Raw genomic sequence first — 103,848 nt, forward strand, 5'->3', positions numbered from 1 at the left:
CAGTGTGTCACATTTTGTACTAAGTTTTATTTAATAAACGACAAAGCTTTCAAAAAGTACATATTTTATACGGTTATATCAGGCACAGATTGAGGGCATTTTTTTGTTTAAATGTTATTATGTATCTTGCATGTGTGCCTAATGCAAAGAAATTCGTAGCACCCACACAAAACATGTACTATGTATAAATAGGCCGCATAACACAAATTCATTGCTATACACCACAAATTACGAGCCGGCCAGAACAAGTATTTACAGTATGCTACTAAAACTTACGTTACCAATTAGCATGTCTCGCAATTCAATGCATGTCATCAATGTCATAATCTACCTACTCGTACAGTCGCCATTAGATATATCGGAGCGGCCAAGGTGCTCACAAATATCTGAACACGTCTCTATTGTCAAGGCGTTAAGTGCGTGTTCAGATATTTTTGAGCACCTCGGCCGCTCCGATATATCTGATGGCGACTGTACTACGCGACCTTTTTCGCAACTCATACCTACCACATATCACATATTGCACCAAAAACAAAACTCAAAACAAAATGTAATCTCTGGCCGGCATTTATCTGCAACTATACATATAATGCATAATATTGGTCACTTTTAAGCTCACTGCAGCCATTATGGCAGAATAAATTATTTTTTCTGCATTTCATGCAGTTAATTGTATGTAGGTATACGTATTTAGTATATCAAGTAAAATTCCTATGTGATAATAAAATATATTAAATCTTTGTGCTAACTTACAATAAATTCATTTTTTATAAACTATATACTATTCTTAGTATCAATAAACCAATTGGTTGTAATTTCCTAAGCGCGCTCAGCACGCATTGGTCTGTGTAGATACTTGCTAGTTAAACAAACGAAGGACAGCAAACGTGAATTCGGTCGTCGAATGCGTTTTGTTACTCTACAACACCGTTCGTGTATATAATATAATACATATTTCGTTGTTTCTATTACTAAAAATCGAGCATTTGTGATGACGTGAAAGTGTGGAAGGTAGGAAACTGTACGTATGACAGTAAAGTAACCGTTTTTTTTTTAAATCTTCAGGTCACTTATGAGAGGCCACTGTCGAACCTAAACAACTGTGTTTCTTATTTAACGGAAGAGAGCTATTTTATTTCTAAGTGCAGGTACCGGTACACATTCATATATTGTGACACCCGCGGGGCACTAACACTTAAACTGTTTTTGTTAGCACTATTTTATTATTATGTAATAATAAACTAGTGCCTCTATAAAAGAATTATTTAATTATATGTTTAAGTAGCAGCTAGTACTACTGTAAGTAGTAGCTGTACTGTACAGTAGGTATTTTGATATAATACAAGCGGTATAATGGGGATTGACTTATCTACTTGGTTTATAAAATCGACTACCACGAGTGTGAAATGTTATAAAATATTTTCACGCAATCAAAGGTGGTTATCAATTAGATTAGCGTCAACACCGATAGCTCGGTTAACAACTAATGCTCGTTTATCACAATCTCACTGTAAATTTATTGACTCAACGTTTTGGGAGCGTACCGTGCGATCCATCGATAAGAAAACTTATTAGCAGTTAACCTTCACTGAAGGCATACGAGGTCATTGTACACAGTAGAGATACACAACTCTTCAACATCTGTACAAATATAAAGCGGGCCTAGATTTATATAGGTACATTCTGCGCGGCGGTGAAGGGTGACTAGAGGTCGACGTAGGGCGGGCCGTCGATCTTGTCGAGGTCGGCCAGCAGCTCAGCGGCGGGCGTGAGCGGCTCCAGCATGTCCATCTCGTGCAGCGGCGAGCCCAGCGCCTCGCCTTCCAGCGCGCCGCCGGCCGCGCTCGCGCCGCCCAGAGCGCCGCACACCTCCACCGAGTTGCCGTTGATGAGGAAGTCGCGGTTGCTGTAGCTGAACACGCTGCGCTCCTCTGCCAGCTGCGGCGTCGACGGCACAGACTTGGACGAAATTCCGTTCGACGCGGTGGAGTACTCTCTCGGCCCGAACAATTCGCGAGGGCGACGTGAATCTATTTGCGAATTTGGCGCCGCTCGTTTGAAAGGTAACGGAGTACTTGGAACTGAACGTGATGTATAGTATTTATTTTTATCCGTTACCAACTCTGACAGATCGAATTCGATGCTGTGCGCGCGTTTCAAAAAATCCTCGACGTTGTCAGGTGCAGCCGAGGTATCTTCTGGGTAAGAATGGTTAAAATGGTTAGCTAAATGGCCGGGAGACTGGTCGAGTAGTTCTTCGTCGCCGGGGATGAGTGAGTTCAACTGCTCGTCTGACAGAATCTGCTGCTCCGGCAAAGGATCGCAACGGTTGCTCAAAGGATTGCCAGAGCTTAGAAGGTTTTGAGCGGCTGTCGAATTAAGTACATTGTTACTACTGTCTATGGCGTCATAAATTTTATCCAACGTCTCCGGGTTGAGACCTGCTTTAGATATGTCACAAGTATCGGCTAGAGAGCCAAAGTCGCAGAACTCGTTGGGCACGGGAGTGGGCGGCACGGAGCCGACGGGCGTGTGCATATAGGACGCAAGCGGCCCGCCCACGCCCGGCTTCAACGGCACCGACTGCGAGCGGAAGCAAGCCTCGTGGTGCGCTCGGTAGCTCCCCAGGGACTCCTGGAAGAACTGACTCACCTCACTCGACAGAGGATCCGCCGACAGCGGCTGAGCCATGTCTCCGTTTATACCGTCTCGAAACTGTACATTCGGAAGAAAATTTAAATGAAGATTGCTGGAGCCATTCGACACGCCCGCGTTACACTGGAACATATGGCTCTTATATTGTGATGTCAATATGTTGGGCGAAGGAGGCGCCGACATGGGTTGGCAATATTTGACGTTGGACCCGCATAAAGATGTTTTAGGAAAAAACTTTTGATCGTTCGGTATAGCAAACGGCTTTGAGTTGGGTTCTCCGACGCCCAACGACAACGGGTTTCTTTTCTTCCTCCCGTTGAGCTTGGGTATGGGTCGGGGACAGAGTCGCGAGCGCGGCACCGGCGTGTTACGCGGGCTTACGAAGGGGCTGGCGGCCGTGCTGTGCGAGATGGGCGATGTCTGCAGCGATCCGCCCATCATCGCTGGCTTGCTCATCTTTGACGGGCTGTGACCTCTTTGGACGAACCCGACCGGAGATTTAGTATGAAAATTTCCGGGAGAGTGGCAGCCGTCCGAGATAGGAACGAAGTCATACTGCTGCGTTCTTGTGGTTGGACTTTGAGGTACATTATGACTGTTTCCGTTGTAGAGATGAGTTCCCGCCGCCGTCGATACCTGACCTGGACCGCACGGATTTGTATAGGGCATAGCGCTTCCGTTACCGTTAGTCATCGTCGCACGATATTTGTGACTGTTCGATTCGGCTTGGCCGGTCGAAGTCGATCCGTTCATGGTCACAATACCGGTATTTATGACTGGTTTGAAAGCCCCTTCCGTGACCACGGACTTGGCAATGTTAACGACAGGATCGCGTACGTTTTCTCGAGGCAGCTGAATTTCCTTATTCAATGGAAGGCTCTGAGAACTGGACCCGCTTTGATTCTTTAGATTTTTCGCAAGTAACTCCCGCAGCTGAGATATTTTTTCATTTTTACCTTGACTATGATCGTCTTGCGGGTCCAGGCCTGTGTCTAAAAAAGCAGCAGCGTCACCACAAGCGGGCGCGGGCGGAGGCGGCGGGGGCGGGGGCGGGTTGCCGTCGCGCTGGTGGAAGTACTGCAGCAGCTCCTCCTCGTGCTCCTGGCTGTTGCCTTCGTTGAGGTAGTCGTCGAGCGCGTGCTTGTCGATGTTGCAAATGCTGATCACGCGTTCTCTGTTCAGTATTTCAGAGTGTTTCTCTTCGCATATCATGCCCGTCTTGATGTTGATCCCGTCCAAGCCGCAGCACGAGTCGGGAGTAGCCGACCGCTCCGGCGAATCGGTCCCGTCCGTAGAGGTCCTTTTCGTTCTAGTGAACCGTTCCAGTGCAGGTTTCCGTATTTTGCTGCGCTCACACTTAGGCGTCGGAGCCTTCACCGACCGTGTCGGACTCGCCGCCTCCTGTTGCTCCCGGGCCAGCGCCGCGGCGGTGCTTTTGGACCGGTTCGATACGTTTTTTGGATCCTCTAAAAAAGCAACCTCTGAACGACTTAACGATTCCGCTCCGGTCCCGGAAGCGGAGGTGGAGGCGGCTAGCGCATGCCGTGCGGCACTTAGCTTGCCGCCCAGAATCTCAGCGGCTCGCATTTTTTTCGGCAGGTATTCGGTCCTGGGAAAATCCTCCGGAGCGTGAGCGGGGGACCCTGCGGGCGGCGCTCGGCTGTCGGCCGGTAAAGGCCGAGGCGAACCCGCCCGCGTCTCACTCTGGTACGTCTCCAGTATCAGCTTTTTGCCCGGCAGGTGAAGGCGCACGGGCGCCGGCGGCGGCTCGGGCGGCCGTCGGCGCTGCCACTCCGTGCGCTCGGTGGACAAGTCGAGAGAAGCGTCGCTGCTGAGGTTGATCGGGAGGTTGTGAGTCGCGTCCGCCGGTAGAGTGAGGTCGCGCGGGGCGTAGGGAGGCTCGAAGACGTAGGCGTCGGGGCGGTAGTCGTGGCCGGGGATGGCGGGGTGCGGCGCGGGCGGCGGGTGCGCCCGCGGTGGGGCGGCGTACGGCGGGAAGGATGGGGGGCGCGCCTCGTACACGTAGGCGGGCTGGTAGTGGTAGGGGGGCTCAGCGGCGGGCTCGCTCTCGTGCTTGACGGGCGCGTGCGCGGCGTGCCCGGGCGGCGCGTGCCCGCCGCGCGCGCCGTGCGCCGTGTATGATGTGGACGGTGGCGACTCGCTCGATATTTCCACGCCTTTGTTCTTCTTCGGTCGACCTGGTGTACCTTGCGTCTATAAATGAAAATGCAACCGTTTACGTACCAAACTAATCGGTTAGTTAATTTTCACCTCAGCAGCTCGAACAAGCCTACTTTCTTCACTCCCTGGAGTGAGGAAAGTGCGACTTTCTTCACTCCAGGGAGTGACGAAAGTGCGACTTTCCTCACTCCAGGGAGTGAAACAAAGTAGCTTTTTAATTTAGTGAAGGCCATGAACTGCCACTTCATACTTCTATTACATTTTTTTTTGTTTTTCTGCATTGTTTTATGTAATTCGAAATACATTTTAACCTTTACTATGTTCTCACTACTGAGGTGAAAAATTATATGTGCAACACAAGAGCAAAGTTGTTTTACATCTCGTGTTTTTTGAGTCCCTCGCTACGCTCAAGATTCTAACTTAGAATCTTTCGCTTTCTCGGGACTCAAAATAAACACTCGCAAGAAAAACCAACTTTCCTCTCTTGTTGCACAAATAACTATTCTTTAATTATGTCTCATGAATTATTTTCGGACAGATGCTGCATAAACGCATACAAGTTTCAAGGAGCAAGTTAATTTCTCTTGGGCGATAACTCGTGAATTGATAGGTATGAATATTTGTTCCAGAACTGAAAATGCGAGATGTACAAACTTGATATTGAATCATAATTATATTAGTTCGCTTTATCATTTATGCATTACGCACTCAGTTGTATAGTAATTTATAGTAGTTTATGCAACTGATACATAATGAAATGTGAGGCCTTAAAACACAAGTGTGGTTTTATGAAACGAGCGTCAGCGAGTTTCCTAATAGAATCACACGAGTGTTTTAAGGCCTAATTATGTACAGTTGCATACACTACTTTATCTACACACAAGTACTGCCTATCATAAGTAATGACCTGCATTGCTACTAGTATTACCTGTAAAATATATATAGACTATAGATATTAAAATAAAGCAATAAAAAATGAATTTGAAACAAACTACTCATATTTTCAACTAAAATGTAAATTACAAACATTTTTTCACAATTCTACTTTCGTAACAGCAAAAAATCAATAAACAAGTGACAACAGTAATGGCGGCAATTCTATCCTCCGTTAAGTTTTTTTTAGACTTCCGGTTCGAGCGCCATCTTGATAGTTAGCATCGTGATTAATTACTTTGTTTTTTGCTTATTAATATTGTTTAAAGTGTAATATCGATAGCTTATTATACAGTAAACTAATGTGGTAGTGTGCAGTGAATGGAGAATTAATTTTGAAGCGCGTTTAACCACCATCTTGGAGTCAACGGCCGGTAGTCCACGTGCTTCTTGTAAAGTCTAGCTATCGATTTACAAGAGCTAACAAATCACCGTACACTGTCTTGTACAACCGTACAATTTTTGTCGTTTGTAAACCTCTCAATACCTTGATACTGGCGAAATAGTCCCACTGGGCTGAAGCCATAATTTTAAAAGAAGAAGAAGAAGTTTTTTTTAATTATAGACACACGGATGAAGTCTCTATTCTCATGTCACTCGAGATCAAATGTCGTGCGGTTTATATTAAAAAAAACATACTGAATTGACGTTTCGTATCGATAACTGTTTTAATATCTATGGATACTAGAATAGAGACCCACTTGAGTTCCGACAGCTGTTCCAAATTTAAACTCATAACCTTACAAAAATCTGTAATGTAATAACTATGTAATAACATTAAAGTACAGATTTTACCTACTACCACAGATAAGAAATTTCTCATAGTAAAATTGGTTGTAATAATGCTATTCATTTCCTACGGTTTCTGAACACATTTTAGAGCACTAACGACATGTGCGTAGATAAAAATAATTACTAAATTAAAACATAAATTTCCACTTCCACAAATCTTACTTAAACCTTATTTATTCCAGGTGTCGCTAATACCTACACCTAGGATTCCGTCATCTGTCATTTACTTGTATTTACGCGCGATTATTTATTTATTTATTTTCATCAGTTTTCTCTATGCCCTCTTATGCCAATCTGCCATCAATCGGATTGAGTCGTCAGAGCAGTGAAATTGTAATTGTCATGTCAATTTTTAATAAATACTTAATACTCGCATCGCCGGCAGTTGTTAAATGCTGTAAAAATGAAACACGGATGGAACAACTTTTGATTTGTATGTTAATAAATAACCACGTTATTGTATGTAAAATCAGTATAATTATAAATATTGTTTATAAATTATCAAAAAGCGAAATAGAAGTGTGACCAGTAAGTTGAATAACTCTATTCAACTTACTACCACTTATGGAATTATGGATACTCAAACTCTAGCAAATAATGTAAAAAAGGCACCATTACGTTTCTCTTTCAGCTATTGGTCGAGAGTTAGATCTGTAAGGTCGAAATAAGGATCTGAGCACGTTCTCTCAACGCTATTTGGGTCCACTTCTTTCAGCTTTTTAGTCGAAAGAATATCGAGTAATCGCAACTCGAATGCTACATAGTTCTATGTTAGTCATCAGAATCTCTTTCATTCGACTTATTTATCGTAAGATATCAGCGCGGTTGCAATCACTCGACTCTTTGGTCGTTTGAAGACCGTGACGGTTGTATATTTGGAGTGACAGAAAATAAAAGCAAAGGGTATTAAAGTATTTGCTCATAATGTTGAATTTTACGCCAGCCATAATTATATTAGGTAACTCTTGACACTAGGTCGTACTCGTAGGCCTTACTTTCATGTGCGGAATTAAATTTTTCGTCTACATTTCTAAAATGTTATTTAAAATGTTCATGGGCCGCAAGATTTTTCAGTAGGAAATTAGTCAGAAATAATATTAATTTAAAAGATAAAATGAATTCGCCATTTTGTCATCTCACTGGGCATCCTAACAGACTTCACTCAGCTTTTAGGCGAAAGATGATTACGACTTAAGGAGCGACATTTTGTATTAGTTTAGGGGTCTTTAGTGGTGAATGTTTAACCATTATCATTTTAACTTTTATAGGTTTTATAGGTGATAGTTTTGATTTACGACAATAACGACTTATGATTTTCATTTTCGTTTACTCCTTTTCATTTTTGTTTTCGTTTAGACTGATTTAGATTTTCATTTTAATTTATATCTCCATTTTTATTATCTAACTACGCTTATCAAAATACAAATTCATCCGACCATTTAAATAAGAGGTGTGAAAATTTACTTACAAAATTTATTTAGCCTTACTTGGTTGTTCCGCAATATTAACTTCATTCAGAATAACATTTTAATTTAATAAACGAATTTTAATCGTTTCACGTAAAAAAAAACATTGTTAAAATTTCTGTGATGTACGGAACCCTTGGAACGCGCGTCCGACTCGCACTTGGCCGGTTTTTATTGTTAGGGTTCCGTAGCCAAATGGCAAAAAACGGAACCCTTATAGATTCGTCATGTCTGTCTGTCTGTCTGTCCGTCCGTCCGTATGTCACAGCCACTTTTTTCCGAAACTATAAGAACTATACTGTTGAAACTTGGTAAGTAGATGCATTCTGTGAACCGCATTAAGATTTTCACACAAAAAAAAACAATAAATTTTGGGGTTCCCCATACATAGAACTGAAACTCAATTTCTTTTTTCATTAAACCCATACGTGTGGGGTATCTATGCATAGGTATTCAAAAATGGTATTGAGGTTTCTAATATCATTTTTTTCTAAACTGAATAGTTTGCGCGAGAGACACTTCCAAAGTGGTAAAATGTGTGTACCCCCCGTAACTTCTAAAATAAGAGAATGATAAAACTAAAAAAAAATATATGATGTACATTACCATGCAAACTTCCACCGAAAATTGGTTTGAACGAGATCTAGTAAGTAGTTTTTTTAATACGTCATAAATCGTAAACCGCAATTTACCTTTCACTCACGTTTCACATAAAAAATACATTGTTTAAATTGTGTAATGTACGGAACACTCGGTGCGCGAATCCGACTCGCACTTGGCCGGTTTTTTTACGTGATTAACAAAATGGCGATCAAGTGCTTTAAAAGATTTCAAAGAGCATTCATTCGACTATTAAGCTGTATGATAGCCGTCAAACAGCGTATTTTAAACTTCAATATTCGTCAAAAAAAAACTTGCAATCGGCCATTATATGACTATTTTGTTGAATAGACCGCGCTTTTGTACAACCTTCATACGACATACGGTCGTAAAAAGGCGATCGAGAGATACCTTTATACAATTTTCGAGTAAAAGCGATATAAGTTGGTTCAGAGTACGTTTACTCGACAAGTTTATGCGGCAAAAAAGCATTCAATGCTAAACAGTCGAGAGAGGTGCTTTTATACGGCTTTTTGATAACGATAGATCTTTCACACTACTGTTTTTCGACTTACAGTCGTAAGAGTAAAGCTTATACGACTTAGTTTGCTGGTTAGGTAATTTCTCGAAAGTAGGGTAATTGATGCCCTTCTTATTAATCATTATGAGATCACTTCGGTAAATTGCTAAATTATTGATTCTGTAAGTATATAACTATTTCAATTTTTTTATGACTTGCAGCTTGGGTAGGGTAATTTTCCGAGAATTAGGAGACAGAAGACGCTTTTTATGACTAATTTTTGATAGTTATTGTTTTGCTAATGACACCATCGATAAGAGCTAAAAGAGACTATTTTTAACTAATATCGAATGGACAAGAAAGTTGTATATGGGGATGTATGTTCCTATGTATAACGATAATAGGGTATTTGGCAACATTAAAAATATATAACGAATTGCTGTCATCCTGAAAGATAATAAACTAATAAAGTATATTTCACTATATTTGAATGTAAATTATGTTTATTTTTTGGAAAATAAACGAAAGAAAATTTAATATTTTTTGAAATTTCATCAGGGACGTGAACGCTCTGTGATTGGTCAACGCTCGGATGACGTCACACGCGGGTAAATTCTTGATTGTTTTGAGTGTTTTAGCAGTTTTATTTGTATTTAGTTAATTTTATTTATTGTTCCACAGTTTTCTGATATATTCCGATTTATCCGTTTGTCGGTTTATTCGTATATTTATCGTGTAGTGGCACAATATTCATAAGAATCTCAAAATGGAGCCGAAATATGTGAAAGCTGATAGCGGCAACCTACCAGACATAGACGCATCAATGGTTGCACTTTTCTTTACAGATAATCCGGATTACTATGCTGCGGAACTTAGAAATGTAAAAACAGCTGTACAAGATATCGAAAAACTTGACTGAATAAAACTTGTAACAAATTAAATCTCTTTTCATTTTGTATAAGTGGCCAAGTCGCTCAGACGCATAGTTTCGAGATATAATCGAAAAACCGAAAAATGGAACCTTTTAACCCCCCTCTCTCCCCAGCACCAGGGTTATGGCCGGGGACTTTTGATATGTTCATCTCCTAACTAGTCCAAATAAAGCTACGAAATTAAAAATTGTGTTCCTTGCATTTCCCTCTATACCCTTTTTTGGGCATTTATTTCCTGGCCTATTAGTTATATCTGACAGTGACTTAAAATCGCAGGTGTCTTATAAGGTGAACGATAATATGTTATTAATAATAATATGTATTAATTAGTCGGAGGCTTATTTGCCTTTAAATACGTGCGTACGTATTTATCCCATTATACACGTTGCAATAAAATAATACATTATCGCTCTCGCGCATAACGCTCTGTCAATCTTATAACTCTGATGACTTACATAAAACATATTAAATACCTTAAAATCAAATGATATTGAGAACCTTTTTTTGAAGGAGCCGTTTTGGTGTAAAATATTTGTGTACATATTATACAATCAAAACGCACAACAGTGCTCGGCTAAAATATTGCGATAATTAGTTAGCTTAAACTGTTTTTTAAAATTTCTGTTTTTTTACCACTTTGGGTAGCTACCATTCTCCATTCGACCAATGGAGAGCAGCTGGCATTACGAGGTTTCATGTATTTTATTAGCTATCGCCTTATAGAGAAGAGTCATAAAAATTTGTCACTAACATTTGCATCAATATTATATGCTTGTGCTGTGCTGTGCTACTTACATTCTATCTCGTAATGTAGATAATAGTATAAATAATGCTAACCTGCAGTTTCCGTTTTAGCTGTTTCATCAATTGTCTGTTTGTTGGATCCTCCGAAGATCCTGGCACTGAAAAAATTTAAATATATTTTTATTCGGAATAATTATAGTTAAATTTCATAAGTAGTTAAACTCAAAACATTTATTTTGGATACAAACTTCTTTCACCGACTGTACTTATCTTCTGACGGATGCCTGTCTAGAGTCTGTGCAGAAAGAGAAGAGTTGTATGTATGGGGCCCCATACATTCCACAACTCTTCCCTTTCCGCACAGACTCTATCATACCGTATATTTAACCTCTAGCGGCCCACCATACAACACAAATTGGCAGTCAATTTTGAATCAATTGTATTAGAAAATAGAATGGAATGTTTTAAATCGAATGAAATAAAACAAAAGCAACTCTGTTCCATTTAGTTATGATTTAAATTTTATTGTGGGTTATAAGTACTAGTACATATTAGGAAAGTGGGACGCTAGAGTATATCTACTACCACATAACAGTTTTATCAAGATTATTATCCTCCATACGTGCCATGACAGAGCTCCAACATGCTGGACAACTTTAGTATCCGAGCAACAAACGAGTACACCGCATACACGCCTACACGGTGCTGTCGGTGCTATATTAGGGTTGTTGTGCTGACGTACCGTGCGACGGGGCGAGGGGCGGCGGGGTGTGGCTGGGCGGCGCTGGCGCACGCGACGCTCCCGCTGACGCCACATGCCGAGACAGCTCCAACATGCTCGACAACTTTATGCCTGTTCGCACAACATACACAGCGTTATAAATAAATAATAATAATAAATATTATAGGACATTCTTACACAGATTGACTAAGTCCCACGGTAAGCCCAAGGAGGCTTGTGTTATGGGTAGTCAGCCAACACACAATTTATATATATATAAATTCTTAAGGTGGTTCGACTAGGTTACCCAAAGCTTAAACCCCGCTAGATGGCGTCACTTTCGCAAATTTTCAGGTTTTATTTTTTTGTGGAATAGTGTTGGTATCTATATACTTAAAACTATGTTTAGCGCACTCTTTACATAAATATTGAACTATTATAATAAACATTGAATACTTCATTAGTGCAAAAAACACTTTTAAAGTCGACAGTGTTTCTGTCATGCTATTTCCTACTATTACTCACACATGCAAACAGTGTTTCCGCGATGCTTGTAGTAGACAATTTCATGCAGTGTAAGTATGCTGCAATGGCGTTGCGGTATGTTCGTGGAAATACGTGCAAGAGGATTCGGGTTCGAGACTGGTGGGGTGGACTGGCTGGTTATTCAGGGGTACTTTTTTTGTCCTTTTTGTGTTATCTTATGTTTCTTATACCTTTTATTCTTCGAATTCTTGTCCGATTCCGATATAACCGAAATATATTTCAGTGATATCGGAAACGGCTCTAACGATTTCGATGAAATTTGCTGTAAGGGGTTCGATCTAGCTAGGTCTTATTTCTGGGAAAACGAGCATTTTTGAGTTTTTACTTATGTTTTCTTTTTCTCCCAGATATTCAGTATTATTAATAAATTAGTTTATAACGTTTTATAAAAATATGTGACGTTTTGAACTAAAAGGTACCACATTGTCGGTTGTCGATTAGGTTGATTTCATTTTGAAGCTTTATGGAAATATGACAACAATAAGTAGGTACCCGTTTGGTTGAAAACGCCACATATATTGAAAACCTGACTTTCACAAATCTCACCTTTTTGGGTTCTTCCAACTCAGAAAGGATGGAGAATACTGACGATTCTTAGTAGCACTAGCCCAAGGAAGTCCAGGTTTGTAAGTGTCAGGTATCAGTTTTTTTTTAAAGCGCTAAATATAGTTCTACAAGTAAAGCAATCCCTTACTGCCCAGCCTCTATAGTATTTTTCAAACTGGAAGGGTACGATGATAGATTTCATCTCCATACAATTTATAACCTAATAATGCCAAATGTTGCAAAATTATATTGAATTGAGATCTATCATCGTACCCTTGAGTTGTGTTTTTCATTCATAGACAAAATTCCATAATTTTCATCCCCAGGAAATGTTTTATTTTACTTTATTGCAGTGAGGATGTCCTGATTTTTTCTGGCTAATGAAGGAAAACATTTTATTTCCAAGAATGCCCCTTCATTTTGCACAATACCTAAAAAAACCTAGAGTTAGTGACACATTGACTATTCGGCAACCAAAACAGTAATAATTACATTATATAGGTATTGTTCACTGCTTATTATCCTACCATTACGGAAGAAGTGAGAATTATTTTCTAAAAAGATCGGCACGAGAAAATTACAATGTACAATGAAGGAGTGAAACTGTACCTTACGAAACTTCACCATCATGAATTCCGCTTCAATTGAGTCTGAATTTTCCTGGATTTTCGCGGACCAGAACACCGATGATTTTTGTAACTTGATTTAGACGTTGCTATCATTTTCAATTTATACAAACATAAGTCACAATAAACATGACCCTATGTGTCAGTGTCAACACTGTCAACAAAAAATGCACTAAACATGACGGCACTGCAAATCCTGCCAGGTCGGCCAGGCAACGTCGCCAACGTCATAGAGTGGCAACGCCGCACGCAACGTATTTGTACACGACATTTGTGACACACACATACGTAAAATTGATGAAAAAATTACGTTGATTTATGTATGATTTCTGTATGAAACAAAGTTTTTCTATTAATTTAGCGCAAACGAATATTCGAAAGTAGATAAATGAGCAAATATTTGTGTAGTAATAGTGTGTAGTGCCTTAATTAAAGCAGATTGAATTTTGTATGAAAATCGAACCACCTTAAACACATAAAAAACACCCATGACTTAGGAACAAATATCTGTTCTCCTCACACAAATAAATGCCCTTACCAGGATTTGAACCCAGAACCATTGGCTTCGCAGGCAGGGTCACTACCCAAGTATCGTCAATGTTGGTGTTTTTTTTTAATACTACGTCGGTGGCAAACAAGCATACGGCCCGCCTGATGTTAAGCAGCCTCCGTAGCCTATGTACGCCTGCAACTCCAGAGGACACCGAGGACCTAACACTCCGCACCGCACCCTCGTTCAGCTCTGGCAACCTACTCACCGGCAGGAACACAACACTATGAGTAGGGTCTAGTGATATTTGGCTGCAGTTTTCTGTAAGGTGGAGGTACTTCCCCAGTTGGGCTGTGCTCTAGGTCTGGAATGACATCCGCTGTCCTGTGCCCTACCACACAAAGCGAGATGTCATTCGCAGTGCCCATACCTCTCCTTGGACGTAGTTTAAGGACATACCCGGGTCCATGTTATGTTACGCCTCTATTGTCAAGGCGTTAGAGTGCGTGTTCAGATATTTTTGAGCACCTCGGCCGCTCCCATATATCTGATGGCGACTGTACAGTCAGCAGCAGAAGTTGCTAAGCGGGCAAAGTGTTCAAAATTAACTTAACACATCTCTATAGTAAAGCCTGATCAGGAATACATATATGATCACGCGCCATGTCGCGGAATTTCACTAGAACTATTTTTTTCATACTATACTGAACTAGATGTCACCCTATACATGCACAACAACAGCGCCCTCTTGACAATGATCATATATTACTGGTCAGGCTTTAGATAGAATAAGAGCGCGTGAAGGTAATTTTGAAAACATCACCCGCTTAGCTAAGTATTTCTGCTTTATTTAATGATTTATCGAAAGTGCTACTATTAGCAGCTGATTTGATTGATTAGCAAAAAATCTTATCAATGGATGATCCGTGAATTAGTGAATAATACTTAGGTTGAGCATTACTAGATTTACTAGAGATCAACGACTTGTACAATCCCCTTGTACGTGGTCGCTAGCAAAGCTTCCGACCTTGCTGGTTTCCAACGGTGAAAACGGTGGTTTGCCACCAATTATCATTGCGTCGCTAGTCGCTACAAACTATCAACGCCTCAACAGCATATTTGTGCAATAAGGCGTCTAGTATAGACGCTTATATACTTACAATAAGAGGGCAAACTTACATTCATTACAGGAAATATACGTATAACTGTTACCTAATTTACTTTCCGCCCAGTCAAGCACAGTCCGTTCAGTGTCCCTCGATGTATCACGCAACCCCTGGAACAGATTATTTATTTATTTAGAACATAATGTACAAACTCAAAGAGAAGATACAAATAGACACGGAGGTTCATTATTAGGTACAGTCAACTGTAAAAATATGGGTGCACTCATCATACTCAAAAATATGTCCCATAGCACTTATGTCAGCGAATTAAGAACTATGGGACATATTTTTGAGTAAGTTTTTTGTACCCATATTTTACACTTGACTGTACACTACCGCTCAAAAGTATTTAGGCACCCGCAATTTTCACCATACAATTGTATACAAAAATTATTTTTTAATCATACTGTTTGATCGCAGGCAACTGGCAAATGACTCTCTTACATGTTGGATTGGATTTTTATTTAGGTAAATGTATTGAGCCTCAAATTGTTGCCAAAGACATCCTTCAAAATTTCGAACGAATAACGATTTATGGATTTTTTTATGCTTGCCATTTGGTAAATAGGCAATGTACAATATTCTGCACATCATTTTGAAGCTCGTTATGTCAGTTAAATTAAAAAAGTAAACTGCACAAAAAAACTGTTACCCGACTGCGACTTAGCGGTATAATTCTGAAAGTCGATTTTGTATACAATTGTATGGAAAAAATTACGAGTGGCTAAATAGTTATGAGCGGTAGTGTATACACAATGTTAAAATAAAGTAAGAAGAAATAAACAACGTAGGTACAGTAGCAGAAAATAATCTATCATATTTTTTTCAGATACATTTGCATTTTTTTGGTAAATTTCTCAATAATGGCTCTAGCGATTTCGATGAAAGTTACAATATAGGGACGTATGAAAAGGACAATTCGATCAAACTAGGGTACATTTTTAAAATAATTAGTCAGCCCGAGTTTACGCGGTAGCCCGGTGGTGGGTAGTAAACTGTAAACTAATGACTCGATTTAATTTTCAAACCAGAGGCTAACGAGGGTGAAAAATCGATCCATCTAGGTTTTATTGTTGGTAAGATTCGCTTTTGAGTGTTTCCAAATAAGCAATTCAATATTTATAACATACATTAATTGGTGTGTGTGAAGTCCCCAATCCGTATTGTGCTAACGTGGCTGCCTGTTGCCACGTGCAGTGGGACGTAAGTATGTATAATATGATCGTGATGAAGATACAATCATTGTTTACATGATATAAAGTCTAATTTCACGAATTTTCGAATGAATGCCTGCAAGAAAATAGGAATATGATAGATTTTTTGCCGCTACCGTAGTTCAAGAATAATAACGTATAATCACGGGCAATGAAAACAGGCCACCTTGTATAGAAATGGCCACACAAAGAGTACTTAAGACCAGTGCACTTCGTCCGAAAAAGGTATGCCTAAAATAATTCTTGCGAGAAAAGCTCATATGGAATAAAGATTCCATATCAGATTTTTAAATTATAATTCCACTCCAAAATATAGTTTTCATGTGTTTTATGTAATGTTCTTTCATTTAATACCCGATAATTAGGACTATTCTTTGCATAATATGAGCGCATTAAGGTAGAATTGTTGGCACGCTTTAGTTTTTTTGGTACACCTTCCACAGTTTTTATCGGAAATTAAAAATTTAAGCTGTGACGTATAGTTGAATAACTGGTTTCTTTTATATTAGACGCAAGATTGTTATAACGTTTTTAGTCGAGCTATAAAATATATATACACGAACTTTTCTCAAAGAAAGTGGTTTTTCTTTGTTTGTAGCTCCTAAAATATACATTGTTTTTATAAATAATGTATTAACGAATCATATTTAATAACCTTTCGTTTAATATAGCACACGTGTAAGTATGACTCATGGTATAGTTATAATTTAGATTTTGCAAATTTCGGCAGCGGTCAGATGTATGACGCCATTATTTGTTACTCAGGCACTATAGAGATTGTCTCCCAGCAGTTTTATGATCCTTTTTATATTGCTAATAACATACTTGAAGCTTATGCGGATTATCCTGAAAATGACCAATTTCGAATTTTTAACTTTAATGCATTTGTTCTAGCAAATGCCTACATTTTGATGCATGATTTTCACATTTTTTGTCTGATTTTGATTATTTTGATATCAGTGTATGGCTTGAGACATCAGCTTTAATTTTGTAGTACATTGCTTTAACGTCCGACTTTTGGTTTGGTTAAAAAACCCAAATAATCCTTTTTTTTACGTTTTTATTTATTTTTAAATTTCTCTTAAACTATTGTATATTTTGGTACATAGTGTATTAGTGAAATATAGAATATTTTATTGGCTTTGCAAAATGCAATATTCGCAACGAGGCGGGAGTCATTTTGATGACGTCATTCTGCTGAAGTAGATGGCCGGCGCCGCTGTCTCCCGGCAGTTTTGGAGACCCAGTACCATGCCCAACAACATACTAAAATTTGGTAGCGGTTTCCGGATCTGAACTATATTCCCATAAGGCAGTGCACTACATAAACAACCATAGTATGAATTTTCTCAAATAATTTTCACGCCTAAGACCCTAATCTACAATACAAAATCCATTGTTTATTTTGTGCCTGAGCACTGTGTCTGTTTAAATAGCGGCTGTATCGTGGTGGTTTTAAGGTTCAAATCAATGTAATAGTATGAGCGCTCGCCTACATTGAGGTGGCCGATGGTCCTACATTACCAAAACATGTTTTAAGTACATAGATTTGATTTGGGGGCATGACGGAGTACTATAGGTAGGGGCAAGACGGGGTAGGTACCCGCTGAGAATACTGTTTTAAAATAACTCATATCAGACGAGTAAAAATGCTTTATCTTGTTCTAGCATGGTGAGAAAACATTTAAAAAAAAAACTAGTAGAGGTGATTGGTCCGATGAGAGTATGAAAACTGCGGTGAGAGCTGTGGTGGAAGGAAAAATGGGCTATATGTTAGCAGCCAAAACATTTCAGTCCCACATACAACGTTGAAACGAAAAGTGAAGGTAGTTCATGAAAGTTCAGATAAAAATCAATCGATAGATAAACTAAAATAAAATCAAGCAATAAGTCGTTTCGCTGTAACCCGTCTTGCCCCCAAAGTGGTACCCCATCTTCCCATCCCATATAGACCGCGAGCCACGAACAGATTTCAATGACTAATAACCTCCCGGGCGTAAACTCGTGAAATGGTTAGGGCGATGCGTAATGAATTCTAGTGGACGTCAGCTGCCACTCCGTTAGTGGGTTGAGAAATGGCAGACACCGAAACAAGTAAAATAAAAAAATAGTTTTAGTCATCGCCTCACGTTTAATACTTTGTCAGATGATAGTTTAGATGCTATTATGATTTAATAAAATCGTCAGCTGGTTACGAACATGTAAAAAATAAGCGCTATACCTTTTTATGATAGTGATATCAAAATCATGCCACTTTGTATGTAGCATTCCATCAGGCGTTGCAAAAAACGTTCAATAAACGCCTGTCATTGTAGGAGAGGTGAGACAACTTAACGTTTCATGGGGTTGGTATTTAAATAAGGGTATAACAGTTTAGAAATTCCATACCTTTGACGATTCACCCAAATCTGGTAACTGTGGAACTTCCAATTTAATCTTTTTTCGAAGGCCAGCATAGCAATACCTGCAATTCATGTTAAACATCAGTGTTGAGCACAATAAATTACTTGTGTAATTTAATTACTAATTGAATTGCATGTAATTAAATTTAATAAGATGAAAATTTAATTACATGCAATTCAATTTGCTATGTAATTTGTAATTGCGATTACACCAATTGGCAATTAAATTACTCAATTAATGAATATAAACTATTTTTCATTTACAAAGATGAACAAATGTATTACATTCACTCTTACTGTATTTTTTTTTACATTTACTTAAGCCCGATAGTATAAAAATCTAACATTTTAATCCTTGGATTTCCCATACACAACTTGTACAAAATCTGCAAAAATACTCCGTTAAGTTTTATTTTTAAATACAAAAAGTCGAACATTGTAAGGTTAGTATTTGAAGCTCATCCATAATTTTAATATGATTATGGAAATAAAGTTGATCGAAAGGAACTTGTATTCAACTAACGTAATTTGTAATTGAGTAAAGTAATTAATTTCAAGTTTCAATTTCAAAATGTAATTAACAGGCACATTTTGCAATTGCAATTTTATTGTAAATTAAAGGAGCAATTACTTTTACATGTAATTAAAATTATTATATGTAATTAAAATTATTAATTTCAATTACTAATTGTAATTGCAATTTTTAATTAGAAATTCAATTACTTTTTGCCCAACACTGTTCAACATCAGTCAAACTAATAACTTTTATTAACATAATATGGTCTACCGTACACCGACTTAAACAAGCATTAGAAGTATTTCAAGCATAACAACGCTCTTTACATTAAATGTTAATTTTTTAATAGTACTGTATTATTTATTCTCGTCAAAATAATAAAACAAGCCGACTTAATCATAAGATGTATGACTTATAAAATAAATAACAAAAAATAATAATAACAAGGCAGCGAACAGCATACCTAACACTTTTAAAACTTTCTGCGTGCATGCATTTAAAATTTCGCTTTTGGGTAAAGTACGTATTTTTACTTTGCCATGGTGATGAGCGCATATATTCGCATAGCGTCTTTGTTTGTATTGAACATATGCATATTATAGCATAACATGCCTATGATGAAGATGATAAAATATTGCTTTAATTATATGTACTACCAACCTATCAATACAGTGCAGCCAGTCTCATTTATGCATTTCTGCACAGAATGCATAATGTTATTCAACTGAATGAACGGGATTAAACACTGCAGTTATTTACTTTCTAGCAAACTTTCTAGTGACCATTCATAAACCTCTTTTAGTTAAAATAAACCTTGTTTCTATCTAACAAATATTACTTTGAATGTGACAGATAAGGATAAGGACCTAAGAAAAAAAACCGGCCAAGTGCGAGTCGGACTCGCGCACCGAGGGTTCCGTGCATTACACAATTTAAACAATGTATTTTTTATGTGAAACGTGAGTGAAAGGTAAATTGCGGGTTACGATTTATGACGTATTAAAAAAAAACTACTTACTAGATCTCGTTCAAACCAATTTTCGGTGGAAGTTTGCATGGTAATGTACATCATATCATATGTGATCAGGACCACCGCGGGAGTAACCAGCTCAATACCAGTCACCGAAGGGTCGGCGTTAAGCCCGTACCTGTTTAGTTGGTACTAGATACTCTCACGGAGGGTGGTCAGAACGCAGCACGGGTCCACGGGTCAGGTATATATGCGGATGACGTGACAGTATGTACCAAGAGCCGAGAAGAAGAAGACCTACAAAGTTTATTACTCTCGTGGAAGCATCAGCTGCAGAGGGGCGGTCTTGTGTTGAATGTTCAAAAAACGCAGTTCATGGAGTGCAATGTCCAGCACAGGATTGCGGCCGCTTGGTTAAAGTGGAGAGGTAACTGGTGTGACCTGCGACAGTAAAATGCCGATAAAAATGAAAGGCCTCGTGTACAAGACCATCATACGGTCGGTCCTCACTTATGGCAGCGAAATATGGCCAGTGACCTGGCGACATGTCCAAGCCATCCATGTGGCAGAAATGAAGATGCTGAGGTGGATGTCAGGCGTCTCCAGGATTGATAGGGTTCGAAACGAACACATCCGTGGTAGCCTCGGAGTGAGAAACGTCGCCGATAAGCTCCAAGAAAGTCGGCTGAGGTGGTTTGGGCATGTCAAAAGAAGGCCGCCTGAATACGTAGACAACAGAGCCCTTAGCTTTGCCTTACCAGGCCCAAACAGGAGGGGCAAACCAAGGCAGCGGTGGCGTAATGTCATCGCCAAAGATTTAAACGCCTGTGGGTTAGCGGTTAGCGGAAACCGATGTCCAGGATAGAGCGAAGTGGAAGGATAAAAGTAGAAAAGCGGACCCCGTCACAGTACGGGACAAACGCTCCTCCTATGATGATGATGTATTAAACGTCAATTGTACCTGCTTTTTGTTTGTGTTTCATGGTAAACTTTTAATAAGGTTACTTTTTCTCGCAGTGATAATGATTTTCTTTTAATTTTTGACATCACTGAACTAACGCTAATACGAATGAAGATAAAAATTTTATAACACAGCAAATGAAACTTAAAACAAATCAAAACACTGCAGCGGTGATAATAAGCGAATGATATCTAAGTGTAGGTAGATGGGCGATTTCTAAAATAAATATTGAAAACCTGATTATTTTGTCAGAATCGACAGCATTTGTCGCGGAGATCGCGAAGTCTGTTATTGTGGTATGTATCCTATCTGTCACTCTTAGCGTACTTTTCACTGGTAACACTGGCGATCGAGGTCGGCCAGTGTTATAGGTGACGGTGGGAGCAAGATGGCGGGAACGAGTGGAGACAAGTTGAGAAAGGTCGTCTGAATGCTGGTACGTAACACGTGGTGTCGTCATGTCGTGAGTGCATTCAGGTACAGGAGACTCTTGGTAAGCGAAACATATCTATATTTTGTGATATATAGATATTGCAGTGACCTTGAATTAACGAGAGAGACTTGAGATATGCTTGAGATAGAGCTGAGTTAAAGAATTGTTATTCTTTGTGTGTCGCTCGAGTTTGAATGTAACAAGTGAGGTGGCTGGAGGTTATCGGTTTGAGTTACTGGAGGTTTCTTATGGAGGCTGATGGATGAGCTGTAGGGGTTGTTGTGGAGGCTCGTCGGGGACCACATGGTTCCCACCTCAGTACTCATCGCATGAGGTTGAGAAGAGTAATACCTATGAGATGCGGGATGCACGATGAGTTCTCTTGTCGAGATTCAGTTGTGCCGTGCATCCACTGATACAAGCCACGGGACTTGGGGCCCTTCTAATCTCCCTGAGAGTGTTGAGGTTACATTCATAACAAGAGAATAAGAGATATGAGATTGAGAGTAGATGGAATTGTGCGCCCATCGAGTGTTGATTCCTGGTCAGTGCAATAGCTATTTTATACTATGCTTTGTATTCGTAGAGATCCATGTAGCGAGGTTATCATTACATCCCCCTTGGAGTAAAATTCCGCTACATGTTTTTGGTGGAGATGCTTAAAAAAAATCTATCGGCTACGGTTCACGTGTTTGGACTTTAGAATGAGAATAAGAGTTGTCGTACTTAATGTTGAATTATTTATTTATTCAACTCGACTTTTTTTTTCGGTTTGGGTATGCCCATGGTGGTGCGTACACATGGGATAGTTTTGACCCATTGTGGTGCGTACACATGGACAGTAATATTTCCCAGCCGCGAAGAGAATATGTATGTCTCGAGCTCAGTGCGGACTGATTGTAGAATTTTATTACACGGTGGACCGGCCGACAGACGATTCCTTGTTTTTTTCTCTTCTCGATAGATCAGCATTTTTTTTTTGCGTTGATTTTGTTATTTGTTGTAATACCGTGTTTAATTATAGTTGGTCAAACCAAATTGGCAGTAAATAAGAGCAGGACGCTGTACTCATCCTTTTCTTTTGGATGCTAGTACTAGTGTGGGACGGGGATGGTATGGTTCTCTCTGTCTATGATTGAGGTGAGACAGTCCCTTTGACAAACTATAATTACGCTTTTTACTCTGGCAACACTGAACTTAGTCTCTGATCACGTTCAGAAACACGCCACTGTTTACGTTCGATCAAAATTATTTGCAAATTTATTTATTAAATATGTACTTGCGCACGTTTCCTCGTTAGCTTTATTACACCAACTTTATTTTTATTGTGTAAAAGACAAAAAGAAGTATTGAAACATTTACTTGTTGTATTATTTTCCCTACGGTCATTATTTACGTTACGGAATATTTATTGTGTTTGGTATGACAGATCGATCGGTCGCGTCGTATAGAGGCGATTTAAGTGAAGTCTAGAAACTCTAGAAGTTTCAAGTTAGTCTATGGTTTTACTTTTGCAAACTTACCCGTTTTTTCTTTCGCCGGTTGTGAGAAAACTTTTGTGTTAGAAATATACAATCGAATAGAAGTGCAATTACTTAATTAAAAAGTGCAAAAGTGTTGAAGTGGACTGCTAAATAAGCCGTTGTAAGTAATAGTTTTAAGGCGACTCCATTATGAAGTAATTTGGTAGTTACAATTTCATGTAAAACTGACAAACTTTTATGGTACTTAAACTCTACTTCAAGTGAACGCATTTCATTGCAGATTAGCATCAAGCAAAATGCAAGATTCACATAAGATTTAGAAGCATATGAAGTATATCGGTAGCTTGCATTGCGTACAAAATGGACTTTCTGCTTTCCACGTTACAATTGCGCCTAGAAAGGCTAACAGAAGCATTAAAGGGAGCCACAGAGGCCCTTAACAGTATTGAGACTGGCGTAGCAAGGGACAGGATAATTGCTGTGAAAATTAATGTTAATAGTAGATTGTTATCGCTCACAACAGATTTAAATAGATATTTGTCTGGCGCGACGGACATCAAAGAAGATTTCTGCAATGAATGTCGAGATATGCAAGTAAAAGCGGAGGACACGCTTACCGAATTAGAAATTGCGATAAAACTATACTGCCATGAGGGAGAAAACAATCATAGAACGCGTCTACCTAAATTAGAGTTAGGGAAATATAATGGTGACATCCTAAAATGGAACAGTTTTTGGGATAAATTCGCGGCTAATGTTGATAGTAAGGACATTGCCAACGTTGAGAAGCTTTCATACTTGCTAGCGTCATTGGAGGGACCAGCCCTTCAAGCAGTTGAGGGTCTGGAAACTACTAACTTCAACTATCCGATTGCGGTAGACATTCTCAATAGCCGCTTTGGTAAACCTACGAAGGTCATCGATGCTCACAATGATGCTTTGCAAAATCTGCCTGTAGCGAAGGATTCACCTGAAGATTGTAGGCGCACTCTGAACATTATAGAGAAGCACCTGAGGGTATTAGAAGCTCTAGGGGAGAAAGTTGATGCTAGTTACCTTAGAGTTATTGTACTTAATAAATTTCCATCAAGAGTGGTATACCAAGTGTGGCTTATGTCAACCGATGATTCCTTTGATGCAGTCCGAAAGGCTTTGGATGCCGTAATAACAGCCATGGAGAGTTCAGTTGTTACAAACATGGAGAGTTCTGTGATTCCGGTAAAATCCAGTGACACAACGGAGATGAGTACACCTGCTTCAACAGCAACACTGCAAATTGGAGCTGTAAGGAAAAGGAAATGGCAACAAAAGAGAGAGGCAATTTCAGCTCAACCTAATAGGAAACGCCCTAAGAGAATGTGCATATTTTGCAATGAAGAACATTACAGCGAGGATTGTACCAAATTTAACACATATAAGGAGAGGATTGGCAAGCTGAAAGATAGGTGTTATGTGTGCTTCCAAATAGGACACCGTGCCTCTAAGTGCACAAGAAGGAGGAAATGTGTACATTGCTCTAGAATGCATAATAGAGCACTTTGCCGACAGAAGGTGCAGAAGGGTAAGGATAGTGATATGGTTCTTTCAAACATGACTTCAGTCAATGTACAGTTAAATAAGCCATCTAATTTCTTACAGACGGCAGTAACCCAAGTAAGGACAGCGGAGGGGAGAAGTCTGAGCGTTAGACTTTTACTTGATTCTGGAAGTCAACGAACTTATATTACAAACAGAATAGCAAAATTATTACGAATTAAACCTGATGGAGAAGATTGTTTGATGATTTATACATTTGGATCAGAAAAGCCTAGAGAAATGTTTTGCCCATATGCAACAATAACTGTAGTGAGTAAACGTAATGTTGAAAGACTGATTAGAGTGAATATAGTTCCATACATCACCGCAGAGGTACCCATGGCTAAGGTAGAGTCACCAATGATAGACATCTTGGCGGACGATGCTTCTACTGGCGCAGGCATCGATTTGTTGATTGGAAATGATTTATACTTCTCATTTATCAGGAAGAGTGTTGATTTGGGAAATGATACTTTCCTAGTTGATTCTGATTTTGGTTGGTTCCTCGCAGGAAGTGCTACTGACAACAAGGAAGGGGACACTCTATCAGTGGCCACATATTGCCAGTGCCATGAAATTAATCAAGACTATTTTACAGAACCAGATCTTCCTCTGCGTACCATAGATGTCAAATTTTTATGGTCACTTGAGAGCATCGGGATATGTGATTCTCCAAAAACTACATGTGAGGAAGAAGCCGTTCAGCATTTTAACGAGACTGTCAAATACAGTGAAGGAAGGTACCAGGTCAAGTGGCCGTGGATAGAGTATCCTCCAAAATTGCCTACTAATTTTGGACTTGCCTTTGGAAGATTAAAGGGTGTATTACGAAGATCAAATAAAGAAGTCATGACGGAGTATGAGAAAATTTTAAAGGAACAGCTTGAAGCTAACATAATAGAAGTCGTGGATCCTACCATTCCTGGTGACCATCCAGTTCACTATCTGCCCTTTCATATGGTTCAACAGAAGGATAAAAAGGGTCGGCTAGTCTATGATGCTTCAGCTAAGCTAAAAAAACGAGAAAAGCTTGAATGAGTGCTTATACAGAGGTCCGAACATGCTGGAAGACCTTACAGGATTGATACTGAAATTTAGAATTGGGAAAATTGCTATCACCGCCGATGTTGAAAAGGCTTTTCTTCAAGTTGGTCTACAAGAAGAGGACAAGGATGTAACCAGGTTTCTCTGGGTCAAAGATTTGAATAAGGAACTGACTGAAGACAATATCATGCAATATAGGTTCTGCAGAGTGCCTTTTGGAGTAATATCAAGCCCTTTTCTCTTAGCGGCAACAATTCGATATCACATTTCAAGGACTAACAAAAGTCTTCTTCCAGTGATAGCAGATAAATGTTATGTAGACAATTTAGTGACGTCAGTTCAATCAAGAGAAGAGGCTCTCAATTTGTATGCTCAAACAACAAACTCATTTAAAGAATTAGGAATGAACATACGAGACTGGATGTCTAATGACAAAGATTTTGTAGACAAAATTCCCAAGCAAAAGAGAGCTAAACAGGAAAGTGAAATGAAGATCCTCGGTTTGGTATGGAATTTGGAAAATGACACTCTACGGCTCAAAATGAATAACGAAACCTTTGAGAGCGAGATCACAGACAGAGGCATTACAAAGAAAGGAGTCTTGAGAGTGCTGGCCCGTCTGTATGATCCATGCGGCTTTGTATCACCGCTCATGCTACCAGGAAAACTCTTGTTCCAGGAGATTTGCACTAGAAAGTTTAAATGGGATGAGATTCTGCCTGAACACTTGTCGACATCATGGAGGAGCATAATTGAGAATTTAAAAGCTGTTAAGAATGTAGAACTGCCAAGACATGTCGCAAGTGGATCAAAGTCAGAATGCACGAAGTATGAACTACATTGCTTCACTGACGCATCTATGAATGCATATGCAGCAGTCGTTTATCTGCGAGTCATAACTGAAAAGCAAGTATCAACTTCTTTTCTCATGTCAAAATGTAGAGTAACCCCAGCAGAAGACAAAAGTGATCTCAAAATTCCTAGACTTGAATTGCTAGGGTATCTGATAGGAAGTAGACTTCTGAGGTATGTTGAAAGCCACATAGACCTAAATATATGCAAGATATATTTGTGGACGGATAGTCGAGTTGTCATAGCTTGGATCAAATCAAGTAGACTACTTCCACCATTTGTATCGAGACGAGTCAATGAGATCAAGCAAATTAAGGACAGCTTAGGTGCAGAGCTGCGCTATGTCAACTCAAAAGAAAACCCTGCAGACATAGCTACCAGACCAGAATTGTGGCATCATAAACAGGATCTATGGCTCCATGGTCCAGATTTTCTTCTAAAAGAGCAAAGTGATTGGCCTAAGGAGCAGAGGAAGGAAGAAATGTGCTTGGCCGGGAGGGCTCTGGACACGGTGGATGGTCCAGAGATGACAATTAAAGGCTATGAAGACCAAGATAATGATCTTAACCTTTCTGAAATGGAGGCTATTCCTGCAGCCACTACACTTCATGAAAGTTTGGATTCTATGCAAAACCCCTCAGATGAAGAAAAGTGTGAAGAGACAGTGACTGAGATAAAGAAGTTGCAAGAAAAATTCTTTGCAGAAGAAGTTTCAGGAAAGGTGACTAGTTTGTCACGGAACTTAGGTATCTTTGTAGACGAAGATGGGATCTTAAGATGTAAAGGAAGATTCGCAAATGCTAATTTATCCTATGATAAGAGATATCCCATTCTGATTCCTAAGAAATCACCCTTCACAACCCAGATAATACTTAAGACGCATAGAGCCAACTACCATGTTGGGGTCCCACACACGCTAAGTATATTACGCGAAAAGTATTGGATCCCTCATGGGCGAGCCCAAGTACAGAAAGCTCTGAAGAGATGTTCGCAGTGTGAGAAGTATTCTGGAGGTCCTTACAAACTGCCACCACCACCTGCACTACCCAGTGAAAGGGTTAATTATAGCTCTCCATTTACCTTTACTGGATTAGACTACCTGGGTCCAGTATTAGTGGAAACAAATACTGGCAGAGAAAAACGATGGATTTGTCTTATGACATGTCTAGCAGTTCGTGCTGTACATTTGGAGTTGGTCAAGGCTTTGACGGCTGAGGAGTGCTTGCTAGCGATACGCCGGTTCGTAGCGGCTAGAGGATCACCTAAAGTATTGATATCTGACAATGCACTACAGTTCAAGCTAACAAGTGAAGTACTAATCCATTCATACTGCCAGGAGAAACATATCAAGTGGAAATTCATCACGCAGCTTGCACCCTGGCAAGGCGGCTTTTACGAAAGATTAGTTGCACTGGTAAAGCATTGTTTAAAGCGCACACTTGATAAGCATTTATTAACAGACGGTCAAATGCATACAGTAGTAAAGGAGATTGAGGCTGTATTGAACACAAGACCTTTGACTGTAGTGGGTTCTGACCCAGAGGGAGTGCTACGACCAGCTGATTTTCTGTCTCTAGGTCAGTGTCTAGAAATAAACCCAGAACTTGGTGAGGGAACCTCACAAGGCACCAATACCAAAGTCGACTTGGTTGAAGGCTGGAAGAGAGGTCAGAGGATTCTTAACGAGTATAAAGAGATGTTCACCAATCAGTACCTACCGAGTCTGCGGGAAAGATTCAGCCATTCTCATAAACAACAGCGAGTGATTTCAAAGAAGTCGCCTGAAGTTGGTGACATTGTACAAATTAAGAACGATTCCAAAAATAGAATCAATTGGAAGGTTGGTAAAATCTCAAATTTAATCCGAAGCCGTGATGGTGAATGCCGAGCAGCCAAAGTGGTAGTTGGGAATACAGAGTTTACGAGATCCATAGCCCATCTGTATCCGTTAGAGTCTGAGACATACGGCCCAATAGATTATGCACAACTACCATTACAAGAAAACGAGATGGCAGAGACACCAAATGAGCATATGGAGATGGTTGAAACTATGGAACCCATAAGAGTATCAGAAACGATAGTGTCACCCGAGCCCGAGATGGAAATTGATGAGCTAACAATCCCTACTGAATCGGTAACCGAGAAAGAAGTTTCTGTGTTAGATTCTGAAAGTAGTCCTACGCAAACTGAGCAAGCTCCCGCTGCTGATACATACGAGGCAGAAGTGAGAGAGCCAAGAGTTATGGAAGAACGGCCAGAGGAGGCGACAAGAGTAAGGCGGAACGCTGCCATTTGGGCTAGAGAACGAATAGCCGAATGGACGCGTCAGCTAATGACGCTACTTATGTAATTTTTTCGCCCTCGGGAGTGTCGCGGAGATCGCGAAGTCTGTTATTGTGGTATGTATCCTATCTGTCACTCTTAGCGTACTTTTCACTGGTAACACTGGCGATCGAGGTCGGCCAGTGTTATAGGTGACGGTGGGAGCAAGATGGCGGGAACGAGTGGAGACAAGTTGAGAAAGGTCGTCTGAATGCTGGTACGTAACACGTGGTGTCGTCATGTCGTGAGTGCATTCAGGTACAGGAGACTCTTGGTAAGCGAAACATATCTATATTTTGTGATATATAGATATTGCAGTGACCTTGAATTAACGAGAGAGACTTGAGATATGCTTGAGATAGAGCTGAGTTAAAGAATTGTTATTCTTTGTGTGTCGCTCGAGTTTGAATGTAACAAGTGAGGTGGCTGGAGGTTATCGGTTTGAGTTACTGGAGGTTTCTTATGGAGGCTGATGGATGAGCTGTAGGGGTTGTTGTGGAGGCTCGTCGGGGACCACATGGTTCCCACCTCAGTACTCATCGCATGAGGTTGAGAAGAGTAATACCTATGAGATGCGGGATGCACGATGAGTTCTCTTGTCGAGATTCAGTTGTGCCGTGCATCCACTGATACAAGCCACGGGACTTGGGGCCCTTCTAATCTCCCTGAGAGTGTTGAGGTTACATTCATAACAAGAGAATAAGAGATATGAGATTGAGAGTAGATGGAATTGTGCGCCCATCGAGTGTTGATTCCTGGTCAGTGCAATAGCTATTTTATACTATGCTTTGTATTCGTAGAGATCCATGTAGCGAGGTTATCATTACATCCCCCTTGGAGTAAAATTCCGCTACAGCATTCTCCATCCTGTCATAAAAAAAAGATGTCCCAAAATGTTCATTCCATTACGTCACGTTTTCGTGTGAACAATTTTTTCACTTGTATGTGCGTGACGTAGTGGAAAGTACGATTTTCATACAAACTTTTGGGACATTTTTTTATCATCAGAATCGAATATGCTAGTTATTCTGAGCTGAAAGAACCCAAAATCACCATGATTTGTGAGAAACAGTTTTCAATATTTATTTTAGAAAACGCCCAGGTACGAACCAATTAGCCGATCGCTTAGGTAAATTAGTCAGGCCTACAAACTTATCTGAACAGACGGAGGTGTGGCCAGAATCGCGTCCCCTTGCGTAATATTAGTACGGCATGGTTAGTCCCAATTTTTTCACCCGCATACATAAGATGATAAAATTATACGATGATGCAAGTAGGTGGGTAATATATAACAATAACATAATTTTAGATGGCGTATTAAGGGGGACGCGAGTCGTATTAACCGTCAAAATTGTATGAAAACAGGCCTAAAGTTGCAGGGACCGGCGTAAAACGGCGTATTATGCGGGAAATCATATTAAACATGATCGTATTAAGCGGGTTCTACTGTAGTAGTAATTTAGCTAAATTCGTTGAAGGTTGTAATCAAGTTTATAAATATCATAAAATTAAAATCTCGCTCATAAAATGGACCTAGATATTCTAGTATAGATAATGACATAGCGTAAGTATTGTATTATAATGACAGCCGAGTAATGTATTTACAATATAGTTGACAATAACATGCAAATATAATTAATGATAATGAATCATGAACTACTACTAAGAAATCGCTGAGCAAGTTGTTGAGATGATAAAACTACAACACGAACATGAGAATGGATCGCTCGCAGTAATGTAAGTTTACGGATAATTTTACTATGATATTATTTTATTCGCTTTGCGGCATGCAGCAACAATCAGTTGATGTTGATGATTGAATACAAGATATCTGTGTACGAGATATTAAAAAATAATGATCAGTTCGCAAGTGCTAGAGTTCAATGCGCTTCTATAATGCCAGTCCAGACGGAAACAATTTTTTGCCAATCTGATTAAATTGTCTGATCAAATCAGGCGGTGTGGATGCAAACGCCAATTTGGCTCACCGATTACGACCGCACAAATACAAATAATCGTAATCGGGACCGCCGTTTATGACCGATATTACGATAAGAATGCCAATTTGTGACGCTAGTATTCCCGTTTGGGGGCAGTTTTTTAATTTAGAGCAAGCGCTCAAATCAAATATCACCAATACCACCGTAAATCTAAAATTGATCAAAGCGGTCGATTTGAGCATCCCGTCTGGACTGGCCTTTAGTTTCTGTTTTTTATCAGACCAAGGCACATCCCACAGGACTTCAATGACTCGACCGGAATTTCCTGGTCACGGAATAAATTGAGGTATTGTTTATGATATCTGTTTTTTTGTATAGAAAAACGAAAAACCAAATGATGTAAGACTTAAAACCAGGTGCCCGAGAGCCTACCGCGAATCACTTTCGACGTGTTGCCTCTCTGTCGCACTTGTAAATTCGTACGTAAATGTGACAGGGCGGCAATGCGTCGAACGTGGTTCGCGGTAGGCCCTCTGGATATATTCCGGTCCATAATCTCAGCCCGTGTGAGATGCGACTTAGTCAACAGCCAATAACTTGTTATCGGTAAGTTAAAAAAAATGTGCATTATAATATTTTTTAATAAACTGTATGCCTTTATCTAAGCGTTATAACTAAAAGAAGAATAAAATCTAGATTTAAATCGTGCTTCGAATTTGACAGCTAAAGCAAAGGTACGTCCGGCCTCGTATATTATTCGGTTACCTAAACCATCAAAGATTTGATTGTATAAAATGTGCAATGTTTGACAGCGGAGAAAGATAGTGGAACGCCATATGATTTGTGCTAACTGATTTGTCAAAAGTGAACTTTTGGCAACCAGAGTTACCGCATAACGTACGGAGCCGTAAAGCGCCATCTACATTGGCTGTCAAATTGGAATTAGTTTTAGACTTTACATACTTACATAATACAATCGACGAAACTATGCCATACCAATTTTGAAAATAACATGTAAATTCGATTACTGCATAAATACGAGTAAGTATGTATAATACAACAACGCAAAACATATTACGGTATAGTTATCATAACCAGTACCATATACTCCCTACTCGATGGATAGCAATTGATTGGCTCGCTGCGCTCAGTTATCTCTTTTGACACAATAAACTATTCACACATCAAATCATTCTAATACAAAATACTTTCAAGTCTAGTCTTTTGAATTAAGAAGCAATAAGAACTTTAAAAAAAAAGTAATCAATGTTTCATCCGTCTCATCAATAAATACCAATGCAATGCCTAAAAAACGAATGACGCCAGACAATACATGCAAAACAACGATATAATATATATTTTTGGCCGTTTACGGAAAGGCCACAATAGAAAAGGTTATGAATTTAGTCGTAAAATGTCATATAATACGATATTTCACTAAAAATCTTTTTAATTATTTGGCTGAATGGAAATATCATTTCAACGTTGGCTGTCGTAAACAGAAAAAATTAAAATAAAGTTAAACCGGCGCCCGCTTTTTGCACTCAAAATTTAGTTGTATCAAAATATTTCATCTTAAATTGTAACCATAAGTGTTTTCGTATGAAATCAGTTATTGTGATGAATTTTTGTAATGTATTTATCATCGTTGAACGTAATATATTAGTGCAGAATTAAAAATATCATTCAAGTTTAAGGCAAAATTCGTAACGTGTTTAATACTCATGTAACAAATATTTGTTTTGTTGTGATTTTATTCGCAAATGTATTAAAAAATGTCGTTCATGGTACGTGCGAAAGTGTTATTATTTACTCGTCCCTTGTCATTTATTCGCCAACGGCTCATATAACACTTGTAAAACTTGTTATTCCTTATTTTAGCTTATATAATACAGTACCGGCCGATAATATATCACCTTTTGAGTGTTTTTGTATGAGCTTGTATAGAGTAAACAATATAAGTTAGTTTGTAAATTTCATATTTTACTAGTCATTTTATACAAATATATGATGCATATTGAAATGAAATACTGTGAATTGCAATACGATACTCAGCATATTACTAAAACACCTCTAGTAAAAAAAAATAGTTAAAATACATTTAAAAAAAAAACAAGAATAAACCATTACATGAGACCAATTTTTCTCATCGCCCGTACAAAGGAATACTACTAGACTACCTAAAGCAGTAAGGTGGAAGTCACTCACAAATATAAAAAAGAAAGTTACACCGTAAAAACATGGTGATATATTATTGGCCGGTACTGAATGTACTTACGTAATATCTTTTAGAAAGAGCGAAATTAAATACTACAGCTTTTGATCTACGCTATGCCTATGACTGACAATTTGACGTCATCAAGATCACGTGACAGCTTAGAGCGTTTTTGCGCGAAATATTAACACTAAACTAATTAAACTCGATTTTTTATTTAAAATTTAAAAAAAAAATCAATATTTTTTTTGTAATAATTTCGTGTATCTATAAAATCAACACAATTCCAAAAACTTGTCAACATCCCTATCGGGTCATTTTTATCATCGAATCTGATGACACACATGTAACCTTGATTTCTAACCAAAAAATAGATTATTCAAGTGCTTCAAATACTTTTAATATTCGTTTGATTCTGTAGTCAAAGGGAATTCTTGTATTAGTAAGAATATATTACTTAAAACGTTAATACTTAAATAATTTGCTGCTCATGCACAAACATGCAGAGTCATGTTAACGGACGTGTGAGTTACGTACACTACACAACATACAAGTGTACATACAACTGCATGCCTCTCATTTCTACATAGCACAGTCGGATTAAGTCTCATCTCGAAATCCTTCCAAAGATATGAAATTTGGTATGTATGTTAATTAAAGGTCTCTTTTTCATGTCCACACTATTTGACATTTGGGGACCTCGAGGAATCGCAGCCATGTTGGAAAATGTGTACCATCCTGGAAAAATTTCCGTTTTACTCTAAATATACGTTCTCTATGAAAATATGGTGTAAGGCAACATTAAAGCTTATTAAATTCTACACAAAAAAGTCCTAGATAACTTTGCGGAAAAAATACATCTTGTTATAAAAAATAATAGCTGAATCCAGATTTAGCGCTTATACCCACCCTTTCAGGGGATATTCTCTTAATATGAAACTTGGAGGAATATGAATTCCACTTTTGTCTATACATTTGTACACGTTCTACTCCAATATCAACATTTTACTCGACAGCGACTTAAACGGAAAGTAGGGTTATGGGTTTAAATACTGAAAATCAGTACAACCTGTAGCTCAGGATACTGGACGGATTTTTTTAAATGACATCGGTAGATTCCTCTTGCCCTTCACAACCTGTTTACACCTGTTTTGTTGAAGAAGAATTAATACAGCCGCCTTGAGAGGACGCCGAATAGTAAATCATATTTTTACTTCTAGCGCCTATACTATTGAGTGGATTTCAATAAAATAGACATCAGTAGATCCATAATTGGTACTCGAGTGCTATGCAATACAAATTTACTAAAATAAATGGAGGAAAAATGTGTAAAACTTAAAAATGTGACTACAAAAACAGATTTTAGGTCTTAAATGGGGTCTAAACAATAGTGACAGTAATGGAATTTGAAACCTACAATTTCAGGGATCCCTGTTTGCGTGTCATAAAACTGGAGCTTCGGGGACCACGGGGATCATACGCCATCTTGAAAAGTATAAGTCTTTTTTGATTTTTCTGTTTTTCTCGGAATATCTGGGTTTAATGTGAATACTGTGTATAGCGAAACAAAAGCTTATTAGGTTCTACACATAAAAGGTAAAAACACCATGTCCCTAAAACGGAGCTTTCTTCTAGAAATATGGCTCAGAAGTCAAAAGGTTATACTTAATCATCTCCTACTAAAATTTTATTTTAAGATGGGTCAGAAAAAAATACTTGTACAATTTTTTTACCAATTTTTGGAACACAAAAACATTATCTACCCAACCACGAAAAAAAAAATGTGTGGAAACTTGTAAGCTTCCCTTGTAACTTGTAAGCCCTATTTCTAGAAAAAGGCTTCGTTTTTGGGACATGGTGTTGTATAACTTTTTAGTGTGGAATTTAATAAGTTTTCTTTTCGCCATAGACAGTCATTCACATTAAACCCAGATATTCCGAGAAAAAAAGAAAAACCAAAAAAGACTTATACTTTTCAAGATGGCGTTTAATCCCCGTGGTCCCCGAAGCTTCAATATTATGACACGCAAACAGGGATCCCTGAAATTGTAGGTGTCAAATTTCGTTACTGTCACTATTGTTTAAACCCCATTTAAACCCTAAAATCTGTTTTTGTAGTCACATTTTTAAGTTTTACACATTTTTCCTCCATTTATTTTAGTAAATTTGTATAGGCTATTTGACTAATTTTTGAAAATGGTTTTAATTGATTGTTTATGACTTAATAATTACACTACATTGATATTTCCGTGAAATTTCCTGTATTAAATATAAAAAATCAATGTTAAAGTTTATTTATTTTGAACGCGCCTTAAACGCTGTTTTTGCAAAGGGGCTAATCACGTGACACGTGTGACGTCACACGCGAGTAAACTCAGTCAATGACCTTAGTAAATCTTATGGTTTATGTGCATTGAATTGATTATTTCACTGTAAAATGGTATATAAATGGTGTATAGTGCCGCAATGTTCAAGTACGACTATAAAAAATCCAGATAAATTGTTTGTTTCCGTTCCAACGAATTCCAAAAAAAGAAAAATGTGGTTAAAACTAGCGCGAAGAGACCCAAAGAGCATTTTAGCGCATACAAATGTTTTTATGTGTGAAGACCACTTCGATGTAAGTAATATTTAACTGTAAATAAATATGGTAGTTAAAGCAGCGGATTTTGTTGTATTTAACGAAACAAGATCTAGGTATTTAGTGTATTACTACATAACCTCATAACATAGCTCTTTCAGCATTAGTAGGTAGTTAGTAGCATACTTTTTCTTTTAAACTAAAGTGCAGTGATTCTCGTCATCGTATTCTGTATATATATCGTCGTCGTATTCGTATCATCGAAATCGAAATGTTCGTAAATAAACAATTTCTACGTATACTCACATAGCTGCTTTTACATTTCTAAGTTCCGCAGCATAGTAATCCGGATTATCATTAAAGAAAAGTGCAACCATTGATGCGTCTTATGTCTGGTAGGTTGCCGCTATCAGCTTTCACATATTTCGGCTCCATTTTGAGATTCTTATGAATATTGTGCTAATAGATATACGGATAAATCGGAATATATCAGAAAACTGTGGAACAATAACTAAAATTAACTAAATACAAATAAAACAGTTAAAATACTCAAGGCAATCAAAAATGTTTACGCGCGTGTGACGTCATCCGAGCGTTGACCAATCACAGAGCGTTCACGTCCCTGATGAAATTTCAAAAAATATTAAATTTTCTTTCGTTTATATTCCAAAAACTAAACATAATTTACATTCAAATATAGTGAAATATACTTTATTAGTTTATTATCTTTCAGGATGACAGCAATTCGTTATATATTTTTAATGTTGTCAAATACCCTATTGCATAGCACTCGTGTACCAATTATGGATCTACTGATGTCTATTTTATTGAAATCCACTCAATAGTTTAGGCGCTAGAAGTAAAAATATGATTTATTATTCGGCGTCCTCTCAAGGCGGCTGTATTAATACTCCTTTAATAAAACAGGTGTAAACAGGTTGTGAAGGGCAAGAGGAATCTACCGATATGTCATTTAAAAAAATCCGTCCTGTATCCTGAGCTACAGGTTGTACTGATTTTCAGTATTTAAACCCATAACCCTACTTTCTGTTTAAGTCGCAGTCGAGTAAAATGTTGATTTTGGAGTAGAACGTGTACCAATGTATAGACAAAAGTGGAATTCATATCAGGGACCGGACAACCCTTTCCGCCATAAAACCCTTTCAATGGGCGACACTTAAACACGGCTTACACATTGAAAGACTTTCCCTTTTGAACTGCAAGCCCATTCATACCCTTACCTTTGACTAACCCTTACCGAGAAGCTAACCAAAAATAAGGCTAGCTCTTAATAAGGGTTACCCTTATCTTTAAGCGCTTTTATAAAGGTTTCCCTTTGCGTGAAAGAGACAGGATTAGTATATATCTACGGTAGTGTATGAAAAGAAAAGAAAATACGTGCCTAGTCAAAGAACGCCGCCGTCGCCGCCAACGATCGCTCGGATTCGAAGTAATGTGTGCTTTATGAACAAGGTAGACGACTTAAATTAGCACGCTTATATGCTAAAAGGGAAGCCCTTTATAAGGCTAACCCTTATAAGCAATATGCAAGGTGTTGGTGAGCGGATGATAAGGGTTTTGTAAGGGTATTTGGGCTACCGATTACTCAAGTGTGGTAGCTTTATATAAGGGTTTTTAAAAGCAAAACAAAGGGTTTCGTCTGGCAAAGGGTATGGTGAGTTAAGCCTTATGCAATACCCTTATAAAACCCCGATAAGGGATAGCGGGCCGGTCCCTGATTCATATTCCTCCCAGTTTCATATTAAGAGAATATCCCCTGAAAGGGTATAAGCGCTAAATCTGGATTCAACTATTATTTTCTATAACAAGATGTATTTTTTCCGCAAAGTTATCTAGGACTTTTTTGTGTAGAATTTAATAAGCTTTAATGTTGCCTTACACCATATTTTCATAGAGAACGTATATTTAGAGTAAAACGCAAATTTCTCCAGGATGGTACACATTTTCCAAAATGGCTGCGATTCCTCGAGGTCCCCAAATGTCAAATAGTGTGGACATGAAAAAGAGACCTTTAATTAACATACATACCAAATTTCATATCTTTGGAAGGATTTCGAGGTGAGACTTAATCCGATTGTGCTAACAGTCATTTATTCGAACATTTGTAAAATAAAACCACTTTCCGATGTTGGACTAGCAGAAATTTGTTATTTTTCCGCAATTTCAATGGCAATGCCAATAATAAGAAAGCGTGGAGCTGATTTGGATGATAGTCGGAATATGGTCAGATTAACTCCTCAACGAACAAACGGTGTTTCAGCTCATTAGAAAAAACTTAGGAGGGGATGATAGGCGTGCAAAAGACAGGACGTACAGTCAGCAATAAAATTGTTTTCTAAATCTTTCTTTTTTTCATTATCTACCTTGAATTTCCGCGCGTTCCTAGTCGTCTGGGGCGCACGCTGGGGTACACTTGCTTCATCACTTTACCAAAATCAGCTGTAGAAAGTGGCTTCATGTTGCTACTCATGCAATGCGCTCTGTAAAAATTAAATAAAATAACATGTTTATTGGCAATTCATTGGTGTTTCTAAAAGACAATTTATATAGATTTAATATTTTGTTTTACTAAAAACTTTTTGTTGGTCTAGAAAAATTTGACATTAAAGATGACATTGCCACACTGTGTCATCTTGGTCTGACTTTAACCTAATCAAATTCAGAACTGCCTGTTTTAACTTAGTCTAGTCTGATGTATCTAAGCTAGTGAATTAAATGTGACTTTGTCTATGAAAGTCCTTGTTGTCGTTGGCGCTTACGTTATTATTAATGATCCTGTGGGCTCGGATACCGGTATTTCCTTCATACAATTAAGGCGCTAGTCGCTATTGTTGGCCGTAAACTCTTACTTTCTAGAGTATATATCTGCTTAACGGTTCAACAAAAAATTATGAAAAAAACATATATTAATCTACATTTTATGTACAACATTCCTAACGTTTCCCTGTGACTTATAGTTTCTCCATAAAAGGAACATTACGACAGGCCGTTTTGCGACTAACTTTGCTTATATCTCCTAAACTGTTTATTCGATTAAAGTTATTTTTAAACTAATATAAATGTTTTAACAGGCACTACAAATGCAACGTTTCATAATGTTAAAAAATATATTTTTTTAAAGAAATCGAATATTATTTAACATTTCGTGCTTATGTAGCTCGAAAAAAGCGTGGCCGGCAGTCGTGTGCTAGTTTTGAGACGAGGAGGCTGTGTCGCTCGTCACTCCGTGCCCTCCTTGTCCTCTGTATGCTTGTGCTGAGCCCAAGTGCAATAAAATTGGAGTTATTGTGGCCAAAGACTAACTGCAGAAAGTTGATTTGTTTCTGACGCGCTTTAGCGCCCTTAACACGGTGTTTCGCAGCCTATTATTACGAAAATAATGACAATATTTCCACTTATGTTTGAGAAAGCTTCATTTGAAATATAAAAATAAAAGTTTTCTAATTGATATTTTTTATAAGCTAATCATAAATGAAAGTAGGCATAATCCAAATATAAACTATTTATAAATAATGACCCTTACAATTGATTAAGCCGTTTAGTAAAAAGACCAAAACGGCCTGTCGTATTTTTTTGGCGAAACTATAAATTAAGGCGAAAGGAAAAAATCAAACTTACTACTTACATACCACCGCAACGATAATACGAGTACCTATATGCTATAACGCAATAGTTAGTTCGTATTTTACAAATGTCTTCTTGTTCAGATACGAATAGACCTTGCATTTCGTGGAGGTGGTAAGTTATTATTATTATAATGGTAAATAATACCTCTTTAATTCAGAAACTATATACTTACTTACTGTTACGGTCTAGAGCGTATTTCTTGTAAATGGGTGAACAAAAAGATTATGAAAAAAAAAACGAATCTGTTTATTGTTCAACAATTATAACATTTAATTTTTTTCTTGAAATTTATAGTTTCACCGTAATAAAAATAATACAACGGGCCATTTGGCGGCTAACTTTAGTTATTTCTACTTAACGGCTAAATCAATTAATATTATTATTAAACTAACAATAATGTTTTAACAGCTGACGGTCTTTCCACCGCGATACAACCGGACGACGATTTGTTTTATTAACAATATCATCTAAATTCTAAACTACCATCTGACAAAGTATAATGAAATGGGATGCGATGACTGAAAAGATTTTTTTTACATGTTCATGTGACCAGCTGACGATCCACCGAGATACAACGGGCTGACATTTTTTTTTTATTCACATTAGCATCTAAACTATCATCTGACAAAGTATCAAGTGGGAGGCGATTACAATTTTAATTTTGCGTGTTTTGCTGGCTGCCATTACTCAACCCACCAACGGAGCGGCAGTTGACGTCCACGGGGGTTCATCATACATAGCCGTTAACCACTATATCGGAGTTATTGTGGACATAAAAAAAACTGCAGAGCGCTGATTTGGTTGTGGCGCGCTTGTAATATAATGATGATATACCCACGTAATATTTGAGAAAACTTCGAACTTCGAAAAATAATACTAGTTTAACACTAATAGGTATTAGGTAACAATTCCCAATATTTTTTTTTTTTTTCTTTATTTAGAAATAAACGTCTCTTATATTAATACGTTGTTAAAATATAGGGTAATAGACTTATAGACCTACAGTTTCCTAAAAAATAGTATGAAAACCATGTGAATTATATAAATACTAAATTAAACTAGAAATAGAAATCCAAAACAATGTTACAAAAATACTCTTTCATTTTAACAAAACTAAAACAAGAATGGAAAAAATTAAACAAAAATGGATAAATTGAAAAACAGACAAAAGTGCAATTAAAGTTAATTTTCTAATTAAAGCCTGTTAAAGCCTATTAATACACTTCAAGGTCAGGCGTTTGAAGGTACAAAACTTGTTATAGAAAATATCTAAATTTTATATGTATGTAGACTAGGTAGTAGGTACTTAATTTTATAAGTTAACTATTAATGGCATTATTTATATTAATTTATTGCGGATAAAAAAATGACTATAAAATAAACACACTGTTCGCCTCAATTTAGTACATACCAAGCTAGCTATAAATCTGTCGAATTGACTTAGGTATTTATTTGTAAGAGACAGATAAAACACAAATTAACTAATTGAGGCTTGTAAAGTATAATGCATAAGGGAATATATTTTTATTATAAATTACGACCTTCACTAAACGCATGATCTACTCATACTCAAACGACGAAATATCTGCAAAAGATACACAAATAGGATTATAGCTCCAACCGCGCGCCTCTGGGCTGTAGCTTATTCTTTGAACCTCGTTGTGGTAAATTCACGTACGATCGCAGTGAGCGGGGTGCGGGTACAAAGACGCTGAGACGCTCAAGGACACATCAGCGACTATCGTCTTAACCGGTTAATGATTTCGGTTAATCGTAAACCGTGACTTTTTTGTTTTTTGAATCATTAATTTAATAAATTGAGATAAACACCCATTTTAAAATGAAAATAGAAAAATTTAAAGTATTTAAGAAAGATATTCAGAAAATTGTAAATACCGGTTACGACCCCTGGCTGTAACACAAATGCTAGGACGCGAAACCTAAACGCCAACAAGGTCCCGTTTCATAATGACATAACAAATATACTTGCAATTGATTGTGATAATATTAAGGTAGTATACCTATATTAATAAATCAATATTTGTAACATTTTTACTCTTGACTGTACTAAGTTAATTTCAGACCTACCTTCTAACAAACTGTCTCAGTTATGTGAGACAGTTTGTCAGAAGACATATGTTGACCGGGTTATAGACCGTGATTAGTGTGATTACCTTTTGTCTTGTTTTTGAGCTCCTGATATTTCGACGCAGTTACATGCATCTTGTTCAGGGGTAAACTGAAGATAGCGGGTGGCTCAAAAACAATACAAAAGGTTATCACGGTCTATATCCCGGCTAACATATGTCTAGTGAAACTAACTGTTCGAAACCGTAACTTGTCAGAAGTAATAAATAAATAGTATAAGACAATCTTACACGATCAGACCTTATCCCACAGTAAGCTTAAGAAAACTTGTATTGAGGATTGTGGGTACTAGACGGTGATATACATAATATATAGAGGTCACAAATATCTGAACATGCCTTTATTGTCAAGGCGTTAAGAGTGCGTGTTCAGATATTTTCGCACCTTGGCCGCTCCGATATATCTGATGGCGACTGTACTATTAATAAAAGCAGCCCCTTTAAAAGCAGTGTTGTGTTAGTGGTTGTGGTCAACACTTACATGTATTCATCATACACATCCTGCTTGGGCAATGAGACGTCAGGATCAACTTCCAGATGTGTTTGTATCCATGTTACAGTTTGCTGGAGTTCAGCCCTGTCAAATCATTCATTAAAAAACAAATTAAATTATTTAATGGCACTATAATGTAGGGACAATGAGTGCACAATGGAAAATGTTGTTTTAAAAATAAGTTGTAAACAAATGCTTATGCTTGTTCGTCTATTTTATCATCATATCAGATGGAAGCAAGATGCAGATCTTCATCAACAATCTACATAAGGACTGCCAGGACTGGACATGAGCTACCCTCCCAAGATCTTCAGCCCTGTTTGTTGGGGTTGGGGGTCTTCTTTAGCTTTGCCTATATAAAGCCCATGTTTTCTTAAAACCACCCCAGTTCAAGGTGGTGTTAGGCTGATGATACTACATTATTCGTTTGGCATTGACTAATATGAATTTCATGAAATAAAACTATGAAAACGGATTATATCGCGTATATTGAATTTATAATACATCCCGACGTTTCGAACTCTTTACAGCGTTCGTGGTCAACGGGTGACAATTCAATATACGCGATATAATCCGTTTTCATAGTTTTATTTCATGAGTAACTATCGCGGTAACCGAAGACAATAATATGAATTTATTAAAGAACATTAAAAAATGCATCAGAAATCACACTATATACAAATAAATGAAACAGCACAATTACCTGGAGCCCAGCGGGTTTATTGGCTGCTTGAGTGGATCATGTGGCGGTATGCCGGTGGGCAGCCGCAAGTACAAGAGGAGCCTCTCTGCACCACTCAGAGATTCCACTTCCTCTAACAGCTGGCCAACTCGCTGTCTTCCTTCATGGCTGCAAAACAAATATTTAATTTGTTATTGCTCTAATGTCAAAAACATATAAAGTAGGTAATTAAAGTTATCTGCTTTACCACCTGCCTACTCGTATTTTTAATTTGAACTATATACCACATATATAACGGCGGTTTATGTCCTTTGAGTAGGACAAACGTAGGCACAAGGTTAATCAAGCACAGTAAAACAATATATATTGCAGAAATTTTGTAATAATAAGGTTGTGAAAGTGAAGCATGGGAATACACCAGAGATAATAAAAAAAAATAGTATGCAATTTTTTCATTCCTTCATATTATCGTAGAATTACAAAATCTTCAAGGCATCTCAAGTAATCAAACTGATTATAAATAATACACATCTGTGCACATCATGCACACTGATATCAAAAGGATAGAACAGTCGTAGTAAAAATTTTAAGGTCATAGGTAGAGAGAGAATGTCATATTATACAAACTGATATTTTGATAACTAGTACACAACAAGTCCAAGAATTATAACATAATACATATCTAACATATGTGTATTTAAGAAAATATGAACACAGTAAGGCAGAGAATCCAAAACGGTAGTGTTGTCAGAACAGGTATGAAAGTTGTACCATTTACTTTTTTTCGAAAAGCCAACTTTTGGTTTTTTTTTTTTTCATTTATTTATTAACACAAAGTATATACATTCTACAAACTATGACAGCGAACAAAGCCCCCTAAGGCGTAACTGCCGCTGTAATCGCTCTTATTTACTCTTAAAACTATCTTATATATATTTTTTAAGTTATGGAGTATGTGTTTCATTTCACGAAGTCGGCAAACATGTTTGTTATTGTAGGGTGTTAAAGTCTAGATTCCGAATGTACCCCGCCTTCGTGACATGAGACATTCCTTTAAGTGTGACGAACATACAATTTACTTAACTAAGATATATGGCTTTTAATATTTGTTAACATTTATGTGGGTTGTTACTAATATTATTAAAAGTTACTTAGGTAATTTGTTGAGGATATGTGGTAGCAAATATTCCCATCGTCTTTTCCATATGTATTAACACACATTGGTAGAACAAATCGAGGCAAGTAGGATAACTTTCTTAAATGCTGAGGTCTACAGTTTTTATTTAGACTTCCTAGGTTTATAATCTCATCATTGATTATTGCTATATCAATTTTCTTGTGTATACTAATAATTTTACAATATTTTAATACTTCTTCATGGCTGCCTATTTTTCCTCTTACATTGTTTGGGACGATCGTCTTTAATAAACTTAGCTGTAGTCTGTATATTTTATTTATGTAGGTTTTAAACGTTCTACCGTAACTACTTAACCCATAATCAATAATGGATTGCGCTAGCGCCATATATAACATTCTGAGTATCTTGTAAGGTATTTTAAATTTTAACTACAAATTTTGCCAGAACCGATCTTAGTTTGTTACATACGTTTTTAGACTCAGAATCTAAAATCTATTGAATGAGACAAAGAAAAAAAGTGTCCCCAGTTATTTTATACAAATTTTGGATGTCAGTTTTGTAACAGTCCCTACAAAATGTATGTGAAACTGCGTTACAAAACTGTAATATTTTTGGGGACAATTTTTTTTTCTTCTTAAATCATTAGTCCTCATGATTCTGAGTAGAAATAACCCAAAAGTTGATGGATTTTGGAAAAAAAGTAAATGGTACACTTAAGTGAAAATGCCCATGCTCACTTTGCAAGTTCCAAATTCTACAGCAACACACAGCATTCTTCTTTTACAAGGGAATCACAAGAAATAGAACATGTAAAGGAAGTGGCAATACAAGAGTAGGAATGCCTGCATTAACGTAGTTTTAAACACAATTATTGAAAACAACTAGTAACCATGTATACACAATGATATTTTGATGTTAAATATGAATATTATATTATCCTGGCTGTGGCCTACGCCACAGAGGCGACTACTATTACTAATATGTAATTGTTAAAGAACAATCATATAATGTAATTAATTAAGAATTGTTTAAGTATAAAGTAACTACATAATTAAATTGTAAGTTAAGCTATTGTAAGGTAGTAATAGTAGAAATAAAGGCTATTTTTATTTATTTTATTTTATTTATTATATTATCCATTCAGCTCCAAGAGCAAATTTAAAAAAATTACCAATAACTCAATAATTGAATATGATACTACTATATATAATTTAATAAAGATACCAATTATATCACAAATATATTGATATATATTGATAAACAAGTATTTACTATTTAATTTTACTGTGTGTCAGACAGTACTATGGTAAATTCTTTAAATTGCTGTGGTTTTAATCGTAAATTACTAACACCACAATTTATTTATGAATATATCTGACAGAAATTAATGATGTTATGGTAAAGTTAGATCACCTGAGGGTGTTCTCGATAAATTGTTGCATGGAAGCAATTTTTTCAGAGTCCATTCTGGGCTCTTTGCTCCTGGAGGGCCCGGCAGTAGGATCCGTGGCAATCGATGGTCCCGGATCTTCGTTTGAAGCGGAAATACTATCTTTATCGTAAGACGCAGTTTGCGTATGTTTTGGATGATTGACATTTTCTTGATGAAGTTTCGCGTCATCCACTTGTTCTCTTTCGGATTTAACATTTTTCACACCATCTTTAGCCCAAGGTTGAAATGGAGCTGTGCTATCCATTTTAACCCACGTAGGATATAAAAATAATATTACTAGTTTTCATATTGTACATTTTCTTATCTGATAAATGCGTAACAAAACTCCATCTTGACATTTGATCAGCTGTGCGGTGAGGTGGAGCGAAGGGGGACTAAGGTTTTTTTTTTATATTTGGTAACAAAGGCATCATGGTTATCACTGAGGGTTATCACATTTAAAACTTTCGCGCTTTGATTGAATTTTACAAACGGGTCTATCGCGAATTTATTTTGTTACCTTTATTTACCGACGTTTCGACACAGGTTTCACTGGTCGTGGTCGCGGCTAACTGACGTCCCAGCAAAATGTCAAAACAGAGATTTGTGTGACTACCCCACGAAAAGTGCATTTGAAGTTTGAGGTAGACATCACATTTTCAAACCACCCACTACACATAAATGTTAATTATTGTCAATAGTCCGACACGCAACACTCACAACATCTGCGCACACATCCGAAGATAGATCCCTTGGCTTTAACTTCTGGACCACTGGTCCTCAAGTAAAAACCATCTTCCCTATTAAAATTTCTGGGGTGCTTCTTGATTTCAATCGCTTCTCGCACAACTCGAGGATAAAAATGGCGTTCAGTGGAGACAACTTTTGGTTTATGAGCTCAATCCAGTGATTACCGCCGCATGTAATGTAAGTAGATGTTCGGCGATCGCGGACTTGTGTACTTGACGATTTTTAACTGCCGCTATGTGTTCTTTCACTCTCTCTTGCACACTTCGTTTGGTTTGACCAATGTACACACTTCCGCAACTACATTCTATTTTGTAAACGCCCGGATTTTGGTACGGAATGACATCTTTTGGACTGCGTAAAAGATCTGTTACTTTGAATAACGGCTTGTATACAGCCTTGATGGAGAACTTCTTAAGTACTGCTCCTACTTTGTCCGTTATCCTTTTCACATATGGTAAGAATAAGAACGCTGGTTGTCTGTTGACTTCTGGATGTCTTTCCGTTCTCTTCGGCTTGCGTTTCATCCCCTCTCGGTATCCATTCTTTTCCAGTACAGCTTGGACATGCGCTAGTTCACCGTCCAGGTGCTCAGGGTCACATAAGTCATGTGCCCTGTTTACCAAGGACGTGATCACGGATTGTAGGTGCCTTGGGTGATGATGAGAGGATGCCTGTAAGTATCTGTCGGTATGCGTAGGTTTAATAAATTCGCGATAGACCCGTTTGTAAATGTGATTTAATGTCATGGTTATCAGACAAAAATTGTACAAAATTTCCCGGAACTCAATTTATTTGATTTGTTTATAGCGGCTAACACATTACGGCACCGCACCAAGGTCATTGTGTGACTCACCCATAAGTAAGAGCGAGAAAGCAATATCCCTGTCTCGCTCTTATTTATGAGTGCATCGCACAATGACCCTGGTGTGGTGCGGTAATGTGTTTAGCCGCTTATTATCGGGTTGCCCTGTTTTCATCACTTTCCTTAATATATAAAACAAAAAGGCATCTTAGGCCCCATAGGCACGAGAGATTAAAAAGCGTTGCGTGTGCGACGCACCCATAAGTAAGAGCGAGAAAGCGATATCTCTTTTTCAACGCGCGTTAAAAAAGCGCTTGAATCTGCCCGCACGCTAAATTCGATTTAAAGACCAAGTCTTAAAGTTGAAAATCCAACAACGCTTAATAAAAAGCACTGTCGCCATCGTGCGAATAAATAAAATACACATGTTTCCATTTGTGACATTCAAACGCTTTTTTAACGCGCGTTGAAAAAGCGCTCGTGTATATGAGGCCCAACGCACGAGCGCTTATTCGACGCGCGTTAAAAATCGTTTAGCCCGCTCCAGACGTGCTCCAGACTACGCTTAGAATCGCGCATGAAGCGATATCTCTTTCTCGCTCTTACTTATGGGTGCGTCGCACAATGACCTTGGTGCGGTGCGATGGTGTGTTACGACCTTGAGTGTGGAGAGCCCTAAACACAGATTATTAACTAGGCCCTAAACGCTTTTGTATATTTGAGCGATAGAGAGGCAGATAAAGAAATTTCTATTTTCGTGGCAGAACCTCTGGCTATAAAGAAAAAAAATGTGTAAGAAGTTTTTTAATCTGTAAGAAGAAACCAAGAAGAAAATTCCAAGAAAAAAAGGAAAATTATCTATAAAAATTATTAAAAACCTAAAAACAGTTGCTAGAAGAAAAAAATGGCTAACTGCAAAAATCGAAATTCCGTTATCTGTCTCTCTATCTTGCTATTCGAGCGATAGAGATAGACGAGCAATCGAATCCAACCATAGAACGAAGTGGTTCGCGGTAGACCTTCTAATTTCCTGTTATTTTTATTCAACTACTTATTCGAGCGTCGAGCGGATAAGTCCCTCAATAAATATAATTAGCAGAAATAATAACATTTTACTACTATTATTGCTGATTAGTAAATTAATCTGTATAAATAAGACTTTTTTGAATATTTTTACGTGAAAAGACAAACGCTTCAAGGAAAGTAAACTATAGGCGGGCATTCGGCACTCTAGATGTTTCTACTTTCATTAGTAAGTAAATTACACTAGTAAATAGATCTTCATCAAGTTCATCTGGTTCATCACATCACAGACAGACTGGCTGATGAGTACAATATGCGTCATGAATAAATGCGAGAAAGAAGCGGTAAGTTCGTTCTATTTGTTTTAAATTCCAAATTTTTGTTTTTTTGTAATTTATATGATATCGCCTGCCTGTCATTTTTATCACAATTCAATTCAAAGGTTTTTACATTTTGGTCAATTTGGTTGGTCGAATTTTAGTTATGGTAACGGCACGTTTGCATACAATTTCACTGAGCTACCTACCACTGAATAGAATTCATGAACAGAAGTTTAGTGCTCAAGATCAATTCCATCTTTGATATTTAATTACTGATTGATTACTCTTCTTTCAAAATTACGTGCTTGTAGCATCATTCTTTTCATTAAGGTCAACATGGAATAACAGAATATACTGAAGTCTATATGGAATTATATAGGTGAGTATGGCTGTGTGATAAGTGTGGGTGGCATTTATAATGCGTCCTATTTACACATTGATTGATGACCAATGAAAAACCGGTACCCATTTTAGCAAACAACATCGCACTCGAATATGTCCAAAAATACATCTATCTAGGGAAACAAATATCATTTAACCCGGAAAGAAATACAGAAGAAGTGGAATTCTTTCCACTTCTTCTTCTTCTCCTTTCTTATTCTTCTGAATACCCAATACATGGAAACAATTTTGGGCTCACAATGAAATACTCAAATCACAACTTCCTGCAAAGCTAAAGAAAACAGTGATGGATTCATCTCTACTACCTTGCCTTACATATGGCTGTCAAACCTGGACCTTAAATCATTCAACCAAAAATAAACTACAGACCACCCAAAGAGCAATGGAAAGAAGCTGTTTAGGCATAAAACTAAAAGATAGAATAAGATGCTCCGACATTAGAAAAAGGACACAAGTAACTGATGCCTTACAGTTTGCTCGGAGCATGAAATGGAGATGGGCTGGTCATGTGGCAAGGCTTAACGACGGGAGGTGGACAGGAAAGGTAACCAAATGGAAGGGCCCCCCGGGCTCTAGAAAGAGAGGACATCCACTAGCCAGGTGGCAGGACGAAATTGTTGCCACTGCAGGCCAGAAATGGCAAAGTGTAGCACTAGATAAAGCCAAATGGAAACAGCTGGAGGAGGCTTTTACCCAGAAGGGGTCTACAGCAGAAAAATAAAATAAAATCTTAAAATATATGTATCAAATACATATAATAATTCTCTGTAGAATAATGAAAAGCTCTAATAATAAAAAAATAAAAATAATAATTTACACATTGATTAGTGTTTTACGTACTTGTGCTGGCTTGCTAGCTAGAACCGAACTGGGGGTACCCGCAGATCTTATCTACCCACATGTCCATATATAACATGCCTTTCCCTCTGGATAGATGAGACTTCACTTCAGTTTTGCACTACACTGTTTATGCACTTAAACTATATTGTTAACTTACACCCTAACATGCTTTCATAGTCTTTTGTTATTATTTAGTAACTATAACTAACTAACTAATTGGCTATCTGCACTATAATGTTCATCATCTCCACTACCAGACTCAAAGTCTGTACTACCATATTCTTGGAGAGCTATCTTTTTCAAGGATGGTCTGTTGTACAGTGGGCTTTCACTCGACCGGGGTCACTTGTTACTGTTCAGTTTATTTCTAGGCACTGTATCACCCGAATCCAGTATACACACTCTTCTGGACCTTTAACACCAATCATCTCTGCCCACTGACTCGGTGTAGGGATTCTTATTGTGCCAAAACCCTCATCTACTCACATATCTGTGCTGGCTTGCTAGCTAGGACCGATCTGGAGGTACCCGCAGATCTTCTTATCTACCCACATGTCAATATATAACAAGTGTTAATGTTTATTATGAGTTCATAGATTTGCTACTTGCTACTTATGTTTAGTGGCAAATGTATGAACTCACACTAAACACTTAATCAATCTGTAAACAGACCCCAGTATGAAGGCCAATAACACTTACCCCGCAGCCACACACCTATAGCTTTACACACACAACTGAAATGAATTTGAATTGTATGTATTACAATTATAAAATAACATTATACTGTGTACTATTGAGGTTATACTTATTACACCTCAAGTCAAAACATTTAACATAGTCCTATTTGATACTGCATTTTTAAATGTTTTTTTTTTTTTTCAATTAATCATAGATTTGTTTGCACAATTTTTTTTACCTCTTTTGGTGCATACAAACATCTGAAATAAATAAATCACCAAATGCACATTTCAGAACTAAATTATTAAAACCAACCTATTGTAAATAAATAGATAGATATAAAGTAACATATTACTTCGTTTGAAGTCAAATGAAGTGAAATTGTTATTTTGACTATGACTAAACATAAAAAGGCAATTAAATTGTTTGTTGTTGTTGTTGTGGTTGACTAGTAGAGAATGCTTTATGGCACTAAGTCCGCCATTTGTACTTATAATTTTATGTGCAAGTTTCAATAAAATAAAATAAGATAAAGGACCCCGCAGCAAACATAGGGAAAAAGTGGTTTCCGTCAAATCTCACGAAACTTTAGCATGATGTCGATTATTTTTTTATAAGAGCACAAATTTCTCAGAAATAGAAATAGAAACACCTCATAGAAATAGAAAAATATAAACTTGATTATTCCTGAAAGTATACTTCTGAGACATTTGTGTTCTTATAATAAAATAACCAGGAGACTTAAATCTACAACATACTAAAATTTCGTGAGATTTGACTGAAACCACTTTTTCCCTATGTTTGCTGCAGGGTCCTTTATTCATTATACATACTGTTAACCGGAAAATCGAAAGTTACAACAAGATGATGCGCAGGTGTCAATCCCTAGCGGTGACAGTAGAGATGGGCGAAATGTGTCAGTAAAAAGAAAAGAGTGATATATATCTTTGTGACAGCGTGGGAAAATCAGACATCGCTTGCGCATGTAATGGCGTCGGTAGCTTACCTAAGCTGAATCTCGTAAAAAACACGGTTAGTGCTTTAAGAATCTTAATAAATATTCAGAAGTGAGATGTTGGACCGTATAAATGTGGGAAAAGTTCTTGCGTAAATATTTATGCACGGTGTGATATACTAACAGTGGTTGAGTGTTATCTGGGAAGGACGCTATCTAATTTAACACTCCGCTAGCGAAAAAGGACGCTCAATTCTCATTCATATTGCTTTAATAACTAACAATATTATACTGTGAATGTTTTAATACGAATGATTAGTTTATTTCGTGTTGGGAACTAAAAACGCGAACGAGTTTGAATGCATGCACGTGTGTCGCTAGCCTCCATTTTGTTTGGTGTGTATGGTGTGTGCGCCGGGCTGCGAGGCCTACGAGTGTTCCAGAAGGGAAGGCGAATCCCTTATCCATCACAGGTTTTGGAAGCTACGCTGACACTGGGTGAGCTCGTTCTTATTATAACTACATATATTACCAGTTTGGACAATAATTATCATAATTATCTGAACTTTGTGCTGTGAAATAAAGTATAACGCGAACATTTATTTTGTGCCTGCCGGACGCTTGCTGCCACTGGCAGATATCTCCTTGTGTGTGATTTAACTGTGAAAGTGGTGTATTAATTTTGTTTAAATAAATTCTCATGGAAAACTAATTGAAAATGAACAGGCATGATAAAAGAGCACATTCAAGAAGGAGCTCGAGTTCTGATGCAGACACTAGAAGTCCGAGTCCAAAGCGGGGATATAGCCGTGAAATGGAAAAGAGGGATAATCATATAGAGGCTCTGGAGAATATACTCAAGGACTTACAAAAGAAGAAAAGTAGTAGTATGCAGTCTACTCTATTATCAGATGCTGACAGATCAGACAGCGCAGCACCTGACCTGACCGGTACCCTAAATACTTTTGCACCAACCAGCGGAGTAGTGCGATATGTGGGCCGGAACGACTTTGTCCCAGGATTTAATCCACAAACATCACCCGTTTCCATCGAACATTGGATAAGAAATTTGGAAAGTACAGCAAATATGTATGGATGGGATGGGACGAGCGCACTCTGATTTGTAATTGAACATCAAAGCTGAAAGGTTATGCTAGTGACTGGTATACTTGATTTGATTTGAGATATCTTATGATATGAAATGGGAACAATGGAAGGAAAAGTTGATTAAGGCCTTCCCCTTTACCAGAAATAAATTGTCATTAATCCGGGAGCTGGTTAATAGAGAAAGAAAACCCGATGAGGATATTATTAAGTTCTATTATGAGAAATTAGGAATTGGCATGACATGTGATTTAGGAGATGATATTATTGCAGAAGCAATCATTGGAACACTGGGTGACAAATTAATGGAGATGGGGGCTGTATCAGCTGCCTGTCATACTACTGCTGCACTGCTAAAATATCTGGCTAGTATGAAGACGTCTAGTGTTTCTACAGCAAGTGCTTCACGGGTATCGGGATGGAAGACTGATGATAAAACCAGCTCTGCGAGATATACCCAATGCTTTAGTTGTGGTTGAAGGGGTCACAAAGCAATATACTGCAAGCAAAGATCATTAGTTCAAAATGGTAACAAGACTGGACATACTGTTAGTGATTATCGAAATAAGAAGGGAAAATATTGCTCTTTTTGCAAGATTAATGGTCATGAAGAAGCAGATTGTTATAAGAAAATTAGGAAAAATAAACACTGCTCATTGTGCAAAATAGATGGCCATACATATGAAGAATGCTGGAAAAGGAAAGAAAATAGTAGACGACAAGAGGAAACAGTGAAGAAGCTAAGTACAACTAATGATCATTCGGATGCAAAATATTTTAAAACGGTGCGAATAAATGGTATTTCAGCTGAAGCATTTATTGATTTTGGCAGCAAATGTAATACAGTGACACATAAGTTATGTAACCAACTGGGCCTGTCTCCATCTACCAGTGAATCTATTATCAAAGGTTATGGAGATGGTTTAACAATGCCATTGGGGGTGGTCTTTGCATTAATAAATGTTAGTGGAAAAGACAAGCAAGTTTTACGTTGTGCCTGATAAAACTCAGGATTATGATGTGTTAGTTGGACAGCCATTTACAGAGGAATCAGATCTTGTAATAATGAAGACTGCTACCGGACTTAATATCCATGAGGGTGAAATAGCATTAGAATTGACAGAACTTTGTGAAAAGTTTAAAAAGGTGCGACTATATCCCAATGAAAACACGACACTGAAGCCTGGGTTAAATAAAGTCGAGGTCAGAGCTGAACCCAGTATTAACGGTATTATAAAACTAAACTACAGTGAGCAACGGAAACCACTTTCCGAAAAGGATGTAATGAGTGAAGCAGTCGAGAGCAGGGATGGTAGTGCCACCATAAAAGTGATTAACCAAACCAACAGGACAATACAATTAAATTATGAAGACTGCATTGCACGTGCAGAATTAATGGATCAAATTAAAAGCCAAACTATTGAGAAGGATGCACATCAAGTTGGACTCAACAAGCTACTGGCAGAGTATGAACATTGTTTCTCAGGAGCTGGCCTGGAATTGAGTAACTGTGACATTTGAGATGGAAATCAAGTTAACAGACAATAAGGTTATCAATTACAAACCATACAGAGTATCATACCATGAGAGGGAAATAATAAGACGAACTGTCCAAGAACTTTTAGATGCTGGAATAATTGAGCATTCAAAGGCGAGCCTACGAGACGTATCAGTTTAGCGAGCCTATGATACGAATGCTTAGCGAGCCTACGAGACGTATCAGCTTAGCGAGCCTATGATACGAATGCTTAGCGAGCCTACGAGACGTATCAGCTTAGCGAGCCTATGATACGAATGCTTAGCGAGCCTACGAGACGTATCAGCTTAGCGAGCCTATGATACGAATGCTTAGCGAGCCTATGATACGAATGCTTAGTGAGCCTGTGATATTGTAAGCTACAGCAGCTGATGGTGTTGACCTTCGGGGCGAAGGTCTCGTCAGGAAAAGCCGAACTGTTAACCGGAAAATCGAAAGTTACAACAAGATGATGCGCAGGTGTCAATCCCTAGCGGTGACAGCGTGGGAAAATCAGACATCGCTTGCGCATGTAATGGCGTCGGTAGCTTACCTAAGCTGAATCTCGTAAAAAACACGGTTAGTGCTTTAAGAATCTTAATAAATATATATTAGGATATATCAGGGTTGTGTTTAATAAAGCTATAATTTTATAAGTCTAACGGTATAGCACTGACCATAACCACTCTCGCCATTGATCAAGCGCATGTAATACATTTGAATTCACATACACTTAAATATAAGGAGATTAGGGACATGAGTACCAATACCAACCCTAATTGACTGATTAACATAACTAAACAATTATTTGAGAATATTCCAATGCATAATAATAATATAAACACTCGTATTATAAAAAATCCTAACTTAAGAAGAGAAATAAATAATGCAATATTACATAAATAAGCAAACACACTTAATTTTGAATTTTCATGACACAGTTGGTGCCACGGGCTCTACTAAATGAACCTAAAGTGATCATAATGGACGACAAAGTCACAACACCTCGGTCATACCAATTTAAATTATTGTAAACATTTTTCATACCTTCTGCGGTGGCAGTCCTACCTACTAGACCTACTATTCTACACTTTGTATTTGTTGTTTTATTGTAACATAACCTAACTTAGTAATAGTAATTTTCATGCAATAAAAAAATATGAAATTATATGAATTATGAAAATTGCAGTTCTAACCTACTATTCTACACTTAGTTTTTGTTGTTTTAATCATACATAACATAACTTAGTGGTGAAACTATTTAATTAAAATTGCTATTCTAACCTTCTAACCTAACCTACACTTGGCTTTTGTTGTTTTAGCGAAATGTTTTACATGTAGACTGCATACGTATTGTGTGATACACATGTAAAATGAATGTTGATATCGTAAGTAAGTACTTTTCATACTTAATGTAGGTAAATTAAACATTTGTGACGTTCCACGAGTATAGAGACTGGTAAAGGTTATGAGGGATTTTGGTTTCGGAGATATTAAATGTTTTGTAAAAAGGTGAAAAAAAGATCTTTTTATTTTATTTTGTTTTCTCAAACCATAATGTGTAACGTTCGTTTACTTGTTATTATAAGTAAGTTAAAAGCCGAGTTATGCCGTTTTAAATTTTAGTAGAAACTAGCGACCCTCTCCAACTTGGCACGGGTTACACAAAATCTTTACAAATTATACACTAAAACCATCCTTAAGAATTACTCTATTGATAGGTGAAAACCACATAGAAATCCGTTGCGTAGTTTTAAAGATCTTAGCATACATAGGGACAGACAGACAGCGGAAAGCGATTTTGTTTTAAGTATATGTAGTGATGAAGGTACCTCACTGCGGAGTCATTAAAAAATCTCAAAAATAATTAGTCCTTCTTCATTTGGTTCAGTCGCGTGCAATAAATCTGCCATTAGATTACTGATAAATAGCAATACATGAAGCATTACCATTAGTTATATCTGAGGTTATGGAATCTCAAAGCCACTTCTCTCCCATAGCAGCCAAAAGTATCATGTGAATATACGATTTATACCATCTTCACCCGAAAATATTAGTTTATCCTCGCATTTGCGTCATCATCATGCCCCATCATATAACTAAGCTAGAAGGCGCCTTTTCTTTACATACAAATTATTGGTATTTTTTTAGGAATATTATGTTATGACTATTATGAGGAAGAACTAATTATATTTGGGGGGGGGGGGTTATTATAAATTTCAATTCATTTATCATTTACACAGTTAGTTGTACAGTTGTCATGGGTACATAGGGTACATACAATACATACATGTCAATGGGGTGTTATAGGTACATATTGTAGCTATTAAGTGTAAATACATGTATGGTCTACCACAATACGGCATGCAAGATCTTACACTAAGCTAAAAAAAAAAAAAAAAAATACCTATCAGGCTATCAAAATAATAATCTAATAGGAGATATTACCGCAATGTTCTGCCACCAGAGTGCAGCACTAACCTTTTAAGTAAACCATAGAGTAACATATACATACTGTACCTTTAACTGGTTTTTGACAAGTTTTCAGATAATATAATTTTTAAGAAAAAAAAAACCGACTTCAATGGGGGCCGCTGAAAGTTCACTTATGGTGCACTCTCAGATTCCAGACAATGAAATGAAAAAGACGGCATCTTTTGCCTAATTATGTAGAAAAGGAGGTAAAACCACCCACTTTTCTAGCAGCATTTCGTTTTTGTAAGGGTCGCAGTTCTAACCTAACCTAACCTACTTTTCTGATAGCATTTCGTTTCTGTAAGGGTCACAGCTCTAACCTAACCTACTTTTATGATAGCGGCTCTGTTCTGTGAGAATCGCAGTTCAAAACCCAACCACCCACCTAACCCACTTTTCTAGTAACTTTTCCGGGTCCAGGTCTTGGTCCGGATCAGAGTCCTGGTCCGTGTCCGGCTGTCCGGGTCCGGCTGTCCGGGTCCAAGTTTGGGTCAGAGTTCAGTCCGGGTCCGGTTGGGGTCCATGTTCAGATCCGGGTCCGGGTCCCAGTCCGGGTCCAAGTTTAGGTCTGGGTCCATAAGGAAGAGAACAAATCGCCAAACGTGGACTGTCATTGAAGAGTTCCATTCTGATCATTATCAGCAGTTTCCACTTCATCAAATATCACTTTTTTAAATGTAAATGCTGGATTTGTTGATGAAAATACAAAAATCACTATATGTATGCCTTTCACATTTGAGGAGTTCCCTTGGTTCCTCGTGGGTCTCATCATCAGAACTCGAGCTTGACAAAAATATGTCTTAAAAACTTAAGTTGCTTAACAAACATAAAGAAGAGAACAAATCGCCAAACGTAAACTATGCGTCATTTAAGAGTTCCATTCTGTTCATCATCAGCAGTTCTACTTCATCAAATGTCACTTTTTAAAATGGAAGTGCTGGATTTGTTTATAAAAATACAAAAATCACTATATGTATGCCTTTCACATTTAAGGAGTTCCCTCGATTCCTCATGGATCCTATCATCAGAACTCGAGCTTGACAAAAATGTTTCTTGAAAACCTAACTTGCTTAACAAACATAACGAAGAGGACAAATCGCCAAACGTGAACTATGCGTCATTGAAGTTCCGTGCTGATCATCATCAGCAGTTCCACTTCAACAAATGTCACTTTTTAAAATGGAAGTGCTGGATTTGTTTATAAAAATACAAAAATCACTATATGTATGCCTTTCACATTTGAGGAGTTCCCTCGATTCCTCATGGATCCCATCATCAGAACTCGAGCTTGACAAAAATGTTTCTTGAAAGCCTAACTTGCTTAACAAACACAACGAAGAGGACAAATCGCCAAACGTGAACTATGCGTCATTAAAGAGTTCCGTTCTGATCATCATCAGCAGTTCCACTTCATCAAATGTCACTTTTTTTAATGTAAGTGCTTGATTTGTTGATGAAAATACTAAAGTCACTATATGTATGCCTTTAACATTTGAGGAGTTCCCTCGATTCCTCATGGATCCCATCATCAGAACTGCTTTTTGACAAAAACGGGACCAATCTGTATGTATATACTTACAATCAAAAACAGAATTTTCAAAATCGGTCCAGAAAGGAGTTATGGAGTAACAAACATTAAAAAAAAAACCGAATTGAGAACCTCTTCCTTTGAAATCTTGAAGTCGGTTAAAAATATGACATTGATGCATCAAGGCGGTCTGTTTACAGAGGACCTACCGGGAAACGCGAATCCGAAATTTCGCTATCTGCCTCTATCGCTCGAATATGCAAGAGTGGCAGAGATGTTAGATAACGAAATTTCGATTTTCTTGTTTCGCGATAGACCCTCAGATTGTGGTAGTGGCGCCCCCTACGCAGAGTCGCGTAATATTCTCTATTATAATTACAATTAAGATGTCAAGTTATCAAAATATTCATTCAGATTATAAAATGGTCTTATTGATAGAAATGATTTAAATTTTATGGAAAAGTCAATAGCATGGTCACATTGTCTAATGTCCTCATTTAAAAAATTATAAATTTTTATTCCAATTTATTCCAGATACAGACTTCTTTTGAAATGCAAGTATAGTTATTTGTTATACAAGGGTGCAAAGTTGTATTTTACCCGCGAGTGTGGAAGTGAAATACGAGCAAGCGAAAGGATTCTACTCGCTTCGCTCGTGGTTCAACTATAGAATCCTGAGCGTAGCGAGTATTTTAACAGACGAGAAGTAAAATACATTTGCACCCGTGTGTAACACAACTTTTCCCCTCACTATAGTGAGGAAAGTGCAACATCCACAGGCGTTAGATCATCTTCATCAACTGGAATCACTCATTTTTGTACGATATTATAACAAAAAACTCTGGAAATTCTGTTGACAATGTTGACATTTCTGACGTATGAAATGTCAATAATGCGTTTTGAAATTGCATTGACTTGTGCGTTCAGAATTATATTTAACATAATTATTAAAAAACAAACGTATATTATGGAATTTTAAGGTTTATGACTCCAATACATTAAATAAAGCTAAATCTGGTATTTTTTATTAGATTCTCAAACCATTTATTTAATGATAATTAATATCGAACGAACCATTATTATGAGCGTTTTACGTTTTGTTATCAGTCAAGCTACTTAAACACGCCCCATCCAAGGTCAATTTACTTTCCCCACTAGTGGATAAAATGCGTTTTTCCCCCGCTTGTTTTAAAGGATAAAAGACGGCTTTCCGAGCTAGTGAAGGGAAAAATAATTTATCGATTCTGGTTTTTTTTTATATTATATTTTTTAATCTACCTATTACACTACTCGTATTGTCATATGTTATTTATATTGTTTTTATCAAATCAAATACGAATTTAATACTATTTGTGACCGTTTCCGACAAAACATCCCACTTCGGTATGGAATTATTAGTAGTTCCTAAAACTACGTAACATACACTTTCTAAAGAATGGTCTCTGTTTAATAGATTTTTTTTAAATCTTTAAAGTTGCACGAGTGACAACGGAGAAAACGATGGTTATAAAGTTTAGGACGAAATAAATACATATCGGATTTTATTGTAATGAATGCTTACATTATATTTAATACAGTGATATTTATTGAAACTTTGTTTTCTTTTGTTGCAGTTTTTAAAATGGCAGATGATTTTGATAAAGAAGCTCCGGATGTAGTGGAGGATCAAATCATAACGGAAAACCCGCTTGAGTTTTCTGTAATAGTTATAAAAAAAGAAGTCCTCAATTTTTATGATAGTGGTAAATGTCCACTAAACTTATCGCCTTATTGAATTGCTGACATAATGTGACTATTAAATAATTAATAATTATTTTTCTTCCAGAATTTGAATCTACAACAAGTTCAGTTCAAGATAGAAAACCATATTTACAAGAGGAAATTATACCAAATACCTATGAAGCTCTAAGCTCAGAAATTCCTGACAACGAAATATATCAAGGTAAACTTCTCAACTCCAACAAAATTATACTTGGGTCTAAGCCGAACATAGTTTCCGATGATGAAGACCATTGTGAATATTCTGATGAACTTTATCCGGAAAATGATGTGCCCTTCGCAAAGGATTCAGAACTCCATCCAGATTCAATAGACGAAAACTATTTTGAAGAGTCGGTAACATCTTACGAACCAAAGGTTGAGTTGCTTGATATACAGTCTTATTTACACAAATCGAGAAGATATTGTGCCACTTGCGGAATTTTATTTCCAGAACTTAATGCTTTTGAGAAGCATGTACGAATATATCACAAAGCGAGTGACTTAAACAAACGCCGTATATATAAATGCACAATTTGCGACAAAAAATTCGTTGCGCCTCATGTCTTAAGAAATCATATTAGTAATATTCATAAATTGAATAATGGGAAAATATTACAAAGATCAAGATACAGACGTGTCTTAGATAAAACGATGCGGCAAAATAGATGCACAATTTGTGCCAAAAATTTCGTTGCACCTCATGTATTAAGAACGCATCTTATAAATATTCATAAAATTAATTATGCGGGTGTTCCACATGAAAAAAACCAAAATTCCAAAAACAATACTACGAAGGAGTTAGATAGTCAAATTGTGAACCATGATAAAACTTCGGGATGGAGTAATACATGTTTTCATTGTAAAAAAACATTTGATTCACAGAAGAGTTTAATTGAACACTTGTACGACATTCTACAGATGAAAAGGAAAAATACAGAAATTGTTCCAGTATTGAAGTCAATTATGTTTAAATGCAATAAATGTGACATCAATTTTACTACATCACAATTTGCAGCAAACCATGCTGAGCATATGGAAATGTTAATTAATTGGAAGTGTACTATCTGTAATCGTATATTCAAAAAAGAAGATGCTTTAAGTCACGAAAGACAGCATTCGGTTTCCAACAACTTCTTAGTATACAATTTGGAAGATCTAGATGTCACTAGGATTTTATACAAGTGTTCTAAATGCGCAGTACACTTTACTGAAAGCAACTTTCTTTATCATTTCCGAGACTGTGGTCTAGAAGTTTCTAAATCCGTACACTGCAAAATTTGTAACATGGCACTGGATTACAACATAATAGCCTCTCATGAACCTGAAAATCATACGGAACCTAACTATTATACAATTATCGAAAGTGATGTAATTTCGGATAACCCGGTTAAGTTGACGGCAAACAAATATCAAGCAAAAGATATGTTACAAGAATTAAGTGAGTCGTTTCGTGAGGTAAAAGTTGTTTTACAAAGAATCGATTCGAATAAAGTCAACAAATCTTATTCTGTAAAATGGTCCTCCGATGAGTCTCTTAGCGATTTGGAATCCAGTTCTTATGAACAAACTAGTGATTCGCCACAAAAACTGCAGAAAGATAACAATGCCTCCGGATTTTGTTCAACTACAGAAACTACAGTACGAAACCAAAAAAAGATTGATTTGCGCCGAAAGCATAATCTAACATATTACTACTGCGAGACTTGTAAATGCTTCGTAAGCAGATTAAAGAAAAAAGTCCACTTAGAAGCACGCTGTAAAAAAAAATCCAAAGGGACTTGTAAACGATGTGGTCTTACGTTCACTACTGCGTCTTTGATGACACACATAAGTCTACACAAGGAAAGGAAAGACTTGACATTGAAGAGTTTTAAGTTCTTTAGCCTGTACAGCGGGCAACCCATTAATCCTGCCGTGCCTGAATTTGTAAATACAAAACAACCTGTAAAAACGCAACTGGGAAGGCGTAATCTGACATATTACTATTGTGAGACTTGTAAATGCTTTTTAACTAAGTTTAATAAAGCCTTATTCCATAAACGTAAGTTTTGTACAAAAATAGCCAAGGCGACTTGCAAGCATTGTGGCCTTACGTTTACAAGTGCATCTATAATGACACACAGACGTCTACACGAGGAAAGGAAAGACTTGACAGTAAAGAATTTTAAATTTTTTAACCTATACAATGGCCAACCCATGGATCCTCCTGTACTGGCACCTGAAATTATAAGTTTACAACAACCTGTGAATAATGTTGCTGAAATCGGACATGTAAAACGACCTGCGAATAATGGAGACAGGAGTACGAAGAAAGATGTAAAATATTACTTCTGTGAAACTTGTAAATGCTCCGTAACCAACTTTAAGAAAAATATCCACTTAGAAGCACGCTGTAAAAAAATTCCCAAAGAAACTTGCAAACTCTGTGGTCTTACGTTCACTACTGCGTCTTTGATGACACATAAACGACTACATGAAGAAAAAAAGGACTTATCTTTAAATAATTTTAAATTCTTTAACCTCTACAATGGCCTAGCCATGAATCTTCCTGTACCTGGAAATGCGATTATAAAGGGAAGTGTGAATAATGCAGCTGAAGTAAAAAAACATAAACGATCTGCGAAAAATATCAAAAACTGGCAAACAAGGCGTAATCTTACATATTATTATTGTGAGACTTGTAAATGCTCCGTAACCAAATTTAGAAAAGATGTCCACTTAGAGGCACGATGTAGTAAATTGGCTAAAAAGACTTGTACACTCTGTGGTCTAATGTTTACTAAACAATCTATGATTACACATACGCGTCTTCACAAGGAAAAAAGGGACTTTTCATTTAAGAATTTTAATTTTTTTAACCTGTACAATGGCCAACCAATGGATATTCCTGCACTCGAGGTTGCAAAAACACCTATACATATTGAAGCTGAAGTTGGAAATGTAAAGCGACCTATTAACGTTGAAGCTAAAGATGAATGCATATTACGACCTGTGAACAACAATGATGAATTTGATAATGTAAACCTACCTGTAAACATTGAAGGAGAATATATGTGTTCTAAACCACCTATAAACAATGAAGCTGGTGTTGAAAATATAAAACGTTTTTTAAACAATGAAGCTAAAAGTGGAAATGTACAACCACCTATACATATTGTACCTGATGTAGAGAGTATAATATCGCCTGTAAACAACGATGCTACGGTTTTAAATACAAAATGCCTCTCAAACATTCAAGCTGCAGTTGAAAATATAATAGGATTAGTATACAATAAAGCTGAAGTTGAAAGTGTAAAACAAACTATAAACATTGAATCTGAGGTTTTAAACACAAAATACCCCTCAAACATTCAAACTGAAATTGAAAATATAAAACGACTTGTGAATAATGAGGCTGAAGTTAAAAATTTAAAGCTATCTGTAAACATAGGAACTGCAGTTGATAATGTAATAAGACCCATAAACAATAATACCGATGTTATAAATTTTGAAAACTCTATAAACAGTGAAGCCGAAGATACAAACATTAACCTCCCTGTAAACAGTAAACCCCTTTCGAACAATAAAGCTCTAGATGAAAGTATAAATCGGCATGTTGACAATGAAGATGAAAATATTGCACGACCTGTTGGCGCAAAATTTGCAGAAATAAAAATACCTGTAACATACGACGACGATAACGATATGAGTACAAAGTTTAGTCAGAAATACTACTATTGTGAAAGTTGCAAATGCTTCGTAACCGACTTTAGAAAAAATACCCACTTACGGGCTCGTTGCAAGAAATTAGCGAAAAAGACTTGCATACACTGTGGTCTAACGTTTACCAACGGTTCTATGCTGACACATAGACGTCTTCACGAGGAAAATGAAGACTTAACATTAAACAATTTTAAATTCTTCAACTTATACAATGGTCAACCAATGAATCCTCCTATAAAAGAAATTGTGGGCATTGAACAAACTGAAGACCACGAAGTTGTGAATATAACACATCCTTCACACAATAAAACTGAAGCTCTACACTTAAAACTACCTGGAGACGCTAAAGATTGGCGTACAAAAATTAATATGACATTATACTATTGTGAAACATGTGAATGCTTCGTAACTAAATATAGAAAAGATTTCCATTCACAGGCACGTTGCAAGAACTTCGCCAAAGTGCCTTGCGAACATTGTGGTCTAACGATTACTAGCAATTCTATAATGACACATACACGCCTACATGAAGAAATGAAAGAATACACACTAAATAATTTTAAATTTTTTAACCTTTACAATGGTCAACCTATGAATTCTCATACACTGGAAATTCTAAATAAGAAACGAAATGTAAATGTTAAAGCGGAAGGGGCCAGTATAAAACCTGCAGGTAAAGAAGCTGAAATCATAAATATAAAACGACCTTTAAACATTAAAACCAAACGTCCAAGACGTAATCTGCGCTATCACTTTTGTGAAACTTGTAAATGCTTCGTGACCAAGTTTACAAAAGATGCACATTTACAGACCCGATGCAAGAGTTTTTCCAAAATAACTTGCAAACTCTGTGGTCTAAGGTTCACCAAAGCATCTATGATGACACATAAACGTTTACATAAGGAAAACAAAGACTTATCGGTCAAAAATTTTCAATTATTTTATCTAAATAATGGTCAACCAATGAAGGCTCCTGTATCTGAGGCGGTAAATAGAAATCGACTTGTGGACGAACGCAATCTGTCAAATTACTATTGTGAAAGTTGTAAATGCTTCGAAACCGAGATGACGAAAGGTGGTCACATACAAGAAAATTGCATAAATATGGCAAAATTCCCTTGCAAATACTGTGGTCTAATATTTAGTAGCGCTTCTTTTGTACTACATAAAAGTCTACATGAGGAAAGAAAAAACTTGACATTAAAGAATTTTACATTTTTTGACCTGCAAAATGGAAAACCAATGAATCCACCTTTACCTGAATATCCAAAATGTATCTCTTGTGCTGTACATTTTCTAACTATAACAGCTAAGAATAGCCACATATGCAGCGAAGTATCGTCTTTAACTTGCCATATTTGCGAAATCAAATTATCCGAAGCCGCTTTTAAATTGCATATGACGTTTCACCAATTTATAACTGATAACACTAAGATGATAGAATCAAATAATGTGCAATCTGCTAGCAGTGCTATTACTATCAATTTAGACCAAATAGATATTGACCATCACGAAACTGTTGAAAACGTAACTGATACATCCAATCACGAAAGGCTCGAAACAGAATTCCATAACCGCGTCGGGGTCGCCGAAGCGTCATTACCAAATTCTCCAGATAGTATAGTATATACTTGTCGAAATTGTTCTGTTTCTGTTGATACATATGATAAAGCAGTAGAGCACAGTCAAAGACATTATGAGCCTCAAGAACATGTGACACGAACAATAGTTTGTGAGTTTTGTAACTTATCCATTGATGAAGCATGTTACACAGAACATCAAAATGTACATGAAAATGGAAGCCAGTTTAAATTGTTAGATTTTGACAGTTATTATTTGCCTGCAGATAATAACTTGTGGATAAAACATATCTTTGAAACCTTGCCAAATGAAAAAATCGTAGATATTTTGAGAAATTCTATCTACAGGTTCGAGTGTAGGATTAAGATGGATGTCATACAACAAGGAGATCCTAATTTAACTGTTTATAAATGTGATCAATGTGGCTGTTTCATTGAACCAAGTTCTTTGTTTAAGCATTCAGATAATGCTTGTTTTAAGCTGAGAAATCATCCCTGTACTGTATGTGGTATACCTTTTAACTCGTCTGCATCGCGAATTGACCACGAAAAAATTCACAATGGCCCTAACCTTACAATGGAGTCGTACAGGATAGTTGTTTTCAATCGGGAACGGGACTTGCAGATAAATCGTTCTTTTTGCTTGCGTAAAAAATACGTTTTATATAAATGCAGAAACTGTGATGTCATCATAGATAAACTGCGAGAAGATGTTCATAAATGTGACTTCACTAATGTGAAGAAGTGTCCAGATTGCGCATTGCTGCTGAATATGATGGACTATGAAAGTCATATGAATACGCATAAAGAATTTATCAGTTTTAATTATAGCAACATGAAAGTGATTCTCCTCGGCGAAGCGAATTCTTTGGAAGTGACGAGTGAAATTATCTCGAAATTTAAATTCAAAGGAGCAATATATGATTATAAAATGTTTGTATGTAATAAATGTGAGATTTGTATTAGGAATGAGGAGTTTATGCTTAAACACATCTGTCGTTTTGGAAAGCAACGGTCAAAGTGTTTAAAATGTGGCTTATATTTTTCTGTTGGAAGATTGAAGACGCATACAAGGTGTCATGAACAAGATCCCGATTTTCTTCGGTCAAATATGTACATAATCTCATTCGATCCGTGCACTTTTGATAAGAATAAAAACGACACTAAATTGTATAGCAAAGATAAAGACTCTGATCTCTCAGATAGCAATATCGATTCGGATTCAGAAATCTGACGTGCTAATTATACAAGTACGGGCGATGATGCAAATACAGTGGGATTGACGACAGAACATATCGAAGAAGAAACTGCAAAGCTTTACAAGTGTACTTGTGAGTTGCATTTTTTAAATAAAGATAGTATATCTAGGCATTTTGGTGCGTGCAGATCAAATCCCAAAATACCTAAATTAAAATGCCAGGAATGTGACTTACTATTTACTCCAAATGTCTTGTTTACTCATCTCTTAGCTCATCACAATAATAATGGACGCCGTTATAAGTATGATATAATAGAAATTGATTACAATCAAGGGAATATGATTCAGTAAACCATTATTTCAATCTACTTTGAGAATGGGCAGAATTTAAGTCTGATCACCTTCGATTCTAATACAGACGTTAAAAGGGCAAATCCATATCTGTAAGTAATGTTTATAAAGTGTCATAAATATACATAGAATTAAGGATCTCTTGCTAACGTTTATAACATATAAGGTCTGAATAAATATGTGTATTTTGTGCTTTCCTATCTTAATTAGGTACTTTAGGTATAACTAATGTTTTAAATGTATTCTTTTGCTAAGTTATCTTTGATAAACGTTCATTATTTGTTTAATGTTTATGTTCTAATAATATGAAATGTTGATTAGTGCCCATACTATCGATGGTAATAAGTAATAAATAAATACCACGTTTGAATTTTTTTTATTCGTTTTTAGTGTTCCGTAAAAAACTTTGTTTTGATAAACGGAACACTATGGGATCACTTCAGTCTTGAAAATCAGTTAAATGCGTTTTTCTCAGAGATCGTTTGACATTGATACCTAAAATTTGAAACAGTTATAGCAATTACCACCACTAATATTGTAAATAAGTCAAAATCGCTTATTTCTTTTAAGGGGTTTTGAGGGGTAGCCTGTTTTTTTTTTTTTTTATTTGTAAGAATCGCGTGGGGTACCATTAGAAAGCTTGCAAAAAATTGGGTCGATGGAATGATTTTGACTTCATTTTAGATTGCAGTAGTATCGATAAAAAATGCATTTAAAGTAGCAAGTTTTCATACAAAACGATTCTCCTCTGTCCTGGAGATTTTCGCAAAAACTATAGCTAACAGGCAGCTAACCAGCCAGTAACCAACTAAATCGAGTATGGAGACGGCGGGAAAATTATCAGGTTAACCTTATCTTTATTAGTTTTTTAACTGCAGTCTGATCTTTGGTTACTTAGGTTAAGTTACTAGCTTGGATCAGCTTCTTAGACTGGTAATTTCATATTAGGAAGTCGTTTTAGCTAGAAAGATCTTTACTTAAAACTTTGGCATTGAAATTAATGAATTATGTGTGACACAAAGTTTAATTCAACTTGCTTATATTTGTGGTTTTTTTTTTTTAATAGTCTACTAAACGCATGAGGGAAAAAAAGATCTACAAAGTACAACCTTGTTATAATGCAAATAACCTTAAATTTTGAACGGGCTTTCCAACCAATGGACTATCTCAATGTGCTCAGTAAGAATCATATTTATTGTTGGAGTAAACTTTAAATTTTTAAATTAAGAATTCAGATCTTTACTGTCGTTTTGTTTTTTTACACAATAAAGCACATAGAGTTCGTAAGACGTATAGAGATAACAAAGTCATTTAATATTTATTAGAGAGTATCTAATTCGTCGAAACTATATACACAATATACCTTTGCATTAAGTACGATGACATTTGTGTATAATTGTATACAGTATGTATATTTTTGAAAGAATCGGTGAGAGCAGCAACTAGATCCCGTTCTGTTACGAGAAAATAATCTTGGAAGACCTATAGTATATGACAGTTAAAAAAATTATTCTAGTTTTTGGAAACAGGTAAATTTGACGAAATTGAGCCGATGCCGATGTTGTTCAAACTTGTTTGAGAGATCGGCTCACTTTATCGGCCCGATTCGAACTTTAAGATACGTCAAATATTACGATTATATTACGATACGTTTTTGTTTGAACAAACGTCACTTTTGACATTGACATCTAATCCATATCGTAGTCGTAATATTTAATATAGATTAGAATGTATAAATAAGATTAATAATTCTTATTATCTTGATGTAATGGGTTGATACCTAAATAAATAACATTTTTATTTATTTATTTAACGTATCTTAAAGTTCGAATCGGGCAGTATATTTCGTCAACCTTAAGGCCCCTCCAGACTATGTGCGTGAATCGCGGCGCGACTTCGCGGAGAGAACATGTCGCGACGTTGACGTATGACTCCACACTCGCAAACTTCACGGCGATTTCGCAGTTTAGTTCTCGCCAAGATGGCGGAAAAGCATCAGCTGATCGAGCTTAACTGCTAGTTATCTATGGCATCATACGTGATTTTTCCATTTTGTTTTGTTGTAAAACCGTAAAATATAGCCGCTTTATATAATATAATTATTATTTATCTTGCCACATATGGAGTCAAAATAGTGTGTAATGTGGAGTCTTGCCAGTTCGCGCTTCTCGCCTCCTTTGACGCGGGCTAATAAACCGACAAAAAACGGGGAACTAGGCGCGAAGGCGTGAACAATCTGCGAAATCGACGCCACACTTACGTTCGCGGCGTCGCGCCGTGATTCGCGCATGAGTGTGGAGGGCCCTTTAGAGCCAGCGACAAAAAATATCAGTTAAGATTTGGTACTCACTACTCATGGATCCAAGTTCTACTAAAATATTTTTTTCTTTTAAAAACAATAATGGAAAATATATTTTTTTTTAATTCTTTGAAAAACACGATAATATTATATATTTTTCCTCGTCTTTAATTCAAGACGTGCAGAAAATATAAATAACTTACTCATAACTTATACTTTTTTGACAGCTTAAGTAGAGCAATAACATTAATGCGGTTTATATTGTTATAAAGACTTAATTATAAAAACTCGCACTGAATTCAGTATCAAGTGAACGTAGTTTAGCGAAATGGATTAATCCATAAAATATGACATTTAAATTAAATTTATTCTGTTTGAAAGAAACATATTTTTTTTACAAATTGTGGATTAGATCCTTTTCCCTAAACTACGTCCAATTATTGATAGTCCGAGTGTCACTATGTCATCATTAATGTCTAATTTCTATGAAAATATGACGTTTATCTCACTCTTACACTACTTACTTACTTTGTTAGCTTAGACGAACTCTACATTTTTAGCAGTTCTAAATAATATTAACCTCGTGAGGCCCAGTATGCATTACAATGTACACTCTGTTTTAATCTAATTCGAACCTTTTAAAAACTACATAAAGTAGAATTTCTTTTGTTTCATTGTTTTCTAAAACAAACGAAAGTCACCGTAATCTACTATCCCATAAGGTTCAAATTAAAAATAGGGAAACTTTGTATGGTGGGCCTTACCAGGTTAAAATCCCTTAAATGCATGATTTTTTTTGGAACCCATTTTATTTTATTTTTTATTTTCTGTTGAATCTGTGAGCTGTCCAATGCTTTGTATACATCTGGCAACAATATGCATTTAAGGGATATATGGCATGGAACTAGAAACAAAATCAAATCAAAATAATAAGTTCTAAATTTAATTCAAATTTAAGTAGTATAGAATACCGAGCTATAATGGTGAACCATAATAGTACATTTCGATGCTAGTGCGGAAAGTATGTCAATACTCCACGAGTACCGAGATATCTTGCCACGAGCCGTAGGCGAGTGGCAAGACTCGGGACGAGTGAAGAATGACATTTCCGCACGTGTATCGAACGACGTTTTTTAATACAGTTGCGAAAAAATAAGAAAAGCAACAAGTAAGGAATAGAATTCTAAGCATTTTTATTATTAATTCTGTGACATCATTGACACTGACTTTATGAAGAGGTGTTTTTCTAGCTTTTATTCGACGAAAATAAATTTTGTTATTATTATTGAACCCACTTCAATGCAAGTTTTTTTTCAAATGCATGTTCTATAACACAGAAACAATTGTAAATATCAAAAACATTGTACTATTATTACCTAAATATCGTTATTTACGATTATTTGTGTATCGTATATTTATAAAAACAATATCGAATGTTGCCTTTGGAAACTTAAAACATTCTTGCAGTAAGAAAATATTAATGTTGTTAGATATTTTACTCGAAATAATTATTCTAACAAATCGTTACCCCTTAGTGTCTACTGTCCACGTTATTACACATTAATAGGTAGGTAGGTTAGGTTCTAATGCTGCTGAAAATATATGCGACTGATAAAATAATCTACTGGTAAAATAAGCGAAAAAAATAAACGCGAACTTTTTAAAACGCTTCATGAAAAATCGTTACATGAAAAAAGACGAAAAAAGAAATGTGCGATCGTGAGAAACCGCAATGTGACAATTCGCTACTCAGAAAAAATGCGTTTGTGAAAATTATCTAACAAATCAGATACGTAAACGCCCATGCATGTAGTAAACGGGTGTAACGCGAGGTTAGCGTCGGTATCTGAGGTCGATAATTCTATCGATATTTTCACAAACATAGATACTCGTATTAAGACTTGTTTATTGAAATAATTGTTAAGCTATACAATACAAAAAGAAAACATTTTTTTAACTTAAAGCAAAGATAGATAGATACAGTCTAAGGAAAAAACGTGCCTCGAAAACCACGAAAATTTGATTCTCGATCAGGTGGCGCCACTACCTTTGGCCTACTCTCTTATAGAGGGCGTTGACGGTTTCGTTTGTTATTTAACAATTTTTACTCATATCAATGAAAGAACATGGGTCAAAATCATAAAAATAATTAATGCAAATAAAAAAGAAACATTTATCCATATTTAAATACATTTTATCGTAATTTTATAAATCTTCATTTTTAGTTTTAGTGTCGATAGATGGCAGTGAATTTATTGTGGTTACAAAATTTACCGTGACAGTACCGCGCTCTATCTTATAATATCCTCTTCGCTTAAAGATAAGTAAATTTTTTTTAATATCAAGTTTTAACTTTATGTGGATCTAAAAAGGGTAGGCCTGACCAGAAATATATGATCATTGTCAAGAGGGCGCTGTTATTCTCATGTATAGGGTGACAGTTCAGTATAGTATGAAAAAATTAGTTCCAGTGAGATTCCGCAACATGGCGCGTGATCATATATTCCTCGTTAGCCTTTAACTTTGGGTGGTAAAATCGAAACATGAACATCGAAAGTCGAAAAATTTGAGCAACTAAGTATCTCTTCTCTTTTATTACACTCATGCAGAGGATAGCCTTCGGACTTCGGACGACAAACGCTCGGCCGCGACTTCGGCCCCGATATCGGGCCAAAGGATCGTTTTTCGTTTCACGAAATATTAGCACATCGTTTACAATATTTCTTGGTGTAAAAAATAGTTCAACTGCAAAAATAACATTAACATTTTTGGTAATTCGAGACGAACTATTTTTTACATTTCAAATATTCATGAAATAAAACTATACAAACGGATTATATCTCGTATATTGAATTTATAGTACAACCCGACGTTTCGAACCCTTTACAGCGTTCGTGGTCAACGGGTGACTGAGGAAAAACTACAAAATGCAAAAATACCCACATACTAAAATAATGAACCATCATAAACTTTAAGGATGGTTGTACATGCAAAATCGGTTCATAAGGCTAATTATACAATACAACTATTTTCAAGTAAAGATATAAAGCTATACGCGATAAAGCTACGCCGGCTCCAACCCTACACCTCTGACCCGAGAAGATTTAATTCCCTCCTATATTGTAGGAGGGTATCCCAATATGGAACCCGCAACAAACTCGGCGGGACACATCTTTTCAAAACATATTATACTCAGAATGTCCAACATCATCCAACACAAAGGTCTCACAGTCTATGTCTCGCTTGTTCCTTTATGAGATGAACTACCGGATCCCAAGCTGGTGGTAGAGAAAAGCCATCTTCCCTATTAAAGTTTGGATATTTCGTAATCTCAATGGCCTCGCGCAACATTCTGGGTATGTATCGCTTCTCCTTGGCAAGAACCAGAGGCTGAGTGACTCAGTGACTGATGGCTTTATCCATGACATGCTCTCAGACTGCAGACCTAGGTCGACGGTGCTTGACATCAGCTATGTGTTCCTTCACCCGAGTGGAAATGCTCGGTTTCGTCTGCCCGACTTATGATAGGCCACACTCATAGCAAAGAGGATATAATAGTAAATTTTGTAGCCACAGTAAATTCACTGCCATCTATCGACACGCGATTAAAACTAATAATGAAGATGTATAAAATAAATGTTTTTTTTATTTGCATTAATTAATTTTATATGATTTTGACCCATGTTCTTTCACTGATATGAGTTAAAATTGTTATATAACAAACAAATCCGTCAACGCCATCTATTCGAGAGTAGGCCAAAGGTAGTGGCGCCATCAGTTCGAGAATCAAATTTTCTTGGTTTACGAGACAGGTTTTTTCCTTAGACATGCCTTAGACTGCCTCCATCTATTACGGAGTTATATCTATCTTTGTAAACTTCACACTTCACAGTATACGCGATATAATCCGTTTTTATAGTTAAAATTTCATGAGTAACTATCGCGATTCGCGGTAACCGAAGACAAATATTATTTCAAATATTGTTGACGATGTCCTGATATTTCGTAAAAACGATCTTGCCCGGGCGCGACGTCGGCCACGATGCCCACGATCGTAAGTATTATATAAGGCCTGACGGCAGAATAAGTGTAATAAGTAATGCAGTAAATAGTAAAACAAATACTTCTGCACAACACGTATAATTTGTAAAGCACATACGAACACCACTAAAAAGAGACCACTAGATTTTTTTAGTGGTGTTCGGACGTGCTTTACAATATAACCAAAACAAATTATTTTTCTGACGGTCCGCTTTCCGCACTGGCGTGAACTGGTGTACGTGCGAAAGATAACGGCGTATAAATTTAGCTGTAGAAGGAAAGAAATGGATTAATGAGATGGAGATTATGGACGATAATGGCTGTTTCAACGGGTGATAGGTGCCTAAATTTAATGCCGAATATTAGTTTCGCTTGACAATTAGGGGCAATTAAAATTTTGAAAATGCCGTAAAGAAATGCGGAATACGGATAACAGCGGCTTTACAGAATTAAAAGAAATATGGCACAAAAAATAACAATGAACAATTATAGGGTTATTAAACGGGAACCGATTCCATAACGTTAAAAAATATTCAAGCTCCGAAATTGAAAAATATTCGCAGACCACAAACAGATCTTTCCACGCCAATCTCAAAATCCATCTCAAGCCGTAATAACATATACTAATCTATGCTCAAGCCCTCCGAAGAAAACTAATTTCTTTTTTCCGAATCAGAATTGAAATTCAAAATTCAACGCAATTGGGTAGGTAAAGTTTTGTGAAGAATAGGCAAATTATATTTTTATCCGATAGTATTCGTCATAACGATCACGGAAATGCAGCTCTTTTATTTTTATTTCGTATTATTTATTAAATATATATTTTTAAGTGACCGAGATGACGTTTGTGAAATTTAACAGCAGATCGCACTAATGCCTGTGCACGTGATTTAATTGATGAGATAGAAAAAAAAACGATGACAACTGTCAGTGTCAGTGTCACTTAGCCTTAGCTGTCATTGCCGAAAAATAACGGCCCAACCTTTCTGTTACCTTGCGTTTTGCGATTTAGTGTTATCATTGAGATTTTTGACGACCTCAGCACGACCCAAAGACTTCTGATTCGCCACGACATCTGCGAGTATTTGGACAAAGATTGAATCTACTTTCGACAACTTGGCACTGCTTATTGGACAACGTTTTCTTCCCTTACGACGACCCGACCCCTGCGCTGACCCTTGGACCACAGACAATATAACATTGTCTGTGCTTGGACTAATAAATGAGTAAATTAAGATCGCAGACACCATGGAACCAGAATCTGAAAACGCACGAATGGATCTACAATATTACAGGGATGAACTTGTGTTTTGTGCCGTCGTGTAAGAAGAGCAGACGAGACTTTACCACGTCGGCTTATTTAAGCATACCAAAGTCTTTACAAGCGATTTGGTGCCAAGCATTGGAGATATATTGCCCAAAACGCAACTTATATGTATGTGAGGACCATATCAATGTAAGTATTGTTTATAATAATCTACATATGTGGTATTTTCGATAAAAAGGGACCTTATTGTCGATGGCGCTTACGCCATTATAAACGATGCTCCGATATAAATACAATGCCGCGCGTCGCTGTGCGGCGTAAGCGCCATCGACAATAAGGTCCCTTTTCATAGAAAATGTCCCATATTAAGATTCTAGTCTTTAATGTAGGTCCTTTTTGGCTACCAAGTTGCCGTGTTCTTTCGTTAACATCATTATTCTTCATTTGTCAAATATTACATATTTTTTACACATTGCTACTGTAGGTATTACTGTCTAAAATCATAACCCTCTAGCTGCAGTTTAAGGAATGCTGTTTAAAAACTTAAAATCACTTTAAACAAGTTCTTTAAGGCTTGTGTAATTAATTTACTCACAACCACCTTGGATCATTTTGTGTTAGTGACAGTATTGATCTTAAGGGTAATGAGTAAACATTTTTAAATGTTATTGAACAAAAGTTTTATCGTTTCAGGAAACTGCTTGCAACTGTTTCTTCGAAAGAGACACCTTCCAAAGCCGAGGTAATACAAACCAAAGTGATCACCAGCTTGCGGGTACACGTGGAATTTGTCATACGGCGGTTAAGGGAATTCGCATTCTTGGAGCCTCACTCGACTGTAAAGCATAATCATGTCAAGTATGTAGATGAAGCCGTTTTGATAGCATGTGCTCTAGTAAACTTGCAAAGCTGTATAATAAAAATCCAATAATTTTTGTCTCGTTTTATTATATAAATCCACAAATGAATATCCTTTTATCATAAACAGACACTTATCTAATAAATCATATAATAAGTATTAGGGGACATCCTACATGAAGATCGACCTAGCCCCAAACTAAGAAAAGTTTGTAATTACAGTCGCCATCAGATATATCAGACCGGCTAAAGTTCTCACACATACCTGAGCGTGAGGGTATGTGTTCAGATATTTTTGAGCACATCGGCTGCTCCGATATATCTGATGGCGACTGTACTAAGGGTACTAGGAGACGATATACAACATACCAATATAGATAAATACATACTCATATACATAAAAAACACCCATGAGTCAGGAACAATATCTCTCTTGATTATTCAAAACCTGATGAGAAAGTTGTATTTTATCCACATGTGGGGCAAAGTAATCAGATGCAAATTTTGAGTTGTTTCCTTAGGTTAGCTGGTGGAATTGACTTTTAAATGATGATTTTGAATGATCATTTGGATTTGTTGTTTGATATCTTATAGTTAATGTTTTCTTTGGGTTGGTATGGTGAAAATTTTTGTTTTACTCGGGGGCAAAATTTGTTTAATCCTTGTGCTTTGAAACCCTTGCAACGCTCAAAATTCCACTTAAACAACAACTTTGCCCCCTTGTAAAACAAATAACGATTGCTCATCACACAAATACCAGGGGCCCATTTCTCGAACGGTAAGGTACATACCTGCGTCAAGCCACAAGGGCCATTTTAATACAAATCTAAATATTTTGTAGAAATGAAGAACAAGAATAAAACGTAGGTTATTATAGTACTTAATATTCACTTTATTGACCGTCTGAAAAAGTAATTCACTGTGACCCACTCTCCCCTAATTTGAGATTTAGTTATCACTAATCACTACACTACAATGATTTGAAGTTTGAAAAAAAAAATACATTCTGAGATTCAGGCATTTAGGCACTAGGTATTCCGTTATGAGATCTAGGAACTTTGGTAAATGGGTAAAATTAAATAAACATTTATAGCGCCCCGGCTTCGCACGGGTTACACAAAAGCTTAATGTGGGCTGTACACACTCGGGTTCGGCCTGTCTCGGGGTGTCTCGATAACCGATTCTGTGTGCCTTTGGGCACTTATTATAAGACTTTATTTACCAGCTGATGCAGGGCAATCCTCACTATCACATGATGCATCATTAACATTTTTTTTTTTTTTAGTCTAAGTGAACGGTCACAATATAATTTTTTTTTCTTAATTTGGTCTCCGGTACAACTTTAGCCCGAAGAATACATTCTGTGTTGCTTCTTTTTATTTCGACATAGCCTACATTATTTTCCACATATCCGTTCCTTGATGCCCTAAAACAATAAAAAATGAATGAAGTTAAGGTTTAAGGTGTATATAGACTAAACATTGCAGGTAAAATATAAATAACAAAATGTTTAATGTATGTATTTCACTGATACGTACAGGAGGGCCTTCGCTCCTCTAATTTCGGCGGCATTGTGCTTATCACTGTTATGATAATAATTTAAAATCATAACTAGGTCCATGTGGGGCAAGTTTGTAGAATCTGCTCGCATAAAATCGCTCATCCTTCTTGCAAAACTCAGTCCAGGGTCTGCGCAAGGGTAGGGTCGTCGTGAAGGCAAGAAAACGTCCAATATGCAGTGCCAAGTTTTTGAAAGTAGATTTAATTTTTGTCCAAATACTCGCAGATGTCGTGGGGAATCAGAAGTCCGTGGCTCGTGCTGAGGTCGTCGAAAATCTCAATGATAACCATATGATAACACTAAATCGCATCAGAATATGCTTTAGTTATTCAGTTCAGTTTTTGGTTCTTATGGCATCTGTCCATTGGGACAATTTTGCCAGCATCAAGGTTGTGGGAGCAGAATTTCAGTATCAGAACTTGATTCAGTCCGTGTAGATGCTTGATCGGTTGAAGAATCTAAACTACTATAGGAATAAAAATAGAAAAAATGGACGGCCAGAAAAACCAATAGAAACTATAGAAAGTAATGAGCCAACTGCCAGGATCAACTTTAGTTATTATTGGAGGCGATCATCCCAACTGCGTAACTGCAACTTTCGTGTGCGTCAACTGCCGTGGTAACCACATATCGATGGCGAAGATCTGCCCAGTATACCAGAAAGAGAGGAAGCTACGGGAGTTGATGTCCGAATTCAACTGTACATACAGAAAGGCATTGAGCCTTTACGCAGCCCCTATACCAAGACCACTGGAGGAAGAAAATCCGTACATGAATAGTCACTCATTCCCTCCAGTCAAGCATAGTCCTCCACCAGGCTCTGATAAATCGCCATGTGTTTTATCGTACAGTAATGTTCTTTCAGAAGGAAGAGTCAATCCTATTCTGAATCATCAAGTTCAGGATCCAGTACCTGGTACTTCCAAGCCTGGATCGTCAGAACAAAAAATTAAAATTAAAACTAAAAACGAGAAAAGGAAGAAAACCGCTGTTGACCCTCCCAAGATAGAGTGGAATGCAGAAATTAACGCTCAAAGTGACAATGTCAATGGACCTCACGAGAACGAGAACGATCGGAAAACGACATTTAACGAGCTGTTAAGACGGGTAAAGGAGGTGATTTTCCTAAATAGTATAAGTATCCAAGATAAAATTCAAGGCGTTATTAAATTATGTGTGGAATGGCTGGTGATTCTGGCGGCAGGATTTTTTTCAGACTCAAGTATAGTTAAAGGTTTTTTACAGTTTGTTAATTATGGCTAGTTCTAGTAATTCCATTAGTTTAAATATTATCCAATGGAATGCCCAGAGTCTGTTAGGCAAGCTTAAATCGTTTCAAGAATTGTTAAGATTACAAAAAGTTCATATTGCTGTGGTAAGTGAAACATGGTTATCTAAAGATTATAGCGTTAGAATTCATGGTTATCAGGTTTACAGGAAGGATAGACATGATGGTTACGGGGGTTTAATGATTCTCGTACACAACTCGATTCAATGTCTAATTTCAAATGTTGTCATTGGTAATGCAGGTATCGAGTTCCTGAAGGTTAAGCTTTTAAAATGCCGAGTAATTGAAAACATTGTTGCAATTTATTGTCCTAACAAAATAAATACAAGTCAAACGGATTGGGATGAAGTCTTTAGTCATTGTGAGCCGAAAACCTTAGTCCTTGGCGACTTTAACGGGCATCACTCTAGTTGGTCGTGTAAGACGGATCCAAGAGGTAATCAAATTTATAATTCTATTTTGGACAGTGACTTGTTACCACTTAACAGCGGAGAAACGACTTGGATGAGGTTATCCGACGGCGTGTTGCAAAAGTCCTCTCCCGATATTAGTTTGGCCAGCACAGATATAGCTCTAGACCTTAATTGGTCAATAGTTAATGAAACATTAGGTAGTGATCACTTTTTTATTAAACTTTCAACTAAACAACAATGCAATTTCAGCATCCCTGTTAAGAAAAGAAATTTCAAAAAGGCTAATTGGCAAAAATATAAAGAAGGTTTACAAGAACACTTTAAAAATTTTACGATCTGTAGTGACCATCAAGAAAATTATAATCAATTTATTCATCTCATTAATCAAGTAGCAGATATACATATCCCATATCATACATTTAATAATAACGTAAAGTCAGCATTTAAGCCAAAACCCTATTGGAACCAAAAGCTATCGGAAGCTATAGCCAAACGCAGGCTGGCGTTAACCAGGTTTCGTAGGAATCCTACTCCAGGTAATCTAGATATTTTACGAGACAAGACTTCTAAGGCCCATAATGATCTGTGTGGAACTATTCGAAAGGGTTGGCAAGATCTATGCTCTTCAGTCGATGCAAGTACTACTTCGAGTGAGATGTGGAGGAAAATGGCCTGGATGAAGGGCTACAGAGCTCCTAGACAGTACATTGACCCAGTACTAGCATAGGAACTACTATGTTCACTGTCTCCAGATTACGCCGTCCCACCTTCACCGTTGCTTTTGGATTATGAGTCTCCCATTGATATTGATATCTCTATGCAGGAGTTAAATAAGTGCATTAAACTCAAGGATACCTCCCCTGGGTGTGATGACATTTCATACTCTATGATTAGACATCTTCCAGAAAATGGCAAAAAGATATTGTTGTGTCTATATAATAACTTTTTCGTTAACGGATTTGTCCCTAATCAATGGAAAGATATTGGTATTATTCCTATTCCAAAACCGGGCAGAGATCCGAGCCAAATATCATCATTACGACCTATTTCATTAATATCGTGTGTATGCAAAATCTTTCACGCAATTATCAACCATAGAATCGAGTGGCTTCTAGAGCGTAATAAGGAGTTCTCCGAAAATACTATGGGGTTTAGGAAATGTAAATCATGCTTAGATAATTTAAGTGTCCTAGTTACTAGGATTCAAATTGGCTTCGCAAAAGGATCATCAACTTTGGGTTGCTTTTTAGATATTGACAGTGCCTACAATAATATTGATAATACAGTGCTACTCTGGACTCACTAAAAGTAGGACGTAGAGTATGCAACTACCTTTGGAATTTTTTGAAGCATAGATACCTCAAAATACAATTAGATGATTTAGTTATAGAAAGATCGACAGGTCGCGGTTTAGCCCAAGGGGACCCGCTATCGCCATTACTATTTAACATAGCCACTATGAAGATCTGTAAAATCCTTGAGAAGGAGATATTCATTTCACAATATGCTGATGATTACGTTCTTTATTGCCATTGTAAAAACCCTGCTGAAGGAGAAGTTAGAATCCAGCAGGCTTTAGATAAGATACAGACTTTATTTTTAGACATAGGTCTAGAGATTTCTCAGAGTAAAAGTAAAGTTTGTTTGTTTAAAAGGGGGTTTAAAAAAGATAACATTTCTATTAATATTTACAACCAAGTACTAGAAGTTGTGGATACCGTTAAATACTTGGGCCTTTGGCTTGACCGAGGCTTGCGATGGGGGAAACACATAAATGAAATTAAAGTTAAAGTTATTAAATTTATAAATACATTTAAAGTGTTAGCGGGAGCGGGATGGGGAGTGCACCAAGTTCATTTAAGGCGTCTGTACATTGCAATGATAAGAAGTAGGCATGATTATGCAAGTTTTTTATATGGAAACAGCGCTGCAACTAATTTAGCTAGGTTAGACACACTACAAAACACTTGCTTACGAATAATAGGAGGGTTTATAAAAAGTACGCCTATCCATGTGATGGAATCAGAACTGAGTTTACCTCCGCTAGCAATTCAGAGACGGTATCTTGCAGGTAAAATGTTGTTAAAATCTAAATCTCTATGTACAAATTCCCTACCAGGACTTCTGACGGATTTGAAAAACTCTTTTGATTACCTTTACTGGCGTAACAAAACCAAACCGTTACTTGGACTTGTATTTAACGAGTTTAAGGACACCCCGGTATACTGTAGTAACCAGTTAGAAATGTTTTCACTCGATACCTGGGTTACTAATATAGATTTAAGTAACTGTCTAATATCAAATGTTGATAAAATCGATAAAGCTAAACGTAAGTACGACGGTTCTCAGTTACGAAGTATATGCAATTCAATGCTTACAGACACTTATCATGAGTATTATAAGATATTTACAGACGGATCTAAAACAGATATTGGTAGTGGAGCAGCGTTCTTAGATTGGCAAACCGGAGAAGTAATTAAACTACACATTAAGGACAATATTTCGATAATGGCTATTGAAATGATCGCAATTGCAGAGTCACTATCATATATTGACAGCATCAACAGTCATAATAAATTTGTAATTTTAAGGATTCAAAATGCACTCTTCAACATTTGAACCGCTGTACTTACGTCTTTAGGGGCATTTGTATTTGTATTTATTTATTCATGAACAATATAATTGTATTTGAATATAATTACATGCTAAGTTCCTTAAATCTAGGTCCTTAAATCTAAGAATTATACAATCTAACATGCAGAACAATATCAGACGTTCCAGTAGCTTACACAATAATTCGTCTAATACTTAAACTCTGCGCTGCCAAAAAGAAAGTTATTTTACAGTGGATTCCCTCCCACTGCGGTGTTGTGGGGAACGAGGTGGTGGATCGGTTGGCTAGGGAAGCAACCGAAATGGGTGACAATTGCCATAATGTTCCTTGGTTTTCTGATGTTCTGTTTAAGGTCAAAAATATGTGCTTTGACATGTGGTCCGAATATTTTGACGAAAGATCTCGCACAAAGGGCATATGGTATAAAACGACCCAACCCACACTCCCTCGTGCTCTATGGTTCTCTTTCTGTAGGATGAACAGGCAGAATTTAATTGTTGCTCTTAGATTGCGATCTGGCCACATTCCTTTAAATAGCTATGCGTTTATGATGCGTAAAGTTGACTCGCCCAAATGTAATTTATGCGGAGTAGTTGAAGACGTGTTTCATGTTACAATGGAATGTCGCCGAGGTGCTGCGCAGCGTCGACTGCTTAATGTCAGGTGCTATGACCTCGGCAGGGTCAATAGTATCCTGGCTTGTCCAGCCTCAGAAGAGGCTGGGCTTCTTTATAATATGGTCAAAGACATCATTCAACTTAGAAATAGTGAAAGTTAGTCTGTTGTAGTTTTTTTAGAGAGCCACTATGAGGGTGGCATTTGTTTAAAACTTAAAACCCTCTATAAATAAATAAAGATTAAAAAAAAAAAAACTAGTTATTATTCTGAGGTTATTTTTCGGCAATGACAGCTAAGTGACACTGACAGTAGACATCGTTTTTTTTTCTATCTCATCAATTAAATCACGTGCACAGGCATTAGTGCCTGATCTGCTATTACATTTCACAAACGTCATCTCATCTCGGTCACTTAAAAAAATATATTTAATAAATAATACGAAATAAAAATAAAAGAGCTGCATTTCCGTGATCGTTATGACGAATACTATCGGATAAAAATATAATTTGCCTATCTTCAAAAAACTTTACCTACCCAATTGTAACCTGCCTATATCGAAAATATCTCAGTCCAAAAAAGGTTCCATGTGTTTTTTAGAGCGCCATCTAACCGTACTTGCGTGAATCAATTCACACTGTACGACACGACTAAACAACCAAGCAAACTAGACATGACAGACAAGCAAGTAGTTTCCAAAATTGACGACAGATGTAGCGTCATGCTACAGTATATAATAAGCCCTTTACTCCAATGGGGTTGGCAACTGTTATTATACTACTCTTTGAAGCGGTCACTTTAAGAGATTGCGATCCTTTCTATACCATCCATAATAAAAAAGTACCATGTACTATAGACAATATACTACAAGCCCACAATGTATGTACAAACTATGGCATACTGCATACTACACACTTGGGCGAATATTTTTGAGGAAAATATACTCTGTCAAGCAATTTCCGTCAGTATAAAAGAGTGGAAAATTTAAAAATGTAGGTGCGAATAGAATAGAATAGAATAATGTTTTATTGTATAACTGTGTTCGTACAAAGGTGGTAATTAAAAATAATAAGTATCAACAGTTGCCTGCTAGGGCGTACAATTATGGTAGACAATCTACCTATCTTAAAACTAAACTTATACTTAAGTACCTACATCGTTATATATATAGGTACATAGGTGTTTGTTAACTTGCAAAAAATTCATTGATATCATAAAATACTTTATCTATCAGCCAGTTCTTGAGCTTTCGTTTGAACATAAATCCGTCTAGCGCTTTCATGTCTAGAGGGAGATGGTTGAAAATACGGATAGCCATAACAAAAGTGCTCTTTTTGTACATAGAGTTGTTAACCCTTGGAAGGTTTATATCGTATTTGTACTGGTCTCGTATATTGCTTTTTAAAGATGACTTATTTATAAAATATGCAGCTTGACTTTTTATGAATAAACATAGCTCTTGGATGTAAATACATGTCAAAGTTAAAAGACGTTTTTCTCTAAATACAGTACGAAGCGATTCCTCAGTGCGCATACGGCAAAGAGTAGTATAATATGCATACGGTATACAGTTTTTAAGCATTTTTTTGTAGTTTAAATGTTTTTTGAACATCGACAGAATTGCCCCAATAAATAACTCCATATGAAAGTAGTGGATACACACTTCCATAATAAGCATTTATTACTACAGTTTCGGAACATGTTTGTGAAAGTATTGATAAGGCATAACAACTACTTGAAATCTTGCTATTTATGTACTCAATATGAGTCTTCAAATTTAAATGAGAGTCTATTTTAACACCAAGAAAGCTAGCACTTGCAATTTCCTCAATAGGAGTTCCTGCGTCAGATATATCTAAAGGAGTTGGTGGAGTTTTATAATACCTAAATTGAATCAGCTTCGTTTTACTTAGATTCACTTTAAGATTTAGAGTCTCAAGCCAATCTAGAATTGTTCTAAGGCTGCGCTTAATATTATAGTTCATATCTGTATCCCTATTTTCACATGAAAATAATATAGTCGCATCATCTGCAAACATCACACATGGTTCCTCAATTTGATTTGGAAGTTCGTTAAAATAAATAAGGAAAAGAAGTGGACCCAATACGCTTCCCTGAGGTACCCCCAGTAAAACCTTTTGAAAGGTAGATTGTTTGTGCTCAATTATTTTGTTTTGCCTATCATATTGTTCAAGGGTTATTGTTCCATAGGAAATTTTAATTTCGCGCCTTTTTCTACTGAAAAACTTGTTTGTTTGACCAGTATTATATTCTTTGGTTTGACCCATGAAGTTATACCTAAAGCCCCCCATTCACATTCTTACATGCATGGTAGTCCGCCTCGCCGTCCGCCTCATTATGTAGGATTGTGAATGTGGCGCGGACTACATGGCGTCCTACAAAACCCAGGTAGGATGCCTCTTGGGTCCTACAAGTCCTACAAGCCCCGCCCACCGCTTGCAGTCCGCCGCGCAGGATTGACTGTGGTATGACGTCCTGCGTAGCAGGACTGTCATGTAGCGAATTGGACCGTGAATGTTAATGCAGGACTGCAGTCCGCCATTTACTTTACGATAAAAACACGGGCTTAGCAGGTTTTATTGAAATATATGAAGGAATTCGCTGTGTATGTGATTTACAAATAGCACATAACCGTATTGCAAGAGCACCGACACGAGGGCCTACCGCGAAAAGCGAGAAGCGTAATTTCTTTATCTGCCTCTCTATCACTAGATATTCTAGACTATCGCAAGAGCGATAGGGAGGCAGATAGCGAAATTTCGATTTTCCTTTCGTGGTAGGTCCTCTGGTAGGTAGGGTAGGACTGCAATGTAGGAAGTGTGTGAGCTATATCCTACTCCGCAGTCCTGCGAGGCGGACTGCATTGTAGGTGTGTGTGTGTGTGTGTGTGTGTGTGTGGGGGGGGCTTTAAGCCCGCTACAGACTACGCGGCGCGAAGCCGCGAAAGTGAGTGTGTAGTGGATTACGCTGATTAGCGAACTAGACCCCACACTCGCGTTCGCGGCTTCGCAATGTGAAACATAATTGGTTAAATATGACGTCAATACACCAATTTGTGACTACTATTATAAAGATGTGTACAATATAAATATTGTTTCTTAAATAAAATTATACTAAGAAAAAAAAACCGTACTTTTTTTACCCAAATCGTACCTTTTATGACGTACGGACGTACATAAGCTGGAAGGGCTCTGGCAACACTGCATAAATGTCATAATGACTTTTCAACATTTTTAAGTATACAGCGGAGTTGTTGTGTTTCAAGTATACTGCATGTACGAAATTAATGCATGAGACTTTCTTACGTCTGTAGAATGAAACAGATTCAGATTCTTGTATTTAGGAATAATTATTAGCGTAAAATGTTTTTATAATATATATATATACTACCTTTGAGAAGTATATGATACTCCTTAAATTGTGCAAAATGTTACTCAATGACCGTCTATGCCAATGGCTAGGGCATTTAAAGTTGTCTCGAGTAATTTTAATGGTCTCCGTAATATTATTTGTGGTGCCGCTTGTAACACACTACTATCTGTCCAAGGTAAGCGAAGTTGCACTTTTTAAATTTGTCTTATATAGGCATCCATTAACAAGTGTTACAAAAGTAGGAATTTAATTGCTAAAATAAGTTGCCTGCTCTTAAATTTAAATACACAATACACACAACCACAACAAAAGTTACATTGGTAGAGTTTTGAGGAACCTTTGGGTTCCATACATCATACATTTGTATATTTCTTTATAGTTATAAGTTTTTTTTGGTCGCTTGATCTGTAATTATGGCCTTTTATGTAGTTTATAGGTATAGAAATATTTTTTGTATTTATTTCAAAATTTTGAGGTATGGGATTGACTATGTCCAATTGTCCACGATGACCAGTCAGCTTGGGGACTTGATTGTTGTAAGTACAGTTGTTGTATGTTTTGTGACTTCTTGTTCCATTTGTTTCATTTGTAATTATATTTATTGTTGTTATGTTTGTTGTTGTAATTGTTTTTGTAGTATATATTTCTAGTTTGACTGATTTCCGCTGTCCTTATCTCGAAATGAGTTTGTTTTTGGGAGTTTCATGGGATGTTTTCCTGTGGTAGTCTCGCTGATACGGCTGAAGCCTTCTGGTGGTGTTGACGGTGGTAAGACTGGTAAGGATGGTACTCGTTTTCTTTTTTCCTTTCCCTTAAATTCTTTCACAATCAACAGTCCATTTTTAATAACAGCATATTTGCCTGCAAGCCTGGCTTCCTTCATTTTTGGGATTAGGGCCCTGTTGGCTGCCACAATGGTTCTGGGTAGGTCCTCCGAGTCAGACCATAACCCTCCACCACTACATAAGCAAAATAAACACAACAAAGTAAACACAAGCAAAAACAAGGAAGAAGGCTGGAGGAACCCTTTGCCGAAGGGCAAGCAAACAAAGAATAGAAAAAAGTAAAAATGGGAGATAATAAATAAAATATGTAGAGAGTTAATGTGAAACTGTTCTTTGTGTTGTAAATAAAGGCTATTTTAATTTAATTTAATGTCCAATTGTCCGCATTCTTTAACTGAATTCAAATCTTAACAGTTTTGATTTATTGGGAACTTCTCTAGCCTTACTGTACAAGTATGTACAGATGTAGTGCATAATTGTTTTCCATCATATTTTCTCGGAGATGTTCGTATTAATTTGTCATGCTACTTCAGTCAACCTCAGTACTTTTTGTACTGAGACTGAATTAAATATCAAGACGCATTCGTATATTTCCGTGAAAATACGATGGAAAATAATTATGCACTACGTCTGTATCATGTTTATGCCTAGAACTTGTTCTAGCAAAGATGAGGGATTGACAAAATAAACTATTGACATAATTGTTATTGATAGACAGAGCTATAGAAAATACATATTTATGATAGCTACTGCAAAATACTGGACACATAGCATATCCTCTTTAATAAGTACCTATATTAGCCACTTTTTATGACTAGGCTACCTACAACATGGGGTGTTTTGTCAACCCTTAGCAAAATCTTGGGAGGCGATTATGAGTTTAGTCCCCTAGTAAAAGTTTCTCAGCATGGAGGCCTTTATATTTGCAAAATATGGCTAAGTGTTGATAAAATAGTTTCGTTTTTATATATAGGCACAATAGGTTCATATAGTGAGGAAAGGTATATGTTGATTGTTGCATTTGATTTGAATTCTTGTAACGTTTTGGTGAGTTATTACTTATTATAATTATCTTTTTTTACTTACTTTGCTTATCGATAACAGGTTTGTTGAATCAATAAGTATAAGCGACATACCTCCTCGCATTGCTTGTCGTCGCACCTATCTTGCCTCGGTTACATAAATTTTCTAAGTTCCTAACGCCTTTAAAAATTGACGATTGCTACCCAGCCTATCTCCATAATGGTTGATCTTACATGATGATGATGAAGTAATAAAAAGTTGGTGTTATGTTGAAAACATTAAATTGATACACAATATATTTAAAATATATAATAGTTACAGTTAGTGGATATTTGACTGTAAAAGAAGTAATTTAAGCAAATAATATGGAAATAAAGATTATTACTTATTTCTTTTATAAAGAAACTAATGGAATATTTGATAACACTAAAAGAGACTGAACATGAAATTGATAAAAAAGACAGAACTGTAGTAATTAAATGTGAAACTATGAATTATTAAGTTTCATTGTTTTCATTGCACATATAAGGACCGTTTGTTATTTACTTCTACTTTTAATCTTTTTTAATATGTTGTATTCGACATTGTATTGATATAGGCATATATTCGATAAATGAGACGTCCCTAATGACAATTCAAACTGCCACGAGAATTCTGGCCTCTGATTATGACACAAAAATAAACATAAGAAACCGAATAAAAATTAAAATCATCGGCAATAACAAAACCTTCACGATCTGCGACACAGGTAATTAGTATTAAAAAAAAAACTACATATAAGTAGTCACGTTTCAACTCACACTACTTTTTTGCGGCAATAACTTTTTTCGCACAAAGATTTTTTTATACACTACCTGCCAAACGTTTTACAACTTAGAATAACCTATCCGGTGAGATATTGGTTGCCCTTATTGGTCAGAAGGGCCAGTTAGCTCACCTTCCTTTATGTACTATGGTTATGGTTAAGAAATATTTATACGTACAGACTATATGTGCCATTTTCAACCAAAAGGGTACTTATTGTCGCTTGTCAGTAAGTGTAGTCCCATGTAGCTTCAATTAGAAATCAACCTTATCAACAAGCGACAATGTGGTACCTTTTGGTTGAACATGTCACATATTTTTCTAGTAAACAAGTAGAAGATTTCTAAACTGAATAGGTACATTTCTGTTTCAGTATGATTCATTGTCGTTTTCCTTTGATGGCAACCCCATGCGCCATACTCTGGATGCCTATGGAGATTTTTCATTGATGAATGCTGCAGATCTCAAGATTAGGATAGAAGAAATGCTTAGAATTAAGGTAAGAATAAAAAAAAATGATTTCTTTAAATATACATTCTTCTTGTGTCCTCCTGATTGAGGGTTATGACAAGATGAGGTTTTTTTCACCAACAACCCAACTTTTAACACTTCAGACACTATATATAAAACATGTACTTAGTTTGTAAGCTTAGTTTTTGTACATATTTAAATTAAGGTAAGATCAACTTGGTGTTCAAAATACGCTAACTATATTATTGTAGTCTTCTTGTAAGCATACCAAAAGTAACATTAAACATTGTTTTTTTTTTTTTTTTTTAGCCTACTAAGTGTCCCACTGCTGGGCAAAGGCCTCTCCCCTTGATTTCCACGACTCCCGATTTGGTGTTTCCTCCGGCCAGTTGTTCAGGAAGCTGTCCAGGTCATCCCGCCATCTCCGTTTGGGCCTGCCCCGTCCACGTCCCTCTACCGGCATCCACTTGGTTGCTAAGCTAGCCCACCTCTCCGGATGCATGCGATGGACGTGACCGGCCCAGTCCCATTTGAGCCTAGCGGTTTTCTCGCCTACGTCAGCGATGCCAGTTTTTGAGCGCAGCGTGGTGTTTCTTATGCGATCAGCTAGTTTAACACCTAGAATGCTGCGCTCCATAGCGCGTTGGCAAACCTTTAGTTTGGACTTCTGGATCTCTGTGAGTGACCAAGTTTGGGCGCCGTAGGTTAGAACAGGCAGAACACACATGTCAACGAGTTTGTGCTTCAGTGACAATGGAAGGTTACCCTTCATTAGCTCTTTCATAGACCAGTAGCTCTTCCAGGCATTTTGAACACGGCGCTCAACTTCCTTGTCTTGCCTGTTACTGAAAGAAACTAGCTGGCCCAAGTAGATGTACTCGTCAACATAATGTATGATCTGCCCGTCTACCTCGACACTATCTCGTGTCTTGCTATTGGTCATCACCTTTGTCTTTGCGCGGTTCATTTGAAGTCCGACCTGAAGGCTTGCGTTGCTCAGATCTTGGAGCATTTTCTGTAGTTCTGCTGCAGAAGGGGCAAAGAGAACAATGTCGTCGGCGAATCGAAGATTAGATAGCCTCCTATCACCGACGACTATTCCCTCAGCCCCCCAGGAAACCGCCAGGCTCTTAAAAACTTCTTCGAGGGTGCTTGTGAATAGTTTAGGAGACAGCGGATCACCCTGTTTAACACCTCGTTGTATAGGGAACGACGGACCGGAGTATTGAAGTTTTATATCGGCGGTGCTATTACTGTATATATTTTTGATTAGGTTTATATAGGTAGGATTAATGTTTTGATTTATGAGTGCGGTTACTATGGCAGAATGGGTTAAGCTATCAAATGCTTTCCTGTAATCAACAAATGCTAAATACAGGGGGATCTTAAATTCATTATATTTTTCAATGATTTGGTTGAGTGTGTGGAGGTGGTCGGTGGTGGAAAATCCGGGACGAAAGCCTGCCTGTTCGGGGGGTTGATGTCGGTCGAGCTGCCCAGCAATACGACATTCGATAACTTTAATAAATATTTTGTAAATATGAGAAACCAGACTGATGGGGCGATAGTTGCGTCGAACTTATCGCCTTTCTTATACAAGAGTATCATATGAGAATGAAGCAGCTTTTGGGGTAATTTTCCTGTTTTTATGATGTTATTGAATAATTTGGTAAGGGGAAGTAAAAGGTTGGTCTTTCCGAAAACAAGTTCTTCTGTGCTAATTCCGTCAGCTCCAGGGCTTTTATCGAACTTCATCGTGGACATGGCTTTACCCACTTCCTCGGTTGTGATGGGAGAGATAGTTTCAGCACAGTAATACTCTGGTGTGCTATGTGAGTTGGATGGCTCCGAATATAGAGAAGTATAGAATTGTGTGCAGATGTCCATAATTTTGTTCCTGTCACTATGCTTTTGGCCATTTTCATCCTTTAAGCTGGTGATCCATGATTTCCCTTTCCTTATTCCATTTTTTGCGGTTCTAAGTGATCTATTATTAATTAGTGCTGTTGCGACTAGATTAGTGTTGTGGTTGCGGAGGTCGGTTCGGATGCTTCGTTTAGTCTTCCTGTCTATTGCACGGTACTCAGCAGAGCCTATTTCGAAACCAGTCCGCTCTTTTATTAAATTTCTGGTGGCATTTGATAATACAGTGCGTTTCTTTTGGATAGTCTTGATTTTACTATTCGCGGATTGAATCGCATTCAAAATGTTGTCATATTGAGTTTCTGTATCGTCGATGCCTATATTTAATGTGCTAAATTTGTTTTGCAGTTCCAAATTATACTGATCGTAGTTAGCTGTTAGTGTGGCTCTGTCTAGTTTTTTGTGTCGTCTTGAGAATATGTTTTTGCGGTGTATTTTAAAATTAAATTTTAAGGTGGTCCGAAGAGGTCGGTGGTCTGAGTTAAATTGCATTTTATTTAAAATTCCTGTATTACTTATTATGTCGTTGTTTGTGGTAAGTACGAAATCGATCTCGTTTTTGATTTGCCCATTTGGCGACACCCAAGTCCAGCGGCGTTGTAGTTTTTTTGGAAAGAAGCTGTTGCTGACTTTTAGCCTTTGCCCAAATGCGAACTGGATCAGGCGAGAACCACGTATATTCCGGTCTCCCAACCCGTATGGTCCGAGAATTTCATCGCTGTCCAGTTCTTGTCTGGGCCCTATCTTAGCGTTGAAGTCACCGAGGATAATACTCCAGGATCCTCGATGCTCCTCGTTGGTTAACTTATGTAATTAGTACTGTTTTCCTTAATTGTGTACATTTTATATTCATTGTACAGGCATCAGTATCGACAGAGCTCCGTGAGCTTGAAGCTCGGCGAGCGCGCTTGCAGCGGGAGGCGGCGGCGGCGGGTGCGCGCGCCGACAGCGCCAAAACCGAACACTCGCGCGCCGCCGCTGAGCTGCAGCGCCTGCGCGTGTCCGCCGACCAGGCGCGCCTCGCGCAGCTCGAGGCCATCCGCCGAGACTCGCCAGAGCTCGCTCCACCTTCCCCTCTCCTCCCTTCGCAACCTCCGCCCGTCCTCCCTCCTCTCCCCTCCGCTTCCCAACACCACTGCCGCATGCACTCCTGTTTTGATCACTCCCGTTGCTCTCTTACATCTGGCTTTCCTGTATACTTTTATGATCCTGATACGTATGCGCCCATTGCTGGCGCGGAAGTGGATGGCTTCTTGAAAACGACAGTAAGACAGACACTGGGATACAATGCGCATATTACACAAGACCCCAAAGAGGCTTGTATCTATCTAGTCCTAGTAGGAGAGGCTTTCTCTTCAGAAAGGAATTCAATGTAAGAAATTCGCTTGCTTGTAATATTATCCTGTTTACTGAATTAATCTTTTATGCATATGTTTTATGTACCTAATTTATTTCAGATCATCAGGTGACAACTTAAAATTGTCTTTAAATGAAACTGTAATCAAAAGTTTGCCGTACTGGGGTGGCGATGGTCGCAACCACGTTCTTATTAACTTGGCCCGAAGGGAGCTGTCTGTGGGCGCTGGCGACGCGTTTAAGAGCGCTATGACGGGCAGAGCTATGATAGCACAGTCTACGTTTATTTTGAACCAGTTCCGGCTTGGGTTCGACATCGTAACGCCCCCAGCGCTCGGCCCACCCGGCGGAGACGTATGGCTGGACTGCGCTCCAATAGCTCCCGCCAGACGGAAATATTTACTGAGGTAATTATCATTATCTACAATTCGAAATAAAATAAATAGATTGATTAATAATAATCTGATATGAATACATTAGCTTCGTTTAGTTTTCAGGGCTCGCAACCTCTTTTTAATGGATTGAATAAAGATGAGGATAAATCTGTGATCGAAGCACTCCAAAAGACAGCAAAGTCGAGCTCTACGTCAGATGTATTTTTCCTGCAATTTGAATGCGACCCACCCGTCGAAAAGCGTACAGTGTATCCTATTGGTGATTGGGCCTTATGCGGCACGGACCGCTCGAGACGCGCCTTGCTAAAAGATTCTACCTTTGTCGTCATTCTTGCTCCAAGCGATCCAAGTTATACCTCGACAGCATTGCTGCAAGCAAGGCTGTATGAAGGCTTGAGATCCGGCGCAATTCCAGTCATCTTAGGTGGGGACAGAATTACATTGCCTTATGATGAAGTGCTCGATTGGCGACGTGCAGTATTGATGCTTCCCAAGGCTCGAGTTCCTGAGCTGCACTTCGTTTTACGAGCGTTTTCCGACGCCGACCTGCTCGCATTTCGGAGACAGGGGCGATTATTCTGGGAGCGATATCTTAGCTCAGTGCAAGTGATGGTGGATTCACTTTTAGCAGTGGTCCGAACACGCCTGAACATACCGGCGCGGCCGGCGGCGCCGACAGTCGGGACACCGGCCTTCAACGAATCGTATTACCCGCCACGGTTGGAGCCGCCGACGATAGACGCGGAGCCGGAGGAGACGCTTGGGCCGCTGGAGGCGCCATACTCGAGCCCGACATACCGCCGTAACTATTCGATAGGGCTGGTGCACGGGTACGAACTGTGGAACGAGTGGGCGGACCCGTTCGCGCTGTACCCGCAGACGCCGTGGGACCCGCCGGTGACATCGGAGGCGCGCTTCATGGGATCGGCAGCCGGGTTCCGGCCGGTGGGTGCGGGCGCGGGCGGCGCCGGCAAGGAGTTCAGCGAGGCGCTGGGCGGCGACCGCCCGCGGGAGCAGTTCACCGTCGTCATCCTCACGTACGAGCGGGAGGCGGTGCTGGCGGCGGCCGTGGCGCGCCTGCGCGGTCTGCCCTACTTGAATAAGGTGAGTGGATGTTTCGCATGTTATTATGCGGTTGTGTCGCTTTAATTGTACGTCAATGTTTGGACGGTTTTGTAGGTGGTGGTGGTATGGAACGGGCGCACTCCGCCGTCCGCCTCGCTGGCCTGGCCGGAGAGCGGCGCGCCCGTGGCGGTGGTGCGGGCGGCGCGCAACTCGCTAAACAACCGCTTCCTACCGTACGACCTCATCGACACCGAGGCCGTGCTCTGCGTCGACGACGACGCGCACCTCAGGCACGACGAGATCGTGTTCGCCTTCAGGTAGGTACTTACACCGACATGGCGCGAACAGTATCGCGCATCTCGGCGGTTTATAACCGCTTGGTATCTTCGTCAATATGTAGGTCCCCTCAGGAACGACGAGGTCATGTTGAACTTCAGGTACACTTTCTGAGTTCTGGTTTGGTCAAATTGGACTTGGAAACTAGTTAAACTAGAACGAGTACCATTTAACCTAATTTAGCGGCATTAGCCAATGAGAGTGTAGGAATAGGCTCCTAATATGATTTGATCAAAGTTTTCTAATCATACCGAATGGGATGTTTTGCAGAGTGTGGCGCGAGCACCGAGACCGCATTGTGGGGTTCCCCGGACGATACCATGCCTGGGACCTCAACTACAACAACGGGTTTCTTTACAACTCAAATTACAGGTAATGCTCGTCTTTCGTAGTAGATGTAAAGATTAGAAGGCAACATTTAGATTCAAAAGTAATCTTGCGAGTCAAGTCGTAAGAGCCGCCCAAGGAGCATACAGCTCATTCCCACTTCTTATGATACATGGTGCACTAAGAACAAGCGGGCATCTCTCTCGATTCTTCCCAGAACGTGCAGAATGTGGAATCATCCTTTGCGGTTCTTCAAGAACCGCGTATTCAGGGTTCTCAAGGGTCGGCAACGCATACGTGGCTCTTCCCATGTTGCTTGTGTCCATGGGCGACGATTACCATTTCCTATCAGGCGATTCGTCGGCTGACTACCTCATACAAATAACAGAGAGTCTACCAGGAACTGTCATGTCTCACCGATAGGTAGTCTTATAGGTAGTAAGGAAAAGGATATGTGATCCAACAGCTTCTAAACATCCAGGTGTATAATGTGACAGCTAATTTCAGGCATTGAAACGAAACGATACAAGAGACTGATATTCGAGTAAACTGAAAACCAAATAGGAAGAAAGTTATGGCTAAGGCTGAAAGGAGACTGAATCAATACGTGTGTATCAAGCATCATGTATCAAATTACAATACGACTAAATCGAAAGGTATATATCTGTCTTTACCTAATAAGAGATTGATACATCAGTAGTTTAGTGGTCGCTAGGTGTAGGTATATACATAATGAACAGGAATTGAAGGAAATTTCTTTATAATTTAGTTACCAACCATCATCTTGCATCTGAATCTGACATTATACAGGGTGATCAATCCAAATGGGTCAGTATAGAGAAGTCAGAAACTATGAGAGATAGCGAAATCTGTTCCTAGGAACCATGGCGTCGATTTTAGATTTAATAATAATGACATTCAAACTTTTTTTTATTCTCATACATAACCGGGAATCGAACCTGGTCAATATTCTTTATGTAATCGCGTGTAGTATTTGTCGCGTGTAGTAAAATTAATGCCATCACCATCTTCCTCGCGTTGTCCCGGCATTTTGCCTTGGCTCATGGGAGCCTGGGGTCCGCTTGGCAACCAATCCCAAGAATTGATGTGGGCACTAGTTTTTACGAAAGCGACAGCGACCTTCCAACCCAGAGGGGAAACTAGGCCTTATTGGGATTAGTCCGGTTTCCTCACGATGTTTTTCTTCACCGAAACGCGACTGGTAAATATCAAAGATATTTCGTACATAAGTTTGGAAAAGCACATTGGTACGAAGCCGGGGTTTGAACCCGCGACCTCCAGATTGCAAGTCGCACGCCCCTTACCGCTAGGCCACCAGCGCTTTTAAAAGAAAAAAGTGCCATTATTATTTAATCTAAAATCGAAGCCATGGTTCCTAACAACAGATGTTGCTATCTCTCATAGTTTCTGACTTCTCCCTACTGACCCATTTGGATTGATCACCCTGTATACCTCCGGAAAATACCATGGGGTCTCTTGGGAGTACAATCAGCTGTTACTGCGCTCTAAGCCTGCATGGAATACTACCATAATAAGAGCATGAACAGGTGATGAAAATTATTTTTCGTCACACTTGCTCGTAAAAGGTGTTATAAAATTTTACCACGCCAGCTCGTAAAGGCTCTTTTTATTCTTCAAAAACTGATGAGAGAGTTGCATTTTATCCACGAGAGTGGCAAAGTAATTTAATGCAAATTTTGAGTTTTTTCCTCGTGTTGGCTGGTTGAATTGACTTTTTAGGGTTCCGTACCACAAGGGTAAAAATGGGACCCTATTACTAAGACTCCGCTGTCTGTCTGTCTGTCTGTCCGTTTGTCACCAGGTTGTATCTCACGAACCGTAGCTAGACAGTTGAAATTTCCTCAGATGATGTATTTCTGTTGCCGCTATAACAAGAAACACTAAAAACAGAATAAAATAAATATTTAAGTGGGGCTCCCATGAACGTGAAATTTTTTGCCGTTATTTCGTAATGGTACGGGACCTTTCGTGCGCGAGTCCGACTCGCACTTGGCCGGTTTTGATTGAATAGCGTTTATTTAGGTTTGATTTGTAATGTTTTTACAATTAGTATTTGCCTCGAGTTGGTGAGGTGAAAAATTTGTGTTTCACTCGGTAGCAAAGTTTGTTTAACCCTCGTGCCTTGAAACCCTTGCAACGCTCATGATTCCACTTTTGGAACCACTCTTTACGCTCATGGTTCAATTTTGGGATCTTTCGCTCGCTCGGGTATTGTACGATTGGTTAAACAACAACTTGACCCCCGTGTAAAACAAATAGCTGCATAAATATAATATGCTCTTTTCCTTTTGATACCAGCATACAGCTGGGGCTCAATATTAAAATGTGCAATTGTATACGTATTCAGAATATTAATTTTTTTATTATTATTATACTCTGAAGGTCTACTTAATGCCAGATGTAAGGACCGTAAATAATTTTTTTTTAACAATTAACATCACTTAATTTATGTCACCATTAGCTAATGAAACGAGATCGAAGTTGCAAACATGCATTACAAAATGAAAAACTATGTCATCTAGTGGCAAGCCATGAAAGGACAGAATGGATAGGTAAGGAATATTGGTGTTGCAGCTGCGAACTCAGCATGGTGCTGACGGGCGCGGCGTTCGTGCACCGCTACTACCTGTGGGCCTACTGGCGCGCGCTGCCTGCCGCCATACGCAACTATGTCGACGAGTTCATGAACTGCGAGGACATCGCCATGAACTTTCTCGTCGCGCACATCACTAGGAAACCGCCCGTGAAGGTGGGGCATTATTGTTACATAATGCGTGGCTTTAAATAAATATTAGGGGACATCTTACACGGATCCCCTCGGGGGCAAATGAATCGGTAGATATATACAGTTCAGTGTACCGTCTTCGGCTCTGCGAAGGCGTGCATAAGAGGGATGGTTCCTGTATTTAAAATAAATTATTACACACCATTAACGAAATCACGCACCAGATAATTATTAGAAATACATAGACTGCAGTTATTTTTTGACACAATTTTTATTTAATAAATGGGATAGAACTTAAAAAAGTAAGACTTGACCGTGACGTCACTTGTGCAGTTTTTATTTAAATGACTTATTAGAAAATCGTTTTGACAGTTCTAAAAAAGAAATTGATTTGACAAGTAGGAAAGAACCCCATTGAGATCGGCGGCCATACTAACAATAGTCATACTCATATCCTTTAGCTCTGCTGGTTTTGATTCAAGGCTTTTTACAAAGTTGCCGGTTGTAATTTTCTGTTATTAAGTCCCCCGTCTACATACTTATGGGCAATATATAAACTAATGAGCAGATTTAACAATGTGTGCGTGTTCGCAGGTGACGTCGCGCTGGACGTTCCGGTGCCCTGGCTGTCCAGTCACGCTCTCCTCCGACGAGACGCACTTCCACGAGAGGCATAAGTGCATCCAGTTCTTTTCCCAGGTTCGTGTTTAGTTCATGAGTATGAGCGACATGTGACATCTGGGTGGACGTTCTGTTGTCCCGACTGCCCCATCTCGCTCTCCGACGAGACGCACTTTCACGAGAGGCATAAGTGCATCCAGTTCTTTTCCCAGGTTCGTGTTTAGTTCATGAGTATGAGCGACATGTGACATCTGGGTGGACGTTCTGTTGTCCCGACTGCCCCATCACGCTCTCCGACGAGACGCACTTCCACGAGAGGCATAAGTGCATCCAGTTCTTTTCCCAGGTTCGTGTTTAGTTCATGAGTATGAGCGACATGTGACATCTGGGTGGACGTTCTGTTGTCCCGACTGCCCCATCACGCTCTCCTCCGACGAGACGCACTTCCACGAGAGGCATAAGTGCATCCAGTTCTTTTCCCAGGTTCGTGTTTAGTTCATGAGTATGAGCGACATGTGACATCTGGGTGGACGTTCTGTTGTTCCGACTGCCCCATCATGCTCTCCTCCGACGAGACGCACTTCCATGACGAGAGGCACAAGTGCATGGTTTATGTTTTGTTTAAGGATCGTAGCAAGTGGAAATCCGTGGTCTCTGCCTACCCCTCCGGGAAATAGGCGTGATTATACGTATGTATGTTTTGTTTAAGAGTATGAGCGCCAGTGAGAGTATGTGTTTGTGTAACGTCGCGCTCTACGCTCGTCACGCTCTCCATCGGCGAAGCGTACTTTACTTTTACCACAGAATAAATAATAGTACTACCGTACAGAAAGGAAACTTCCTACAAAACCGAAGTTTGACAGCGGTTCAGGGTGCTGTCCCTTTCTAATACATGTCACCAGTGTTGGCCGAAACATTAATGCAATTAACCATTAACCAGTAGAAATTGAACGGTTTACGGTTGAATTTGTACTGGTTAATGGTTAATTGCAATTAACGTTCGGCCAACACTGCATGTCACTATCCCTTTCGGCTATTTAGGGTTGTCAAAATTCAAATCATTATTTTATCTGTGGTTGTGCACGCAAAGGGACGTCATCGTCAATTTGTGCCAACCCTAATAATGGGGGCTACCGTTTTTGTGCTCGCCAATTGGCGCCACTGTAGATGTAGGTCCAGAAAAATAGATCTCAAAATTCTTCTATGCTTATTTTTATAAAATCAATACGTTCTAATATACACAAAGGTATTTTAACGTTTAAATGTGCCACTTTTTCACCTGTTTAATTTTGCATATATTTTATTTTTAAACCACTAACATTTATTGAGCTATATCTATTGTTTACCATGATTAATCAAAGATGGACAAAGATTTACCACAATTATGAATAAGGAGTGAAAATTCCCGGTAAAAAAAAGCTTGAAACCGCCAAAACTTCTATGCATTTGACATTTTGAAAGACCTCCATTTACACTAGCGCCCCTAGCGGCGAAATTAATCGCGATAGCCCTCATTGCTCGGAGCAATGCTGAGCCGAACGGAGCCGAGTTTGCTCGAAGTTTCGCACCCCTGCTTTTACTTACTTTTGACTTAAATGACTTGTTAATGATTGAATTGTTCTATTGGCTAAAATATTTGCTTCTTCAAGTGCTGCAGTGATTCAGTTTCTCAGTGTCCTTACTTAATATATGAATATGTAACATAAAAACGTACTCGAGGCAACAATATTTGGACGTAGGTTTAGAAACGTGAATCAACCCCACGAAAAAAAAATTGCAAATAGAACCGTAATGTTAAAACATGAAGTAAAAATTTAAGTGTGGGATGGTTCCCATTTGCAGAACTCCGTCCATTTTACACGTTTAATCTTTAACCCTTTTTTGCAAATAAATTACCCCCTTATTCATAAAACTTTACGAGCCTGATTTAGTTAAATTATGTTTTATCCCTTTCTTACAAATACATGAGTCAAAGTGACAGATAAAGACAAACGATTCATAGGTAATTGAGGCCAGTAACGCGTTAATGAATAACGCCATTATTGTTTGTCTGTAACAGGTTATGGGCTACACTCCACTGCTGTCGACGCAATACCGAGCCGACTCCGTTCTCTTCAAAACGCGCATTCCACACGACAAGCAGAAATGTTTCAAGTTCATATAATACGCAGGTCAGCACCCAACCGATACATTATTCCGCAATTAAGACGAAGTCTATCGAGAACGAATGCTATAGTGGAGTCAGAGGAACTAACACGAACATCGAACATAGAAATTTCGTTATCTGTCTCTCCATCGCACTTGCATACTCAAGCGATAGAAAGGCGAATAGACGTAGGTACGAACGAGCGAAGTAGTTCGCGGTGGGCCCTCAGGTTCTCGTAGACTATTATTAGATTTATTATGCAGTGCTCTTGATATGATCATGCGCCATGTTGCCGAATTTCATTGGAACTAATTTCCTACACTGGCAATAATTGTAATGATAGGTTGTCACTGTTGTCAGTGTCTTGTGGCGGCTTACTTGAATAATACTTAAGTGTTGAATATTAAATAATAAATAACAAAAATGTCCCAGACTATACATAATCAAGAGCGAAACATTGTAAATAATGTAAATAGTAAATTGCTGGAAAAGAACCGTTCGGGAAATTAAACTATTTCGCTACGAAACATTTCCAAATTAACATCAGAGCTGACAGGTAAACAAATCAAAATGTCATTATAGTCTGGTTCTTACAACTTAATTATTGTAGTGTTATGTTATACAAGATACAAGCGAGGAAATACTTACAGTAACAAAAATTAGTGAGTTTGAAAAATATTTACTATGGGCTTTGGAGACGATCAATCTAGTTCATCACTACATAGTATAAAACAAAGTCGCTTTCCGCTGTCTGTCCGTCCGTCTGTCCCTATGTATGCTTAGATCTTTAAAACTACGCAACGGATTTTAATGCGTTTTTTTTAAATAGATAGTGATTCAAGAGGAAGGTTTTAGGAATTTAATATATGTGTAAATTTGTTGAACTACCCGTGCGAAGCCGGGACTGGTCGCTAGTTGAGTATATACCAGAACCAGAGTAAGGTAATTTTGATTTATGTGTGATGCGTAAGAAAATGCATGACTTTTATACGGTAAAAAAAAGAAGAACCGACAATAAAAAATGTGAACACCGAATATTTGGATTCTGATTTTGATTACGATGAATAAAAGTATGTAAGTCAAAAAACCAGTTGCCAATCCACAATGTTCAGACTATACTGAACTGTTGCCATACAAATGAGAATAAATAATTGCGCCCTCTTGACAATGCTCATATATTCCTGGTCAGGCTTTACATCAATTTGAACCATATGATATAAGTAGAACTGTTAAATTGTTTGGTTCGTTCTTTTCACTCGTGAGGGATTCGGTAGCTAGCCGCGCTGCATAAAGAAACAATGTATTTTGTTTCACAGCCGGCTAGCACAGGAGTGGCGCGACAGTATCTCGCCCGCGAATTAGACTAACCACCTTTTACTAACTGTATTAATTAACCCGTGCGGCGTCCCAGTATCACACGTGTGATACCAGGGCGCTCCACGGGTTAAAGAGGGACGGGTAGTCTATCTGACGGCCCTCCTGTGCTAGGCCTACAGATTAAGGTGTGAGCCGAAAAATATCACCTCTGAATATTTCAACTATAATATAATAATAACGAAAGTGAAGATCTCAAGTTCTGTGGCGATTAAAAGTAGGTGAAAAAATTATTATTTTTATAGCCAAGCTGTAACAAAAGATGTGCATATTAAAATTTAGATACATTTATTAAAAATAAACCTGAGACATATAGCGGAAGCCGCTCGACCCCAATTTCAAAGGAATGCCGCAAATCGATATACAGGTTAGCCGTTTGGCACACACATACTAGAGGCCAAAACAATTTTTTTGACCCGCAGTTCCTAAAAAAATTTCGCTGCGGGGGGAGTGGTAAAACATTTTTTTTTGTATGGAAAAAAAAATCCAAAACCTATCGAGTGTGGTATCATACGAAAGGGCTTTTTGAGGCGATTCTAAAAATATATCACATCATTACATTTCGGGCATCTTTTTAAAATTAAAACAAAAAGAATTTTCGAAACATACCAAGTTTGGGCTCCTCCAGACACGATATGGCTGTTTTTTTTTTGTACAATATACCACAAATGATACGTAATATCTTGATATCGAACCTCAAGAAAGCAATTTTGAAAATAATATCATTAACAATTTTTTTTAAATTTTTCAATTTTACAAAGTGACAAAGTTCTACTTCAATACCTATTTCACTAGACTTATGGAACTATACTGCAGATACGGTACATATTAATCATAAAATGATACGTAATATCCATATATCGAACGGGAAATACCTCTTTAACCCTTTAACTGCGCCTTTCATCAGTTGGTATAGTTTGTTTAGTTTTTGACACAAAATATCAAGATTGTTGTTTCCATGCAAAAAAAAAACATGTTTTACCACTCCCCCCGCAGCGAAATTTTTTTAGGAACTGCGGGTCAAACATTTTGTTTTGGCCTCTTGTATGTGTGTGCCAAACGGCTAACCTGTACATCGATTTGCGGTAATTTTTATACGAACGGGTTAGACTAATACCAGGGGTATTCCATGAGTATGTCGCTTACGGCATGGCATGCCATTATTTAATCTAATGCTTCTGAATATGTTGGGAATATTTCATGACGGTTAACAAAATAGCCATATTTTCTTGAGCATTACGTTACGCATATGACTGAGGTAGCTGGCATGCAAGGCAAAAGTATTTCGTAGGCGACATTCTCGTGGAAGCCCCACCGCCGCGTCGAAAACATGTCGCGGTTATACGAGTATTTATAGAATATGGACACGGACCATATTGATTTCTTATTGTTCATCTTATATTAAATTATACTATGGTAAATCATTTGTGAATGACATAGGTATTAGAACACTTAGTTTAAATTTAATATTGATGATGTGTAACTTTAATAATAATGAGGCTTTATATTAGAATGACGCTCTATAATATTAAAAAAATATGCATTGTTTTTATTAATATAAATACATATAGCGTAAATAATTTGGCGGATAGATAGATATGTACATTGTATACCTACTGCTGGTGGTTCATACCTATTTAATTTGATATTTTTACTACCGGTTGTGAATTATGATGAACTATACTTATTTTTATTGTGTATGTAGAGGTACCAAAACTGGTACTGGTAGGTACAAAAAGACACAGACATATTAAATATATTAATAACGGGTCACTCACATATTTTAAGTCGAAAACGCTCGACATGTTTCACTCCGTACCGAGGAGCGTCATCAGGAGCTTGCGTCATGTCGAGCGTTTTCGACTTAAAATACGTGAGTGACCTGTTATTAATATATTTATTATGTAGAGGTACTGCTATTATTTTAAAACTATGACCTTGGTCTCCGTACGCATGCTATATTTGTAAAACCGATATTTTGATATTATAGACTTATCAAACGAGTGAAGAATTAATCTTATTATTGTATCTTTATTATCAAAAAATACTATACTTAGTTACCCTGACAAAATTTTATTTGGCCTTCGCCATGTTGCGGATTTTCAGTAGAACTAATTTATTTTCACCACTCCAGCTCATAAAAGCTCTCTTGCTTGTTCAAAAACCGATAAGAAAGTTGCATTTTATCCACAAGAGTGGCGAAGTAATTTGTTGCAAATTTTGAGTTGATTTCTTATGTTGGCTGGTGTAATAACTTTTAAATAATGGTTTGATGCATAAATAACATAACTGTCATTACATTCATTTGGATTTGATTTTGTTTGATGGTTTCAGTTAGTATTTTCCTCGCGTTGGTGTTAGTGTAATGAAATATTTTGTGTTTCACTTGGTGGTAAAATGTGTTTAACCCTCGTGCCTTGAAACCCTCGCAACGCTCAAGATTCCACTTTTAGAATCTTTCGCTTGCTCGGGTAATCAATATTAGGCATATTAGCACTAGGGGTAAAACAACAACCTGGCTCCCTTGTAAAACAATAGTTTTTTGTTTATCAAGGGGGCAAAGTTATGGTTGGAAAAATTTAATCTTGAGCGTTGCGAGGGTTTCAAATCACGAGGGTTAAACAAATTTTGCCCCCGAGTGAAACACAAAATTTTGCTCCACGCCAAACTAAATCAAACCAAATCAAATCCAAATGAACGTCAATAAATACGACTATATATCATTCAAGATCATCATTATAAGTCAATTCTATCAGCTAAAATAAGGAAACAACTCAAAATTTGCATCTGATCACAGTGATTACTTTGCCCCACATGTGGATAAAATGCAACTTTCTCATCAGTTTTTGAACAATCAAGAGAGCCTTTGACAACAGAAACGTTATCGAATTTCACCGATGTAAAAAAGAAAAAAAGATTTCGCAATTATGAACGATTTTACGACAAAATGCCAAAAAAGATTATCAAAGATGCAAGAAAAAATCTTTTGAATACAATAAAACATTTAAACTAAATACAATAAAATAACGAAGGACTGTGTAGCATTCCGATGTTGTGAAAATGTTTTGAAATTAGTGACCGGTACTGATATTTTATATGGCTATACATGACCTGCTTGCGCTTGAGCGAGCGACACTATCTCAGGGCCAAATATAATCTTGTCTGGCTAATAGGTATCAGATATATGTCCATATTACAATTTGATCAAAAACTATTTCTTTTGAAATATATGAAATACGTTTAATATAACATGTTTTTTTTTAATATTAAATGTATAGCAAAAATGTAAATACTGACTCAGTTCCATTGCGAGTCAATAAGGTAGAATATACTAGTAGAACTGTTGGGAATGTAAATAATAGTATCTTGTGCAACAGATATGTATGTACGTAATAAGGGTTTTGTAAAGACAGGCCCGATAATTTTAAGACCTAATTAATTACCTATGTACCGTTGCAAACAATATTTTTTCTAATCTAAAATTATGAATAAAATCAAAGTAAGTAAATAATTGTTTGTAGATCTTTGCCTAGAAGTCAGAATTAAAAAAAAAACAACAGTTGCTTAATATTGTATGAATATCCCTAAGAACACATTGTAGGATCCTTGATCCTTATAACACTGCGCCGGAGCCGGAGCCCCGCGCGCCGCGCTTTTTATGAAGTTGATTTCGATCTCACTGGCAAGTGGCAATCATTTAATCTACAAATAAGAGTGCAGGTGTAGAAAAAGTGTATAAGTATGCCGTATTCTAGGTACGTAAATAAATACAAATAAGTATATATACAAGCAGAAATCTAGATGGGTTTTGTTATACAAATTATTGTTTTATGCTGCTTTAGGATAATTTGAAAAAGGGGATTGTTCTAGAATTTCTGGATGGCCTTTATCAACTGTTGAAAATGTTCGCGCAACAATTAACGTGACATATTTACTGACCCATGTTTTTCTCCTCTAAGTTAATTAGCCGTCCGTGTATATACTTATCTCAATTATCACAAAACACTTTCACTTATAGCTTAAGAATACAACAGAAAAGAAATCTCGATGAAGGTCAAATTAGGATTGTACATGTACATGCACTAATGATTAAGTACCAACTGTCGACATGTATGAATATGGCATATGAGTAGATAATAACAACGATCAGCCA

The 103,848-nt window shown here is 37.6% G+C and overlaps 3 protein-coding genes across 4 annotated transcripts; 2 read left to right on the forward strand and 1 right to left on the reverse strand.

The window, feature by feature from the left end:
* Positions 1–714: 714 nt before the first annotated feature.
* On the reverse strand, positions 715–45,358 carry LOC134754814 (uncharacterized). Its single transcript, XM_063691201.1, has 9 exons — positions 44,950–45,358; positions 42,420–42,566; positions 41,705–41,800; positions 37,813–37,929; positions 18,521–18,596; positions 14,965–15,028; positions 11,566–11,676; positions 10,917–10,981; positions 715–4,869 (listed from the first exon to the last, which is right to left on the reverse strand). Exons 1-9 carry the CDS (start codon positions 45,231–45,233, stop codon positions 1,705–1,707), a joined length of 4,125 nt encoding a protein of 1,374 aa, XP_063547271.1. The 5' UTR covers positions 45,234–45,358; the 3' UTR covers positions 715–1,704.
* A 2,214-nt stretch (positions 45,359–47,572) lies between these two features.
* Positions 47,573–66,298, forward strand: LOC134754596 (uncharacterized). 2 transcript variants are annotated; one of them, XM_063690904.1, is made up of 3 exons: positions 47,573–47,887; positions 58,975–59,103; positions 59,187–66,298. In XM_063690904.1, the coding sequence occupies exons 1-3, from the start codon at positions 47,872–47,874 to the stop codon at positions 65,636–65,638; spliced, it is 6,597 nt and encodes a 2,198-aa protein (XP_063546974.1). In that variant the 5' UTR covers positions 47,573–47,871; the 3' UTR covers positions 65,639–66,298. The 2 variants fall into 2 exon arrangements, with proteins under 2 accessions (XP_063546974.1, XP_063546975.1); XM_063690905.1 differs by having other exon boundaries at positions 47,573–47,772.
* Positions 66,299–84,193: 17,895 nt separating this feature from the next.
* On the forward strand, positions 84,194–100,392 carry LOC134754827 (exostosin-3). Its single transcript, XM_063691255.1, has 10 exons — positions 84,194–84,477; positions 87,288–87,413; positions 90,169–90,680; positions 90,766–91,071; positions 91,155–92,163; positions 92,239–92,441; positions 92,731–92,832; positions 95,404–95,578; positions 96,149–96,253; positions 98,235–100,392. The coding sequence occupies exons 1-10, from the start codon at positions 84,334–84,336 to the stop codon at positions 98,337–98,339; spliced, it is 2,787 nt and encodes a 928-aa protein (XP_063547325.1). The 5' UTR covers positions 84,194–84,333; the 3' UTR covers positions 98,340–100,392.
* Positions 100,393–103,848: the final 3,456 nt, after the last annotated feature.

This window comes from Cydia strobilella, chromosome Z, assembly GCF_947568885.1.
Source record: "Cydia strobilella chromosome Z, ilCydStro3.1, whole genome shotgun sequence".
In the NCBI taxonomy this organism is placed as follows: Eukaryota; Metazoa; Arthropoda; class Insecta; order Lepidoptera; family Tortricidae; genus Cydia; species Cydia strobilella.

Coding starts and splice junctions, on each gene's coding strand:
- LOC134754596 (XM_063690904.1), top strand. Junction 59,104..59,186: donor CCTCAATTTTTATGATAGTG/GTAAATGTCCAC, acceptor TTTTTCTTCCAG/AATTTGAATCTACAACAAGT.
- LOC134754814 (XM_063691201.1), bottom strand. CDS start 45,233: ATGGATAGCACAGCTCCATTTCAACCTTGGGCTAAAGATGGTGTGAAA. Junction 42,567..44,949: donor TTTATCGAGAACACCCTCAG/GTGATCTAACTT, acceptor TTTGTTTTGCAG/CCATGAAGGAAGACAGCGAG. Junction 37,930..41,704: donor GATGTGTATGATGAATACAT/GTAAGTGTTGAC, acceptor TAATTTTTACAG/AGCGCATTGCATGAGTAGCA.
- LOC134754827 (XM_063691255.1), top strand. CDS start 84,334: ATGATACTCCTTAAATTGTGCAAAATGTTACTCAATGACCGTCTATGC. Junction 90,681..90,765: donor TCTTCAGAAAGGAATTCAAT/GTAAGAAATTCG, acceptor AATTTATTTCAG/ATCATCAGGTGACAACTTAA. Junction 92,442..92,730: donor GAGATCGTGTTCGCCTTCAG/GTAGGTACTTAC, acceptor GATGTTTTGCAG/AGTGTGGCGCGAGCACCGAG.